Source organism: Ahaetulla prasina, chromosome 2 (genome assembly GCF_028640845.1).
Source record: "Ahaetulla prasina isolate Xishuangbanna chromosome 2, ASM2864084v1, whole genome shotgun sequence".
Classification (NCBI taxonomy): Eukaryota; Metazoa; Chordata; class Lepidosauria; order Squamata; family Colubridae; genus Ahaetulla; species Ahaetulla prasina.
Window position 1 is genome coordinate 53960242 of NC_080540.1, and position 144179 is coordinate 54104420.

At 38.3% G+C, this 144179-nt stretch overlaps 1 protein-coding gene across 2 annotated transcripts; it reads right to left on the minus strand.

Annotated features, from left to right (window-relative positions):
• Positions 1-7962: 7962 nt before the first annotated feature.
• SRGAP3 (SLIT-ROBO Rho GTPase activating protein 3) lies at positions 7963-113304 on the minus strand. 2 transcript variants are annotated; one of them, XM_058166536.1, is made up of 21 exons: positions 113099-113304; positions 98958-99120; positions 83716-83778; positions 76626-76811; positions 70474-70602; positions 63690-63911; positions 62795-62896; positions 60764-60961; positions 58448-58532; positions 50641-50668; positions 47252-47354; positions 44838-44898; positions 43271-43348; positions 41433-41567; positions 37430-37535; positions 36958-37185; positions 31461-31540; positions 28289-28469; positions 21529-21678; positions 19959-20286; positions 7963-12897 (listed from the first exon to the last, which is right to left on the minus strand). In XM_058166536.1, the coding sequence occupies exons 1-21, from the start codon at positions 113302-113304 to the stop codon at positions 12481-12483; spliced, it is 3249 nt and encodes a 1082-aa protein (XP_058022519.1). In that variant the 3' UTR covers positions 7963-12480. The 2 variants fall into 2 exon arrangements, 1 of the variants encoding a protein (XP_058022519.1); XR_009153157.1 differs by lacking the exons at positions 7963-12897; positions 19959-20286; positions 21529-21678; ... (2 more) ...; positions 36958-37185; positions 47252-47354 and having other exon boundaries at positions 113099-113231.
• Between the last annotated feature and the right edge of the window lie 30875 nt (positions 113305-144179).

Sequence of the window (144179 nt, forward strand, 5' to 3'; positions counted from 1 at the left end):
CTCAGTGGTGGGATTCAAACTATTTTACTACCAGTTCTGTGGGCGTCGCTTGGTGGGCACGGCATGGCTTGGTGGACGTGGCTGGGGAAGGATACTGTAAAATCTCCATTCCCTCCCCACTCCAGGAGAAGGTTACTGCAGAATCCCCATTTCTTCCCGATCAGCTGGGACTCGGGAGGCAGAGAATAGATGGGGGTGGGGCCAGTAAGAGGTGGTATTTATCGGTTCTCTGAACTACTCAAAATTTCCGCTACCAGTTCTCCAGAACTGATCAGAACCTGCTGAATACCACTTCTGGAGCAACTGTGCAGAATCACTTGGGCTCTCTCAAGATCTCCCTTTACTTCAGGGAGATATTAGTGGCCTGGATCCTGCATCCAGCTGCCAAATCCATTGTAACACCATTCTGTTGCAAAAAAAAAATAGGGTTGAAGGAGAGAGGGCTATCGTGCCACAGCTCTCAACCAGAACTCCCTATTTGAATGTATTTTTAATGCTAGAAATACAGCATGAGAAAATGGATGTGGACATTTTAAAGCAGGGGTCTCCAACCTTGGTCCCTTTAAGACTTGTGGACTTCAACTCCCAGAGTCCCTCAGCCAGCAAAGCTGGCTGAGGAACTCTGGGAGTTGAAGTCCACAAGTCTTAAAGGGACCAAGATTGGAGACCCCTATTTTAAAGTATCCTATGCTAGCAAAATCTATGTGAATGTTAATTCAAATCCATGCCTTTCACTTTTTTTTAGCCATCTGTATTTGCACATGAGCAATATCTGTGGTAGTGCTGACTCTGCTTAGTTTCCTCTTTTCTTGGCAGACCAATACTAAACAAATGCCATCTGTGAAGCTGACATCTCTCAGGTATTTGTTCCGTTGCCAAGGAGTTGGGATAAATGGTATGAACCAAATTAGCCAAAGAAAAAAGGACTGCAGAGCTTGGCAAGCCACTTGTTTATTTCCATCTATTATAACACCCGGCAATCATAGGCAAACTGAATGGAGAGGCTTAGCTTGACACACTTATGCCAATCAAGGGAACATAATATTATCTTAAGTATTCTATCCTAAAGATTTCAGCAAGGGTTCAATTCATAAAATATGGAAGATACATCAATAAAATATAATATTAACTAATAGATCTCTGCAATGCATTGGATCCAGTTGGAAGGAGGAGATTTGCAATATCTGGGTCAGTGGTGGGTTTCTACTGGTTCACCCCGGTTCGGGTGAACCGGTAGCGGTGGCGCTGGGAGGCTCTGCCCACCCAGCCGGATGTCATCACGGACGCTCTGTGCATGCGCAGAAGTGCCATGCACAAGCGAAGCGAGCATGCATGTGAACACTCACAGTTCTGAACCGGTAGGGAAGTTAAGTGAAACCCACTACTGATCTGGGTGAATAAATGTAGTAATTCATTAAATCAATCTCAAGCGTTTCAGGGAGGGAGGGAGAGAGAGAGAATAAAGTAAAACAATCAAATAAAAGGTGCTTCCCATCAATGTACTGACATTCTGCAATTTTAGCTAATTGAAAATAACCCCTGATTCTTTTTCTGAAAGAGAAAAAATGTCTCCATCATTTTCTCTATGCCATGCATGATTTTATATGTTTTAGTCATGTATTTACCTAGTTGCTTTTTTTTTCAAGTAGAAACTTAATTTTCCATTGTGGTTGCTCTTCTATATTTTTTTCTCATCTCTATGATACTTTTTTTCCAATGTGGCATCCAGTATGATACCGCATTCCAGATGTTGATGTTCCACATATTAGCAGTTTTATTTTCCATATTTTTCTGATGATGTCTAACACAGATTTTCTTTTGCTTTCATGTTTTCCATTCACTGAATTGATATCTACATTAATCTATGATTTTATGATCTTGGTTAGTTTCAGGAGAAATTTCCTGACAATGAGAATAATTAATTAATGGAACAGATTGCCTTAGAAGTTTTGGATGCTTCATTGCTGCAGGTTTTTAAGAAGAGTTTGGACAACCGTTTGTCTGGAATGACAAAGGGTCTCCTGCTTGATCAGAAGGTTGGACTAGAAGTCCTCCAAGGTCCCATCAACTGTTTTATTCTGTATTCATGGTGAAGCATACCTACCTTCCCTGTTGTAATGTTTTCTTTTATTCGTATCCATTTCAAGTATTCATAATTATATTTATATTTACATTTGTTATCTAATACATGCTTGACGAAAATAAATAAATAAAATAAAAATAAATGGTGAAGTTGACTACTTTGATTAAAGAAAAAGCTATGTCTTGCTTTGTTTCTACCTGGAAACCATTCTTGGACTTTCTGCTTGAAGCTGAAAGAATTTTCCTGTTAGTGAGAACAGTTAATGAGTGGAATGACTTGCCTCCAAAAGTTGTGGGTGCTGTTCTAATAAACTGGAGGTTTATAAGAAGAGACTGAACAACCATTTGTCTGAAATGATGCAGTTTCCTCCTTGAGCAGGGAGAAGACTTCCAAGGTCCCTTCCAACTCTGCTATTCTGTTATTCTAAGTCTTCAAGCACTTTTACACCCCCGCCTCTCTCTCCATCTCTCTCTCTCTCTCTCTCTCTCTCTCTCTCTCAAACACACACACACACACACACACACACACACACACACATCCCACATAATCATATACTATTCCTTTAGAGAATAAGCAAAGTTATTTAATAGCATAGAATAGAAAATAAATATGAAATAGTAAGCCAAATAAATTGATAGCATTAGGTTGAAAAGGAAAGGAAAAGGAAAGGAAGTACAGCTAATTTTGCTTTACCTGAACAATCTCTCTGTAACTACCTCTAAGCTTTCAGACCATCCTTATTTCTACTGCATTTATTCTCTAAACTTATCACACTTCCTTTTTGAGGATCTCATCAACCAAAGCTTTTGGGATTTCCCCCTTTCTCTCATCCCATTTATTCTTTGTTTCTTTCTTTATACTGCATATTTGTTTTGCAATTCACTTCTCATTCATTCTGTTTATATGACCAGCCCAATTCAACATACCATATTTTTCAGACTATAAGATGCACCAGTGTAGAAGACGCACCAAGATTTCGAAGAGGTAAGCAAGAAAAAAAAGTTTCCCTCCCCAGCCCCCAGGAGCACTCTGCAGGCCTCCCAAAGCCTCTGCATGCCCTGTTTTTGCAAAAAAACGTGCCCTGTTTTTCGCAAAAGCGGGATGCGCAGGGTGGGGCTTCAGGAGGCCCAAAATGGCTGTATTCAGTGTATAAGATGCACCAACATTTCTACCCTCTTTTTTTTTGGGGGGGGGGTGAAGTGTTTCAAAAGTGCTAAATGGATCCAATAACTGCTAATATGAAAGAATCATATTAGACGTTTGTTACAATAAGGTAACTAAGAATTGTATTATATCACCACATTGAGGTATCATTTTAACAGATAATTTTAACAGATAATTCCCATGCAAGATGACACTGAAAATGTACTGTGCCATGTACAATTAATGAGAATTAAGGCATTCATACTTACAAGGCAACAATTACTTGGATTGTGCAATTGAAAGGAGAAGCCCCAATGGCTGCCTGCCCCAGCCTGCCATTGGAAGTAACCGCTTTCTTTTTCTAATTGTAAGATTGGACCTTCTTGAACACCATTATATCAAACCATTACCCATAATGCTTTAAAAGAACAAGTATGTGCTTACCACTATTTTTTTTCCTTGAAAGTGCATTACTGTGGTTACTTACTATTTACATTTCATGTGGCACCAATATTGATTTTTGATAATACAGAAAGCAGCTTTGTAGCCATGCAATTGTACAGCAACCTATCTCTTTTTAGTTTTTAAATAATAATATAATAATAATAATATTTTAATTTGTATATGAATTGAAAAAGAAAAGGTATTCAATGGATTATAATTGCAGTTACAAAAAAATCCAGGAGAAGCTATACCATATATATGTTAAATAAATTTAAAACGCTGCTGCAAACTAGATATCAAATTCAATAGGAATAACTCATGTCATGATTTACGATTAAGATTACACATCTGTGATTGCTTATCTTGAGTAAGTGTTGAGTCAGCTTTCTGAAAAAGCATCTAAGACTGGATAATCTTAGAATGCATAGATGTTCTCCCAAGCATTCAAATAAATTGATATATTTGCCATACACATATGATGCTCAGTCCATTATTCTGAAATGTTCTGAAATCCAAACAGGATGAAATATGTCATAATTATTTTAAATAACCATTAAGTGTGGCAGCCAATTTCAACTTTCATTTATTCATTTAATATACTACTAAATGAATGAAATGTATTTAAAATGACTGTAGAGGATAGTTGTTTTGTGATCGACTTCTTTTAGACAATTTGTGTTTCAGTAGATATCATTTATAGTTCAGGCTTTGGTGCCCCATTGTTCAGATTATTTCTTTATTATTTCTTTATTTATTTTTGTCACTCAGTATAAGCATCATATGTGTATAAGCATGAAATAATTATACAATATATAAGCATATATATATGAGTTGTAATAACTATATATATATATATATATATATATTTATATATATATATATATATATATATATATATATATATATATATATATATATATATATATATATATTTGTTTTCTGAGGTTTTCGCGGGTGTTTGTATGTAGATCTTTGGTTATTCGGGTTTTCTCCTGCGTAAAATTGGAAGTGTCTTGGCGACGTTTCGACGAAGTCTCATTCGTCATCTTCAGGCTTCAGCTTCGTGCTTCTGGGAGCAAATATATATATATTTGCATTTATATCCCGCCCTTCTCCGAAGACTCAGGGCGGCTTACACTATGTCAAGCAATAGTCTTCATCCATTTGTATATTATATACAAAGTCAACTTATTGCCCCCAACAATCTGGGTCCTCATTTTACCTACCTTATAAAGGATGGAAGGCTGAGTCAACCTTGGGCCTGGTGGGACTTGAACCTGCAGTAATTGCAAGCAGCTGTGGTTAATAACAGTCTGAGCCGCTCAAGGATATTAATTGGATATTACATTGCTGTGACACAATTTTGTTCAGATCTGAGGGGGAAAAAATAGCTAGGTTGACATCTATAATTCAAGTACATTGTTAAATGTGAAAAGCTGAAATAGGCAACAACAACAACAACAAAAAAGATTATGTGATGTTTGGTTATGGAGGGCTGTTGCATAAGCCCAATGAAAAGGTGCAGCTATTTTAAAGATTTGTAACGGTTGTTACATTTTGGCCCTATATACTTTTCAGTACTTTTTAAAATTAACTGAAATACTGCTAGCAATGTGAAAGCGTTACTTACATCCAGTAATAACAGTACATTATTCAGACATTTCATAACTAATCCATGGGATTACCAGAGCAGGGATGAGCTATCGGATCCTGTCCCATAGATCTCCACTTACTGAATCAGTTTCCTTTGGGACTGAGAACTGTAGTCTTCCCAAAGCCAAACTATGTAGGAAACCTCCATGATTCATGCATATTTTGAACACTAAACCTCCTGTGAAGTCCCTTTATTTTCCTGCAGATGTTTCATTACCTTACTAGGTAACATCACCAGTGTGCGTAAATATGGGATTTCCTCCCTATTTATATACAGTACTTTGGTGGGGGGGGTGTATATTTTTCTCTTTGCTAGTTTCTTTATTACGATATTGTTTTCTGCTTGTTTGTCTGGTATTAATCCTTGCTTATCTGAGGATTGGCGGCATCCTGGATTTTTATTCCTTCTTAGTTTTTTTATTGCCTCTTTTGAATGGTGTTTAAATATGGTTTACTCGTGTGTTTATTGATGACTGATTTATTTATTTATTTATTATTTTATTTATTTGTCAAACACAGCAGTATATATAAGTATAAGCATGAAATAACCATACGAATTGGATACAATCAAAGGGAACATTAGGACAGGAACGGTAGGCACGCTGGTGCTCTTATGCACGCTCCTTACAGACCTCTTAGGAATGGGGTGAGGTCGATAATAGATAGTCTTTGGTTAAAGCTTTGGGGATTTTGGGAAGAGACCACAGAGTCAGGTAGTGCATTCCAGGCATTAACAACTCTGTTACTGAATTCAGATTTGTCTGAATGCCAAGCTTCCAGGAATTCCCTATATTTTTCCAGGAATTTAGCTTGGTATAGGATACTCAGTTTTCCAGTTGAAATTATAATTGAATCTGTACATGTATTGTGAGCTTAAGGAGTTTAATTGTGTCTTCTGACCGCTACCTGGCATTCATGGGTGCACATTGCTACTCTTTTGCCTGTCTGTCTTACATAATGGCTGCTAAGAATACAACATTCAGTACAACATACGGTACAACACACAGTACAATGTACAGTGTAAGAACTGTTCATCCCTGAGCTGGATATATCCTCTTCTATTTACACCTCCTGTTTCACTAAAAGAAAGTACTAAGAATGAGATAGGGCCAATGAAGCCTTCTGTGCTCTCCCTTCACGCGACAGTAATTGTACAACATGAGGGTGGGAAATACTCAAAAACATTCAGAAGTGGTGCAAACCAAACATTTAAAATAAACAATCATATCCTGAGCACTGTGCTCTGCCTATACAATAAGCACTGCAGTGCTTTCCCCAAATATACAGTAGGCTGAGACCTTTCACCAGAACTGAGCCCAGAATTGCAGTTATGACTTATATTGCAGTTGTAAACCGAGGCACCACAGGACTGGATTGTATTTTGCAACCATTTTTGCAATGTTCATAGAGCAAGTCACTGAGAACCATGTAGTCATTAAGCAAATCCAACATAGCCAATGAGTGTTTTTGGCCAGAAAACAGGGAAAAAAAAGTTGAAAATCATGGTCAAGACTGTGTGACACTGCAGTCAGTCATAAATGTGAGCCAGTTGCCAAGCACCAGAAATGCAATCGTATGACCATAGGGGTATGTGTGTGTGTGCGTGTATGTGTGTATGCGGCAGTTGTACTTTGAAGGATGTTTCGAAAGTAGCTTTTTTTAATTCCATTGTTAACTTTGAAGGTTTGATAAGCAAACAGTTGTACATCCAGGATTACCTGTCGTACTGCTGATGGCTACAATTTTTATGAGCAGTTCATTTTTAAAAGGGATCATATTACATATGGGTCTATGGAGATTCTCAGTCATCGAGGTCATGGTTGTCTCAAAGGTGCTTTTTCAGGAGGCAACTGGACTTTGGTTTTTCTTTTGAAGACTTTTCACTTCTTACCCAAGAAGCTTCTTCAGCTCTATAAACATATAATATGGTTGTCCCAAAGGTGCTTTTTCAGGAGGCAACTGGACTTCGTTTTTTCTTTTGAAGACGTTTCACCTCTTACCCAAGAAGCTTCTTCAGCTCTGAAGTTAAAGCTTACCCAGCTCTGAAGCTTGGGTAAGAAGCTTCTTGGGTACGAAGCTTGGATAAGAAGCTTCCAGAATATAACAGAAGCTCCAGAATATTGAGGCTCCAGAATATTACAGAATTTGACAAACTCAACAGCTTTGAAGATGACATTTCTACTAGGTGTCATCTTCAAAATTGTTGAGTTTGTCAAAGTCATCATCCTATTGCTAAATAGATTTCTGTTAAAAGTTCATTTTAAAACTAGTTATAGAGGAATAAAATATTGAGGTGGTTATTCTTCAGAATGCATGCCTCATCCATTTTCCCATTTGCCTCGCTTTTTCCAATATCATTACAGTATTACTTTTCATGTTATTCATCAAAGCTTTCATTCCTTCTCAGCTATAAATATTGATTCTGGGATTTACTTCTGGAAGAATATGAGAAATAGGCATAGCTGTTGCTTCAATCATTTAAATTATTAAAAGTGTAGATTCTTGGGTGTTCCTAAAGTTGGTGTCAATTTTACTCATTTTATCTGCTTTACATCTACCCAAATATTTGAATTTTTATAATTAAATAAATACATGTGCTACAGAATACTATTGACTATTAAATCATGACTGGAATAATATTTTGAGAAAAGGTAAACTGTTTATTCAACAGGATGAGTCTGTACCCAACCAGTGGTTTGATCTACATGGCATTATAGCATACATAACATAGGATCCAATCAGATACTCTAACTGAATGGACCTTTTTTAAAATCATACATTACAGAGACAATATTCATAAGAGGGACAACAATCATTATATAGGGCAGCCAACCAGCAGTTTCCTAGAGTTTTCTGGCAACACAAGAAGCAGCCACTCAGAAGCAAACTGGATTCAGGAGGCCTATCGCCATACTATGAAAAATGCAGCACTGATAATATAGTCCAAAATATCAGATTTTCCAAAAAAATAATAATGGGGAATTGTTTAGTCTAAAAAAAAAGAAAACTGCACAGTCCTTATATTATTAAAGAATCTTTAACATTTACATAGTTTTCTTATGACAGTTTCTGTACATCAATAATATAAGGGCAGGTGGAATTGCTTCTAAGTCAGCACCATAACATATTTCACTTGGCTGAACAAAAAGAGTACCTTCACAAGTTATAAGATAAGAGAACAGGCTAGGAGAAGAAACAAGTCATTTCCCTCATTGTAAGTTAAAGTAATTCCAATTAAGCATGACATACATTTATGGGAAGAGTCAGTTACTTTGCCTTGGTGGGAAGCATCAAGTCCATCGCTCCTAGTTCTTACGTAAAAATGTGTGGTCTTGCATTTTCTTCGTACAACTTCTATAAATTATACAAATCCCATGCTCTCTTCCTCGGAATGGGACAACTCACCATAGTCAACTCACCATGGCCAACTTGCCGTGGGACAATTTAACAATTCAATTATATAAAATAATTTTTTTAATGATTTAACTTTTTTAAAATTAACATTTCATTTTATCCCTCCTTTTCTATCCTTTCTTTAATGGTTCTATTCCACCATTTCTTTGATATTAGTGTAACTCTTGTCCCACAGTAAGTTGTCCCTGATAAGTTGGCCATGGCGAGTTGATTGTGGTGAATTGTCATTTACCCTCTTTTACTAGCTTCCTATATAATGTCTGGGTTTGGTAAAATGTCAGCCAACAGGAATATTCTCATTATTTATCATTAAGGACAGAGATAGTGTCATTATTTAGCTACAGGGATATTCTCAACAGAAATAGCATCTTTACTTAGGATTCTCATCAAATAGCATGGGGGGGGGAGGACTAAAGAATTGGTCAGTAAAAGAAACTTTATTTTACCCCTTTAAAAGTGAGTTAACATGTGTTCCCCCTCTCCTTTCTCTTCCACACATACACACCAACACATTTTCTTCCCATTTGTACTTGTATGCATTTTACATTCTCCCTTGAAATCTTTGCTGGGTTGGGTCAAGCCATGCCCAAATGTGTCTGAAAACATAGAGATGAATCTATCAAGAATTTCCCTTGTGCATGACAATCAGGAAACAGCACTTCTGCAGAACAAAATATGTTTAAAAGAGAAATTGCTGCCAGCTGAAGCCTATGCAACAAGGATACAAGAATTTCCTATCAGGAAGTATGATTAGTTCATTAGCTTCATTCCAAGTCTTGTTGTTTAAAACTACAAAGAGTTGGACAAAGGACTCTTTTGCAATTCCTAATAGTCAACACCAATTTGACAAGACAGAATATTTTTTTTTCTTAAAAATTAAAGACAATCCTTGTTCTTATTAAAAAACGGAAGAAACTGTACAAGAGATATTTTGATATGTCCATCTCCCAAGCACATTTAATCCAAAGATTTGTTCTGGTGCTCAAAAGGCACTTAAAGAGTTTTTTAAAAAAAACAACCACTAACAACCAATATAAAATAGAAACAAAAATAATTTAATAAAAGGTATAATGTATCTTATCTTTAAGGAGAAAAGTAAACCTTCAGGTAATTCTTCGGCTCTCATCATTTTGAAAAATATGTGTAACACGCACAAATGTAATCAAAGCAACTCTTCTCCATAAAGCAAAGTAAGAAAAAAATATTACTGGCAATGAAAATAGAACGGTTTGCCAAATGTCTCTCTCTTCCCTACCTGTCCCACTTTGCAATATCCAACCTATGCAAAAATTACATTTGTTGGTGCATTACTACCACAAATGGAATATTTGTTGTCATAATAAACTAGGGCAGAGGCTCCCAACCTTTTGGGCACCAGGGATTAGTTCCATGGAGAGAGGTTTTTTCTGTGGACCGGACAAGGCATCGTTTCGTGTGTTGCCTGCATCCCACTGATGGGGTTTCATTTGTTTGCGTGACCCGTTTTCTGGCATCCACGGACCAGTGCCAATCCACAGACCGGGGTTGGGGATCCCTGAACTAGAGGCTGTTCATATGCTAAGGAAGGTTCAGGGATATGTAGGTGATTTGGAAGGGGGGAATTAAAAGAATATCATAAATGAAAAACTAGCACGGTTAACTAATCATGGCATTAAAAATGCCTACTACATTAGCAGACATATAGATAAACACCATTTATCATTATATTATTATATTGAGGAACAATATTAGAATAACTACATACATTCCTTTCACACTATATATGAGAAGGTCAAAATTCCTTCAGGATTGGAGGTTGTTCTCATTTTTACTGATGCATTTCTAATATACTGAATTATCTATTAAGTGCAAGGATCTGGAGTCACAGGGCCGCAATTAAAATTTAGCATGAAGAAGAAACATTACAGTTCAGCAGATATTTTTCATACTGGAAGCAAGTACAGCAATATATAAACAGGCTAGAACAGGCAAGGCTTCAGGAAATGAAGCATGTTCACAGATGAGATACAGAAAATGAGATTAACACAATGTCATGTATGTTCACGTCACGGATGAAAAGGTTATTTCATAGAATATGTCCTTCTTCTATGCAATTTCTGAAAACAGGTGGTATTAGGAATCAGAGGATAAATACGAATATATTTTCCCCCTTTGGCAACACAGATTGCAATGCTTACAAATTAAATTTTGGCTGAAAGCGTACTATGAGTTAAAAGTACAGCAAGGCAAATTCAAGGTCACCAATTACCCAGAAGTCACTAAAATTGACCTCTAACGAGAAATGGAAAACATTTCCTTTCATTTCAAACGGTGGCCATTGCAAAATAAATTCAAAAGATATCAAAGCAGTGGAACATGCAGATTTAACAGAGTGTGCAGTTTCAGTAAGATTTATCCATGTTAAAAATATAAGGGTACTGATTGAAAGTAAACAAAATTATCCTCGTTGAAGGGCTGGTATTAAGAGACATCTGATCATAAATGCTGATTTTAAAAAAGCAGCAAGAAGAGCCTTGAATTCAGTGAAAAGAAAAAGAAAAAAAAAAGGCAAGCATGCAAATTGCTAGAATTCTTGGTTGTTGCTTTTTTTTGTTTTGCTTTTTGCCTATATTAAAGAATAGAGACCAATTTCATTTCTGTAAACCCCAAATCACTGTATATTGTTACATAGTACAGTAGAGAAAGTGCAAATTGTCATCTTATCAGTTCAGATATATGCCCAGCTCAATCAAGTATGGATCATGCTATTCATGCAAGGGGATATGGCCCAGAAACCCCCTTATATACTGCTAAGGAACTTTAAAGAAATATAATTTTATTAAAACCCTCCTTGCCTGTTTTAATCCAGATTAAAACAGATTTTTTTTTCTCCAGAGGAATCATTAGCAAAAGGGAGATGAGAGAATAAAATATTTCAACGACTATATAAGGTAGCCTATTTATTTATTGTTATCAACCAAAGGTTACTTCAAAGTCCTCTTCTGTTTTGAAAACAGTGGGAGTTGAGTTTCTTTTGTACACATGTAATACTGTGCTACAACATGAAGTACGTACAAAACATCCTAGATTTCCCTTTTATATAAGGGGAAATTGTACCACTTTTTACTGTTTGCATCCACATCTGGTGTACTTCTTCAACCAGAAAACGACAAGTTTCCATATTCCAATGAAGCAGTCTTTAAGAGATGAATTTGAAAACAGAAATCCACCCATCTATGAGAACCGAATTGATCATCACCACCAAACAAATTCAGTATTTCCAGGACAACTAGTGTTTCGTTTCATTTGTAACTCTAAAGCCAAACCGCACTGATATGAAAATTCAGTTCACAAACTGATCAATAAGTCTATTGCTTGATGTATAGTTGCTGTGTAATTTACACACACAGGCAAAAACACACTCTAGCAGATATCTAAGGGTGAGGTAAGTCTATTAAATTGTTACTGAGCTACATAAAGTTTCATATATATTTCTAGACAGACTTGAATATTCCAGTGGTAATTACATAAGATGACAGTGGGTAGTACCAAATATTTTCAGCAATGTTGTTATGTATGTAAATCCTTAAACCACTTCTACAATCCCAAATATTGTCTTTATTTTTTTTTACAAGAGTCACATTTTCCCTGTCTTTTCTTCTAAGAATATCATTTGTACAATCATACTGCTTCCTTCCCCAAAGAAATGAAGATCAGAATGATCCATCATTTTCCCAAAGAATTCTCCTTGGTGAGAGCAATAGCTACATTGTGCCAGATTTATCTGAAGAACTGTTAGGGAAGAGCTTCTCTGTGGGTGTCACCGCAGGACTCCCCATCCCTGAGCTGCTGCTGCTACTTGATCGATGTTGGACAACAGGTCTGATGGGACGCATTGGTGGGGGCCTCAGCTGAGCTCCTGCAAGCCGGGCTGAGAGTGCAGGTTTAAATGTCGTCATCATTTCAGTGGTTGAGCTGCTGCTCCGCCTCATAGCTGCATCAGGGTCTCTGATCATGATGGTGTGAAGGGGACTGGCAGGTTCAGAATTGACCGAACCAATTTGTGGGTTCTTCATTGGTTCAAGAGTGTCCAGGACAACGTCGGGGGCTTGTTTCACAGTATTTTGCCTTTCGAGCTCACGCAGCTCATTCAGGGCTGTGCTCATGGTCTTTTCAATGTCCTGTAAACACAGAAATACAAACAGAATGTGACCATTCCTTGAATTAGATGATGATCTAGTTTCTTTTCTTATTTATTTGAGGCAGAAGGTTTGATACAGATAACCTTGAGGGGAACAACAACTCATGAAATAATTTGCATGGGACTGATGACAGTAATCAAGTCTCTGCTTGCCCGTAAACTACAGCATATACATTTCATACTCATATAATGGTCTAATAGTGCAACCCTACTTCAGGTTGGTTCTTCAGCTATGAATTGTAAGAGCTGAAGCCCAAGAGACCTGAAGGGCAAAGGCTGGAAAAGGTTCACTACGCTGAGACACACTGAGAATGTGAAAATATATTTTTGGATCCCATTCTGTAGATAACTCTCAAAATTTCTAAATAAAAATATGATTATTTTAGATATAATCCAATTAAAAACATTAAAAAAAGAACACAGTAGAATTGATAAACAAGTAGATGCAATATCAAGGGAACACGGTTAGTATACCTGGATGCTGCATTTCTGATTTCAAATGGATGTGAGCTCTTTCAACTATAACTTAATTTCCACAATGCAATTCCACGTCTTTCAGTTTTGGTATGGCAGGATATCAGGTCAGCCATTCTGTTTAAAACTGAGGTAGTAGCACCACCTTTCTTATCTAATTAATATTTTTTGTCTCCTGATGTAATCTTGATTGCAGAAAATATGACTTCAGTAACAGAGTTGTTAATACTTGGAATATACTACCAGACTCTGTGGTCTCTTTCCAAAATCCCTAAAGCTTTAACCAAAAACTGTCTACTATTGACCTCACCCCATTTCTAAGAGGTCTGTAAGGGGCGTGCATAAGAGCACAAGCGTACCTACGGTTCCTGTCCTATTGTTTCCTTTCATTATATCCAATTAATATAGTTATTACATACTTATGCTTATATATATGCTTATATATTATATAGTTATTTTCATGCTTATGCTTATATATACTATTGTGATAAAATAAATAAATAAAATAAAATAAATAAAATATAAATAAATAAATGTATCCTCTTTGGATGGAAGGTATTTAGCTTGCTGTGTATTTGCATCTTACATGAAGCTATCTCTTCTATTTATTTATTATTTTATCAAATTTATTTAGTCACTCATGACACACAACTCTACGTACAATAAAACCAACAATTAAAGCAGAATATAAAAATTGAATTAAAATGATTAAATAATTAACATAAATAAAAACAAGGGTTAATAAGATGCCATACAGCATCAGTCCATCTGCTGCCAGGAAACCCCCTGGCTACTCATTATGGGGGTTTTCCAGAAGACGTACTGGTTGGGGTGACCTCATCTTGGGGAGTGGGGGATGGATAGGGCAAAGGGCAGAAAAGGCTTTTCTCCTAGATCTTCTTAGCAGACAAGGCCTGCAACATGGCTCTACCATGGCTCTACCTGGTACTTCTACCATGGCTGGTAGAAGTATCAGGTAGAAGTAATTGGGGAGAGGTGTTCCCTGACATTGGAGCCTAATAACTGCCACTAAGAGGGGAAGAGGACAGGGGAGTGAAATACTGACAAAAGAAATGAGAGTGAGGAAGACATAAATAAATGAACAAGATAAAAACATGGTAAATCTTTGCCAGGGTACCAGCTTTCTGAAGCATATGGATATGGCTACAGCAATCTATGCATTAATCATGTCCTATTTCAATGTCTACAAGGCACAGTAATTGGTTGCTGCCCTTGAAGAATAATAGGGGCTGCCCTTGTAGAGTGTCCAAAAACCACAGCTGGTACAAATTATTGGAAGCCAGATTGCTTTCTTGTGTACATTTTATGAGCAATAGTATATACCAATTTTAACTCAACTGCCCTGGCTTCTAATTAGCTTCATTTATGAGTGATTTCCCCCTCCCGGTTCCTGCTGTGCTGCTTCATCATGAGAGGGGGCAGCTGTTCCTGGGAGGGGTGAGTGAAGAATGCAGAGAGTGAATGCCAAGAGTGCATATTCCTAGCAGGGTAGCCCATGGCCCAAAGGTCATCCCAGCTGCCCAACTAAAGCAAGCAGGAATCTCTATTGGGTAGCTGCAATATAGAAAGATGTCAAGAGGCAGATGATCACTTCAGCAACAATGGCAAACGCATCAATTCCCACTGCGCAGTAGAAGATAAATGTGAAACCACTCCTGTAGTTTTATCAAGAAAACCACATGGATAGAAAATATAAAATTACTGACCATATACTGCCAATGATGCTACTGAGGAAAAAGTTCTTTCAGAGAACTAATGGTGTTTAGGCAGGGGTGAAATCCAGCAGATTCTGGAGAACTGGTAGCGGAAATTTTGAGCAGTTCGGAGAACCGGCAAATACCACCTCTGGCTGGCCCCAGAGTTGGGTGGGAATGGAGATTTTGCAATATCCTTCCCCCAGGAGTGGGGAGGGAATGGGGATTTTGCAGTATCCTTCCCCTGCCACACTCACCAAGCCACGCCCACAGAATGGCATAGGAAAAAAATGGATTTCAACACTATGTTGACAATGGCAATAGGAAATTGTTCTAAAAAAGCTTGGGAAGAAAACTGCAGGGTTTTCTATCCAGGCAGTCTCCAGGAGTCACAACTGACTCGAAGGTACAACAACAACAAATATTAATGTAGAAATAGGGATGACTAGAATAGCATGGTCTGTGTTTCAGATAGGGTGATTTGTCAGACAACAGGAATACTACAATCTACACCCTACTCTAGAAATGAATGAAATACCCTTGAATGCACATTCCAAAGAATACCAGAATTTCATGCAAATGAATCAATGGATGTTTTGCTGGCAACTAGGAAAAATATTACTTTGTCATGCCTGTAATATCCTTAGCACTCAGCTAGCACACAGCTTCTGTGCCATTTTTTAAACCACAAATCAAATAATGGGTGGGTGGATGGATAGGTACATAAATACAATAGAGAGAGGGGGGGCAGGCAGGCAGATATAATATATGTATATACTTATATTTAAAGAAAGATTTTGTGTGTGTGTGTGTGTGTGTGTGTTTTCCAAGCTTTTGCAAAACAATATATTTAACAATATACAGTATATATCTTGTTAAAAAGACAGACTTAGCTTTTACAGATGAACTTTGACAGCAACTGATGAATTGCATCACATTCAGCAGATAAAACACACTTATAGTACCTCTTAAAAGAAGTCAGACTTGAATTGTGAATAACACTGTTTACTAAGAAAACTGTACATAGATATATTGATGGCAATAGCTTTTTGTTATGTGATTCTTTTGTCTGTCCTCATTCTTGTCATATTTCATTTCAGAGCAAGATCCCTAAATTCTAACATTGTATTCTAACAGATCCCTATATTTGATTTTGTGCAGTCTGATTCCTCTTATCTATCTTCAATATTCTAAAGAGACCCAAACATTTTACTTTTGCTTGTAAGAGACTTTTTTTTAACCCTACTAATCGTTATGGCTAGACTTTATAATTAAACTACTGAAGTGATAGATTGCTTCTACCTTTTACCATCAATAACAAAGGAACAAGCAGTCAATAAATATGGCATAGGCTAGCACTTGGTAGAGCAACAATGAAGAGCTTGGAAAAGACATTAAGATGCCATGATGGATTTTTATCTATGAAAACTGGGGAAAGTGCAAGCCATTGTATTCCCTGTCACACTCGAGGGCCATAAAGGCGAACCTATGGCATGTGTGCCCAAAGTGGCACACGAAGTCATGTTACTCAGCACACATGGCCTTGCCTGGGTTTCTGGCACGCATGCGCATGATGATCAGCTGTCCTTCATGCGCATGGCAGTGCCAAAAACCGGCTTGCGCATGAGCGCTGGCCAGCTGATCATTGGGCACGCATGTATGCTAGAACCCAGAAGTTTGGCTTGTCTGGAGCGCGGCCCCGACAAGCGCGTGCACGTGTGACATTTCCACCTGAGCTGAAAAGGTTCGTCATCACTGCTCTAGGAAAATAAAAACTGGACTTTGAAGAAGCAGGATAAGGAGAATATTGATGCTTTTGAACCTCAGCATTGAAAAGGACTCCTAAGGATATTATGGACAGCCAAGGAAACAAACAAATGGATTGAACAATTCCTCTTGAGGCAAAAATGGCCAGGCTCAAATTACCATACTTTGGACACATTATGCAAAGACCTACGTAGCTCTCTGAAGAAGGTGGAAGGAAAGAGAAGCAGACAATGACAAGCAGCAAGATAGAGAGATGCAGTTATAGCAGAAAAGAATGCACTGTTGGATTAAGTTAGGAGCAGGTAGTCATGGAGGAAATGTATCTCTGTACCAGGCTGCTTAAAGAGTCAACACCAACTAGTTAGCACATAATCAATCATTCCAAGTCATTCTTTTCTACAATTTTCCAGTAGTTCACTTCTTGAAGCCAAAATGGAACTCCAAATGCAATGTATCATACATTTCTATCATGACATTACAGATTGGCAGTTTTATTTTCAATCCCCTTCTGAACTGTTCCTGCCATGGAACTGGTATTTTTGCCCTGTGCTTTTTTCATTTAACAGAAGTTGCACACTAGGCTGACATTTACACATACCTCAAATATCCCTTTCCTAAATAGTCTTTACTAAACCAGGACCCACAAATACATGTGATATTTAACTTTGTGTATGTCACCATGAATCACTATTCTTATTTCTGTAATATTTATTAGAACAAAAGACCCAGATACGTTTTATATAAGTTTGGGAAAGGTCATTGATAGGACTGACATTTTAGAACAGTTTTATGACTCCATCTCTATGTAAGCTTGCGGAGAATGAAATGCTATCAACCTTGGCAGAATTTGTTTTCAAGACTATGCACGATTCTGCACTCTAGAATAGTTGAATTCAGTGAAATACTACATGAGATTTAGAATATCAGGTTGTGCTACAACATTTAACATCATTGACAAATGATTAAATTTATAACCAGGATAGCCTAATTCCAATTTTCCTTAGCCTTTTGGCCTCCAAAGAATTGTGAATCAAAAGATACCAGGTTGGGGATCATTAGGATGATCTGAAATTTGTCTGTTCTCCAGGAATTGTTATGCATTTATGTAGAAATGCATAATGAAGTTCTTTTTTCATATTTCTTTTCAATTATATTTTTGTTTGTTTTTCCTCTGTCGTTCACAATCTTTACTAACCATTTGTTACACTACTCTTTTTCTTTAACATTATACTGCTTTTCCTCTTCCAATGTACATTTTTAGTACTCCCCCTGTCCCGCTAATTCATAAGAGGCTCTTTATGTTACGTTTTATGACAAAGACAAGAAGTTAGAAGAACCATCCCTCTCTTTGGAGTTCTCAATACCTGTTACAGAATTTTGAAATGCTCGATTTGTAATTGCTTCTCAGCTTGCTTCCCTGCCAACTTGAGAAGCAGCAGCCTACACGCACAATTACCAATTTTTGTTTAAATGATTTTTAGAGCTTTGGACAGAGTCCTAGTCGTAGGCATGAAATGCTTACTGCTGTGTAAATTAAATGGGGGGTGGGAAAAAAGCTCCCTTTCCCCTATAAAAAAGAAAATGGCAGTACTAAAATTAAATCCAGTGATCTACAAATCACCAGTGGCTTTATTTAAAAATGGAACACCGCTATCCATTAGGTTTCCTGTAATGGAAAGTGTCATAGCGCTAAGCAAAAAAGCTAGCACTAAAAAGTGACAGGATAATCACTCAATCAACAGCCCACACAGTAAAAGTCGAAAGATGTCAGCCCGAAAAGCAACAGGTCCAGCTGCAACCTATGCAGCTAAAAGAAAAGAGATGCTCAGCTGAACCTGCACATATATGGCCATTTATTTTATGTTTAGCCCATAAATTCTACCTACTGAAAGGCTTACTTGCCATTTCAGATTTTTAAAAACCCTCAGCAAAGATGATTTCTCTCTGCCGTTTTTTCCTCCTTGATATAAATCAATAATCTTCTGATATACTTTATAGGGAAAAATATTTGATCTGGGAAACTTTTTTACCTCGATAGATCTGCACAGCCTTTTGCTTGAGCCTTTTTTCACATATGTGATAAATAAATAGAGAATGCCCTTTGTGTTTAGCTCAGTTCCAGGTGGCTTTGTGGAGATATTGTACTTTCTTCAGAGAGTCTTAAAAAACGTCTTAGTCTAACCCAGAGATGTCAAACTCAAGGCCTGCGGGCTGGATGCCCTGGAAATAGCGAAGGACCATCTCACGGTGCCTCTGCCAGCAAAAATGAAGCTCGGGAGGGTTGTGTGCGGGGGGCCCTCCCAATTGAGCTCCGTTTTCACTGCCAGAGGGCTGCAGGAGGCCATTGCAGCCAAAAATGGAGCCCAGGAGGACCGTACATGGGCTGCAGGACATCAAGCTGGCCATGCCCATCCTGGCCACACCCACTCAGCTCCCCTGCATCAAACAAACCCTCATGCAGCCCTCAATGAAATAGAGTTTGACATCCCTGGTCTAACCTATAGAACTGTCATTTTGTGATCCAAATCAGGGATCAAATCAGTCTGTCCAAATCCTGCTTGATCAACCAAGCTTCAGCTGGATGCTACAACATAATATTCACACATGTACATACACATGCACTAACCCAAGGGTTCACAGTTGTACAACAAAATCGATTTTCATCAGGACTGCAAAAACAAAGTTTGAGCATATATTCTGCTCTTTAAACTCTCCCTATCCCTCTAAAAGAATCTGTTGATTAGCAGTGTTCTGGGGATGCAGAAGAACAGTGAGAGCATGTATTAGAGAGACTACTCTTAACCAGGAGTATATTCTTAACTTCCTCTGAAGGCAGCAATTTCACTAGACATATAAAAATAGTAATTTTTTTTAAAAAAGAAACTTCTATTGTGAAACACAGAAATGTACCGTAAGTAATCAACCATTTGATGTTGGAAAATTTTTGATGCACGTTATTTGAGTTCAGAAACTACTAACCCTTAAACCAAGCCATTATAGATTGAATTTTTAAAAATACATTGCTAAATACCTGATGTATCTAAAATTTCTATAATATGTAGTTTCTATATAGCGCTCCTCTTACCTCTGCCAGTGCTTCAGCTTCTAATGATTTCTGATCGCCAAGACTACTATGCCGAGTTGAGCTACAAGTTGACCTCAGTTGATGGCCATCACTCAATGTCTTTCTGTCTGGATAATTGATACTGCCAGCACTTCCAAACGTTGCCATCCTACGTTTTTCTGGGCTTTCAATCCTACCTCTGTTCAATGGCAGCATGTGAGGACTGCTAGGACAAGCTGCTGCTCGAGGAGGAGTATCTATTCCTGGACCAAAACCTCTTGGGGGGCTATGTGTGTCACCACCACTTCGACGGCGAGGGATTGCTGCTCCATCAGATCTTAACCTCACCCTAGAAAATAAGACCAACATGCTTGTGAAATCGTTGCTCCATATTTCCAAATTCAGCTGGACTGATAACTAAATGTTCATAGAGCTGTTTTAAAGAGGGGAATTTAGTGACTGCCTTGAAATGTCAAGTTGAAGAATCAAATCTCTTAACCTTTCCTTTGTGGGCTAGTACAGGGCTCTCCCTTATGTTGTTTAACATCTGGATATTTGAAACTGCTGGGCTATCTTCTACCAATAAATAAGTAATGCATATTTCTTATCCTGACCTGTGATGAATTTTTTTTCTCACTATCTAAGCCCGTGATGGCAAACCTATGGCACATGGAGTCCTATCTGTAGGCATGCGAGCATTTACCCTAGCTCAGCTCCAGTGCACATGTGTGCACCTGCCAGCTAATTTTCGGGCCTTTTGGGCCCACTGGAAGTCAGGAAACGGGCTGTTTCCAGCCTCCAGAGGGCCTCGGGGGTGGGGGGGAGAGACCGTTTTCATCCTCCCCAGGCTCCTAGAAAGCCTCTGGACCCTGAGGAGGGTGAAAAACAGGCCTATCGGGCCCACCGTGCCATTGCATGCCAAAAGCGTGGGGAACGTGGGGGGGCCATGAGTGCATCATCCACCTGTAGCCTTATTGCCAAGTTGACCCTTGTCCCTTAGCTGTTCCCTTTGTCTGGCAACTCTGTGCATACACACACTGGGAACAGGCTCCAGCTGTTCATCTGCCTCATTGATGTCTGACTCCAAGGCAACTGATAACTGGCATATGGCCCTGGCCCCCTCTCTGCCTCCAACACAGAGCCCTCATTAGAGCCTTCCCCAAACTCCAGGACTGGCCCATGTTCCTCCCCAACCTCCTCACTGTCCGAATCTGCTGCCAGCTCTGCTGGCCAATGGTGGGCCACAACAACTTTACAAAACAATGAATACTATCATTCTTCACTACATCTTTTGAGTTTAATGTTTTTGCGGATGTTAATAATTTTAATAATTTCACATTATCGTAATTTTTAAAATTATTTTTGTTGCTTACACTATAATAAGCAACCTAAAGTCTACTGGTTTATAGTGGAAACCGTGAAATAAATCAATATGCATACTTCTTCCAAGTTGAAACTTGACATTAACTGTGCAAGTCAGCTCACAACTTTTCTACAATCTACAGAGATCGTTTTGCCTGTAGCCAGAAAAGAATGGGGAAGAGAGATAATTGTATCCAAATCAGAATAAAATATTGGGGGTTTTTTTTACCGTCCCATTACTCCTCCAAATCCATAATCTGGAATATGATCTGTTGGAGACTGTATGTCATTCTTCGATGAGGCTTTATCATCCAGCAGAGGTCCACTGCTTGCTTCACTATCAGCCTTTTGACTAAGGCTGTCGGAAAAGGCATCATCCCTGTGAGTAACAAAAATCTCTGTTAGGCTGAGCTTAATGCTTCATACTTAGGAGGGAAAAACTTGCTCATTAATTTGTGCCAGCCGGTGGGTAAAATAGCAACGGATTTGCTGTGGTTAACCTGTACAATAAATGAACTAGGTTATATCTAGCCTAACAAAGAGAAGGAGTAGGGGTGACATGATAGCTGTCTTCCAATACTTGAAGGGCTGTCAAGAGAAGAGGGGATCTTCTTATTCTCCAAAGCCTCAGAAGATAGGACAAAAAGGAATGGGTGGAACTGGTTAAAAGAGAGAACCAACCTGGAATTAAGAAGAAATTTCCTGACAGGGAAAACAATTACCATATTTTTCAGAGTATAAGACGCACCCTTTCCCCCCAAAAAAGAGGGTGAAAATCTGGGTGCGTTTTATACTCTGAATGTAGCCCCTCCCACCTTCTCAAACGGAGGTTTCAGAGGCTGAAAAAAGCATCAGAAACGGAGCTTCAGAAAAAAAAACCTAAACGGAGCTTCACGGAGTTTAGAAAAAAAAACTTCCAAACGGAGCTTCAGAAAAGAAGCCCCAAACAGAACTTCAGAAAAAAAGCCCCCAAACAGACCTTCAGAAAAGAAGCTCCCAAACAGAGCTTCAGAGGCTTGTCTTCTGAAGTTCTGTTTTAGAGGCTTTCAGAGACAGAAAAATGTTTTTTCTGAAACAGAATTTCAGAGGCAGAAAAAAAAAGTAAAAAAAAGCAAGGCACAGAGCTTACAACCGAATAACCTGTTGCTAAAATTCACCTCTGGGAACAGCTGATTGGGGTATTCCGGGAGGCCAATCCACCTGCCAATCAGCTTTTTTCTTATTTTCCTCCCCAAAAACTAAGGTGCGTCTTAAACTCTGGAAAATACGGTAATCAATGGACAGTTTGCCTCCTCCCAGAGTTGTGAGTGCTCCATCACTGGAGGTTTTAAAGAAGACATTGTAGAGCCATTGTACAGGATGGTATCAGGTCTCCTGCCTTGGGTAGGGGGTTGGACTAGAAGACTTCCAAGATTCCTTCCAGTCCTATGAGTCTAGTTGATTATTTAGGGATATTGTATATCTGGGATATCAGAAAGCTTGGGTTTCTACCCTGCTGGCCGCTCATCTTTGAAAACTTTACATAAGTCCCCTGTTCACAATATGCAGGAGGCCTAAACATACTTTCTTTTTTCATCTCATGCATAAGTCTTCTCTTTTCTTATGGCTGGATGCCAATAAAGTTTACACACTGTATCCTGTAAGATTGGAGCATATAAACGCAGAGCTACCTGACTTACTCTAATTTTTACAACTGCTTATTGTAAAGGAAGTTTGATGTAGCGGTAAAAGTATTGGGCTAAAAACTAGCAGACAGTGAGTTCTAGTCCTGCCTTAGGCAGAAAGCCAGCTGGGGGAACTTGGATCATTCACTTTTTCTCAGCCCTAGAATAGAATAACAGAATAGGAAGGGACCTTGCAGATCTTCTAGTCCAACCCCCTGCTTAGGCAGGAAACCCTACACTACTTTAGACAAGGAGGCGAAAGGAGACAGTGGCAAGCCACTTCTGAAAAACTTGTCAAAAAAACCAAGCACTTGTCAAAAACATAACACTCTTTCAGGTTGTTTTTGTCTTCCTCACTGATCTCTGTCTTGGGGAATGGGACTCCCAGCTCAGAGGCATATTTTGAAAACTGGTCCAGATTCTATGTGAATAAATTATCAAAAAGTGTCAAAATCAAGTATTAAGAAAAACTAACTATGAACCAACAAATATAAATAAACAGAGCATATAAACATATAAGCATATAAGTCTTGATGTTTGAACGAAAAAAAAAGAAGAAAAAGCTGTAAAGCAGTTGTAAATTTTTGTTTGGTATAATTGCTATTTTTTCCCCTCACTGGGTAACGATCAATATTTAGCACACATCCCTAACTTATTGAGAAGAATATGTCAAAAAGGTAGGTGAACAGTAGCAGCCACTACCAGAATCTAATGAATCGGATTTAGAAAAAGAAAAGTCTTAGTCAGCCTGCATTTTTAAGGAAAAATCTTCCTTAGCTCTTTCAAAGAAAAAGTTTCCACTGCTGGCATCACACACATATTTTTCATATTTTAGTGAAAGTTGCTTTTTCTTTAAAAAAAAAAAAAAAAGGAAGGACTCAATTGGCTGCATCACACTGAACAACACTGTTTCAAATGTCAATATGGTTAGCTGTCAACAATGGAATTAGTTGTCAAAAATGTGTCCACAGAGATCATCTGTATCACAACCATTTGATGAGGGGAGATATAATGGGGAGCAAGGGATGAAATGGATGATGAAATGATGTTGCAATGACGCATGTAGAAAATGCTGGGGGTTGTGTTCTGACATCCTAAGACACAGTTTGTCATTTCTCATCTTCACAGTTAGCAGTAGATGCCTAAGATCTGTACATAAATGGGGGGAGGGGAGGGAGAAAATAACACAGAGCCTTCAAGCTTCATTGAATTTCAACTCCCTTGAGGCCCAGCCAACCCGGCTTCCAAAATGGGAGATTTGCTTTAGAACTTCTTGTTACATAATTAGAATTCTTGCCTGTAAAATGAGAAGAAATTCTGAAGAGCAGAGATTATATTTTGCCCTGAAGGCATGTTATGTTTTACAGATAGAGCAGAAATTTCTATTCCTATCCTCACTTTATTACCACTTGAGTATATGGGTCCTCTCTGGTTACTCTAGGTATCAAAATATATCATATTTGATGCCACTGGACCACAGTAATAATCTAGAAAATCTAGAAAAGACCTGGGCTTTACATTAAGTTCTAATTCTGTCACCTGGGCACAGAGGTGGGTTTCAGCAGGTTCTAATCAGTTCTGGAGAACCGGTAGTGGAAATTTTGAGTAGTTCGGAGAACCGGCAGTAAAAATTCTGACTAGCCCGCCCCCATCTATTCTTTGCCTCCCAAGTCCCAGCTGATTGGGAGGAAATGGGGATTTTGCAGTAACCTTCCCCTGGAGTGGGGTGGGAATGGAGATTTTACAGTATCCTTCCCCTGCCATGCCCACCAAGCCACACCCACCAAGCCATGCCACGCCCACAGAACTGGTAGTAAAAAAATTTGAAACCCACCACTGCCTGGGCATAACAATTTCCATGAAGATTTTGGAAACTAAAACCACCCATTGAGATGCAAATAAAAAACTTTAAAAAGTGGTCTAGAATTCTTTTCAGTTCTATTTTGAGCAAGACAATCTAACTCCAAGGTTGGTTTTAATTTTGAGAATTCCTTCCACAGTTAATACATTTAATTTACATTATAAATCACTATGTACTACAGATATCTGCATTCTTGATTATACCCCTAGCGCGTATATTCAATTAAGTCTTCAAGAATTATGGACTTCTGCATATGGATTATCACATAATGTATTATCACATAAAACTGGAGCATTCTTGCAGGAATGGATTATAAATGTATGTTATTTTTCAACTATTAGTTTCTGGTGGTTGAGGGGATTACATGAGGGCAAGAAAAAGTCTTAAAGCAATATGGTCATTTTTTTCGCACTCTTCTGTTTGTAGTATAATTCTCAGTGCTTTTTTCCTTTGTTTTTATTATGATTATGGTGACCTTACAATTATACTATTAATAGTGTTGATAATACATACATCTTTATTCTATTGATTAACTGGATGTATATAAATGTATATAACTGGATGTATATTAACTGGATGTATATAAAGTAGTAAGACCTCCAGTGAGAATATTATCTCTACCTCTAATTAATCTCTCTCTCTCTCTCTATCTCTCTCTTTCTATTCATTCATTCATTCTTGGTGAACACTAAGGGCAAGAGGGATGCCTCCAGGTCTGCACTAGCTTAAGGCAGCTATTTTACCCTTAAAAAAAATATTTACCAAACTTTTATAATACATTTCCTCAAAACCTGGCTCTACTCACTCCAATTAGTCCCCTTTTCCTCCTTCTGTCTGTTAGAAAAAGCAGAAATAACAATATTTTCCTTTATTACTAGAGGCAGTTACAACAGAAAAAAAAATACACATTAAAACACTAAAAATAAAAGAAAAATATTAATGTATTAATCAGTATAGCTGCTTAGTCTCACTTGTTGAGATGGGCAGTTATACAAAATGAATAGATACATGAAAGTTGGCTACATCCATTTACCTTTGGAATGCTGCTGAAAGAAACCTTGGTGCAGCCTTCAGGTTGAATAAATTCTCTAATTTTATCTCCAATGTCATTTTTTTTAAAGACAAAGGTAGAGGAAAGTACTGTCTTTAAGATGATGCAGGGCTTGCTAGTACAAGGGAGGGTACTAGCTATTCAGAGTAGATGGCATTTAAATGGAAAGCATCTAAAAATTAATTCTATAATTTTTAAAAATATTGTAGTTACAAAACAAAGCAAAAGTATACTGTAGGGCAGGAGTCTCCAACCTTGGTCCCTTTAAGACTTGTGGACTTCAACTCCCAGAGTTCCTCAGCCAGCTTTGCTGGCTGAGGGACTCTGGGAGTTGAAGTCCACAAGTCTTAAAGAGACCAAGGTTGGAGACACCCGCTGTAGGGTAATTGTTTTCTCAAGTTTTTTTATTCTATTTTCTGAGTTGGCTGATTTGTACTACAAACCACTTGAAGTACATTGCTGCTGACACTAAGTACTTTTATAACTTGCATGTATATTTGTCCCACTGTGTTTGTTTTTTTCAGATAAACCATCAAATCATTTTAAATCCTCTTTTAACAAAACACAATATAGTGTATAACTTTGCTGCTTCTGCTGCCAGTCCTATCTATATACTGCTAAAATTCTCAGATCTGTTTGACTGAAACTTTTAATTGGGCGAAACTGGAAAGTATAGGGCAACAGTTATTGAACAAGGTAACTCAATGGGCTAATCTACAGACTCCTGTCGGAATGAAATTTGGGAAAGTTGTGGCCGCTTCAGCATACCATGCCTTCCCAGAAACCTGGAGGTTGTATGACTTAAGGGGAGATGGGACAGCCAAATCCCCACTCTCTTTGCCACCTCCATCTGGCATCTGCACTCAGTTGAGAGCGGCGGTTGGCCGCTTTAGAACTGAAGCCAAAATTTGAAATCCCTTAATTGATGGTGAGTGACTGAGGGAAGGACAAGGGAGTAATTCAAATATCTGATGGCAAAATAGGGCTAGCTGGGTGCACTGGTGGTCAACAGATAAACCCATTACCTCCTTGGAGGGAAGGAGTCCTTGGGACACATGGGATGGGGAGTGGGGGGATTTTTCCTTGTGGTCCACAGCTCTCTTTGTTGTTCCTTCCAGGAAATCACTCCTATTCCCACTGTTCTTTTGCTCACCCATAGTCACTCTGCTTCTCTGTTTAGGTAAGGAAATATTTCTGAAAGGATTGGTCCATGGGTCACACTAATAGTTCAAGAAGTTCTTTGCCTGAAAGGCAGAGCTTATAGCAAACAAGCATGTAAATGTTGGGAAGAAAGGTAAGGAAAGAAGAAAATCAACATATAAAATAACAGCAATACCCCAAAAGTCAGGCAAAAGTCATAAATGATATACCAATATCCAGGGGTGAAATCTAAACATTTTCCCTACTGGTTCTGTGGGCGTGGCTTAATTGGTGGGCATGGCTTGGTGGTCAGGTGACCGGGTGGGCATGGCCAATAACAATAAATAATATAAATAAAAAACAAAGTACACAAAATAAGAGGTACCAAAAACAATTTTAACACTTTACACACACACAATACAACTGACTCACACACAATGTAAAAGTAGCTACACTTCACCCAAAATGGCCCCTGCAAAAGCAGGAACCTCACACAGCCACAAAAAGCTCAAAACCCAACTTTCACACTTTACACACACACACACAACACAACACAACACAACTGACTCACACACACACACAAAATGCCACATACAGCTTTGTGAGATTTTATGTGTTTGTGTAGTTAGACTGAAACACTACAGAAACACACCAAATCTGAGAAAGCTGCACAAATATTTTATTTTATTTTATTATTTTATTAATATTTTTAGATAAAAGCAGCTAATTTTAAAACTTCCTTAACTTTAAATTGCTATGTCTTAAAAAAAAACCTCCTAAAAAACCCCAATTAACTATTTTTTTAAAGTTCCGCCACCCCAAAAAACCACCAGTTACTTACCCAATTCAAGGGATAAGACAGGCAGATTGAGTTGCTCACTGATGAGATGGATTGCAGGCAGGCAGATTGAGTTGCTAGCTGATTGAATTGATTGCAACAGCCGAAGCAAAGCAAGGCAGTGAGTAAGCCCGAAAGAAGCAGCAAGCTGCCAAGTAGGCAAGTGGGAACTGGGCGATTGGGTGGGCATGGGGGGGGGCAGGGATTTTTGCTACTGGTTCTCCAAACTACCTGCCCCCATCGCTACCGAATCGCCTGATCCGGTCTGAACCGAGAGCATTTCACCCCTGCCAATATCCCATTTTCCTTAGAAGAGCAAAAACTGTACTTCGTATAGCTAAAAGTCTATTTAGCCTCTTGAAAAGACTTCGTATAGTCTTTTTTTTTTTTACTGAATACAAATACAAACTGCTGTACAATAAAATTTTTACTTACATGTCTTGTACCACAATATATTGATGTGGTATGAGGCCATCTACGCCATTATGGCGACCTTCCCACCAGTCTTCAGATGCCCGATGGTACAAGAGAAGGGAAGCTCCTTTTTTGAAGGATAACTCACGTGGGGATCGTCCAGTATAGTCAAACTTGGCAATAGCTTCAATCTGTTCCACTTCTATAAAGTTGGGTGAACAGCAATAGAAGAAAGATCAAATTACAGAGAGTTGATTATAGATTATAGTAAATTCACTATAGTCTGTTTAATGCAGTAATGTATTCCTGGAACAGCATGAACGTTTCTTATCTAAAGATATTCCTCTGAAGGATATTTTTGCTACTTTCCCCAGGAAATAGAATATTGTCACCTTAATGTTAAGGTACTACATTGTAATTTAAGTGCAAGTGGGAAAGAAGGGAGGGGTAGTAGCTGACAGCTGGGATAAGATTTCCTACATTTTGCTAAATTGAGGGGGATGGGAAATCTTAGAGTCCCAGGAAATAGGAAGTTAGCTTAAATCCCTCAGGAGACAAAGTGGTGAGTTGATCTCGGTGGCACACAATCAAATCAATATTACTTCTGATGAAATTCAAATAAAACCTGTTTATCAGAGGTAAAAATGGGAGAAGCATACATGCCCTGAGTAAGAATTGTCTTTCAAATGATCTCTTTTTACAAGCTATAATCTATTTCCTGCCTAAAGTAGCTTAAAACACCCAGGTTTATGAGTTTAACTCTATTGATGCCATTAGCCTCCAAAATATATCTTTATAGTCTGAAGAAATTTACACAGGGCTATCTAATGCTAGCACTAAACAGTTCTGCATACTATGAAGCATCACCTTTTTAATAAACGCCTGGCTGTCTGCCATTCAAACCAGAATGTTGAGTAACATGAACCTTAAACAGATCCAGCAGAACAATTTTAATGTTCTTGTCTGCTTAAAGCCAGAAAGCAATAGGCTTCTTATGAAACAGATTTCATATGTTATCATCTTGGTATAGCAATACTGAGAAACAGTCCCCAGTCTAAATTAGCTGGGCCTCTACATTTTCTGCTAAAATGCTCTTTAACATCAGCTGGACATTATATGGGAATTGTAACCTTGAATGTATGAAGAGCAGCATTTGGGAAAGGTTATCTTACACCATCTGCCTTTGTGTGGTTCAAATGAAGCAACTTTTAGTAGTAATATATAATCTCAAGATGACTTCCAAAAATAGCCATACAATCTAGATAAAATATCTAACTCCCCACCAGTACACTGGACCAGATATGTAGAATTAGACTCAGAGAGATTATATAAATTCTTAAAAATAAAACAGCTCTTCCTCTCCATACTTACGTTATGGTTAATCACCCAGAAACTCCAATCAAAACTATTAACATAACCATTCAGGCATAAAATTGCCTAAATGGAAGCTTGCTTGCTTCAACTTTTTCAGTCAAGAAAGGCTGTTTGTCACCCACACTGAAAAAATGAGGGTTGACATCCCCCTGCTCCTTTCAAACATTCATCTTCAATTAGCTGACTTATCCTTTTCTCCTCTTATGCCCTTAGTTCCAATAAACAGTTATGTCAATTTTCCCATAACTTGTCCTGGTAAGGTACTGAATATGGGTATTTGCATCACTAAAGAGAAAAATTAATGGAACTAAAAGCCGTAAAAACAAAGGCATGCTAAGTTCAAGTAAAATACAGGGTTCTATAAGAAGGTTTCCTAAATGATAAAATGATACCATTGTTTCTAAGCATATTATTTTATACTGATGTCCAAATCAATTTTTTTTTGGGGGGGGAATGTGATCAAATAGCTATATTAGATGTGCAGATACCGAAAAAATGTGTTCTGAAACTTAGCATTCAAAAGTAAATGGACATAAATAGATATAAATATAACATGGAATGAATGTTATATTTAATTCCTCAGATTTTTGTCATTTAATCCTGTATAAATTTTTCAACTTAAAATAATTTTTGTTGGACAGGGAAAGATGTGTCAAGAAAATTTAAAAAGTCCTGTGCTATCTCCAAGTCTCATAAAGTTCTGCAGGACCATAAGTCTGGAGAATGTCACCGCCATGTTAGTATTATGCACACAACTCTTATGATAATAATCTCCAGTACCTTTATACAATAGTTCAAATAAATCCAGGAAACAAAGAAGTAGACTGTACAGTTAAGGTATGTTTGACTGAGAAATCTTACAGTTTTCACTTGACACAAAGCCAGCTGGAAAATCTGACAAGGGTCACCAGTTTCAAAATGCTGTCAGTGATATCTTTCCCTACACTTAAAATTGCTTTTTATTTTTTTTTCTTCCTGGGAAATACATTATAAACTAGAAATCTAAGAACAGCAAGATTTCAACTTACAGCCACAATTGAGCTCAAAGTTTATGTTGCTAAGTGGAAATTTTTTTACATGAATTTTGCCCCATTTTACGACTTCTCTTGTCACATTTGTTAAGTGAATCACTGAAGTTGTTAAATTAGTAAACTAGTTGTTGAGTGAATCTGGTTTCCCCACTGACTTTGTTTGTCGGAAAGTCACAAAAGGTGAACACACAACCCCAGGACACTACAACCATCATAAATGTGAGTCAGTTGTCAAATATCCAAACAAAAATCATGTGACCATGGGGCTGCTGCAATGGTCATGAGTGTGAAAAATGGTCACAAGTTACTTTTTCCAATGCTGCTATAACTTTGAACAGTCACTAAATGAACTGTTGCAAATTGAGGACATACAAGCATCGATGTCCTTGAAGCTCAAGACTTTTTTTTCAAAGAACATTTTTTCATTTCCTTTTCTTACCCTAAAACTGGAACTACGTAAAATAACAATCAAATTGGAGGCGTCACTTTCACGTCAAATAGAATTTTAATGTATTAAACAGGCTGTCAGAATAACTTCCACATTGCCTTGGAATTCAATCGTGACAGCAGGGGAAAAATCCCATCCTTACTTCAATTACACATATTTCAAGGAATTTTATTAGTACCTATTGGCAGTGTCAAACATAAAGAGACATCCTCCCCTGCAAACAGCCACATGTTAATCTAGGGAAACTTGGTTAGTTATTAAATGCACGTTAGCATTTAACAATGTAAACGCTGGCAGATTTTTATAGACATAATTGTCCATGGCTTGTTTCTATACTCACCGTCATCACTGGTGTGTGGCTCTGTGCCATTGTCATGATCTCCTTCATCAATAGTGCCCGGTTCACTGTGTGGGCTGTCACTGGAATCAAAAGTGGAATAAATAAATGCACTTTATTTTTAATAAAGAGGTTTTTAAAATGGGGATAAAAGGGAAAAGATATGTGAACTCCTTACTAACAAGTAAAGGCAGGAAACTTCAATTTGCTCTGAACAATTTCAGAATTGCAAAACTGGAACATCTCAGACTTAAAAAAAAACAAAAACCTGCAGTAGGGGTCTGTATACCATGAGAATGTTTTCATTTTAAATATATATCTTCAAAAGAATATATTGGATGAATATGAATTCTGCAGGGATTAATTTGCAATACCATTTTAGGTAAAGGTAAAGGTAAAGGTTCCCCTCGCACTTACGTGCTAGTCGTTGCCGACTCTAAGGGGTGGTGCTCATCTCCATTTCAAAGCCGAAGAGCCAGCGCTGTCCGAAGACGTCTCCGTGGTCATGTGGCCGGCATGACTCAACGCCAAAGGCGCACGAAACGCTGTTACCTTCCCACCAAAGGTGGTCCCTATTTTTTCTACTTGCATTTTTACGTGCTTTCGAAACTGCTAGGTTGGCAGAAGCTGGGACAAGTAACAGGAGCTCACCCCGTTACATGGCAGCACTAGGGATTCGAACCGCTGAGCTGCCGACCTTTCGATTGACAAACTCAACGTCCTAGTCCCATAGCCACCTAATCCCTATAATACCATTTTACCTTCAACAAATCTACTACTACATTTCTGCTTCCACTGTAACTGCACTGTTGAATATCTTGCTGTTTACCGCTCCTCCTATCATTATTTCTCCACATAGTAAGAGGAGCCCAATTAAGCAGTTTTCGTTGTAACAACACAGCAACAACTTTGGTGGCACTACCACTAGCCAAATGGAATGCCATCTTGCCCATTATGCTTCACTCGAGAAATGACACAAACATTGGCATAGTTGGGCGAGTTCTGAAAATGCCAAACAGTCCTAAGCCATTGTTTAAGCTGTCATGGAGGGAAAATATTTTCACTTTTTTTTCCCCCAACTGTGGCAAGCTGAATGCCTTGTTGGAAAAATATACAGTTCTTTCTCAGAAATAAGCACATGCATGAGAGCTGAGTGATGTCTGACAATAGTGGCACCTGACGGCAGCATCTATACAATGAGAGTTTTGATCTTGAAGAAAAGGGCTGTTGCAACATACTCCAGTGCGTTGCACTGTGATTAGTGATTGTTAAGAACCCTTCATTAAACAGTTGTGGATAGTAAAGGACAGGCATCTGTTTACTTGTTCTTCTCGAAGTGAATTAAAGAGCTTCCCTCATCTTGTGGCAGGAATTGGGCCTGGTTCCTATGAAATGGAATAACTCGCCATGGCCATCTCGCCACAGCTATTTCGCAGCAGTCAACCCATCATGGCCATCTTGCCAAGAGACAATTCCATGCGGGATAACTCAACACAATAAATGTTATCTGCCACTGTTTCTTCAACATTATTTCCATTGGAGAAAAATGGAAATAATATTGAAGAAACAGGGCTGGACAGCATTTATCGTTTTGAGTTATCCCACATGGAATTGTCCAGGGCGAGTTGTCCCACGGCGAGTTGGCAATATGACTATGGCAAGATGGCCATGACAGGTTGGCTGTGGTGAAATTACCACGGCAAGTTGGCCATTGGAAGTTGTCCTAGACCCTGTTTTCTATTGTCTTATATTTTATGCAGTGATTAAAAAGAGTTCTTTAAAGGTATCAGAGCTAATTCAGACAAAAGTCTAAAATAATTTTGGTGGAACTTGTTTATTCTTTATTTACATATTTCTGTCTCATGGCAATATGTCTAATATATTTGTTCAAGGAATGAAAATTAGGATTGAAGGCCTAATCCTATATTCCTCCCATTATCCAGAACTGAAGTACTAATTATGTAGCAGAAGATTGGTTATCGATTAATGGGCCCATGCCAAGAAACTGACATAGCTATTGCCTGCTAGCCACATTCCCACCTTAGCAGGATGGGAACATCTGTTTTGTGTTTGAGAAGAAATTTTAAGCTGATATAATAGGAAACACAGTCTTTGTGGACTTGTCCCATTTTATATAACAGATCTAATGGAAACAGACATTCATTGATCTGTTCCTTAGATTTCAGTCTGTCACAAAAGCCCATTAAGAATGCACTGGTGCCTGGAAAGTAGGAGCTAGACAGCATGAGATAAACTGTCATTGCTATCATCACCATCTGCTCCTGCTGTTATTTGTTCCCATTCCTGCTAACAATTGTTTTAAGAAAAGGGTACTTTGTGCTTTTTCACACAAAGTTTTACTACCGTCCTAAGTGGCTTCTATCACCAGTCAGGATTGCCCTTCTTTTCAAGAGCAGCCACTTTAAGTTCTCTGTTGCTGTAAAAACCAGAAGGGAGGAGTCCAGGATGGAAGTCACCTTCTGGAGCAAAGTGTCCCAGATAGTTGCCCCAGATAGTGGGGCAAAGGCCATATAGATCAAGGGGTGTCAAACTTAATTTCATTGAGGACCGCATCAGGGTTATGTTTAACGTTGGGGAGTGGGGGTGGGGTGAGGGGGCATGGCCAGCTCAACATCACTTGTGTCAGGGGCACCTGTGGGCATTCCTGAGCTCCATTTTTGGCTGTGACAGCCTCCTGCAACCTTCTGCCAGTGAAAAAGGAGCTCAGGAGGGTCACACACAGCCCTCTCGAGCTCCGTTTTTGCTGGCAGAGGCACCGCGGGCTGATCCTTCACTGTTTCCAGGGTGGCTCCACAGGCCAGATCTAAGCACCCTGCAGGCCGGATCCATCCCCTGGGCCTTGAGTTTTACACCCCTGATGTAAATGATTACATGAAAAACTGCTGGAAACCTATTGAATCTGAAACAGTTGGCAGCTATATGTAAAGTTTCCTTCAAGTCATAGTCAACTCCTTATGCCTTCATGGAAACATTTACATGAATTTTATTATCAAAAACATGGAAGTGGTGAGGATCTTTCAGAATGAATGGTCATGATTTAGTTTTCTGGTGTCCTGATTAATTAGGATATCAAAAAACTAGAGTGCAGAGATTCAGCCAAAAGGCTCATCACTGCTTGATTGACATGAGCCATAAAAACCTATACTAGAATATGAACATGGTTTACATTTCCTCCTTTCAGGATGTTTTATTAAGTTTCTGAGATTTCTCTACAGTTATACAGAGGGAAGTAAAATAAGTAAGAAAAGATAAAGGTAACGGAGTCCCTGTGAATTTTTACTCTGCTAGTCTTTGCTGACTATAGGGGGAGGTGCTCATCTCTGTTTCAAGGCCATTGAGCCAGCACTGTCAGAAGACATTTCCAGAGTCATGTGGCCAGTATGATGTCATAGAGCGTTGTTATCTTCCCACATGTGGTACCTTTTTATCTCCTTGCATTTGTATGCTTTCACACTGCTAGTTTGGCAGGAGCTGGGACAAGGACAGGAACTCACCCTGTTGCATGGAGCTTGGGTTTTAAACCTGAGCTGCTGGCTTTCTAGCTGACAAGCCCAGCATCTTAATCACTGAGCCACCGTGCCACCCAAAATAAGGAAAAATGGGCTTTAGGCTAGGGGTGTTGGTCTTAGCTTCATTGTGGTTGGTAATACTTTCAGTTCTTTTTCAGTTTTTTCCTCCCAAGACTGCTTTATTCATATAGACTTACCTGGGAGCAAGTCCCACTGAACTCAACTGGGCTTATTTCTGAGTAGACATGTATAGGATTTAATTGTTAGCTTTGGGAATAATTATCAGTTTAGTGTAATTGCTAAGCCCATCAAGACAATGAGCTGTTAAACAAGAGTAAAATAAACAAAATAAATGCTTTTAAGAACCTTCACTGTTTGCTCTAATGCAAGCAATGACTTCATGATGAACCCAATAATTAAAATCTAACCCATCCCTTGGCAACCTGGTGTATTCTATAAGTTTTTGATTTTAACTCCCATAAACTTAACTACAACCAGTCAGAGTGGCAGCTATAATCAACAGAAACTAAAGAAAAACCTAATCTCACCTAAGGGCAAACTATATAGTCAGGAAACAATATTTAAATAGTAACCTTTGTTCAAAATAATGTAAAGTTGTTGGAAAAGATGATTTCAGTTACTGGATTTAAGAGGATTATGTTTATTCTATCTACACTAGAGTTAGGAAACACATGGCTGACCTATTACTCCCAGCCACCATGTCCAAAGCCTCACTAGAGTGTGCTAACAAGGAGAAAATGTGGTTTTTAGCCTGAAAAGTCTTGTCATTTGCATCTAAACCAGGGGTGTCCAAACTTGGCCCCTTGAAGAGTGGTGGACTTCAACTCCCAGAATTCCCCAGCCAGCATGAGCTATAAATATGAGCAAGTTGCTGACTGGGGAATTCTGGGAGTTGAAGTCCACCACTCTTCAAGGGGCCAAGTTTGGACATCCCTGATCTAAACAAATCTTACTAATGCATCAAAATATGCCCCCAAATGTGTAAAATGTGTGCTAAAGATTACAACTCTTGAGAGATGAATTTACATATTTGGATCACTGTATTTAATAATAATAATAACAACAGAGTTAGAAGGGACCTTGGAGGCTTTCTAGTCCAACCCGCTGCCCAGGCAGGAAACCCTACACCATCTCAGACAGATGTTTATCCAACATCTTCTTAAAAATTTCCAGTGTTGGGGCATTTACAACTTCTGCAGGCAAGTTGTTCCACTTATTAATTTGTTCTAACTGTCAGGAAATTTCTCCTTAGTTCTAAGTTGCTTCTTTCCTTGATCAGTTTCCACCCATTGCTTCTTGTTCTAGCCTTTCTTCATGCTGGAATCAATACTATATGTACTAAAAAGCAAAATCATTGAAACAAAAAGGCTGGCAAGCGATTGGTAGTTTCTTCAAAAAATAAGACAGAACTCCACATTTGGAGAACATAAACTAATATCAATTGATGGAGAACAAGGGCAGTAGGGAGTAATAGACCCAACCCATGCCCTTATTATGGGCCATTAAAAAAGAATTTGGGATTCTCCTATGGAAAGAAGAATGTTGGATTGAGTGAAACTGGTTCCAAACAATCTCTATTTATATTCTCAAAAGACCTGAAAATGAATTAGCCTCTAAACTTCCATTGGGTTCCTACATGCCATTAACACAACATTATTTGAAATCTTCCTGGGCAACTCAAGATATTTAGAAACAATAATAATTATTTTTGTTTATAATTATAGTTATACAATAATTATAATTATTAATAACTATTATACTGTAGTTATACTATAACTATAATAATTATAGTTAATACATGCACAACAATCCATTCCAGTCTGGGCAGAGAATAACTCTGTATCATCTTACTATTTAAATTCTTAAATAGTATCCCACACTTTAACAAGAAGAAATTCCTAACGTTCTTAAGATGCTAAAGGCACATATTTCATTTCTAAGTTTCTTACCAGTACTCTTCCCCACCAGTCATACATTTTTCATAAACAGGTCCTTCCAGTTCCCTGAGAGTAGGGAAGATGGCCTCATGATTGATTATGATGGTTTTGATGACCTCATTGACATGAGCCTGGCAGGACACTGGATCCTGCCCATCTGGAATATGCATCAAAGTTGGTCCAAAGCAGATGGCTAGATTGTAGGGATCCATCATGTTCTCATCACTGTATTGCGACAAGCTGCAAATACAAGTAACCCACAGCTATGACACCACACTTCAAGTATTACACATATAGTGCTCTACAGGCATTTCCTCCAGCTGGGCAAAAGGCAACAATTACAAGTAATGATGGTCAAGGGACACTCCTCCTTTTTGCCCAGTGCTAGGTTTGAGGAAAAAGAGAACACTGAAAGGGAAGAGTATTGACCAGGGAAGGCTATTACAGCTCCATTCAAAGTAAATAGTTAAAAGAAAATACTCACTGGTTAAGGAAAGCAAAGAGGTATCTCATTACAATGATGACAGCTCGTGGCAAGGTGATAATGATTTGCTGGATCTGGTGCACTCTTTCGACAGGGTTTTCAATTTCTGTAACATAAAAATGAAACGTGTGTTCAGATTCAACCTCTCATTTATTTATTTATAAGCACATGCATCTCAACATTTGTCTACTGTACCCCGGACTTGAAGCAAGTCACAGTAACAAAAATGGTAACAGAACAAGTCAAACAGTTGACTGGGTTTTTTACAGACACAATCAAAGACAAACAAATTGGAAGTCAACCTCCCAAAATAATCTGCTATTCTGCAGGACAGGCACTTCCTTCTCTTTGCACATCAAGTTGCCCTTTCTCAAACAAGTAGGAAATATTTGAAAACTGTCAAATAAAGACACAGTAATCCAAAAGCAGAACTGAGAAGAGATGTTGTATACATTCACTACATTATTACGTGGCAAAATTAGCATTAGAACTGACCAAAGGAAGTTTAGATCCAAGACCAGCAATTCCTCTTCAAAGCAAACAAATTGATTGGACAGACTGTGGAAATGGTGGTACTTCTTTTGTTGGTCACTACAGGTAGTTCTTGACTTACAATTGATTGCCAAGCTATGAAGCCCTATAAGGCTACATATAACCTGGATTTGAAGTCACAATGCTCCCCCTTAGGTCACATGATTGTAGAAGGTCAGCAACCGGCCTGATTTTATGGCCATATGCAGCATCCCAAGTCATACAATTGTGATTTATAATGTTTTTTTGGTCAGAAATTGCCATTTATGTCCTGTTTCTGGCAAAAAACACCCATTGCGGACAATGGATATACTTAATGGCTGTGATGTTTACTTAACCGCTGCTGCACAAAAAGTCATAAAATCAGATGCAGCCACATGGTGACCTGCTTAACAACAAACATGACTTATGACTATAATTCTGAGCTCAATTATGGTCATAAGTCAAAACTACTACTAGCTACTAGATATAATTTACTAATGTTGCTTCAGAGGATATTTTATTATTGAAGACTTGTGGTGCCGCAGTGATTAGAATGAAGTATTGCAGGCTAATTCTGCTGACTGCCAGCAGTTCAGTAGTTCAGTAGTCTCACAGGCTCAAGGTTGATTCAGCCTTCCATCCTTCCAAGGTTGGTAAAATGAGGACCCAGATTGTTGGGGGCAATATATCGACTCTGTAAACCGCTTAGAGAGGGCTGTTAAGCACTGTGAAGCCGTATATAAGCCTAAGTGCTATTGCTATTTATATGTTACAACAAAAAATGGCTTAAAAGCACCTGATCTGAGGGAATTGTACCTGCCAGATACAAAATAAATTGGTCCAACAATTGTTGTTTACAACTAGCTTTTGAGGTTTTGGTTTATTTTAAAGCAGTGTTTCCCAACACTCTGCAACTATAAGACGTATGGACTTCACTCTCAGAATTCCTCAGCCAGACTTTTTTAAAAACAACAACAATGCACTTATTCCTCTCTTTTAATTTATTTACTTGTTTGTAAACAAGGATTTGGGAATTGTATACCATTTCTTCAAGATTTGTGTATAAATTCTCCTAATAGGACTTAACAAGACCTAGATCGCTCAGTCACCTCTACACAGAAATTTTAGTAGTGTGTGTATGGAATTTTTAGGAGCTTTTCTAAAATTTTATTTAATCAGCAGAACTACAAAAATGACAGACAGCATAGAAATAAATCAAAGCATCTGCACAATTTCAAAATGTATTTTTGTGGAATTGGAGCATGAGGAGTGATTTGGTTTTCCTTCCCATCCCAATTTTTGGAATATTTCTTTCCCCCCCTTCCCCCTTTGTAATATGTATGAATGAATTACATTCATACGTAAGTATCTCCATAGGAACTTGCAAATATCCAGAACGTATGACAGGAATTGTAATGAATAAAAGCCATCCAATCATTTAATCACAGCAGGTAAGTTTTCACTGCTGCAAGTGATTGGTGAAATGACTTATGAGATTGCCTTGTGAGACAATGAATATATACTGAAGTTTCAGTAGCCTTATTGTTAGCTTCTGCAGAATATATCTAAAACTGAACTCAATAATAGCTGTCATGTCTTTATATACTGCTTACGTTCAGTGAAGCAGAATGCCACAAATAATTGCTAACTGCAGTAGGATAACAGTTGATCCGTCATCTCTATTTAAATTGTGTGCTTATAAATTTCTCTTGTCTCTCTAATAATTCTGCAGAAATTGCCGGTTGCATCTTGCCAGAAGGCTAATGTTTTCCAGGTTTATTTTATAGTATTGCCTTTGTGATTACTGTATTTTTAAATCTAATATTGCTTTCAGATTCTTTAATTCTGCACTGGATGGAATGCCCAGTTCATCCAACACAACCATGGACATCTTAACCAAAGAAAGGAGACCAGTACTTCAATGCTCCATCACACGGCCATCCGCAACCAAGGCATCTATTAGGTCACCAAGGAACATTGCTGACAAAGTAAATGAACTAGCACAAGGATGTCAAACTGGCTGCCAGCGGGCTGGATGTGTCACACACAGGCCACGCACATCCCAGCTCCACAAAGGGGAAAAAACGTCACTAAACATCACCTGAAGGCAACATGATGCGGTGAGTTTGACACCCATGATCTAGCAGATCAAAAAAAATTCAACACCTGTTTGATGAACTTCTAAGTAATGACTACACTATACAGTATACAACTGAAGAAAGGATTAAGAAGAGTATACAAACCTTAAACCTCATGTGTGACCATTATCATTAAAAAAAATAATACTAGATAAAAACAGTGCAGGATTAAGATTCAGAAAGTGAGCAAGATAAGAGAAATATTCCTCTTTAATAAGGATGAATTCCCCAAACTACAAACAATGAAGTATACAAAATAAATTGCAAGTAAGAGGATGTTAAATGAGATTATAGATTAGTTCAAGTATGCTTTTTCCTAGAGGCCTTACTGTTCAAAAATCAGAATTTTTTTCTGTATTAATAAAAAGTTTAAACAAAAGAAAAAAATAATTTAATATGAGAAAGGTCAAGTTTCATTTTATTTTTAAGCGTGTTTCCACAATATATATGAACAGAACAATCGGCAAGGTATTCAGTAATATAAACAAGATATTACAAATATTACTTAAAAGCAATATGGAACACTACAATGCAATTAAATTGGTCCTTGAATATTTATTCATATTGCTGATATTGCTTACAAGAATGCAGTTTTTATAAAACTCCCACAATTTTTTTTCTACTGAAAGGATATTTTAGCTTCTTGATTATAATAAAGAAAATAGGAAGGGGAGCTGCATTCTCAACCACACAATACATTATAAATTACATGGCAATACAGATATGCAAATACCCTGCGATATACATAACACAATATTCTGCCAAGTTGTTCACCTTATATTAGTAATAAAATTGGTTTTTTGTCATACCACACATTATTCTTAGCCATGTTTATAACCACTTTTTATGCAATAAACTATAGAAGCTTGGTTGGCAATAACACAAAGCTATAAATCAGGAGTGTCAAACTCAAGGCCCAGGGGCCGGATCTGGCCCATGGGTTGCTTAGATCTGGCCTGCAGGGTCACTCTGGAAACAACAAAGGACGGGCCCGCGGTGCCTCTGCCAGTGAAAATGGAGCTCGGGAGAGCCGCAGTGACCTTCCTGAGCTCCATTTTTTCTGACAGAGGTTGCAGGAGGACGTCACAGCCGAAAACAGAGGTCGGGAACCCATTTTCGCTGTCAGAGCACTCGGGCCACCACAGACGCCCCCGACACCAGTGACGTCAAGCTAAGCATGCCCACCTTGGCCATGCCCCCCCCACAAGGTCAAACACAATCCTGATGCGGCCCTCAATGAAATCAAATTTGACACCCCGCTATAAATCATGGTTTATTCCCATAAGCACCTTCACCGCCGCATGACAATAATATGCAAAAATCAAGAAACTGACTTATTATAAATTACTTACTTATAGTAGATATCAAATCCTGAAACCTTTCCTTAGGAAAGAGTGGATTTTCCAGTCCCCGGAAATACAATTTTAAGACCCCAGCAACAGAATTAATATCACGTTCATTTTGATCGTCAGCAAGGGGATCTTCACCTGAGATAAAAGATTTATTTATAATGTTAGGTTCCAATTCTAGATTATACAGAAAACATAACATATCGTAGTAATAAAAAGTTGCTACAAAAATTAGGAAATCAGCTTCCCTGAATAACTCTTCCCTGTTGTTGTTCTTGTCATCATATTAGCATCATAATCCTGCTGAACTCTAATGTAGTAAAATAATATGCACATGCAAACACGTCACTCTATTGTCTTTCAGGGTAAACAACATTATAGAAAGCACACACGAAAAAAGAAATCAGTACAAATAAGAAATGGAAAAAAATTCCCACAAGCACTATTTACTATACTTTTCTTCTCCAACCTTGCAAAATCATCTTTTTCTTCTGCATCCAGATATCAATGTCTTTTGTTCTTTAACTTCTCACTTTTTTCTTTTTGAGAACTCATCAACTATGCTCAATCATGATTTTCTCAATCTTCCTCACTTTTCTTTGCTATGCAATTCCACCTTCATTCTTTTTCTTTATATGACTTAATCCCTTCAGTGTGTTTTTCTCATACTGGTCATTCACTCAACTTTTGTGTTGACTCCACATTCATTCAGCACCCATTCATTCCTGACCTTATGCTTTTTCGTTTCATTACGCACATAAGTATGCCATTCCACATTCAATTTAACCATATCTTATTTCTTTGTGATAAAAGAATCATGCCCACCCAACCAAAAGTTCTCTCGTCATAGACTTCATTGCCTCCAACAGACCCTCTAACTTTTCTATCAACATTTGTATGTCTTAATGTTTCTCCAAAGATTTTTTCATCTTTAATTCAACTTTCTATCAAGATACACAAATTTATTTATTTTTCTAATGTTTCTACTTTGATTTTTCTATATTAAACTTCAGACTCATACTCTTATGACTCATACAAGAAATCTAATATTAATTGCAAAATATTTGGATTTTTAGCCAATGAGGTTGCATCATCTGCATGCAAAAATTCACAAACATTCGTATCTCCTAATATGTTGTGATTTAATTCTGTGTTTAATAAAGAATGGGCAAAAATCATAACATTCCTTGGTTTTATGATGCAGTATAGCAAAATCTCGCAACACATCCCAAATGCTTATATAGAACACTGTTACTTTGTTGCTGGCAATCTTTATGATTTATATTGATATATTGACCATCAATTGTGTTGTAAATGTTGTACCTTGATGAACATATCTTTTCTTTTATGCCCACTGAGAGCATATGCACCGACAAATTCCTTATGTGTCCAATCACACTTGGACAATAAAAAATTCTATTCTATTCTATTCTATTCTATTCTATTCTATTCTATTCTATTCTATTCTAACTATGTCTCAAGGTGCTTTTTCAAAAGACAGCTGGACTTTGTTTTTGCTTGAAGATGTTTCACTTCTCATCCAAGAAGCTTCTTCCGAAATGAAAAAGCTTCTTGGATGAGAAGTGAAATGTCTTTGGGAAAAACAAAGCCTAGCTGCTCTTTGAAAAAGCACCTTTTGGGGCAACCATGACTTGGATGACTGATCTCCATAGACAAGTATAACTATGGGGAGGAGGAAGCTCAAAAGAAGTGGCTTATGTCTCTGATCACACATGGAGAAGAGAGAGACAGAATTCAGAATGTATATGTATTCTAATAAGTACATGTAAAATAAAACAACAGCAAATCACTTCAACAAGAATGACCAACTAATTACATACCTCTTTCAAATGAGTTTTTGATATCATTGACTTCAACCTGAGATCCAGGAACTCTAAAAATACCCTGTTGTTGTAAACCTGAAGTGAAAAAATATATATTTTCAAAAGAAAGCTTAGTAATCTATTAGGAATCATTCTCCATCATTTTGGTTACCTTCACATTTAGGTCTTCCAAATATATATTTTACTTATAGGATACCAATAACAGTTGGAGGTGGGGATGGGTAAGCCCTTGTACTACACAAATAAGTTCATTGACCCAAATCTACTTATAGATCACCCCTTGCCATTTTTATATGTAATCTCCTTGCTCATATATCTATAAATAAATCAATGAATTCCCTGTAATCCTATGTATGCAATTTGTTTTGATATGTTCAAGCAGGTAAGATAAACTCAGGTGGTAGAGAAGGTTTAGGCGGTTAAACCTGATTTAGAATTCTCTTGCCTTGACAGAAAGGAAACCAAAATGATTCTGCAAACTCTTGCATGGAAACAATTGACTATAACCCTGCCCATTCTACTACAGCTTCAGTGCAACCTTTGGCTGATTTAGTCCCTGTTCATGTGGAGAAGGAAAAGAGGGTCTATGGTGACAGACAAGAATTTAAGTAAACCCAATATGGCCTAAACCAGTGGTGGTGAACCTATGACATGAGTGTCACAAGTGACATGTCATATCATTTTTGGTGACACGCCTAGAGTCTGCATGAGAATTTTGTGTACGCTGGTGTAGTTTCAAGACCACCTGGAAGTTGTGCAAGAGGACTTTGCTTTCACTCAGCCTTTGGAGCCTCTGAAAATTGTGCAAGAATGTTCTTGCATGATTTTTTGGAAAACTCCAGAGGAAGCTGCACCACATTCTCATGCAGACTCTCAAAAGGGCAGAAAAGTCTCATGGATTTTTGGAGGTTCCAGAGGCCATAACAAGAATGTGATGTATTCTCACACAACCTCTGGAGCCTCCAAAGAGTGCAAGAATGGGGCATGTTTTCCTGTTCTTTTGTGGCTGGCATTGTCCAAAGTTTTCAGATCTCTGGAGCTGCCTCAGATAAGACAAATTGAAACATATTTACAATTATGTAAGTATTTATTTATTAAATTTATATGCTACCCATACCGCTATCCAAAGTGACTCTTTGTTATGAATTGTTTCTGTTTGGGGGGGTGATATGTCAGCAGAGTGAAATTGGGCATTTCCTGAATTTTTGACGCACTGTGCCTAAAGCCTGCTACTGCCTAGCTCATACTAGAACAAAATGAAAAAAATTCAGTCATCAGCAGTGGAGGGAGAAGGAATAGTTCACTGGATTTCAATCAAAAGTGTCCAGGCAAATAATTTGGTCAATGAGCACAATTCCATATCCAACTATTTGTCATTCAGAAAGTATTTTGTTTTCTGGTTAAGACAAGCATTTATTAATTGAATATAACAATGGCTGAGTCCCATGTAATTAGTCAAATAAGCTGACATATCATTTTTACATTTTAGTGGAGACACATTCTTGTGCTGAAAACCTTAAAAGAAAACCTTGAGGCCAATGTGGAGGGGAGCACTTCAACTTACCATATAAATTAATATAACGAATGCAACTTTCAACCACAAGTGGAATTGCCTGTCCCGAATCCTTGGGAAAGAAATAGCATTTTTTTAAAAAAATGAATATATTGATTTGGGTATATTGATCTGATGAGAACAGTGGTTTCATGAAGCATACTCAAGCAAAATTGCAGGTTGAAAAATTAGCTCTGTTAGTTCAGTCACTGAGTTAGCAAGAAATTAAAATACGTAAGCTTTCAAACAGTAATCTGCACATCCTTTATACTGTCCACTGTAAGAAAGTTAATTTGGCAATGTTCCCAAGAAGCTGAATCTTGATTATCAAATGGAGGCATCTGGCTCAAAGTTATGAGCCAAATCAGACTTTGGCTAAGCTACACTAATGCTTTCCATTTAGCATACTAAACCTTCCAACAATTTTTTGTCTTTCCACAAAACCAGTTTTAAAGAGCTCTGCAGATCCGTGTATATTTATCTACATGTATTAATGTGTTTGGGGAAGTTATCCTCTCGTGAACTTTGGCTTTTGTATTCATTTTCTTCTTTCTCCTTCAAAGAAGGGCTCTCTTAAATAGGTCCCTTGAACCACAGCAACTTTTTGCAATAAATAACACATGTATTTTTCTAGATAGGGGGCCTCTAGTCAGTACCTGATTTCTTGTTCGAGCATTCCTTCTTCCTCTGATAAGCAAATAAAGCAGCAAAGTTGGGGAGAAAAGAAAAGGTTAAGCAAGAGTAAGAACAGTTAGGGTAAGCATATTTTCCAGAGGCTATGAAAGCTCAAATGCAATGGCAGCTTAGAAAGAACTATAGTAGTTCAGGCTCCGTCCAACACCCATAGAACTGCTTGGTATGCAATTACTCTGCTTCGGCAATGGACTCTCAGACTCTTCTTGCCATTTTCCCTTTTCCCACGTGGAGTTCTTCCTACACTTCCATCACCCAGTTCATTTTATTTACGTAACTCTCTTGGCCAAACCTGAAATTCTTGACTTTTGCATGCAGGGGAATATGGCCATAGTTTGTTGCTGTAGTGTTCTGCATTTCTTAAAATGCTTTCCCCCTCCTTTTGCTGTGCTGTCTTGACTTCCTTGCATATGAAAATGTTTTTATTTTTTTGGTTTTGATGTTATAATTTCAATATTAAAAGTGATTAATGCTGTAGTTTTACGTCTTTTATTGTATGGGCTGCAGATTATTACATTTTTTTTAAAAAAGAAAAAGCTGGAGGTTATCCAAGGAGGACAACCTATTTGCAGCTCCAAGATGTATTCCCAATGTGGCACTTCTGTTGGAAGCAGACCAGGCCATGCCACTGTGGCAAGACTGAATTACGGTATTTAATCATCTGCTCCCCCCCCCCTTCATTTTGCTTGATTCTTTCTGCTCAATTTAGTGGCTTCTGATTATAAGTAAATGGGTTAAGATTGGACCTCTTCCTGAATTGTGCAAGTATTCTTCAATTTTAGCAAATCTAAGGAGACAATAAAGCAATTGAGACCAAAAGAGTCATTTATTGTGCTTTGAGAATTTAGATCCCTATCAAGTTCCCTCTCATCTCTAATCTCTGAAGTATTGGAAATTAAAAGCATTCGCACTAGCATTATACTTCACTATATTTTTCTAAGTTCGCTAAATGAGATAAAAATTGGAAGAAGGACCTTTTCAGCAAAGGTTCTTGTGGCACCACTTTCCCAGCGCCAGATGAAGACTTACTTGTTAATGTAGATCTTTAAAAAGAGTTTATATTTTATGATCTAATACTCTGGTTTTATAGGTGAGTTTTAATTATCACGTTATTTCTTAATCAATTACAGTTGTGGTTTAAATTTTATATTTGGTTTAGGAGTTGCCTAGATAAGCTACACAAAGAGCAGATATACAAATTTGGTGAATACTGAATGAAACCCAGGAATTCATAAAAACACCACTTTTTATTTTAAATTTGATTAGCAGGAAATATTTTTCTAAGAGAGGAAATTGCGCTACATTTAAATTTCAGGATGTCTGTATAAACCCCAAGCTTCAAAGAAGCAGGGCAGCTCAGCCTGTAGTAACAAGATATGTGATAGGCTACAAATTAGCCCGCTGGCAGGAACAAAGGATGCTACCGTAACGTTTTGTTCCAGAAAAATCTTTCTTATTACCTCATCCCTTCCCTCTGCATAAACAAAAGTACAGAACCCCAAGAGAAAAGTGTGCTCCTTGCTAGTTCGAGTGTGGCACCAGCAGACTTTGTCCCTGAGAGAGAGAGAAAGAGAGAGAGAGAGAGATAGCATACCAACCATTTTCATGGTGTGATGTGCAGTGCATGGGAAAGGCCAGGTCCAAGGAAAGGAAACAGGTCAGTGGTTAGAAGAGGAAAATGCTACCATTACATCCACAGTGTTCACAGACTCTTACTGTTAAACAGCCAATACCTTAATGAATGTTTCCATATTGCCGTTAAAGAGTTTATGATTATAGACTGAGAGAGGCCTAGGTCTCCTCATTTTCTGTGGTTTAGGGGGAAGACAGGGGGGCCTGGGAAAATGGAACAAAAGAAATCATAAAACATCAGTGTGAATACAATGGCAGGGAAAGAGCTCCAAGACTGCAAACGGAGACCCAAGGAAGCCTCTGTGAAAGTGAGCCCATTGCTTCCATGGACCTTGATATCCTTTTCAAAAGTATGCCATTTAAACACCAAAGGCAAGAAGAGCTCCCCTGAATCTTAAGGAGACAACACCCAGCTTCCTTATTTTGGAGGAAGAGGGTTGGCAAATTGCTTACCTATTAGCAATAGCACTCAGACTTATATCACAGTGCTTTTACAGCCCTCTCTAGGCTGTTTACAGAGTCAGCCTATTGCCCCCAACAATCTGGATCCTCATTTTACCCACCTTGGAAGGATGGAAGGCTGAGTCAACCTTGAGCCAGTGAGATTCCATCTGCCAAACTGCTGGCAACTAGTGATCAGCAGAAATAGCCTGCAATACTTCACTCTAACCACTGCGCCACCGTGACTCTTTCCTAATATTGCTATTGGGAAACTTCTATTTACAATGTAGTTCGCTTTAAGTGGGACAAAACAGTATTTAAAATAAGATGGGAGTTAAAGGCAAATCTTCTCTTCCCTGAAAAGTTTCTAAGGTCTTATGCCACCAGGATCCTAGCTTTTTAAATTTTTACACAAACTTCATCTTTTCTCAATCCACTATTATTCTTTGCTACGAAGGGCCAACCTAGTGCATTCTCATAAATTAAAAAGGGTTTCTTAGAATTGCCTCTCCAAATTGAAAAAAAAAAATCCGTGTGCATACAATTAAAATGACTCTTTTTCTACAGTTTGAATTGACCAATCACTTCATAATGCTGAATTCTCATACATTTAGTTAGAAAAAGAATTCCACATTTGAAAGAAGCTGGTTTTTAAAAGCTGTCTATTCTGCCATTATTAAAACAGTTCCAAATTTTTTGCTAATCCTGCATAGTGCATTAAACAATGAAGCTTTACTGTTGTTGTTTTTAAAAATCGTTCTGCTTCTTTTGCTGCATTGGGTGTCAGACCTCGCAATCTATTGTTCTTTCTTTTTCTTTATGATTGCAAACGGAGCTAAAAAGAATTGCATTTATATGGAGTTCTTGAGCCATTTGCTTGTATCTTCTTGCTTGGCAGAAAGCATACAGATCTTTGAATGAGTCTATAGGCTGGGCCAGAATGACCAGCTCTGAACAGCCCTTCAAGTTATGTGCTATGCATGTTACAAGAAGGGGAAGCATGACAAACAGCAACAAAGAAAATGATCTTACTATCCTCAAATCTTGGAGTAGGAATGAACTTTGGGAGTTCAAAGTTCTTTAGATCCAATCTGTGGGTCAGAAATTTATTCCTTCTCTATGTTGATTTTATACCTCCTTTAAAGAATATAGTACTCAAGGTTACCAACAAAACACCAAATAAATGTTGGCTAGGTTTTTTCCCCCTATTTCTCAGAATCTTCAATGTAGCTGGTTGGCTCTGTGTGCTGGTGCTCTGTATTTTGCTTAGGGATTAGAGGCAAGTATCTTGACTCAACATTTTGATTTTGTTAGTATAAAAGCACATTAAGAAATGTGCAAACCACAGTCCAAGACCTGGATCCATTTATATCAAGACATTAACTACCAGCATTTTTAGTGTCTGATAGAATATATTCTCCATGAATATTTGGAGTTTCAGTAGAAATGGTCCTGGTGAAGGGAAGCATAGGGAAGCAGTGCTTATGAGAAACAATTCATAAGAACTGAAACAAACTGAGATAACTGGGTTTTTTTTCCCTCTATTATATCCAAATTATTTAACTTGATCCGTTTGGTCTTCTCAACATCACCAGAAGTTAGCTGGAATTGTTTGGCCTTTTTAGACAAAACGAGATAGTTAAATTTGAATTCCCCTAAATTTCAATCAAAATAACTAATCCTACTAGGAGGGTCTTCTATATGTTTTCTGCATACAGGAAATTAAATATCTTGAATTCATTATAAACTTAAGAGTCTGTACATATTGCACCTTCTTCTACCATATATTTGCTAACTATTATCCTTTCTCTTTTTTCTATCTTTGTGAGAAAATTTAGAATTAGTCCACTTGCAAGGTCTAGCCAAACTGTTTTTCTGTAGTTGAATGATTACTTCTTTAAGCCTATGTATTATGTACATCAAAGAAATTTGGAAATCTTTCCTTTAGCTGAAAATATAAATGATCATTTGAGCTAATGATTCCCCATTATTGGCATATTTGCATGAGAATGTGAGCTAATCAACCCCTAATTTAGCAGTAGCTATTATTATACAGTCATGAATGCATAAATCACCTGTGGGTAGCTTACCTTCTATGAAACCCATTCAGTTCTTCCATAACTGCTTTTTTATTACTACAGCCAACTGCTACTAAATTACCTTTCACTACTTAACTGAATCATAAGTTGTTCTCCTACCAACTTCTGAGAGCAGCTCACTTTTGTCAATGGTGCTTCCCCCCCACCTAAATTTCTTCTCTCACCCCCCTCCCCTCTTGCTCTCCTTTCTTATGGGAATTCAAAATTTATTCTTATTCCTAATGCCTATTTTTCACCCACTTTATTATAGAGAAAAGAATGATTCAGAAAGCATCGTATATCATGATCTGGATATTAATCCCATATCTGGGGATTTAAATTTATTTTTAAATGTTATTTATTAAATGTAATTTACACGGCCTCCCATCTCACTCACTGTGACTGCAGGCAGCTTTAGGAATTTGCCCCAGAGCATATATTAACTAGCAAAGGAAAGAACCCCAGTTTGGCTAAATATGCTGGTCACTATCACAAGGAGATGAATAAACGCTGATACATCCAAGAAGCCTCTGCAGTACTCTCTGCTGGCAGAGCCTTACGTGATTTCAGAGCCAGTCAGCTGAAAATTGCCACTGCAGCAAATACAAGAAGCTTTTTCCATTGTCCTTCTAATTAATCTTTTTGAATAATGCAGCCAGAAGTAAGCCACTCATGCAGGGAGAGTGTTGCTATTTTCTCCCCCCTATAGCTCATGCTTGGAAGATTTTTATAAATTTGAAGCAGATGGATTTTAAATAGTTCAGTCCTCCTTATAGAACAGAGGTGTCAAACTTGTGTCATCATGGCAGCATCATGTGACGTATTGCAAGATTTTTTTTTCCCTTTTCGCTAAACAGGGCATGGGCATGGCCAGTGCATGACGCATCTGGCTGTGAATTTGACAGCCCTGTTATAGAAGGAGTAGCAACCAATCACCAGAATAAAATAGAAAAACGAAGAGTTCCACTTACCTAGTTGTTCCACATTCAGCTCTTTCACCTATGGAAGGGAGGAAAGAAACTGAATGTTAATTGCAGCCTTACTATTTATTTATATAGAGGAGTACTTTGTTGTGGGAGGGGAGGGATATCAGTATAATCCTATAGCCCAGTGTTTCTGAAACTTGGCAAGTTTAAGATGTGGCATTCAACTCCCAGAATTCGCCAACCAGCATAGGAAGGCCACACATTTAAAAGTTGCCAAGTTTGGTGGGGGAAACAAAAAAAACTGCAGGAGCCCATAGAATCTGAAAAGATAGTTCAATCATAACATAATAACAGAGTTGGAAGGGACCTTGGAGGCCTTCTAGTCCAACCCCCTGCCCAGGCAGGAAACTCTACACCATTTCAGACAAATGGCTATCAAACATTTTCTTAAAAATTTCCAGTTTTGGAGCGTTCACAACTTTTACAGGCAAGTTGTTCCACTTATTGATTGTTCTAACTGTCAGGAAATTTCTCCTTAGTTCTAAGTTGCTTCTCTCCTTGATTAGTTTCCATCCATTGCTTCTTGTTCTCCCCTCAGGTGCTTTGGAGAATAGTTTGACTCCCTCTTCTTTGTAGCAACCCCTGAGATATTAGAACACTGCTATTAGCATTTTGCAGGATAAAAACTACGCCTAGATGAGATTTTTTAAGGTCTTTTTTAAAAAAATCAATGGAATTTTAATTTTTGTATTTTCATTGCCTTATTTTAATTGTTAATGGTCAATTCAACTATTTTTTATTCTTCTTATATACTATTGTAATGCCTTTCAGAAGGAAGTGCTCCCATCATTACCATCCACATATATTCCAAAGAGTTTGAAATTTAAAAGCTTTGTAAGTCCCACCCCTCAAACAGTTGATATGGTATTATGTGTAATTTCCCCCCCCCCCCCAAATTTCTTTCCAGGGTCAGCTTTTGTGCTACGCTAACTATATGGCAAACTGTTTCACCTTCTCTTTATTTATTTCTTTTTAACAATGTCTAAGCAACAGGTGAGGGGTGTTTTTTTTTTGGTGTTTTTTTTTAGGAATTGCAGTGCATGGGCAAGAGACATTTACCCTTTAAATATCACAGAGGCCTCCATGGCTACAAACCAAAGAAAAGCGTTGCTAATAGAAACATTTCTCTGTTGCTTCAAACTGTGCAAAGGACTTGTTTTTCAGAAAGCTGGAATTGGGGACCGGGGACCTCCCTTCCCTGTGCACTGTAATTGTCTCCCCAATGCCTCCAGCAGAAACAAACTAGAAGACAAACTTGTATTGTGCTGCATATTTACTACAATATGTAATTTGACCACGAAATAACATTTTCCTAAGAACAGTTTGGGATGTTTCTTTCAGAATACAAGCCTATTTGGTTTAATAGAGTATCCATTAACGACACCAGCAATTTTAGAAAGATGAAGTGTAGATGCCAGAGATTGAATCTGGACTCTTTAAAGGTAGTCCTTGAGTTATGACAGTAATTGTGACCAGAATTTCCCTCACTAAGCCATGCCACATAACTTCATTGTTTAGTAACAGGAATCCCAGCAGTCCCAGTTGTGATTGTTAACCAAATTCCATTGGCCACTAGGTGAGGAGCCATTACCAGTTTGGTCCCTTCCAGCCCCTAAGCTTTGGTAAGGTAGAGACTACCTGCTTCGCTTCCTCTTCAACTTCCCCTGTGCACCTGCCTCCTTTCCCCCCACCACTTCTCTGCCCTATTGGCTGCCCTGTCTCAGTTAGCTGCTCTCACATCCAGGTCTCTGCTGCTGAGTACAACTACAACCCTAACATTGCGGTCAGCCATCCCAAGACCCTAGTGCAAAGCCCTAGCCAGTACTCCTGCCCTATGCTCTGCAGGCCTAAGATGCATCCAAGCCTGGCTTTATGCAAGGCAGATGCTAGCCACACCAGGTCTCCTTACCGAGGCCAATGCATGTTTCTCCAAAGCATGTGCTGCCTCCTTATAATGCTTCAGAAAGCTTTTGTGGCCTTCCAAAGCCTCATGAGAACATTTGGAGAATGGCACAAGCAGCCTCAAGAAGGCGGCCTGGCACAGCCAACAGCTGCCTCACATAGGGTCAATCCAAGGACTAAACAACTGGAGGAAGACGACAATAAAGGTTAGCTGAACCTGTGAAACACAGGCTGGCAGTGGCTTTGTGCTATGGCATTTGGGTGATTGGCCATGACACATGGCTTGTGGGGCCCTCCCTGCAGCATTGGGGGCTGGTGAGACTACTAATGACCCCAGACCTCTACTTCAGCCCCAGTGCTCCTGCTGCTGTGCAAGGTGGCCCAAAGGGTAGAAGGGAAGGGGTGGAGATACTGTAAGCAGGTGGGAAGATTCCCAACAAAATAATTATTCAAAATAAATCTTTTCAAATCACAACAGTTTCAAGTGTTACAGGATCCAATCTGGGTCGGTCAGTGGGATCAAAGGTTTTGTCTTCCGAGCTTTTGGACTCAGCCTGGACCCCATCTTCAGGGAACTTCTCTCTAGGCTCCAGGAGCACGAGTCCAGTAGCTCAAAAGACAAAACCTCCCAGTGATAACCCAGGTTGGATCCTGCAACATTATCCTAAGACATGTATATTTGCCTTCATTCATGAGCTTGAAGTGTTCGATCTATTCACTGGTTGGAAATAAATTCAGTTCCTTTTCTGGGTCTGGCCCTCATGCTTTAAGAAGGAGTCATGTAAATTAGTTTATACAACCAAACAACAGTAATCTGGAAATTCAGTCCTGCAGGAGTAGCTTGCTGAAGATATAATAGCACTCTCCAAATACAGGTAGACCTTGACTTGCAACCATTCATTTAGTGACTCTTTGAAGTTGCAACAGAACTGAAAAAAAGGACTTATGACACATTCCTTTACTAAAAAGCATCCAAGATTTTGCCCATTTCTCTTTAAGCTGACTGTATATAGGCTTTGATTTTCAGTTCCAGCCTTTAGCATGTGTTCTGCATGGCCAGGAAAGCTTGCTATTTCTAAACCCCCTGCCTTTTTCTTTATGAAGTTCTTTGATGTAATTCTGGATTTGACTTTTTTCTGAAATGACTCACTTGATGGGTATTTCAGGCCACTGCTGTCTTAAGAAGTTTGCATTAATGGAAAGATGGAGATAAGTATTTTTTTTTAATCTATTTTTGAGTGAAGTTGTAAATAGGAATTAGATTGTGGTATTCATTATATTTCAATAGACCCTTATTTATGTTTTACAGTAGTTAGAGGCCATTCTTGACAAGTTTGGATTTCCTTTAACAACTGGTTTTATTTATTATATTATACAGATATCCTGAGTTTTAACAGTCATAAATAATGAATAAATGAATTTCTAAATAATAAGGTACTCTATAATAGTAATTATTCTTCCTTGTAATTAAGTTAATACATTTTAAAATATTTCTTTCTAGTTTGTGAATTCGTATGTTTATCTGCTTTATTTTTTAAAATTTTTCATTTAATAAGGCTGTGGAAAGCTTTGATTGGATAATTTGACTTGTTGAGATTTTTTTTTTTAAGCTGAAAGACGGTATCAAAGCAGAGATAGCTTTGCTTTATATCATCTTGCAGCCTTGCCCAGAATTTCCAGAAGCAGAGGCTGCTGCAAAAATGCAGTACTCATTCCAGCTATTGGAAATGCCAGTCGAGGCAATAAAGTGACAAAGCACCTTGTTAAAGCAATTCATGGTGCTATTTTGCCTTGACAAGAACTATGTTGTCTCTGTAGAACAAAGTTTTTCATTAAAGTAAATCCTACTCATTTCACCTGGGCTATCATTTAATCAAAATGTCTTTGCTCTTCCAGTATAAGTGTAAATTTTATATAATATAAGCATACAAATTAAAGAGACAGTATCCAGAAAATAAACACAACCAGAATGTGTGTCCTGTAATATTTAGTACATCAGCTCTGTTCAAGATAGGCAAGGTTAAGTAACAGAATCTTGAAGTATAGAGTCCTTGGTGTTTTATTTATTTATTTTCTATTTATTTTTATTTGTCAAACACAACAGTATATATAAGCATGAAATAACCATACAAATTGGATACAGTATCTAGACAGCTGAGCTTGTCGATCGAAAGGTCAGCAGTTCAGTGGTTCGAATCCCTAGTGCTGCCATGTAACGGGGTGAGCTCTCGTTACTAGTCCCAGCTTCTGCCAACCTAGCAGTTTCGAAAGCACGTAAAAATGCAAGTAGAAAAAATAAGGACCACCTTTGTTGGGAAGATAACAGTGTTCCGTGCGCCTTTGGTGTTGAGTCATGCTGGCCACATGACCATGGCCACATGACCACCTGTCTTCGGACAGCGCTGGTTCTTCAGCTTGGAAACGGAAGTGAGCACCGCCCCCTAGAGTTGGCAACGACTAGCACGTAAGTGCGAGGGGAACCTTTACTTTTACCTTTTATCTAAAACACCACAATCCAGCCCTGAGCTAGAGATAGCTTCTTCAGTTAGAATGATAAAAGCCTGTCAAAATGTTATATAAGGGTGAAATCCAGCAAGTTCTGACAGTTTCTGGAGAACCGATAGGGGAAATTTTGACTAGTTTGGAGAACTGGCAAATACCACCTCTGGCTGGCCCCAGAGTGGGGTAGGAATGGAGATTTTGCAATATCCTTTCCCTGCCACACCCATCAAGCCACGCCCACCAAGCCACACCATGTCCACCAAGCCACGCCCACAGAACCAGTAGTAAAAAAAATTGGATTTCACCACTGATGTTATACCAAATAAAATCAAATAAAATTTCTTTCTCATACTTTCCACTTTATCAGAACTCTTTTCTCCTCCCTTTTTTTTTTATTTACATTTATATCCCGCCCTTCTCCGAAGACTCAGGGCAGCTTACAGTGTATAAGGCAATAGTCTCATTCTATTTGTATATTTACAAAGTCAACTTATTGCCCCCCCAACAATCTGGGTCCTCATTTTACCTACCTTATAAAGGATGGAAGGCTGAGTCAACCTTGGGCCGGGCTTGAACCGGCAGTAATTGCAGGCTGCTGTGTTCTAATAACAGGCTTCTTACCAGCCTGAGCTACCACGGCCCCTTAACGCTTCATTGTTTCCTTCCTAAGGTCAGATCACATTCTTTTCCATAATGTGGGATGGAACCACTGCCTTGTAATGATTAAGGTATAATGATGAAGTGTAGTGCAGTGTACTATGTTTAAGTGTAGCGTAGTTAAGTTTAAGTGTGATGCAATGCAGTGATTAAGACTAGAAGCAGCACCCCATGAAATGCATACAAGAAGTCTATAGCACCCATATATTTTGCCCCTGATCTAAAAACAATGGTTCTAAATTAGTTATAAACTAATATTAAAGCTCCATTCCATTCTAATTTACAGAGTTGCTTTAACTTTTATATTCCTTTTCAGGCATGTTATTGCTAAACAAACCATCTTCCTCCTTATACCTTTATATCTGGTCCTTGACGAATAATTGTTGTGAATCCCTATTAAAGCAAAGTCAATGAGGGAAGCATGATTTATTAATGTAAACAAATGGTTGTAAAATTGGACTTGGTCACCTGATAACTCGCTTAGCAACCAAAACTCCAGCCCCAATCAGTGGAACAACTTGCCTCCAAAAGTTGTAAATGCTCCAACACTGGAAGTTTTTAAGAAGAGTTTGGACAAACATTTGTCTAAAATGGTATAGGCTCCTGCCTAAACGGAGGGTTGGACTAGAAGATCTCCAAGATCGCTTCCAACTCTGTTGTTCTGTTATTAACACCACTATTTGCCTGGTATATAATAACGCTTAATATCAATCAGCCTTTATTTGTTTAAAGATCCCTTCCAACTCTGTTCTTCAATACCGTTTATAATTTAGGCAAGCTTATAAAGCAGCAGCTTCACTGTTTGGGGGAAGGTAGGCTTAGAACAATAAGAAATTAAAGATTGAAGGAAAAGAAATGGGGAAACAACTGAAGGATGACTTACAAACACATATGCCGTATAACATTAAGTCTAATTAATCCTTACTATTTGAATGAAGAAAACCAAAGCTATTAAATCCCCTTTCCCGATGATGAGCCATTGATTTTTCTGGACAAATATATGCCTACAACTTGTCCTATAATCAAACATTCCCTCAAAAGCCAACTCCTGTGGGAGAAAAGTGTAACTAGAGTGAAGCAAATTAGTTTTTCTGGAATATATGCAGAGATCAAGAAGGTCATTATAGTTTCATAGTCAGTTTCACCAACTTGTCTAAAGATTTCCCCTTAAGCATAAATCTTCAGCGATGAAAGGGCCTCTGCATTAATTTTTCAACTCTTCTTGACAGCTTTCAAGCAGAGTGACAGAAGTAACCCACTTGCAAATAATACACCATTTTCAGTGCCAATGTACATATAACACTATTAAAACACTGAAACAGCTCAAAATTCTATACTTAGAACCATCCATTTTTACTGCCCTTCATTTTTACTGCTTGACTCCGGAAAATAACTACTGCCTTAGACTACTCTTCCCATGCATCAGTATATTATCCCTCCTGGTGCTGCTGCTGACTATTATTTTCAAAACTTTAAAATCTCCTTCAAACTATTGCTTTTAAAACTTTGAAATATCCTTCAAAAAACATTGATACACTTTTTAAACTCGGTGTTTGTAGTTGACAAACTTTAGTTCCAGATAAAGTGACTAATTGTTAAGAACATAGTGAATCTGTTTTAAGAGAATATATTAGCAGGACTTGGGTTTTTCCATCAGGCAAATAAATAAATAAATAACTTTTTATCACTTTGCTAGGCAAAATCATGAATTGCAGGGTCCCTTTCTACTGGGGGAAGGGTTGGACTATTAGAGCCTATCAATCAAAAGCAACTCATGGATAAATGAGGGGAGGAGGGATAACATGCTTTGATCTATGACAGCGGTCCCCAACCTTTCTGGCTTGGCGGTCCGGCGAAGGGGAGGAGAGAATGGTTCCATGAGGGCGGCAGGTGCGAGTGTGAATGTGCACCATTTGCACAAGTGGTGGGCTTGTGTGGCCCAGTTCTGGATGGGCCGTGGCCCAGTAGTGGGCCACAGCCTGGGGATTGGGGATCCCTGTTCTATAAGATTACTTATAGTTATTTGATAATACCCAGTTAGCTAAATTATGTAACAACCAGTTTCAACATTCATTCATGAATATAGCCTGTATTTTAAATATGCTGAAGTACTGGTACCAGCACAAACATGTTTGGTGGGCACATTTAGTCATGCATTTATATTATTAATACAATTTTTATGTTACTCCATTCTGGACTAATATCATCCCAATCCCTGGCCCCATATTTAACTACCAAAACAGTCTTGAGGTACAAATGAAACAGACACAAGCTACTTTTGTATTGTGAAGGAGACAGGAGAGGGTCCCAGACTGTCCCCTCCCTTCTTTCAATTCCCATTGCTATTCCCTGTTATTGTGTGCTTGGCTGGTCTTATTTTCACCCTGCCCTTATCTGGTGCTCTCTTTGCCCAAATCCAGATCAACCACTCGGGGATACCCACCCTGGCAGGAAGCCAGGCAAGTGGCATCATGGGATATGGGAATTGCTTTTAGTACCACATATTGACCCCTGGAATTGGAAAAGCCTGGAGTATATTGGCAAAGTGCAGCATGAAGAACAAAGAAGGAAAACGGGCTGTTTTGCATTTAACGACAACTAGATAATACTTCTGGTTACAACAGCAGATGCAAGAGAAAGAACCAAAGAAGATGACATTTAAGAAACCTACGATCTAGCTTGAAACCTGTAGTGGCGAGAAATGCGGTGGTTAAACATGCCTGTAACTTACCTTCTCCTAGAGTCTGCTTCAGCAAGTCATGCTTAGCTTGCAGCTTAGTAATAAGGTTACTGCCATTCAAATATTCTTTAAACTTCTGAAGAAGAGAAGAAACAAATCCATACAACTATAAGCAAGATGTACAAAGAATTTGGATATGACATACTTTGAGCTAAATATGTTCCTCAATTAACAACAGCAATTGAGACCAGAGTTGCCATCATTAAGCAACATGGTTGTAAACCATGACATCACATAATCATGTCTTAGCATAGGCAATTCCAGTTGTCCCATTTGCCACTGTTAAGCAAATCATCACAGTTAACAAGGATGTCAATATGGTTGCATTTGCAACCTCCTTCAGGCTTCCCAGTTGACTTTATTTTTCGGAAGCCAGCAATGAAGGCTGAAAATGAAAAACATGTGACAGAGAGATGCTGAGACAGTCAGAACTCCAAGGACTGGTCATAAATACCACTCGTTCAGCACATCAAAAGTTTGAATGGTCAGTGAAAGAGTGGTTGTTAAGTAAGGACTCTCTCTCTCTCTCTCTCTCTCTCTCTCTCTCTCCCCCCCCCTCCCTCCCTCTCTCTCTCTCTCTCTCCATACATGCATAATAATTGTTTTCTTCTTGGTATTCTCAGTATTCTAAACAGGAAAGAAAAAGCAAATTTCTAAGTCATAAGGAATCAGATTTTGGTTGCCCATAGGATTTTTTTAACGAAGCTTTCTAGCTTTCCCTCTCTGTAAAATGTAGGTAACAGGTAACACTCCTGTTTATATTCTAAGGTCAAAAACCTTTGTATTCACCCATGTAATTCTACAGGTTCCCTCTATAGGAACAGAGGGAAAGCATGGGGTGTGGGAAGAGAAAAATGTTGAAGGAACAGAAATAAGGAGACTCAAAAATGAATACACACAGCTACAAAATGCAAATTCCAGTAACCCCTCTAAATTAAGGAAGTGATATTTGTTATGATGATATATTATGTATTAGTGAAAAGAATTCCATGGGTTGAATCTCACATTCTAATTAAGTCAATAGATAGCAGATAAATTTAAGTGGTCTCATTTCTAAGCTTTTTGCTGCAATATGTGTTAACCTACAAAATCCCAAACTACAAAGTTTGGCAAGATTTTTAGGTGAATAGCTCACATGTGCTAAATATTATAAATTGTACTGTGTATATGCAGTATCATCAGATACAACTAATGTAAGGACTAAAATAAACTCTGCTTGGATGATATTAAAGTTAAAATGCTCTCTCCACATTGCCCAAATGATCACAACTTCTTGCAGATAATTGTACAATCTGTATGCCTGTACATAAAAGCATTACTGCATACAGCTCTATTGTATACTCATTGTCTTCTTCTAAGTCAAGGCCTTCCATTCATAGGATGATAAGGCACAAGAAGATCAATAAAACTATATGGCTTCTAACTGACAGATAGTTGCCTTAGATCAAGAATGTCTGCAGAAGAATGAAGTTACTTAAGGAATATTGATGGAGAAGGATCTTAAGAAGTTTCAACCTGAGTTGTCACATTGCGCTATGAGGCTAGGGGGAAAGTTATCTGTGATACTTTGCTGCCATAAGCTGTAGATATCTCTTGCTTTGCCTTCATAACCAGAATAACAAGAATCAATCTTACACTGTTCTTCTTTATTTTAAAAATATTTCCACCAGTGAAAATCAACAACTGTTATGAAAGATTTCTAAAAAGACATGAATCTTAGAACTTCCCATTCTAACTAGGACAAATCTAGTAGTATGTGACCAGCAGAATTTACAAAATTCTTCTCAGCTGACATGGACAATGGAAGAAAGGCACTGTCAGGAACATGGTAGAATATATGAATAGAGTCTAATTTAAAGGGATATTTTTAAGCAAAATTTGGACATTTGGAATTAAAGGTCCCAGGAGATTACTGTGGCAAGCCACTTCCATACTGTGAAGAAAACAACATGGATATGTCCTTTAACTCACTGGAAATCAACCTGAGGGGGACTTTACTGTATATGTTTTTTAAAATCCTATATTTTTAGGGAGGGGCATATATATTACATCTTTACTTCAAAGCCTTGAGAACTATTGTTAAAAATCCTCCTTCAAACAAGGCAGATGCAATTCTCAGAACTATTGTACATTAAAAGAACATTCATGCATGCTTGTGAAGGGAAGGGTAATTTGATATGCAAATGCCATAAAAATATAATATGGGCATTCCAATCTTAATATGCAAGTATAGCTTTACGGGATGAATATTTCACTAATGTGTTTTTAAAAATATTGGGCTCAAAATAGACAGAAATTGTTCCTCACAGTAAAGTAGAACATTTCAGTTTCTTGTTGGTTGGCTCTTCTCTTGGCAATGTTTATTTTACTCATGTAAGTCTCTGATGCAGCTGATTTGATGGACTCAGTTGAGCGACTGTGCTGGAAAGCATCTGAGACATCAAAATCTTCCACGGTCAGCATGTCTTGCAGTGTCTGCATTGTGGCATCCAATGTTTTTCGCACCTGCGGAAAATGGATGTACAGAAAAGCAGAGTGAAAGATACAGCTCGGCACTATAGATCTATAGCTTTTGTTACACTGACGTTGTCTTTTTTAACAATTGCTTTCCAGAATTAGGCTCTTAGTTTAACAGGATGTTCTCGCTTACAAATGAAAAATATCTATGCATGATTCAGAGATAAGTACGTTACTGCAGCTTAAGGTTTTATGAGAAAAAGTATTATCTCTGCATGCCATTTGAAAAAGTCATAGCATCAGGCAACCAGGAAGAAAAATCAAACAGAACTCTTAAGAAATTACTTCAATCATAAGGATTTAAAAGTGAACTAGAAAGATGCTGTGTTTAACTTTGTACCATGCAGAGGTTGTGTCATCTTCTCTACCCTTACAGACTCACTGAAACATAAAATTTAATCAGAAGTGCCTGATCTTTTGCATGTAACTGTCTACCACTGGATTTATAACCCTAGAGACAGCCAGTCATAAAGAACCCCTTCCTTAATGTTCACATTACATCAAATGGAAAAGTTTTGTATCCATAAACTGTTTCCTACATTACTTTTTGTTCTTGAAATTTCTCATCTGCTTCTTTTTTAGGATCAAATAAATTCCATTCAATCTGGAATTCTCTCTGTCTTCTTCTTCTAGACTCATTTATATACTTGTTTTGCAATACAATCTTTATAAATTCTCTTGAAAAACACGTCAATATACAGTACATATTTCTTACTGGTGACTTTATTCTCGCAAATGTCCCTTGCCTTTCATCAACAGATTTGCAGGGGCACTTCACAAGACTATCTAAATGTTTCTAAACGTTTTACATAGTCCTAATACCTATGACTAATTAAATTTGTAAAGCCTCTGAATTCACAAGCAGAAATTTCTTGAGTAACTATAGCCTCAAAGTGATCCACAATTATTTCTAGTTCAAACAATTAATAAAAAGCAACATGTGTAGCAATACGATTACCAGAACCTCTCGAAAACCATAGTAGATGAGTATTAATAGAATCATAGTACGGGAAATGGACATAACTCTAATGGCAAACAAAATTTCACAATGCTCAGCCACAGAACACAATATTTCCCTGACAATATTGCACAAAATTCCTGTTCCCAATCTTCCTAAGATCAAGAGGATATGAAAATGATTTTACAAATATGAGTTAAATAGTAAGTCATGTAATTCAATGGTTCAATTATTATTCTTTGGATCTGATAAGTAAGATACAGTTTTGCGTCCTGGGATTTTAATTCAATTTTTAAAATCCAAGTAGGGGTAGACTTGGATATTCCTTTGCCTTGCACCATTTATATCGCTTATTGTAAATTAAGGGCCTCACGTCTATTGTGAAGACACATCACCTTAACCATACAAGATTATCAGAGGAGGGGATAAGGCTTTGGCAGAGGGAGATAGCAATTCTTTTTAAAAACAGAAAAGAAAAATTAGTTTAGTGAAACATAGCTTAAAACTAATATTAAAATATATTAATGAAAAGTAGATCAAAAGCAGTTCCTGAGAGAATCAGGTCTAAATAAACAAATGACCATTTGTGCAAATATTCCAAAGTAGGAATAATGTGACAGTTGTGCCTTGTGCTCATCGAATGATTAACTGTTGTATTTTTTACAATTTCTTGACACTTTTGAAAGAAAGTGCCCTATGATACATATTACGATAGTCACAGATTGTGGACTGAAAACTATATCTTAATCAAGAAGGTATTAAATATCCAAATGACTTTCAAAATTACTTCAAACAGAAGCATTAGCATAACTTGAGTGAATGGTGCTTGTTTACTTACAGTTAAAAACAATTACAGCTCTCACCTCTTCATTCTCTATTTTGAGCGTGGTTAGTCTAGACTGTAGCTGATGATATCGCATGAGCAACTCCGTCTGAACCGGCTGCTGGGCGCTCACTTGACATACCTGTCGAAAGAAAACATAAGCCTCTGCAAACTCAAGCTAATGGAGAATATTCGCAGAAAAAAATTATCTTCAGTTAAAATGTTTTTTTTTTAACTAACAGAATAATTTCTCTTAGATTCTCACAATGTAACTGAATCATGTATAAAATAATGACAGTAATGACCATTTATGCCGGTATGCCAAATCTAGTCTAATATTTCCAGATATTTCAAGATGTTGACTTGTTCTACCAGAGATTACATAACTAGTGTCCCAAAAGCAGGATCTGAATTAATCACCCTATAAAAGATCTAAATATTAACTGCTTTCTTACAGCTAAGATATAGCAAAAGCCATCAGTTTTTTTAAAAAAATTATTTCAATAGTGGAAAGAATTCTCAATGCACAGTGAACAATGAAAGTTCTAGTATAATATGTGTCTAAAAGGTTCTAAGTAAAATGGAAAATAGCACTGGTCTAAGCATACTGCAAAAATGTGGTCCTTTGTTCTAAAACAGGTAGGGAATGATGGCCCCTTTATGACTTGTGGACTTCAACTCCCAGAATTCCTGAGCCAGCACTCAGGAATTGGGTGCTGGGAGTTGAAGTCCACAAGTCATAAAAGGGCCATCATTCCCCACCCCTATTCTTTAAAAAACAAAAAAGACTTCCATTAACTACAACACCATTTCAAAACTAACAAATGAAACACAAATGCTGTTGAAGCTAAGCTCATTCATTCTAATACACAAGAAGCATTACATCTGAAGGAAAGTAGCATTATGAAGCAACATGAACCATTCTAATTACTTACCTCATCCCCCATGTGAGGCTGGTAGTCAAACTTCAGTGGAGGACAGAAGACCTGGTTGCACATGTCCATAACTGTATGTTTGTCACTTCGTGCATCCAGGTTGTCTACAGCATTTTCAATTATGTCCAACCCCTCATGGCGTGAGGTTTCTAGATTGTATTCAGCAGAAAGATATGTTCTGAATGTCCGTGCTAGACTAGCATGGAATCCCAAATCACAGCACTAAGGAAGAAAAAAAAAACAAGCTTAAACAACAGCACATACAAATTATTTCTAAGTAGAAATAAAAGTTTCTTTACTTGAAGAAATACTAAGTAGCTTTGTGTTATTTATTTGTTTGTTTAAAAGAATATCCAATCTTTTTATTTAGGAGCTCAAAGCTCAACAAACCAGTGAGACAGGTTGGGTTGGGTTGAGAGTGAGTGACTGGCCAAAAATCACCCAAATGGCTACTATGGCTAGGAGTGGAACTTTCATAGAACTTAGATTGACCTGGGGCCAAACTGATATCTTAACACTACACTACGGTGGCTTTTCACTCTACACTTCAATATATTTTAGCGTATATTATACATATGATTCCATGCTGGAAAAAAGGACAATAGCACTGGCTTCAGACTTATGATATAAATAGGATTAACGATAAAAATTAACAAAGGAAAGACATCTAAAGGTATCAGATCAACCATGCAATATAAGTACTTTTGTAGACTAGAAATGGACAGGATTAATGTCCACTTTCTCATCTGACTGAATCTTCAATAAAATTCCAAAATTACTGCAGTAGAAATGAGAATTGATTTATCTGATCTTATGCCTCATTGCAACTCCAAAGTGCAAGAATTAGCATTTGATTAAGTATTTCTATCAACCAGAATGATCTACTGCAACTCTTCTGTAGCCAGCAACTTCCAGAATTCCAGAGACTATAGTGGTCTCTGTAAAATACACAGTCAGTCATAACATTGTTACAACTTTATTTATTTATTTATTTATTCATTCATTCAGCCAGCCAGCCAGCCATTCATTTTGCCCATAAGATAAGCGGCAGGAAACATGACATGTAACAAGAACAATTGCTATAATGTTAATTGTTTCCTAGGCACTACATGACAGGGTCTTCTGATATTTTACACTGGGAAATAGAACAATTTTACAAACAAACAACAGGTAGTTTTATTAGAGAAATACAGTTAGAAAAAAATATATCTGGGTTTTTACAAACTCCTCCTGAGTTTAATAGATCTCTGGGCTTCAAAGACTTTTCATTTGCATTCATGGATTAGCCTTCTTTCCCTCTTGTATGTTTGTAGAGGCCCCAACCCTTCATTTCCACCAAATTTAGCCTGCATTACCACAGTTGAAAATAGCGATAGCACCACTAACCACATACTTCCGATCTGAGAAGGCCTCAAGACCTGCAGTACCTAATTTAAAAGGTATCACTTTACAGCCAAGACCAAAGTAGACTAAACTCCCCACATCAAAAGAGACTCTTTCAGCCACACAAATGTCTGCGTTGAGTAATTTTCAAAGCCACAAACTAAATGCCAAATTTTTCAAATGAGCGTGGGAGACATAAATATAGCTGTTTATAAAGTGAAGAAAATAAGATGGTCATTTAGCTAGCAGTTGTCTTCTGAACCTTTAAATATTAAACTTGGGACAAAAAGCTGATACACACCCCATGTTTTGAGTTTAATTAATCTTGTCACAGTTTTTATTATATACCAAACACAGGACCAATTTTGATAGTTTGAATCCATTGTTACTTTTATTTCAATTTTGTGTATTAATACAGGTAGTCCTCGACTAACAACAGTTTGTTTAGTGACCGTTCAAAGTTAAAACAGCACTGAAAATAGTGACTTATGACCATTTTTCACACTTATGAAGTATCCCCATAGTCATGTGATTAAAATTCGGGTGCTTGGCAACTGACACATATTTATGACGGTACCCAGATTGTTGGGGGGGCAATAAGTTGACTTTGTAAATATACAAATAGAATGAGACTATTGCCTTACACACTGTAAGCCGCCCTGAGTCTTCGGAGAAGGGCGGGATATAAATGTAAACAAAAATAAAATAAAATAAAATAAAATGAGCCAAACCTCACTTAACAAATTTCTCACTTAGCAACATAAATTTTGGACTCAATTAAGGTCGTAAATTGAGGACAGGGTAAGATTCATGTTGATTTCTCCATCGGTCTAAAACAGAGCTGAATATTACATGCTCCTCTGTTACACTCAAAAAACATGTTGTTTTTTGAGACCTGCAACATTCAATCAATTGAAAAAAAGAATAGCTCTGGACAACAATTTCCCCTAGGAAGGATTTTTCCTCTTGGCTTCAAAGACTTTTCATTTGCATTCATGGATTAGCCTTCTTTCCCTCTTGTATGTTTGTAGAGGCCCCAACCCTTCATTTCCACCAAATTTAGCCTGCATTACCACAGTTGAAAATAGCGATAGCACCACTAACCACATACTTCCGATCTGAGAAGGCCTCAAGACCTGCAGTACCTAATTTAAAAGGTATCACTTTACAGCCAAGACCAAAGTAGACTAAACTCCCCACATCAAAAGAGACTCTTTCAGCCACACAAATGTCTGCGTTGAGTAATTTTCAAAGCCACAAACTAAATGCCAAATTTTTCAAATGAGCGTGGGAGACATAAATATAGCTGTTTATAAAGTGAAGAAAATAACATAACATAAGATGGTCATTTAGCTAGCAGTTGTCTTCTGAACCTTTAAATATTAAACTTGGGACAAAAAGCTGATACACACCCCATGTTTTGAGTTTAATTAATCTTGTCACAGTTTTTATTATATACCAACACAGGACCAATTTTGATAGTTTGAATCCATTGTTACTTTTATTTCAATTTTGTGTATTAATACAGGTAGTCCTCGACTAACAAGTTTGTTTAGTGACCGTTCAAAGTTAAAACAGCACTGAAAATAGTGACTTATGACCATTTTTCACACTTATGAAATATCCCCATAGTCATGTGATTAAAATTCGGGTGCTTGGCAACTGACACATATTTATGACGGTTGTGCTATCCCGGAGTCATGTGATCAACTTTTGCAACCTTCTGACAAGCAAAGTCCATGGGGAAGACAGATTCACTTAACAACCGTGTTACTAATTTAACAACTGCAATGATTCACTTAACAAATGGGACAAGAAAAGTCATAAAATGAGCCAAACCTCACTTAACAAATTTCTCACTTAGCAACATAAATTTTGGACTCAATTAAGGTCGTAAATTGAGGACAGGGTAAGATTCATGTTGATTTCTCCATCGGTCTAAAACAGAGCTGAATATTACATGCTCCTCTGTTACACTCAAAAAACATGTTGCTTTTTGAGACCTGCAACATTCAATCAATTGAAAAAAAGAATAGCTCTGGACAACAATTTCCCCTAGGAAGGATTTTTCCTCTTGGCTTCATGCACATGTACAATTCTTTTCATCCGAAGTTCTGGGATGCACTGACTCTACAGAAAGAAAATAATTTCCCATGAACTTAGCTATTTATTTATCCATCCATCCTTTACCAATCTAATCTGCCAGGCTTTGACTTTATCTAAACAACCCTGAAAGTAAAGGTGTCTTTAATAAACAATGTACAATGAAATACATTCTGTTAATGCACTGTTTCCATCTAGCACACAGTCTTCTCTGTAGACTATTGTCAGAGTAGGTATGTGCAGGCTGATTCACCTTTTCAATGATGTGCTGCTGGTTGTACCCAAAAAGTAATAGCAGGACCAGGTATAAATTAAAATCTAAGTGCCTTTCGTATCAAGCTTTGGATTCAGAGGCAAAAAAAAGGTACTCTGCAGTGTGTCCAATCTCATAGCTCACTTCGATTATGGGTAGCACAAACTATAATTAAGCATGATGTCTGAATTGAGCTGATAAGTCACCTATCTAAACGTTTGTGCATGTGCTCCTGTGATTTGTATTGCTCACCAGTATTCCAAGCTCTGTTTTTAAAGCCTGTTGTAATGTTAATAGGGAATATATATCACACTGGCTATGGATTATGGGAATTAAAACCCAAGACATTAGGGCAGCAGCGGGTAGGGGAAAAGCTAATCTACATCCATCATTTGTAATTTGAAATATACATGCTATGAAATTATAAGTAGCTCCTTGCCTTTTAGGGGGGCAAGGACAAACCGAGTACTGAAAGTTTACAGAGATTTCCCTTCTTGTATTCACTGTGACTTCTGGATGCATAGAGCATCTCTATTTTACACCCATTTTGTTTGTTTTTCTTATGATTCATGCGGATCTTTTTAGCTGAACCAGGTACTTTTGCTCATTGTAGCCACTAAGACTATATTTATGTCTAATTTTACAAATGGACAACAAACAATGGTGGGTGGGTCCTTTCTGTTTGCCTGACTAAACAGTGTGTTCATGTGGAGTGGAGCAGAACTTGTGAAAAATCATTTTCCTTATAAATGTAAGAAGAAGCTGACTCCTAAGCCTCTTTTCTGATAGCAGCTTCAAACATTCTCAGTAGAAATGGGGCATAGTGTTAGGTTCAAATGGATTATTATAACCCCATTGGTTTGTTAAGGTTCTGCATTTTAGAAGCAATATATTATTAATTCTTAATTTTTGTAAAGTAATGTTCATGTGGGTAATATTAAAAGATGACCCTCACCTGCTGTGTAAGACATAACTCTCAACTGTTGTCTGAAGTGATCAAAGCAACTCATTCCACTGCAATATACAGAGTCAAAAATGCTGAGATACATAAATTGATAATATAAGTAGTAGAAGTTCTTATTGACTATGTAAGGAAAGGGTCCCCAACCCTTGGTCTGTGGACGGACATCAGTCAGCAGAATGCTAGAAACCAGGCTCCGCAAACCAGTGAAGCCCCATCCGCGGGATGCAGGCAGCACATGAAACCACACCCCCTCTGGTCCACGGAAAAACCTCTCTCCATGGAACCAGTCCCTGGTGCCCAAAAGGTAGAGTGCTGCTGACCTATGGTATGAAATATTTCTTATATTAACATATTGTGACACTGTGTATAATGTTGTTCTGACACACATTATTCATATGTGAAAAAACAGGCCGAAGTGCCTTTTCTTCAGGAAAGCTGAAATTAACAGCAATAGCACTTAAGAATGATATACCGCTTCACAATGCTTTTACAGCCCTCTCTAAGCAGTTTACAGAGTCAGCATATTGTCCCCAACAATCTGGGTCCTCATTTTACCAAACTTGGAAGGATGGAAGGCTGATTAAGATGTATGCAAGGTACACAAACTTAATAACATTGTTTATGCAAGCAAATCACATATAATTAGTCACATTTACTTATAGTGAATCACATATGGCTTGGGTTAGGACCCTAAAGGAAATTTCCTTTACAGATAAGAAAAGACTTCTGCTGGCTTCTGGACTCAGAATGTGAAGACCCAGCTCCTTTGAGAAATCCATAATATTGGGAAGGAAGGAAGGAAGGAAGGAAGGAAGGAAGGAAGGAAGGAAGGAAGGAAGGAAGGAAGGAAGGAAGGAAGGAAGGAAGGAAGGAAGGAAGGAAGGAGCATTTGACCAGCAGTGAGGTGAACAGTGTCAATTAAAATGACAATTGGTACACTACTGAGAAACCTAAAGAGCTAGGGTGGGAACAGATCATCTTGGAGGATGTCAAAGTATGTGGCTGATAAGAATCATAAAAGACTTGATGATGCATAACATTCAATGATACAACTAATATGATTTAGAGGAATAATTAAAGGAAATTAATTTTCAGCCATTTAAAACACTGCAAAGATTTGGGATTAAAGATCATTGTTTTTATTACTTTTTAATGACTTGTGTTTATCTAAAGTCCAATTTGTATTTCACCAGCAAGATGATAACCCTTGTTGCGAGCTATAATTGGATTCAGTGCATGTTTAAAGTTGGCAGAAATCTTATTTGAAATGCCTGATCAAACCAAAGCATGAACGTGTATAGTGCTCTAATTCTGAGCTATCTGCAGACTTTCAATGAGCTACAAAATAAAGGGTTTTAGAGGCACAAAATCCAGAGGTCCTGACTCTCCAACAATCAATGAAACAACTCGTATCTTATTTTTCACTGTAGATTCTAAGAATTTTTTGGTAGTTTTGTGGAGTTTGATCCACAAAGTTTGATCTACAGAGTTAAGAAATAGTACCTGGCATTAGGAGTAACGGTTATCTTTCTTATCTCCTGTAAGTGTCTATCTTATCAGCCCTACTTTAAAACTTCTACTCTTTTATCTTTCTTCCAATACATAACAATTATCACCACCAGTTTTGCTAGGACATTATTATCACTTCTCTCTGTTCTTGCCTGACAGCATTTATATGTGCTGAATTCAGTCTTCATCTGTCTTGGCTTATATTGCTCTCTCACTTCACTGTAATCAATTGAAAAAAAGGGGGGCATAGCCAGTATAAAATATTTTAATAAATAAAATGTATAAATGAACATAGAACTGTTCAACTCCAAGCATCTATGACCCCCTTTAAATTCATCAGCAGCTGAAAAACCCTGCATGTCTTTCTACTTCCATTGCTTTTAAGAAACCACTGGAAGAGAGGAAAACATCAAGATATGACTTCATAGACAAATAGGTCCTGCATGCTGAATACATTAGCAATTGGTCATAAATTAAGACCGTATCACTGCATGTCCACAGTCTAGAATGGAACCATTTTCATTGGAAAGGTGAATGACATTACTGTAAAAGAGAATCAATTTGGTACTCACATCAATTAGATCGGAAACATCATGGATGTAGTATTTACTGACTGCTGCATTTGTGGCTGCTAGGTTCAGCAGATAATCATTTCTAGCTTTAGTGCACTTGAGCTTGTTTTCAGAATATTTTGCTTGCCTCTGAAAAATAAAACAGAAGATTCATACAAAATGTATTCAGTTTCCCAGTCCTTGTATTTCTCCCACCCCACCCCAAAATTCAGGCTCTTTGAACATAAAAATATCCCATTAGATCAAACTGCAGCATATCTAGTCCAGCATTCTGTGGCCAACCACAGGTCAGAGGGAAGCCGCCAATCAAGACGTGGGAATAACAACTCCTTTCTGCTGTGGTTTCTTGATGCCATGCCATCCCCGATCTTGAGGTTATATATAGCCATAATGACTGGTAGCCATTGATGGCTTTATGCTCTATGAATTTTTAAAGAGAAGCACTCTGTACTGATATGCTAGTTACAATTTAAAGGCGGGGGGAACACAGGATAATTTACAACTGCTATTTCTTCTGAATATTTCCTGTAGAATTAACCACCTGACAGGCAGGTTTCAATTTTTGTACAATGTATATAAAATACAGCTTGAACATTTCTCACCACATCAAGAAATGTTTAGCAGTCCCGTCCCCACATCAAGTAGTAAGCAAGGGTTCAAGCTGTTTTAGAATTCAAATATAGCCAAGACTTTTTTTCTGCAGAGTTCAGATACAGCATCCAGCATAGTACACCACTGTGTATATCATCTGCTTCCTTCTGAAGCCATATTCAAACATTCAATGAATAATCATCCGTGTATGTGAATTGAAATTTATGTAAATAGCCATATGGCAATGTAGGTTTTCTGCTTTAGATCTCTGGACCATAATTCATAGCAAACATGGTACATGAAAAACCAATTAGAGTAACTGAAAAACAGTCTTAGAGTAGAGCATGGCAGAGTCATCAAACAACAGCTTTGCTAACATCCAAATGCTAACTTTGTTTAATTTATGTTGCTGAAAGTTGAGAAAGAAATATTTGTTTATTAAATCTGCAATGAGCAGCAAGTTTAAGATTAACAATGTCTCAGAATTCAGAAGCAGACAGGTAGACACAAAGATAAAAATTACATACCCAAATGGAAAGGTAAATAAGATATTATTTGTGGAAATATCCTAAACATTTAGTGCCACCCAATAGTATGTCTGAGTTCACACCTCATACTATATTATTGTTTGTTTTCAGGTAGTAAACCACTCAATTTGAAACCATGATTTGCTACTGCTCCTCCTAACTGCAACTATGGCTTAACATGATGTAGGCATTAATGTGAAAAGACAACCACCAAAATATAAAGAAAAATAAAACATAAATAAATCATTATTAAGAATAAAATGAACAGGAAGAAAACAATTAATGCAGATTGGAAGGGAGTTATAGATAAAGAACGAAAATGTTTAATCAGGAACAAATAAAAAAGTAATAGCAACATGTTTCAGCAGCCACTCTCCTTCTGGCTGAGACAGTAAGTTGTAAAAATGTGAATTGCGGCATGCTAATTCTGCTAAGAAATCAGATTTATCCCCCAGTAAAAGCCACGTAGTATCAATCGATTGAGCATTTAAATCTCAACTCCTCAGATCCAGGTGGTCAGGATATGATTTTATTTCTGTAGCTGTGACATTTACATCCAAGAGATAGTAATTCCCATAATTAAAAAGTTGTACAACTATATTAATTTTAAATCATTACAGCACATTATTTCTGAATTGAGTACATAGATCAATGATGGTTTTATATCCAGGAGGTTTGCAATAACTGATGTGAATGATGTTTTATATGATCTACCACTTAGGCCTTCTAGAATCAGATAAAAATTCAGTTGTTTGAAAAGGGTTTTAGACCCAATATTTCCTTTATTGTGTTAGTTCACTTAAGTTAATATAAATACATTTGATTCTCATTTTTAAGCAATACACGATGCTTTTGTTAACGCGATAAACAAAGCAGAAGTTCCAATTTAGGTAACTGTCAATATACATATTTCTTTAAAGAACATTCTAGCATCTTTTTTCTTTTTTGCCATTGTAAAATGACACCCAAAAATGCTGCTTTGGGAACTATTATAGTGCTATTAAATGTAAGTTGATAACTGGATGAAAGAAGTTGCTGCAATCTATGTAAGTCCAAACATCAGATACCATCTATGTGATGCCACTAAATAAGTGGTTTATCAGTGGCTCTTCTAAAAAAAATACATTCTACTCTTCTCATAAATTAGTTAGCACATAATGATACCATAATACTGTTCATTAAATCAAAATTTATTGCCAGCAAGTATAACTTCAATTAAGGGAATGAAAGTCCTGGGGGGGGGGAGGGGAGAGAGAGAGAGAGTTTAGAATACATCGTATTCTAGGTTACATCGTCAGGCTAGAAATTGGAAGACTGAGTTCTATTCCCACTTTAGACACAAAGCCTTGTCACCCTCTCTCTTCCCTAGGAAGGAGGCAAATCACTTAAAAAAAAACTTGACAAGAAAACTGCAGTACTAGACAGGCGGTTACTAGATCTTCTATCACTATATAATTAACTAGTTTAGTTCTCATTTGGGATATTTGAATAAATGATATAAAATGTAACAAAAGAAGGATACTATTTTGTTCAAAATGATACTGACTATATAGACATTGCAATTGAGTGTATATATATTGTGCATGTGTATGTATATATATGTATGTATGTATGTATATATATTCTCTCTATATATATAACTTTCTATAACTTTATTTGATTTTACTTGACCACACACTATATTGTGTGTGTGTGTCTATGACTTTATTTGATTTTACTTTATTTTAAGAACACTTTAAGAATACTTTACTTTAAGAAGAAATACAAATATTTTGAATATCTAGCTTCAATATTTCTGTCCAGAGTGACATTTGTAGAGATAAAGGGATCTATTGGAACAATTAATTAGCAGGGCAAAGGATCTACCATTACAAATAGAATGATTCGGAGTGGGAGTGGGAGTGGGAATGGGAGTGGGAGTGGGAGTGGAGTAGAATAGAATAGAATAGAATAGAATAGAATAGAATAGAATAGAATAGAATAGAATAGTATAGAATATTATTTCTGTAATCCAATCTGCTTTTTCAATGGTAGGTTTTTGTTTTTGGGGGTACTTGCAGGAAATTTTAAGATAGGAAAACATTTACAAACATTATTCTTATTCAGGATATGCAAAGCTATCTGACCAACATTTCCCTATTCTCTTTAGGGAAGACTAGGCAGACAGCTGTAGGGGGAAAAAAGGATCCTTTCCTCTGCATATAGACATGACCTTTTCACTGTGATTGGCCATTAGCAAGAGGGCACCCCAGAACAGCTCACCCCAGAACTGCTTATTCTAATTGGATGTTTTGCAGAGAAATTGGAAATTGGAATTCCAAATATCACAAGGCACTGAGGAGTTCCAACCCATTTTGTAGGCATCAACATGAGGGAGACTGTTACAGAGCAACATGCAGATCACGATACAGAACAAACTTAATTCAGAACCCCAGCTTAGACTCTCACACATTGGCCCAAAGGCAGTTTTCTCCAACTAGTTGACTTCTAATCATGGTAGAAAAATTACTGGTTCAGATAGCACATTGATGGTAAGCAACTTTTCCTGTTTTCATTATCAATCCACTTTGGAAGAGGTTATGTTATGAGTCTGCTCTCTCTTGCAGTAAGGTGTTTATTTAAGGACATTTTAATTATGATATAAATGTAGGTAGTTATTTTTGTTATTAGTGAAATTGTTACTCTGTTGCTTTAACTTTAATTACAGATATTGGGTGAACAAGCTGCTCAGAATCAATATCAGTTCCAGCAGCATTTAAGCCCAGTAAAGTAAATATCAACATTAAAAAGAAGGAAGCAAGCTACATATATAGATTATTTATATGTAGTGTCCTTGCATTTCAAATGCCCTTTAAATGCAAGGGCATTTTAAAATCCTGTTTTATTTTTCAGTGTGAAGATAGCTGTAATCCTTTAAAATAGTTTTTTGTAACTCTAAGATTTTCCAAGGATATTTCTTCTTTATTGCTAATATACCGGATTTAAAGGGAAAACATTGTGAATTATAATTTATTAGACATAGTAGCAGATTATTATAAGCCTTAAATCATTATTTTGTCTACAATGTCATTGCCACAAAGACATCTGATTTTTCTTTTTCTTTTTACCTGTAATCTCTTAATTTGGGGTAGACTCAGGGCGACGGAATGGAGCTGAGTGTTTACTGGCCAGATACCCTTCCTGATGCCTATGTGGAGTTTGCAGCAGATATTTTCTCTTTGCACTCTGAGAGAGAAACATCTGCCGCTAGTAGGATTGAACTCTTAACCTTATGACTGGGAGGCTAGTGTCTTCACCACTAGGCCACCACACTGCTCTCAGAAAGACATCTAAACTTAAAAAAATGTCCCAAATTCATCTTTATGAAGACTGACTAAAATATCCAGCCACTTCTTTTATGGTCACAATAAAGAAGTAGCTTGACCATGAAATTTCAACCTTCTTGATACTTTTGACAGCATTTACATTATGACAGTTCTGCAGATCTGTCTCTAATCTTAATTTCAAGGAATTATAATATTGAACAGAATATTGTATTGACTATCCCACTTCTCCACCATTTGTAGGGATGAAGCTTTTACTGTATGTGGAGAGCAGGGAGAACCTTCATTAGAGATGGAAGATCCAAGGAGAATCCAGCCTTAGCTGAAAGCCCATAATTCCAAGAAAATTTTCTAATTGACACTTAGAATGCAGCATATGGCCATGCATGCTCCACAACCCAGCACATGATTCTTCTTTTGCTCTTCAGTCTTGAAAGACAATCAGTGGCTCTCTCAAGGTTAACTGTGGTTGGCAACATGGGAGGGAAAGTGCACTTTAACATATGGCGTTTCCTATCCCTTTGGTTGGAGAGGCAAGGATGTAGTAGTTAGGCAATAGTTGAAATATTTCTCACATCTAGCTAGTAGGGAAAAATAGTTTCCAAACTGAGAATGCCCCTCAAGTCCAAGGCTCATGATTTTTTTAAAAAAATGGTCAACTGCACATCTGTTACTCTGACTAAATCTGTATTGCTGGAATGTTGCCTGCCTGCCTGAATTCTTCCGTGCATTTTCACTTAAGATCTTGAGACTGCGATATATTAGCTGCTCTCTTTACTGCCTGTTAGCTGTGGAAAAGTGCCAGAAAGACAGCAGGTAGCTGGAGCTTTGAGTCAGGCAGGCACCATTCAACAGGAAGGAGAGCCTGGGGGTAAATTGTGGAGCATTTCCACAGAGAGGGGTACATTACCTCATCAAGGCCTGATGTGCTGAACCGTTAAGGAGAGTTGAAAAGAACAACCTGTCAGGGAGAAAACCTTCAGAGAGAGAGATAAAAGCAAAAAAAAAAAATCCAACAGAAGCAAAACAGCTTTTAAGGTTCTTCTTAGGCCAAGGTCCCTAGAACCAACAAGCACTTGTTATTATTATTTGTTAGATTTATATCCAAGCTTTCCTTGAAAAGCACAAAATAAACCTACCTCTAATTTTATGTCTCCCAAACCCTGTGAGATTAGTTAAACTGATAGAGAGGGGAAAAATAGTGCAAAGCCACACAATAAATGTTCATGACCAAAAGGAGACCTGAATTTGTCTTCCTGCAATAGCAAGCTAACATCTTAACCATTGTGTTACACTGGCTGTTCTAGACACTTTGCTGCCTGTGGTCAATTACATGCAGTTTATGATAATCTGATTAATTGTATTTGTTTGTTTGTTTGTTTTTCACACTTCTTGACCATCCATCTTTCTCAGGGCAGTGTGCAATTTATTCAATAAAATTAAGGATTTATACAGAATTTTACATCTACTGTATTGTAGAACATTGTATTATATATTCACATAATGTTTGTCCAACCACTGCAATATAGTCCATAATGCACTGGACACCACACTTTATTAGTCTCCTTTAATTTATGTGTCTACAGGAGATCATCATCATCCAAGATCAATAGTGAAATGGGTGAGATCAGAACTACAAATATTTGATACTCAGCCACATCCTAACAATATATTCCTCTGTTCATTTGCATCAGCATGTCATCCTACTCACCTTTTCCTTCATCTTCTCAATCTTCTTAACGGAGCTGCGGCGCTGAGGCCTATCTTCATGTCGCAGCAGGTTCACACTGATGTCCCCTGCTTTGTTGAACTGCTTTTCTTCCTGCTTCTCCGCTTCCTTCAGCTTGCTTTCAGCACTGATGCTCTCAGCATGATACATGTGATAGGTCTTCATCACCTAAGATGAGGAAAGAACAACCGTTGGCACATGGAATGTGTCTTTCATTCAAAAGTTAATGGAGGTGCATTAATTGTGGCTAGCTAACACAGTAAAGTGTTCAGAATCCGTGATGGTACAAGAAATAAGAGATTCTAAATCCCTTATTAGTCTGGAATACTGCTCAACCTGAACCTAACTCTCATACATGAAAAATACTGCAAACTTTTACACTGGGTTTTAATTTGGTGGATGTGATGAATTTTAAATCTTTCACAACAGAAACATGTCTTTTCTTCAGTTCCACATCAAAGTAGTTCTTGTCTGGATGATTTTTTCTGCTACCCTGAGTATTACTTGGATGAATTAATAAATATAATATAGGCATTACTCATCACTAACATATGTACTATACAGTGTTCATTGTGTGTGAGTATGTATATATATATACACATATACATATACTTGTTTTCTGAGGTTTTCACGGGTGTTTGTATGTAGGTCTTTGGTTGTTCGGGTTTTCTCCCGTGTAAAATTGGAAATGTCTTGGCAACGTTTCGACGAAGTCTCATTCGTCATCTTCAGGCTTCAGCTTCGTGCTTCTGGGAGCAATGTGTGATCGCAGCTGTTTCTTCCTTTTAACTGCTAGTGGGGGTTTGAACTGATTGGGTGGGAGCTTGGCTGTGCTCTGATTGGATGGAGGTTTTTTTGATACCTCCCGCCTACCAGCCATTTGGAAACCCGCCCTTATTGACAAACGAGTCCCTAACACGAGGAATGACACCAGACCCACACTCATGAGGTCCACACAGGATGTCACCACCGCACATCCACCCAGAAAGCAGACCCAAACCCACACTGATCATGAAGCACGACCAAGGACCAGAAGCCAGACCGCAGCTGCAACATTAGCCATTTCAAACCCCTCCAATCCATACATGCAGCAGACTGACACCCACTATGAAGATGTAGCACCACCACAAAGCCAAACAACAGCTATGCAGCTCACCAGCTCAAATCCCCCTGCAACACAGACTAAATTGAGCACAACCAAGCCCCCACCCAAACAGGACACACCCCCAGCCAATCAGAGCACAAAAAAACCTCCATCCAATCAGAGCACAGCCAAGCTCCCACCCAATCAGTTCAAACCCCCACTAGCAGTTAAAAGGAAGAAACAGCTGCGATCACACATTGCTCCCAGAAGCACGAAGCTGAAGCCTGAAGATGACGAATGAGACTTCGTCGAAACGTTGCCAAGACATTTCCAATTTTACACGGGAGAAAACCCGAACAACCAAAGACCTATATACATATACACCTACACATACACACACATATATTTCAGTTACTATAAAAACAATCCCATTCTTTTATAAGGTATTTAAATATATTATTCATAAAGGATCTTTTTCTAAAATAGATAAAACAACTGGGAGACTATTTTTCCCTTATAAATAGGCATTCTGTGAATTGCTTACTTGTTTAAATATATACAGCTAACTGCTTATGTTCATGGAAAGTAAATTCAGAAAATTAAACAAGAATGTGGGCAAAATGTTAAGAAAATTTTGAGTATACATGCAAGGCAAAGTACATCAGAATTATATGCTTTTATGAATATTAAACAGGAACTTAATTCTCTTTTATACTTGAAACAGAATAGCCCTATAAAGCAAAGATTTAGCAAGTGAGATCAAAGACATGGTAAATTACTAACCATTATCTCTACTATTAAAGACATCAAGGATAAAGTATTTAACTATTCTGACTCAATAAATCAGCTTTTTTAAAAAATACCCTTGATTTTATAATACTGAGTTCAATATAATTGAGTAAAATTAATCATTTTTATAGAAAACAGCACTTCCTAAGATTTCACATGAACAAGTGGCTAAAGGAAATTATAGATACAGTTAAATCTATAAAAACAAGAAAAATCCTGATCCAGATTGCTATCCCATTTAATAGCATAATAATGTTTCTTTGTCCCGCTGTTATTAAAGGTTTGGTATTATAAATTTTTTAAATAAAGTTTTTCAGCCTTCTTCAATGAACCTTCCATAACTATGATTTTTTAAACACAAATAAGGATCCAGCTATCTGTGCAATCTATCCTCCAATTATTTTTGTTAAATGCTAATGTGCAAATATTGATTGCAACCCTGACATGTAGACTGCAGAGATTATTATCTTCAGTCATTTAGTCCTTGCAAAATCTGGTTTTATCAAAAGTCATCACCAAGTATACTGACCCTTTATTCACATGATAAACTTACATTCTCTGACAAGCCTGGTTTAAAACTGCAGGAAAATAATTTAGAAAGGTAGGTCATGGGTAAGGAGCAATACTAATACTTTAAATCAGTTTAGTGCCTATCATTATTAACCTTTTTTTTATATAAACAATTAAAAAGTATCATTAATGTGCCTTGTCACAGGTTCCATCTGAATTGTTCTCGTCCAAGCAGGATAGATGAATAGGTACAGATTTCATCTTTTAAAAAATGCCATTTATTGCTCCACAGATGAACACGAAGTGCTTAAATTTCACAAAGATAAAAACTTATATCATATTTTTATAATGAATTTAATCTACACACCACATTATCTCCCTATAAGCCTACTACTTTATTTACAGAGTTTTCAATGTTTCCCTTAGCTTGATGAACTGAGTTCAAATAATATGTAACCTCTGCTTTTATTTCTGACTCTACAGCTTTAATTCTGGGAAATGACTTTTTAATCTTTTCTCTCATTTTCACAGTACTCTTTACATAGTCTTAGTCTATCTATTCATGCCACTGAAGACCAATTTCTCCTGAACATTATATAAGGGTGAGTCACTTGGAAGTATAGTTCACCTCAATTTATCTCAGATTGTAGACTGATTCTCCTTTCCTTGCACATAGCTCTCGGCTGACTCTGCCTATTTGTGTCAGTCCCATAATAATTTAGCTCTCGTCCTTGCTGTCCAATGTTGTTTTCTTCTTGGATAAGTCTTCTTTAGACAAACTGATACACTTTATCTCCTTCTCTAACATGCTCCACTCTCCAGCAGTGTCAGCAATACACATGCATACACCCTCCAGCCATCTTTGCCTCTGATTTAACAACTAAAAAGTAGATGACAAATATAAAGAGTTTCCTGTTTTTGTCTAAACAGCTGTAAATGTATTGTCTAGGAAGAACCTATATCTTCTTGAGCTTTTTTATATAAACAATTAAAAAGTATCATTAATGTGCCTTGTCACAGGTTCCATCTGAATTGTTCTCGTCCAAGCAGGATAGATGAATAGGTACAGATTTCATCTTTTAAAAAATGCCATTTATTGCTCCACAGATGAACACGAAGTGCTTAAATTTCACAAAGATAAAAACTTATATCATATTTTTATAATGAATTTAATCTACACACCACATTATCTCCCTATAAGCCTACTACTTTATTTACAGAGTTTTCAATGTTTCCCTTAGCTTGATGAACTGAGTTCAAATAATATGTAACCTCTGCTTTTATTTCTGACTCTACAGCTTTAATTCTGGGAAATGACTTTTTAATCTTTTCTCTCATTTTCACAGTCTTAGTCTAAGACATCATAGTCTTAGTCTATCTATTCATGCCACTGAAGACCAATTTCTCCTGAACATTATATAAGGGTGAGTCACTTGGAAGTATAGTTCACCTCAATTTATCTCAGATTGTAGACTGATTCTCCTTTCCTTGCACATAGCTCTCGGCTGACTCTGCCTATTTGTGTCAGTCCCATAATAATTTAGCTCTCGTCCTTGCTGTCCAATGTTGTTTTCTTCTTGGATAAGTCTTCTTTAGACAAACTGATACACTTTATCTCCTTCTCTAACATGCTCCACTCTCCAGCAGTGTCAGCAATACACATGCATACACCCTCCAGCCATCTTTGCCTCTGATTTAACAACTAAAAAGTAGATGACAAATATAAAGAGTTTCCTGTTTTTGTCTAAACAGCTGTAAATGTATTGTCTAGGAAGAACCTATATCTTCTTGAGCTTTGGTACCTTTCAAATACATAACACAAATACAAAGGTTGCACTTTTTCAATCTATTATAGGTCCCCTCTGTACACATTTGGGAAGAAGTTCACCATCTTTTATGTGGACTTTGTTCCACATAGATATTTGCTATTTGTAAGAACTCCAGAATAAAACATTATTAACAAACCAGTAACTCACAGGCTTAAAAAATAATTATATTTATTTATTTTGCACATTTTGTGTGTCACACGAGTCTTGATTGTCAGTGTATGAGAGTTCATGAATTGGAATAGACATGGTAACAGGTCAGTCAATGGAGACTGTTTGGTAACTCAGACGGCTCAGAGCCTGGCTGTGGTTTAGCTTGCTGTTATGTATAAAAGAGTTGGCTTGTCCTTGCATTATTGCTTTTGTGATTATATAAATTCTGTGCTTCTGGATTCTGAGTTCTAGTTCTGCCTTCTCCTGCATGGGCATTGTATACATGCATCATGCTTTATATTACTGTATATAAAGAAGTTTCTTTTACACATAATCCTGCTGAATTATTTCTTTATTTGTTGGATTGCTGCAAACTCTAATATTGGTGATGCACAATAAGTACAAATGATGCACAATAAGTACAAATGAGTACAAATGAGAAAAGTAGATGTAAGACTAGTCTAGACATTCAGACACTCGCATTATTCAACTGTGATACACTTTATGTGAAATTGCCTTGGTCAACCAGAAACTTCCCTTTAAAAAATGGCACTCACAAAGTTATTAATTAAGACTGTACGGGCTACGTAATGTCAGTATTATAGGGAATATGGCATCATCTTCCCTGGCTGCTATCCAAAGTTGCTTGGAAGTAATAGATTTAATCTTTAAAGCCTCAGAAGAGCATTAATTTATCCATGATCCTCAGAATACATATGATTCCTGAATCCATTATTTTGGGGTAAACGTAGGGAGTAAATCAATCTTCCCAAAATGTTTTTTCTCAAATTGAATTAGAAACTACATAATTTCATTATGGAGAGGCATAATTTCCTACTATTTTTGCAGCAAAGTTTATAAGGCTCATTAGCCTTTTCACATACTTAACAAGCTTTATTTTCAAAACAACAGCAGCGGATATCAAGATTATTAATGTATTCCACACAGTAGACAAGACAATCGGGAATACAATAAAATTAAAGAAAGAATACAAACGGTGACCATTTTTAAATAACTGCACACAAAGTGCATTTTTTTTTATGCTGCAGTAGCTTTTGGCAGAATCCTTCACAAAAAAACCCCCACAAAACCACCAAAACAGGACATCTTTGGCTTAGAGCACCTCATGTTATGTAACTTTCTACTCACTTGTCAGCTGGAATTCAATCGATGTTCTAAAAGGCTTGGCTGGATATGCCTTAGCTGACATTTGGATTCTGCTCTGGGGTCTTTTCATTTTAGATTAGACCAGTGTTTCTGAATCTTGTCAACTTGAAAATGTATGGGCTTCAACTTGCAGAACTCTCCAGTCAGAGAGAGATGGCTGGGAAATTCTGGGAGTTGAAGTCCACACATTTTCAAGTTGACAAGAAACACTGGATTAGAAAGTTGATTTGAATTATAATCTATTACATTATTGCAGTGTCTTATAAAGTATGCGCATACAGTAGTGTTTATTTATTGTTTGAATTTATTGTTTGAATTTATTGTTCTCCAATCCACACAATTATTATTTTCCTGCGAGAGCTATAGGTATAGTTTTAATAGTCATTTTATCTATTTTTATTGAGGGACACAGTGGCTCAGGGGCTTGACGACTGACTCATATGTATGATGGTTGCAGATGGTTCCGGAGTCTTGTGATCCTCTTTTGAGACCTTCTGACAAGTGAAGTCAAAGAGGAAACCAGATTCACTGAAAAACCATGTTACTAATTTAACAGTTACAGTGATTCATTTAAGGCGTGGCAAGAAAAGTTGTAAAATGGGGCAAAACTCATTTCACAAATTTCTCACTTAGCGACATAAATTTTGGGCTCAATTATGGTCACAAGTTGAGGACTACCTGTGTTATAAGCCACCCTGAGAAACCTAGTTTTGAATAGCTACATACTAATGCTGACAAAAGGGGCCTCTGGTGGCTCAGCAGACTAAGTCTGTCTGTTATTAACACAGCTGCTTGCAATTACTGCAAGTTCAAGTCCCACCAGGCCCAAGGTTGACTCAGCCTTCCATCCTTTATAAGGTAGGTAAAATGAGGACCCAGATTGTTGGGGGCAATAAGTTGACTTTGTATATAATATACAAATGGATGAAGACTATTGCTTAACACAGTGTAAGCCACCCTGAGTCTTCAGAGAAGGGCGGGATATAAATTCAAAGAAAGAAAGAAAGAAAGAAAGAAAGAAAGAAAGAAAGAAAGAAAGAAAGAAAGAAAGAAAGAAAGAAAGAAGTAACAAATATGGTTTGAATAGGAGGAAGGATGTTTAAAACTATTAAAAATCAAGGACAGACAATGGTCGACCAAACTATAAACATGTCAGAAGAGCTATTTGGAAAAAAGCAAAATATTACTGTAGTTCCAGAACATCAGAAAAGCTACAATAGAAAAAGAATTGGGCCAATGAGAAAAACCTTCTGGAAAAATAAAGCCAAAAAATTAGATCAAATCACCACTCCCATCTTTTACTGTAATAGATGATGCAATTTCACACTGATCCACAAATCATATTTAAGAAAATCTGTTTTAAGGATAGCATCCTTTTCCCTGATGAATCCTAATTACTTGAAATACATCTGGAAATTTTCAAAAATGATCATACTAACTCTGCATTAGTAGACCACACACACACACACATATAAACACACATGTTGTCATGTATATTTATTCCTAAATGTTATGGCACAAGTCCTAAAGTAAAAATACTCACAGTGTAGAGTTCATTCGTAACCTTCAAGAGTTCTTCATGCATCTGAAGACCAATTTCCTTACTCTGCAACACAAAATGAAAACAGAAAGCTGAATATATGGTAAGTTCCCAAGATCTGCTGTAAAGAAAAAAACTGAATAAACATGCACTTTCAACATTCTTGAAGCTGCAGATAAATAAGGATTAGCTTTGATCCTATAAAACAGTGATCCTTGACCAGCCATGTAAATGTCCATAGGTTATAGCAGCGGTGGGCAATTAATTTTCCCAAGGAGTCATATGAGAAACTGGACTTATTGTGCCACATCACCCCCACTGATACCCCATTGATGGTACCCCCACAACATCAATGCCCCAGGGAGCTACCAATGCCACTAATGCTGCCAATGCTGCAGGTATGACAGGGACAGCTGGAGAGCCCAATGTTCCCTGTGTCATAAAATGCCCAGGACTGTAGTCTAAGTGGGACATTGGAAAGATCACTAAACTTTAAGCATTCACATCTTTCTATGAATGATAAATATAATAGAATGCCTAAAATATATAAATGTTCTTGGAAAACAGTGGACATTTTATTTCTCTCATGTGGGATCCATATTTTTTGTCAAAATTATCAGTGGTATTTGATGTATAAAACAATTTTCTAGTTAAAAAATTGTGCAGCTTCACTATATGGCACTATAGGTTAAGTCTGATCATTGTAAAAATTACCTTAAAAGACTTGTTTATGTACTTCGCAGTGCCTAAGAACATTCTTGCCATAATGATTAATATAACTATAATGATTAAGATGAGCAGAAATAAAACACCAGGAAGAAAAGGTGAAGGCAAGGAAGAATATAGATGAGCAAAATACATCGATACATACATATATACAAAATAAAATACATCAAAAATCATGTATTTTAGAACACGTGTACAAACTTCATTTTTCACACCTTGATGTTAGCTAGTTTGGTAATACCAACTTCAGAAAACAACAAGAACCCAAGAGTTTTATTATACTATTGGGGGATGGTGACAAAAGGCAAGTACATCATTTGTGCAATAGATGACTTTGGGTAAGTGGAAATTTTTCTGAGAAGATCAATTGATAGCAAAAGACAGAATTCATAGCGCCTTTCTCCCCAGTCCTAAAGGAGTGGGAATTCACACAGCGTCATGTTATAACCCAAACCACATGATAAAATCACATGTATAAGCTCTGTGTGTGTATGTGTGTGTGTTTCACTGCATATTACTGTGTATATCAATGCATATTCCTGATGCTGATACTGATACTGACACACAGAAAAGCAATATTTCTGTTTTGACCAGTCAAGATCCTAACTTCATTCAAGAAGCCAAAAATATAATTATAATACACACACACGATTTCTACTTTGACCAACCAAAATCCTAACTTCATTGAAGAAGTCAAAAATGTTCTACTTCCACCAAAATATAGATTTATAAAATACCTGACAAGACCCAGTGGCCTAGAGATGGAGCTCTTGCCTCACAATAACGAGATTGTGAGTTCAATCCTAGGTAGCGGCAGATGTAGGGTCTCCTGCTTGGGCAGGGGGTTGTACTCGATGACCTGCAAGGTCCCTTCCAACTCTGTTAATCTGTTAAAGTACTGTTATTGCCATTGTTTGGATTTAAACTTGTTTCATTTTTTTCATACAACCCATACTTGCTTATATTGATTCTCATCTAAATGCTTCATCCATATTTGACAAATACTATTTGACAAATATTATCCTTGCACGAGATCTTAATACAGACAGATCAGTGTTGAAATCCACATTTTTTGACTACCGGTTCTGTGGGCGTGGCTTGGTGGACATGGTGAGGCTTGGTGGGTGTGGCTTGGTAGCATGGCAGGGGAAGGATACTGCAAAATCTCCCTTCCCACCCCACTCTGGGACCAGCCAGAGGTGGTATTTGCCGGTTCTCCGAACTACTCAAAATTTCCGCTACCGGTTCTCCAGAACTTGTCAGAACTTGCTGAATTTCACTCCTGAGACAGATCTGATTTCTAGACTTGCACCAAGTAAACTGTATCCGTTGCCCAGTTATTGACTTGGATGACATATAAGTCTTGGATGTTGGCAAATACAGTAAATATATAACAAGACTGGCTAAAATTCAGTTCCCTATACATACCCCCACCTTTTCTTTTCTTTTTTGACAGATTGAGCAGAACAAGCAAACACATTGATACTTCTTTCCATACTAAAAAATGTGTTCTGTTTATATAAATCCATTAATTTGTATTCTGAATTAGAGGTTATTTTATCTTTGCTAGTCCCTTAACTGGCACTAGCAAAAATAACATAATCCCCAGTCATGCTAATGGAGAACGAAGGGAATTCATACATGTACAGAGGATGAAGCTTGCAATTCCATTATGTACCCCTATCTAAAAGAAAAAAGAACAATATTTGCATGAGCTCTTAAATTGCAAGCAGATGGAAAAAGGCTCCTCCTGTTATCTCTGTTCAAACACTTAGTTTGCAACTGCTGTTCAGTGGCCAAGGAAATGGACACCAAACAGATATCATACCCAAAATCTCAATATTTATAATGGATGGTGTTTTTACTCCCTCCCGCATATTAAACTGTTTAATGATTACAAATGCTCTCCTCCCACTTTTTGTGAGTGCCGTTAACCCATGCCATGAGCACATTGCTCACCTGTACACCTATGTATGTGACTTTTAATGAAGAAAAGTGGGAAGCCAACATTAAAAAAAACCTAAAACTGTCCTTTCTCTTTCCCACTCACATTTAAATCCTTTGTTGTTGATAGCTTTTACATGAAGAAGCCACAGGAAAAACAGGAAAATCTAGTTTCCGCCCTAAAATTCTCAAAGATTGACTAGGACATGAGGAAGCGAAAGGCTCAACCTTTCTTACTCTTTTGTGCTTTCCACCAAGCAGAGTATGAAACATACTCATATTTCACTAATATGAAACAGAGTTGTTTGCGGGGGGTGTTTAAATAATTTAATGTCTAGTCCTTTTTCATATTTTACACAGGAAACTGCAAATGTTTTCTGGGCTGAAAACAAAATAGAACTTTTATGAGAATTCAAGATTACAACAGTGGGATACTGCTTCATAGGTGGAAGCACCATGTTTCCTAAAGATTACCTATTCAGAATCGTCTTTTTCTGGGTATTTCATTATAGATTTTCTAGATGTGAATCAGCTGAGAAGATAAAGGTAGGAAAATAGCGCAGGCAGGCGGGTGGGCCCATCTGATCATCAGGGTAAATCGGTTTGCTCCAAGATGATCGTCGGAGCTACCGGTTCGTCCAAACCAGACCGAACTGGTAGAATCCCACCCCTGTGTGTATGTGCATATATGTATACATGCCAAGAGGCCACTTTCTGTCAAAAAAGACCTGAATCTAAAATCCATTACATAAATATGGCTTGCTATCAAATAAGATAAGTGACCTGTCACTACTCCAGAGATAAGATATTACCAAGTCATTACTCCAAAACAATATGAGCATTACAATCAAAGGAATAAAGATGCTGTGGATGAAAACTATCAACATTTGCATGGTCACACATATCTATCCCTGTTACAGAATATACAGTATACTATGGGGAAAAAAGGTCCTTCAATTTACATGAAAAGAATCGATCCCTAGTCAAAATGAATGATTTAAATCAAGCCAGTCATTTTTTTTTCATTTATCATCATTCACTGAGTTGTTGAAAATAAATACAATGCTCATCACATTTCGGCAAGCAAGCTAGGACAACTTAAAATTGGGAGAAGCACTCCATAAATATATCTTTTAGGCTCCATCAGATCTGGAAAAATTCTGTTGTTAACTCTCAGAAGGGTTGCATTTCCCCATTGGAGACTTATCACAATCTGAGGGTCCTTTTAGCCTCTCAATTCCTGCTCATAAAGCAGGTGGAAGCTGTGGGCAGAATGTTTTGCACAAGGGCATCTGGAGCGCCAGTTGTGGGGTTCCTGCACTGGGAGGACCTTCAGAAATTCATTCGTACCCTGTTTGCCTCATATTTGGATTACAGTAATGCACTCCTCATGAGACTGTTTTGAAGACCATCCAGAAGTTACAGCTAGTCCAGAACACAGCAGAACAGCAATGAGGAATGAACTGTATTAGACACATATAAGCTTGCTGCTTTTTCACTGGTTGATAATTAATTTCAGTGTGGCATGTACCTTTAAAGCCCTTCATGGGGCAGGCTATTGGAAGGACCACTTATCTCCAGTGGTCTCTGCCCATCCTGTTTGGTCCAGCAGACTGGATGTACTCCCATTGATTAAAGAACGTCATCTTTCAGGATGCAGGAAGTATGCCTTCTCAGTTGCAATTCCTGCCCTCTGGAATTGATGTGGCTCCCACCCTTAAGTCATTTAGGAAATTATCAAAAACCTAGTTATTCTTCTTGAGGACTTAGAGATAGGGTTATTGTGGCACACACAAACCCCCACCCTTTCCCCCATTTGTTTTGTTTTATTTGGAGATGATCTGTTTTGGTATTTTTGCTTCAATTTTTATCTATTTTTTTAAAAGTAAGCCACCCAGAATAATTGAGGAGTTGCGCATCCTGTAACCTAAATAAACAAATACATAAATAAAATATGAAAACACCATCAGTCGAAGGACAACTTGTTTGACCGTGAGCATGACAGTTTCTTTGCAATTAATTTCAGGGCCTTTTTGTTTTTTCTATAAAAGGATAATGTTAAGAAGAGAAAGGCAGTAATTGTGGTACAGAAATATTTTCATTGCAAAGATCCAAATTTTTTCCTAGTTTGTAGCTTTAGTTCTCAAATGTACTCTGCCATAAACCTTTCCTAAGAAAATTTACTACTCCGCTAGGGAGGACTTGAGTTTTATGTAGCAACAAACCACAACCACTAGAGGACAAGTGCCCTTTGTCATGATAGTTTTACATGACCACTACAACAAGGAAATCAGTGTTGCTTTTAAACAATATAAAGAAGTTGAGAGACAGGTTTATACCTCCCTGAGCCACACCATCAACAGAAAAGAAAATGCTGTTTGAGTATACCAGCTCAGGGTAACTAATGAAAAGCCCTAGGCCTGAAAATAAATCATGTCTTTCAGGCAAAAGTTTTTATAACAAATGCCCCAGCTTTTGAAATATGAGGCCTTCTGACCCATCAGCAACCCAACCCTGAAAGCCAAATAATAATAGTAATAATAAAACCCCAGACCTGAATCATAAATCCAAAGTCAGCCAGTAGAACTTCCTAACTACTACGGTATGCAGTTCTGGTTTGACCCGTGCATTACACAGGATGTTATTCCACTTAGAACAGTAACATAATGCAATCACTGTACTATTAGAGACGGGTATCTCTAGCAAAAACAGCGTTATGGTATCATAAAACAGGTTGTGCTTTATGGTTGTTGAAGGAAAAGCAACCCAGGAGATTCTACCAGTAACAGAACGCCGATTGTGAAAGAGGGGAAAAAAATTCTTGTTAGGTAACAAGAGCTGAAGTATGGTCAATTATGGAATTATCCAAGGAATAGCTAATCGTGTTTTTTTTCCTATTATTTCTGCTCAACCTACCAAGGTCATGGTCATTCTCCTGGGCCCCTTTATTCAACAATATCACCTTGTTGGATCCAGAAGCATACCTTATCTGTGGCAGTGCCTGCCTCATGGAACAGAATTCTCCTATAAAGATCCTGGTAGCCTTTCATAAGACACTGAAGACCATGCAGAGTCACTAGGAGTCAGGCAGCATATAAATTTTATATACATTTAATTGATGATGAAGATGAAGATGAAGATGAAGATGATGACGACGACGACAACAACAACAACAACAACAACATCGACCTGGCTGTTCCTCAGGAGTTTAAGCAAACTCTATTGTTGATATTATTTTATGATCGGAGGTTATCATTTACCTTAGGCTAAATAAGTCATTGTTTTTAATTTTTAGGGTTTTAATACACCATTGAGAGTTACTAGTGTGGGATGGGCAGCCATATAAATTATTTGAGTAAATAAAAAATAAATTATTAATTGGACTATTTTCAGAAACAGACAAAAGAAGCCTGTTTAAATAATAGAAATAATGGATTATATGAATTAAAATGGATATGGTTCTCAACACAGTTTCCCATGAGCAACTCAACTACGCTTACCAAATTCCCTGTCCGCACCTTACTTTTTATATTTCCTTTGAGTGTGTATGTATGTGTGCTTTCTTAATTCCAAGAATGTCTTTGGCTTTATATGATCCCGTTTTTGCAAAAGCATATAATCTCCCCTCAAAATTCCAAACATCAGGTCCAACATGGTTAGAGATCCCTGAAATAAAATATGGATTCTCAAGGTCAGGAACAACTGCCCAAATTAAATATAAAATCATCATCATCATCTTAGTCATTGTCTATCCACTGGAGGATGAAGGCCTCTTTCGCATGTTTCCAACATATACTGAGCTTTCTTTTGCCAATTGGGCCTGCAATACTTGCTGATGTCATCAATCCATCTGGCTTTAGATCTCTTTCATGGACGCTTTTTATCACGTGGGATCCATTCTATGACTGCCTTGGTCCATCTGCCATCAGTTCTTCTTGTTATGTGACCAGCCCATTTCCATTTCAATTCTAATACAGACCACTATTTCACAGCTCTTTATCAGAACTAAATGGACCATTTTTTTCCTCCGAGTCATCATTATTTTACTTCAATAAATCTTTTGAAGATTTTTGCTAGAAATATTTTGTAACAGAAACATCAATGGAAAATTTATAGCTCGTTTTACCCTACTGGAAGTATGAATCCCTACAAGATCACACTTCATTAGATTGAACTCAAATATTTAATCTCTGGAAGTATGGCTTGAAAGTTCAATCTACTTATATTCTATAAACTAAGGGTGTCAAATTCACATATTGCGACTTTTTCCCCCTTCGCTAAACTGGGTGTGGGCATGACTGGCACGTGACGATTCCAGCCTGCGGGCCAGGAGTTTAACAGCCCTGCTATAAACCATTCTTATATGTTACATTCTTCCTCTTTTGTAAAATTATAGGAATCGGGAAATGATTGTTCTATATTGTTATACCAGTGCTAATGAGAAGAGCTAGGGGCTATCGATTAACTAGCTGCCATGATAAGGACAAGACAAGAATTATCATATATTCCCAAGCCCTTATCACAAGATTCATAACTTTGGATGATTGGATGCCTTCTCCATACATAACAGATCAGCAATGGAAGAGACAGGCAGTAACCATTATCCAAAGGCTGACAAAGGCAATTTTATGCCCTTACTTATTAAATATATTCAATTATACTTATTTTTAAACAAGAGGGGGGAAAAATCACCTTTAAGTCTTATTTTATTGTACTTCTGACATACAGCTATTAAAATTAGGCTGGAATGGACGTCTCCCAAGTAATTTCAGACTTCTACCATTAAGCTTTGGTTCGCAACAAAGCCTCATACGATACCATGATCTTGCTGTTAGTATTTAGGTCATTCTGCACTCAGTTTCTAGATCTTTTTAGTTTGGTTTAGTACTAACAATAGTATGAAGGATACTTTTTTTCTAGTCTAGTCATTCATGTCACATCTCAATTAGGCAGTCATTTGCTTACAATAGGCAGTCATTTGCTTACAATAGCAATAGCACTTAGACTTATATACCAATTCACAGTGCTTTTACAGTCCTCTCTAAGCGGTTTTACAGAGTCAGAATATTGCCCCCAACAATCTGGGTCCTCATTTTATCGACCTCGGAAGAATGGAAGGCTGAGTCAACCTTGAGCCTAGTGAGATTTGAACTGCCAAATTGCAGTCAGCCAGCAGTCAGCAGAAATAGCCTGCAGTACTACATTTTAACCATTGTGCCACCATGGCACCATACATTTGGTGACCGTTTGAATGACTTATGACCGGTTTTCACACTGACTATAACTTGTTGCTGGCAATCCTTATGATTTATATTGATATATTGATCATCAATTGTGTTGTAAATGTTGTACCTTGATGAACGTATCTTTTCTTTTATGTACACTGAGAGCATATGCACCAAGACAAATTCCTTGTGTGTCCAATCACACTTGGCCAATAAAATTCTATTCTATTCTATTCTATTATGACCATTGCAGCAACCCCATGGTTATGTGATCAAAATTTGGATGCTTGGCAACTGGCTCATATTTCATTGCTAAGTAAGACAATTCTTAATTGAGTTTTGCCCCATTTTGTGACCTTTCGTGCCATAGTTGTTAAGTGAATCACTGCAGTTCTTATGTTAGTAGCCTAGTTGTTAAGTGAATCTGTCTCCCCCATTAACTTTGCTTGTCAGGAGGTCGCAAAAGGTGATCACATGACCCCACGACATTGTTACCCTCATAAATATAAGCCAGTTGCCAAGTGTCTAAATTTTGATCACATGACCATGGGGTTGCTGCAATGGTCGTAAGTGTGAAAACCGGTCATAAATCATTCAAACGGTCACCAAATGAATGGTGCCATGGTGGTAATTTAAGTATATTTTCCCTGCGTAAAAGAATCTTACACAATTCATTCACGTTTATATTCCCAAGAACAAAAGCAGATGATGGATCTTCCAACTATCACGAAATTAGAAGCAATTCTTATATGAATCAATTAGGGACATATTTATATCTTTCACTATTTATGGTAACTGTTTTTATTTACACAGTGAAAATACCCATTTGCAATGGAAAAATTCAGCATCTATTACCATTTCTGCCTCCTAAGATGTCACACCTGTTAATAACTCAAAGGAGGAAATTCAAAGTGACATTTTTGAAACCAAATGTTACTCCAATTTACAATCAGCAAAAATTTCAACAGCTGCAAAACAATTAGAACTGTTTCTAATCTTTAAGGAGCCAACCATTTCATAGCACATATTATTAAAACGGATTTGAGCACAACCTCTGCAAATTGGATAAAATCCTGGAAAATTTATTTCAAGAAATAATCTTCCATTAACTGAAGCAAGGACAGAGGCCTCATTCAGGTAATCATTTTGAAGTGGCAGGTGACTTCCATCCGCTACAATTTTCACATGATATACTAATCCTGTTTGTGTGTTGCATTCTTATTAAGCTAGTTCGGATTAATCATCCTGGCTTAAAATACAGTGGACAGATCATTACAACTACATGGGGTATAATTACAAATTAAAAAAGGCTAATTGTTCCCAGAATGTAGTAATTGATAAAATTATCCCTTTTTACACAATCAAGACTTTTTTGTCATAGGTATCTACTTTGGAAGCTTATGGTTTGAAAGATGGTAAAGCCTGCCCTCATTAACCAGCATTCGGACCTGCTGACATTTTAATGTCAAGCAGTAATGCCATGATATCAGATATGTGCTTTCTTTTCTTGAATGCTACCCAAATATAACAAAAACCTTTGTCTAACGTTTAGTGTGCATTTGCAGTTATGATGGTGATGAAAAAATAACTCTGCAAACAATTCTGGAATTTAAAACCTTTGCGTGTCTATAAAGCAAAGGAAGGCTGAAGTAAGATCATAAGCACAGCCATGATTTCACTTACCAACGGCTTCACTTAACGACTGATTTGCTAGTCCCAATTGTTAAACTAGGACATGGGTGTCAAACTTGCCGTGTCACATTGCCAATGTCAGTGTTCCAGAAAACCCCCTCCTGCAGAAAAGACTCCAAAGCAAACATCTTTCAAAGTTCTTTTACTAGCATAGGTAAACTGGCACAACTGGGGAAACTCCGAATCTGGGAATCCGGGTTTTTCCTCAGTAAGACAAACTCCAAAATCACCAGCCCCTTGACACCTCTGCCGATCACATGCTCCAATCGCCAACCGTCCTATCTCGAGACATCATTCCGGCCACTTCTTCTCCAGATGTAGGCTTGGCCTGACTTTGACCAGGAGGAAGAATGTTATTACATCTAATGGCCCCTTCTACCAAATCCCCCCTCCTACTTTCCCACATGGGAAAGTGGCAGCGCGGAAGCCTCTGGCCTAGTATGGCTTCCAAAGCTGACAGCCGTCACATGACGTTTCACATTTCTCCCATTCGCAGAGCTGGGGTGGCCATGGCCTGCATGTGACGCATCTGGCCTGCAGGCCACCAGTTTGACACCCCTGAACTAGAAGTATCTGTAATATGAATAGGAAAGCAAAGACTTGGAGTAACGCAAACTTGATTAAGGGAAAGAAAGGCTAAGTTTGTCAGTGTAAGGTACTATTTATATCTGGATAAATTTCTCCAATAAGAGCTTATTCCAACAAGAACCAAGCCTTCAGTTCAGTGGTGGGTTTCTACTGGTTTGCCCCAGTTTGGAAGAACCAGTAGCGGCAGTGGCGGGAGGCTCTGCCCACCCGCCCAGACATCATCACAGAAGATTCTGCGCATGCGCAATCACAGTTCCGAACCAGTAGCTAAGGTATGTGAAAACCACTACTGCTTCAGTTGTGCCTTTAACTCATTATTTCCAGAGACATGGGAACTCTACTAATATCTCAAGAGAGATATTGTGAACATAATCTCAGATGCAGGTGCAAAAATGAATAATGTGGCTTGGGAAGTGACTGAGGCATGAGTAATCCTGAATTAAGCTACCTAATCCAGGAACAGGTACAATTGATGCAGTTCAAACTGAAGACACTTCTTGGATGAGAAGTGAAACATTTTCAAAGAAAAACCAAGAAAGCTCAAGTGCTTTTTGGAAAAGCACCTTTGGGACAACCCTGTCTGAGGAAATGCTGCCTCATCCAGAGTTAACAATGCAAAATGTCCGGATCCAAGAGTCTCCAAAACCCACAGCTACTCAAATTTTATTGGGGTAGAGCTGAATTCTGTTATTGCCTATCTTAGAACCTCAATGCTTTCAGGTACTGAGAAAGAACCTTGACAGCATCGATTGGATGACCTGGAGAGAGGTATACAACTGAATATCATCATTATATTGATGATACTTCACCTGTACTAATGACTTCATCCAATCACTGGTGATATTCAGCCGGTTCTATCCGGTTCGGGTTGAACTGATAGCGGTGGCTGCAGGAAGCTCCGCCCACCCACCCAGACATCATCACATCCCATTTTTGATGCTTTGTGCATGCGTGCACGTTCATATTTGCGAAACGGTAGTGAAGGTAAGTGAATACAATCCCTGCACCCAATGTTAAAAATAGGAATGGGGAGAGACTCAAGTTTTTGAGGCATCATTGAGGCACCCTGTAAAACACAGACCTAAGCCTACATCTTTTACCAACAACAACTGGAACCAACCTCAGAAGAAGGAAGAGAATCTTCATGAAACTGGGCTCCTCACTCCTATCCTCCTATACTAATCCGGGCTACCATGATTGATCAGCTGCCAAAAGTTAAAGGAATTCCAAGATGGAGCTACCATTTCCATCACAAACCTCCAGAGATCAACTACAAGGAAGATCAATGCCATCTCAGGAGTATAATTGGACCTGGAAAATGTTTAATAATCCATTTCCTCCTGGGCCCATTTTGAAATCTTCCAGGGCAGTTAGATCCAGCGATTGCATTTTAACAGCAGACAAACCAACCACTGCTTCCTGTAAAGGAGTCAGAACTGTTTCTTCTCGCAAGGAAATATTTCCCACCAAGAAAATCCCCAAATGGGGGAGACCTGGATCTAAAACATGGTCTTCAGATTAATAGGTTAGAACTCTGTCCAGGTTCGGGGCACAACAGCTTCTCATTCAGCTCCATAACTCCAAGTAAATCGAAATGTCTTTATCCAACAGATACACTACCTAGAAAAGTTCCCATAGAGAATCTGCAGTGGTCCCCATCAGTGATGGGTTGCAACTGGTGTTACCACCTGTTTGCTTTGTGCACGCACTTTGCAAGCGATTGGCATGCACCTGCTTGCTTTGCTGGCACGCATGTTAAACTTGCGGTTTGCGCAAGCGCGTTGAATTCCAGAACAGCTGAGGCATGGCAATCCGCTCTGCCGCACCTTTCAGCTGGGCTAAAAATGAAGGAATAAAGGTAGGTATAGCGCAGGGGAAGGTGAGCGGGTCCAGCTGACGGTCGAAGCGAACTGGTTCTGCTACCAGCTCTCCCAAACCGAGGAAAACAGGTAGGAACCCATCCCTGGTCCCCATGGTCTCTACCTACCCAGGAGTTTCCCGCAATAGACTCCCAACAATAAGAGCAGAGAAATAAGGACCCTAAGATAAACGTATTGAATAAACCCTTTCTCCATGAAGTGGGCTGAGGGGGAGCTACAGAGAACTCCAAGGCTAACTGGCTACAATTGAACTCAAAATTTCTGTTACTAAGCATGAGAGTTGTTGAAGTGAATTTTGCCCCATTTTACCATCTTTCTTGCCACCGTTGTTAAGTGAATCACTGCAGTTGACTTTGCTCATCAGAAGTCACATGACCCCAGGACGCTGCAGTCATCATAAATACATGCAATTTGCCGCGCCTTTAAATTCTGATCACGTGACCATGTGGATGCTGCAATGATCGTAAGCGTGAAAAACAGTCATACGTCACTTTTTTCAGGGCCATTATAACTTCGAACAGTCACTAAACGAATGGTTGTAAGTTGAGGACTACCTGTAAAGACGTTATCTCCTAACACCCAATCACATTCCTACTGCCTCAAAACAAAAAAGGAAATCTAGCATGTGACACACACACACACTGTATCAAATAATTGGTATTTTGACTCAGGTCTGTGAAGGCCATCATCTCCCAAGCTGCCTCTAATTCCCATTCCAGAGGATTTAAAGCCCCCCAAACTGTTAGGCATAAATTTAGCCACAACACCAAGCAGCTTAAGTAGGAAAGAACCTGAGCTGCTTCAGTTTCATTTCTCCAGATTGACCTAATAAAAGTCAGTTATTTAATATAGCACTGCATTATGTTCCTCTCAGGATTGCCATAAGTTTGTCTGCCTCCTAACAAAGCTAAGTAAATGGAATGGGTATTAGTCAACCTAAGGCATGACAGTTTGCACACTTTATACCCATCCAGAATAGGATCTCTTGCATTCACCTTCCTAACTTTTGAGTTTAACTTGCCCAGATAAATGCAGGCAACTCTGAAGCTCTGGCAAAAGTAACCAATACTATTACAATTTGTTGCTGTTTTAACCATTCAGTCATGTCTGACTCTTGGTGACGTTATAGTCAAGTACTCTTCAGGCTACCCTGTCAAGGATATCTTCTTTTAGTTGTTGTATTTTCATCCTTGTTGTTGTGACCCAGGGCCAAGTAGGTAGTAATAAACTTAGTCCATAGAAAAACAAACAAACTTTATTCAAACAACTGAGAATTACTTCATTCCCAGCGTTGTTCAACTCAAAGTAAAACAAATGCCTCCCAACACAAATTCCTCAGTTGTCTGGCAAACCTTGATCCAATTAGGCAAACTGCCAAAGGCCCTTCCTGGCAAACATCCAGAAGCCACAAAAACAAAGACGTAGACAAAGCAGAAGATGAAGCAGAAGACGAAGCAGAAGACGCAGCTACCAACGTTGTTTTCTGGCAAAGTTCAAATGCCGGTGCTGGTCTGTTTTAAGCCTTATGGGAGGGGCCAACCATCTCTTGGCCCTTGTCCTTTTTGCTTGAGCTGCTCTTGCCTTCTGGCAGCTCTTCTCATGCGTACATTAGGAACAGGCTCCTCCTGTTCCTCTCCCTCACTACAATCAGTCTCTGGAGGCTTTGGAGTCCACACCTCAATTCCCGATGGCCCTGGTCTCACCTCAGCCTCATCGGTGTCCGACTCCGTTGCCAGTTCTGTAGGCTGCTGACGGACCACAACACTTGTATCAGTTTTGATGTTATCAAACCAGCGTGTTCTTTGCTTGCGCCTTCTTCTCATTCCACTAACCATTTCTAGCATCATTGACTTCTCCAATGAATTTATACGCACAACAGGGCCAAAGTAAATCAGACATAGTCTTGTGATTTTAGCTTCTAATGATGTGTCTAATTTTATACGATTCAGCACCTCTCTGTTGATTGCTCTGGCTGCCTATGGTAAATCTACTATTACAACAGAATATAGATTATTACAAAACTGAGAAGGAGAAATCAGTAAGTGATAGCTTATTATAATTTTCGCTGTCACTTATTTTTTCCCATGTTAATATGGATATGTCAACACCAGCAAATCCTTGTCTACTTGCAAACAGGTGAACAGTTGGGAAATTTTATACATTTTAGGAGTCCTGAATAGAAACATAAGTTCTTTAAAAAAAGCAATTGCTACCAACCTGCCTTCTATTGAGGACCTGTATACTGCATAAGTCAAAAAGAGGGCTGTGAAAATATTTACAGATCCCTCACATCCTGGACATAAACTGTTTCAATTCCTACCCTCAAAACGACACTATAGAGCACTGCACACCAGAACAATTAGACACAAGAACAGTTTTTCCCCAAATGCCATCACTCTGCTAAACGAATAGAATAGAATAGAATAGAATAGAATAGAATAGAATAGAATAGAATAGAATAGAATAGAATAGAATAGAATAGAATAGAATAGAATTTTTTATTGGCCAAGTGTTATTGGACACACTAGAAATTTGTCTTGGTGCATATGTTCTCTGTGTACATAAAAGAAAAGATACATTCATCAACAATTCTAAGGTACAACACTTAATGATAGTCATAGGGTACAATAATTCCTTCAACTCTGTCAAACTATTTACTAAGTCTGCACTACTATTAATCTTCTCATCGTTCCCATCACCCATCTCCTTCCACTTATGACTGTATGACTGTAACTTTGTTGCTTGTATCCTTACGATTTATATTGATATTGTTTCCTGATTGCTTATTTGTACCGTATGACTATCATTAAGTGCTGTACCATATGATTCTTGATGAACATATATTTTGTTTTATGTACACTGAGAGTGTATGCACCAAAACAAATTCCTTGGGTGTCCAATCACATTTGACCAATAAAACATTATATTCTATTCTAATAGAACAAGACATGTCCAGGCAGATTTCCTTATTAGTAGGCAAAGAGTAGAGAATTCAGCCTTCAAAGCTTAATTCTTCTCTCCCCAGCATCATTTTGTTCAATCTAGTCCCTCTATTCTCACCCATAACCTTCAAAGAAAAGGTCCCATCGGCATTCATTCTTATTCTTCCATATATATGATATGCAAGCACAAAATTGAATTGGCTTTACCCTTCTTTTGCCAGAGAAGGTATTGTAAACAATGCATTTACCTTTTTAAAAAGCCGAATAACATCCTCACTTATCTGGGAAAGTCTGACAATGACATTATTCATGAAGATATCATTCAGCGTGGCATGGTCTCTGCTCTCTCTTCGGGTCTGTGTCAACACTAGATACCAGCAGTTCACAGGAGAAAGGAGGTGTTGATCCTTCCTATAAGCAGAGAGGAAGGAAAAGTGAGAAAAAGGTTGTTTTTTTTTAAAAAAAAAACCTCAGTCCATACATGAGGGCATTTTTTTAAAATCTCAATAGTCAGGATGTTTGGTGTATATATTTTGCTTTCACAAACTTTGCCAAAAGAACCTTAATTCATCCTTTTGGTGAATTGTGCTTTTTTTTCTGGATGGCTGCTTCAGCCTATTACAGATCATTCGCCAATACAATGTTACAATTCATAATTGAAAAAGAAAGTACAGAATAATAAAATCAAGTTGGTATTTAGGACTGGACAATAATTGTGCTCTTTGACAGTAGCAATCCAATCTTATAGACACTTATTTGAGGGTAACTCCCGTATTTTTTTCCAAGCACAATTCATTTCCTACATCCGTACGAAGTTTTAATGACTGAGGAATTTATATTATTGTAGTCTAGGTGGTCCTTCGATTTGCAACCACAAGTGAGCTCAGAATTTTCATCGTAGGTCATTGCTATCATTAAGTGAGTAATCCGGAGGCCTGATTCAATTTTACAACCCATTTTTACAATGGTTGTTAAGCAAATCACATAGTTGTTAAGCAAACAAACCCAGAGTATCCAATGGCGGTATCTGGCAAAAAAAAAATCACAAATCACAGTCATGCTGCAACCAGTGATAAAGGCAAGCCAGTTGTTAAGTGCCTGAAATGCATCATGTGACTGCAGGAGTGGGGTAGCTATCATAACTTCAAGGATGGGTTATAAGTAACTTTTTTTTTAAGTCCATTGTAACTTCTAACCATCATCAAGCTACCAGTCATTAAGTGAGGATTGTCTCTAACTAGAAGGGTCAGAAAAAAATTCTGCTACAAGATTGAATTATGTAACATGTCCTTTTCAAAAACCTCATTTCAGACATATTTTATTTATTTATTTATTTATTTATTTAATCGCATTTTTATACCGCCCTATCTCCCAAGGGACTCAGGGCGGTTTACAGCCTAATAAAAACATACATAGAGATACAAAATAAAACACCAATTAAAAAACTTATTAAATAAGGCCGAATATTAAAAATTACAATAAGATAATAAAACCCCGTTAAAACCAAATTTAAAATTTAAAATTCTAGTCCAGTCCTGCGCAAATAAATAGATGTGTCTTAAGCTCGCGGCGAAAGGTTCGAAGGTCAGGAAGTTGGCGAAGTCCTGGGGGAAGTTCGTTCCAGAGGGTGGGGGCTGCCACAGAAAAGGCCCTTCCCCTGGGTGTCGCCAGCCAGCACTGCCTGGCTGATGGCACCCTGAGGAGTCCCTCCCTGTGAGAGCGCACGGGTCGGTGGGAGGCAATCAGCAATCCACATAAAGTACTCTTTACTTGGAAAAGGAATATGCCACATCATAAATCTCTACATTTCATCACACAGTACAATATAATAGTAATAATGTTTTCAAAATGTAAGACAACTAATTTACCATGATACAGCCTGTTGAATAATGAGTTTTTTCTTGTTTTTGTGGACCACGTATGTACCCCAGTAGCAATGCATATGGCTTTCCTATTTTATCAACACAATTCCTTTTTGTGGAAGTCACGCTGAGAAACAATGGCTGCCACAAATCCTTGAAAATTAATAGCAGGGCATTATTATTTAATGAAGGAATGAGAATAAGTCACAAACAGCACTCTTATACTTTCTTCCCCTAAATATTGAAGAAGACACTTTGAAACTTGCTACAAATCTCTCTCCATTAACACTGCTTTTATTAACAAAATACCCTTAACATTTGAACACTGGAATTCAAATGTGATACTATGTTCTAAAGTACTGTGGATCGTTTGTGTTTTATGGAATTGCTTACAGGTAAGGGATGGGTTATAGAAAGAAGAGATGTTTGTGTCCTCAGAGGGGTCACAAACTTTTTTTTACTTGAGGGTGAAGGTTTGTTCTCCAAGCCTATGGGTTGGTTTTCGAACATTTCATTACCAGGATAGGTAACATCTTCAGCGGAGTTTAGGGAATGATGTCAGGGTCAATGTTTTTTGTTTATAAGAGCTTCAGGTATGGGTGTGTCAAGTGAGGGACTTCTGATGGGTCAGATATGAGTCATCTTTGAGAGTCTTGTGATAGGTTTTGTGATGGGGAGGTTATATCTGGGGAGGGTCATTGGGAGGCGAACTGCTGACTGGGGGACTTTGCGTTGGTTAGTTGAGGGTCAGTGCTGTCTCTGGTTGGCTGTGCAGTTGATTTGGATTCTGAGGAGTTCATAGACTGGTTGTAGGTCAATGTGTCTGTTGATGGAATTGCTTGTGGAGTGCCAGGCTTCGATGAATTCATGAGCAAGTGGTACCGGTATTTTTGTGTTACTCCAATCAAACTGGTGCTGTTTGGTGTGGGTGTGGGTAGAGATTAAGCATGGTGACATTTTACTGCCAGCTGGTGGATCGTGGCATTTGACTGCCAGCCTGTGTTTGTGGATCCTGGTGTTTAATTGATGTGAAGTTTGTCCCATGTAGAATTGGTTGCAATGGTAACAGTTGATTTTGTAGATTACATTGTTGTTGTCATCCTTCTCTATTTTGTCTTTGGTTCTGGATATTCGCCACTATTGTTTATACTTGTTGTGAAAGAAGACTGGAAGTTAGTTCTTTATATACTTCTTTTTATTTATTTTACCCTTTTCTTTTTTCTTTCTTTGCACTCTTTACTCTTATTTTACTTTCTTTTCTCTTTCCAAGTTCAGTTCTTATTAGTTTTTATTACTATTTTATTAAAATCATATGTAGTATCTTTAGGCTCACTCTTATTCTTGCCATATTTTACCATAAATCTTTTATGTTTTTTCCTAAAGCATCCATGCAATAACTGGCTATATAATTGTCACTGGCCTCACAGCATAGAGAGAGAATGTTTTCAAGTAATCAGTATAGGACAACTCCCTTAAATCAACCAACCAAACTGCGAGAAGTCACCCTCAGTTAAATTGTAAATTTATACAGGCATTTGTCTGCAACACAAGTACAGGTAGGCCTTGACTTACAACCACAACTGAGCCCCAATTTTTTTTTTATTCAAAAAGTTTTACAGAAAATTTTCCCCCCCTTTCCCCCCACTTCCCCTCCCCCCTCCCTTCACAACCCCGCTCCCCCCCCCAAACTTCCCAGAACGAGTACAAGGTATAGTTAGAAATAAAACAAACATATGCTAAAAAAAATTTGTCCCAACTTAATTATACCCCTACAATCATCAATTCCTAACTTCCCCCAAAAACAATCAAAAATAATACATCATAATCATTCAAAGGCAGTCTGATAACTCTTAGTCTGATATCTACATTGAGTATAGTCAATCCATTTTTTCCATTCCTTTAAGTATCTTTCTTGCGTATTGTCTTTCAAAAAGGCTGATATCTTCGCCATCTCAGCCAAATTGGCAACTTTCAATATCCATTCTTCTATTGTAGGTACTTCTTTTTTCTTCCAGTACTGTCCTATTAGTAATCTTGCTGCTGTTATTAGATTTAAAATCAATTTAGTCTCAATTACTCTACAGTCTGTAATAATTCCCAACAGAAAAAATTGCGGCAGAAACTTTATCTTCTTTTTCAAAACATTTTGTAAAATCCACCAAATTTTTATCCAAAAGGCCTTTATATCCTTACAAGTCCACCAAATATGAAAATATGTAGCGTCATCACAATTACATCTCCAACATTTTGCTTGCATATCTGGATACATACACGATAATTTCTTAGGATCTAAATGCCATCTATAAAACATTTTATAAAAATTTTCCCTCAAATTCTGTGCCTGCGTGAATTTAATATTTCTAACCCAATTTTTTTCCCAAGTTTCCAATAATATTGGCTCCTGAAAATTTTGTGCCCACTTTATCATACAGTCCTTTACCAAGTCCCTTTCAGAATCTATTTCAAGTAACACATTATACAATCTCTTTATATGCTCCTGAGATTGATTTCTAATTTGCTTTACCAATTTTCCCTCGTTCTGCTCTATACCAATTTTCTGATCTTCCTTCCATCTAGCACGTAGTTGCTCATATTGAAACCAAGTATAATTTTTCCCTTCTTCTTTTAGTACGTGCAAAGATTTTAATTGCAAATTACCTCTTTCAGTATACAAAAGATCTTTATATGTAATCATTTCCTGATTCTGTTCTATATTTATATTCTCTATTGTATGTCTAGGACTTGCCCACATAGGAACCTTATAATTTAGTTTATAAGAGTATTTTTTCCAAACACATGAAGAGCAGTTCTTAACACGTGATTTTTAAAGGCCTTATCCACTTTTTTGTCATAAATTAAATATGCATGCCATCCATATAGCAAGTCATAACCTTCTATATTCAAAATTCTTTCCTCCGTTAAATTAAACCAATCACTTATTGCAGAGAGAGCAGCTGCTTCATAGTATAATTTAAAATTGGGCATTTTTAAACCTCCCCTTTCCCGAGAATCTTGAATTATTTTCATTTTAACCCTAGCTTTTTTACCTTCCCATATAAATTTGTTAATTCCCTTCTGCCATTCCTCAAGATTCTTATCTTTCTTAATTATTGGTATCATCTGAAAGAGGAATAAAAATCTAGGTAAAACAGTCATTTTAATAGCAGCTTTTCTCCCCAGCAAAGATAATTGCAATTTTTTCCAAACAATCAACTCCTTCTGAACCTTTTGCCATAAAACCTCATAGTTATTCTTATACAATTTCACATTTGACGATGTAATATAAACCCCTAAGTATTTAGCCTTCTTTACAATTTCAAATCCTGTTATTTCCTCTAGTTTTTCTTTCTGTTGTCTGGCCATATTTTTTATTATCACTTTTGTCTTTTTCTGATTTACCTTAAACCCTGAGCCCAAAATTTTTGTTGCTAAGTGAAGGGTCGCTAAATCAGTTACACGTGTTTCATTTGGTGATCATTCAAAGTTACAACACACAACCGTTGCAGCATCCCCATACTCACACGATCAAAATTCAGACACTTGGCCAATGGCTCATATTTTTGACAGTTGCAGTGTCTCCTTTTGGGACTCTCTGACAAGCAAAGTCAATGGGGAAGCCAGATTTGAAGGCCTCTCAGAATGTTAAGAACTAATTTCTTGTTGGGTTCCCTTTATTTTCAAATAAGATAAACAAGCAGATTGTGTCTTATTATAGGAACACCAAGAATCCTCACATAATATGCTTTGTGTCGATCCTGTTAGCATACCTCATTTTTGGTGAACTACACTGCATATGTTTTGTTCATAGTATCCCATTGCAAAGACATCTGAACTTCTGGTTTTAGAGCACATAGATCTCTCTGCATACACTGTGCAATATCAGATATTTACCCACCCTTGGTGTAAATCAATTAAATACAGCGAAATATATTAGAAATTGCCGTAATCATTTAAATAATATTCCTAAATCTTGACCAATTTACTTTAAAATGGGCCATGTTAAGGTTTTGAAAATCCAGCTATTCAATCAGCTGAGGGACCTTGAAAGAATGTCTGAGAATAACTGAATTATTGAAAAGGTTTTGTGGTAAAAAGTAAATTAACTCAGAGACCAGATTTTCAGAAGCTGGCTTTATTTATCCCAGTGGGCCAGATCTGTGCTATAAAAATATAGAGGTCAACTAGATAGAATTTAGGAGATAATATAAACATTAACTCTTTGTTGCTATCTACTGGTTGTCCAGATGACTTCAACCCAGATCTGATAGTCATAATCTACAGACATGTAGGTCAGGATTGGCCTTCAAAGTTTATGCAAGGTGACCAATGCTGGAGTAAGTCTGGTGAATTCAAACTTAATCACCAGGGAAAGGAAAGATACAAATGATCAAGGGTGCTGAGAAATATTATTAATGTGTAAAGCAAATAAATGATTCAGCTTTGTTAAGCTCATATTCAGTTTTCCCTTTGAAACCATTATGTTCAATAATATATTACTTCTATTTAAAATTGATGAACCACTTTAGAAGCTTCAGCAGCAACAGCAGCAGCACAATTTATCCCATTCATTCTACTCTTTTGAGGCCTCTGAAAACAGGGAAAGTGTCATGAATTCACTACTACATCAGGGTTTTATCATAGAGAAGACACTCTTAAATAGCAAAATGGAGGAAGAGCTCTACCTTTGACCTCAGTAGCATGCTACAAAAATCAAAATGGTTTAGGAAACGAACTATATTCAATAAACTAGGGAAGTTTAGCCCTAATCTGCTTAATCCACAAGGTGTTCAACAGGCAAAGCAGGTATGAGTGAATTCCTCTTGAGGCCATGCTGCATAGTATCAAAGTTACAGAAAAATACAACAAAATGAATTTTAGATTTAAGCAGTAAACTAAAGGCTTCTTGAAGATTGTTGATCTATTCTGTACATAAGAATATAGTGCTGACTATAGGCAGAGCACATTCCTGTGGATTATGCATAAGAGCGTCCATTGTTGATTAGTTGGTTTGCTGTAATAGTTGCAATTGTAATGCTTAATTGTAATGCTAAGCAACCGTCAGCTATCCTTATGCGTGTAATTAAACTGAAGCTGATATTTTGTTTCCTCACTGGGAGATGACAAACTAATATTTTTCTATGTCTATTTCAGCAGGCTAAGAAGTAGGTAAAAGGCTATGTTTACAGGATATATATGTGTTTAGTATTTCCTAGATCACTTTCTTCACCAGGTTGATTGGGAATTCAAACCAACCTGGTGATAATTCAAATTCTCTTGGGAATTTGACTCTAGAGCACGGGTGTCAAACTCGATCATGTCGCAGGATGTATCATGATTTTTTTTGCCTTCACGGAGCCGGGGTGGGCGTGGCCTGCCCCTGGGGCCACCAGTTTGACACCCCTGCTGTAGAGGACACTAGACTTAGTTAAAATATTCTAATCATTCCCATCTATTAGCTGTAGTAAGAAAATACAAAGCAGAGAGGGGCACGACAGCATTTGGGAAGTTTTTTTCTTCAAAGTACCTTTCCCATGTACTCAAGGTAACAGGAATTCTGTACGACTAGACTGTGCTCAAAATACATCAATTCACTGAAATAACATTCTCAAAGCTAGCAAGCCTCATACAATATTCCTATTTAACTACTCCTACTATTTTCATCAAACATTATTTCTTTTAAAATAGCAGTCACAATCTTCAAGTGACCACTTCATTTTTTAAGATATTTTAAACTAACCTGGAAATATTTTAGAACCAGGCAACAGAACAGTAATTGTTGGAATAAACATAATAAACTTATTTGCAGCAGCAATGCAGAAGCTTCAATTAACCAGACTTCCTTTTAGCTCCTCCACTTTGAGTGTCACAAGGGAGGAAAGCACTTAGGCCTGTATACAAAGCCTAGATCATTAGCACAGCAGAGATGGATGGGGAAGAAACAGCCAATGGCAAGAGTATCCACATGAATTGTTCTGCTCTGTCATTGCCTTTCCTTTCTCTTCAGTAACAATATATCTGAGATAATATGATCTCAAGCAAAATGATGAAACTGATTTCTCATGTTCAAACACTTAGCCCCTTTAAGGACAATATACAGGAAAAAACCCAGCAGGACTGTCTTCTATTATGCTTTTAAAACACTGATTGATTCTCTTGTCCTCTCTTCCTTAAAGCAACAGATCTTTGTCCAGCCCCTTAGAACTGTTGCTCTTTGGAAGATTGTCTCTGAATCCAAACTATCTTCCTTTCACAAGCAATGAAGGTGGTGGTTAGAGAAACATATCAATATACAAATTGAATTGGTTAAACCAGCTTCAGAATAGGCCTGTGATTTAAACAGCACCAATAATTAACAATCAGAAAGAAGGAATAAAAACACTATTAACAGTGTGTTTATATTTACATTTCTTTTTTAAAACAGCAAAAAAAGATTCAAGATACAAACAATAGTTCAATGCCTTTTCCCTGTCCTTCAAACACATTAGTCTAGAAAAGCCAACACCCTCCAGCTGCTTTTGTTTGGGGACTTAGAAATAATTAGTTCAACATTTGCAGTATGTTCCAGGGGGCTTGCTCAATCCATTCACCAGATGTTGCTCTCAGCTCCATCTGGCTGCCAAAATGAATGGAAGAGCCACAATGAGTTGGCTTTGCTTTTTAACTGCAACAACAGTCACCAACTTCATGGGTCTCATAAGGATTTCAAGCCCATTAAGTTTTGGACCCTTCTTCTTTTCATCTTAGCTTCTCCTAACCTCATTATTAATGCCCTTAGAAAAGATATATACACAAATATGTTTTTTTCTTTCTCAAGCAAGAAAAATATGCTGTGTGCAAATAGAAAAAAAAGAAGCAAGAGGAGTTCTGAGGTTTAGGCAACTAGCTGGGACAATATAAATTATTATTCTTTAAAATAATGATTGTTTTAAACACCTGGATATCCCCCTGTCTTGTCAGATTTGACGGCTTTTCCAACTATAAATGACAACAATCATTAATCCTTTAATAAGTTAGTATAGACATTGCTCAGATAGGCAGCTTTGTGTACATTTTTATTTTAAAATAATGAATTGTTTAAGATTTAAGATTTAGTCTTGAATTTCTCATCACCCATAAATTCCAATCAAAACCATTTTGGCCCTCCCCTCAACATTATTTAGATAAGCACAAAAAACAGGTCTTTATGTTATTTCTGGGAATTTTACCAGATTTTATCTATATTTCAATCGTAGTAGTAGTAGTAATAATCAAAACAGCGGCAGCTCATCAGAAAAGGCTTATAGCTCATGTGGTTAAAAGCACTGAAATTTACATTATGTTATTACTTAAAAAGAGTTTTTATAAAATGATGTACTGTTGTTACATGGTTACAGACAAATGTTCTAGAACGTATAAAGGTACTTATGATTTATGTTGAAAATATGGACAGCATGAATGATCATTTTGTCATGCCTGGTGGACTTGTAAAAATGCTAGAAAGGATTCAAGTACTTAGAACAATATAACAAATTTTAAAGATAAACGTTTAATAGAAACTAAAACTTTTCTTGCTCAAATTAATGGACAGTCAATTTGAAAAAACCCAAGGAAGATTATTTTTTATATATGATTACTGTTGCAAGTTGTGGGGCGGGGGGGGCAGTGGCTCAGCAGTTAATATTTGCTGGAAAGCTGCTACTTGCTGGAAAGCTGGCAGTCGAGGTTCGAGTCCCAAGCTCCATGCGATGGGCGGTGAGCTCCTATCCTCACCCTGGCTTCTGCCAACCTAGCAGTTTGAAAGCATGCAAATGCCAGTAGATAAATAGGTACCACTACGGTGGCAAGGTAACAGTGCTTTGTGATGTCATGCTTGCTACATGACCATGGAAATGATTTCATATAGCGCTGGCTCATTGACCTTGAATCAGAGATCAGCACTGCTCCTTATGGTCGGCAATGACTAGCAGAATAAAATCCGCAGGGACTCCTTTACCTTTACTGCTACAAGAGTGATATATGCACAGAAATGGAACAATTGTGAAATACCTGCAGTGAAGGAATAGTTGGTAAAAACAACTGAACTAGCATAGATGACAAAATTGACTTGTTTGATTAGATAAAGATGAATGCCTACATTTATCAGTGACTGGAAACTTTTAGGGACATTTTTTCTGGAGGTGGGGGGAAGAAAAATAAACTTATGATTTAAGATTGAAGATTAAAAGGGGTATCTTATGGGGGGGAATTATAATGTAATCTTGGAGAAAGAAGGTAAAATATAAATGTATTTATAACAATTCACAAAATGGTCAGAAGATACTTCATAATCTTTTTCCCCCCTATATTTTTCCCTTACTATTCTCCTTTATTTTCTTTGTTTCTTTTCTAATGTTTGCATAGATATACTGTATACGATATATTGTGTATAGATTCTGAATATTACTAAGTTAGAATGTTGCCTTTAAAAGTTAGGTATTTGCTAAGTGCCAGTTTGGAGTACTGGAGAAAGTGCTGGCTAGAAACCAGGAGACTGTGAGTTCTAGTCCCACCTTGGGCACAAAATCTGACTGGGTAAATTTTGGACCTCTCAGCACAACTCACTTCACAGGGTTATTGTTATAGAGAATATAGGAGGCAGATATTGTTACCATGTTGAGTTGATAATTAAATAAAAAGACAGGATGAAAATTTAATAATATGCCCTTCTTAAATCTTCATTTTGACCAGAAAAGCAAATTAAGGATAACTCAGATGAAGAAGTTGCCAATCATTATCCTTTTTGGATTAAGCAGAGAATAACACCCCCCCCCTTATTAAGATCAATAATGAATTGAGCTAGGGAAATCAAATCCATCTCCAGATTAATTCCACTCACATATTTTTTTGTCAGCGTTCCATCCTGCAGTCATCTTCATTGTTTTATTCTTGGCATAGCTATGGTTCCAAATTGACAGTTTTCCACTAAGAATCTGCATTGCACTAAAATACTGTAAAGAGCCCAATTGGACACAACTGCCCCCTTGATGCCTCCTGTAGACAATACGGTCTGTTTGGAGTGACCTTGTCATGCTTATCCCGGGAATAGATAAACATCTAGGTTTTTCAGACTTGGATCCCTTATTCAGCATCTTCATGATTGAAGGCTCACAGACTAGCTTAGCTGATGATGTTACCTAGTCAGGTAATCAAATGTCTACAAGCAAACAACCAAGCTTGGAGACCAACAACGACCTCACAGTTCAACCATGAATTACAGACATTCTCTTTTATTAATATGTTTACTATATTATCAGCAGATGTCATTTCTTGGAAGAAAAACATGTGCCTCCAAGTTTCTTGTCTTTCTGGGTTTTTTCTTCTTTTTGATCTTTTGGCTTAGTCAAACAACAGTTTCATATGTTTATAATGCCCCAAATCAGACACCATCTCTCTTGCATCACACTACCATTATTTGGCAAATCTGTAGCCAGATTTCAAGAACATGACCTTGGAAGACTCTAGGAGGCACAGAAAAAGAGTGGGTGGAGGCCACATCCAACCAAGCACTACATTAGTTCCATTACACTGTTATTGTTCTTCAGTTTTCAGCAGGGTGATCTTGCTAGGCTCCAGAGTGTGCAAAGAAGTACTCAGGAGCAGAGAAAATGCATTATGGAAACTGTCGTGTCTTATCTTATATTTTCCAGTATCCAGTTTCTTCATAACCCTCTAACAATTGCCAGGAAGTCAGCAAACATTATTCTCATTAGTCAACAAACAAGCAAGGCATAAAAATGGTTTATTCTGTGCTCTTTCTGAAAGCTTGTATCTGTTGCTACCCTACTGGAAATGGAAAATATGTCTGCCTAGAGAAAGGGCAAAATTTCAATCATTTGAATATCTCTTTTGCAGTATGGCAGTATTTTTTCTCCTTAGCAAATTGAAAATGTGTGCCAGCAGGGACACAGCCAGCTGGGGAATTCTGGGAGTTGAAACCTACACATTGTCAAGTCCCCAAGGTTCAGAAATGTATTTTTTTAAATAACATGCATTATTACTTCCATATATTAGTTTTCACATTCAGGTATACCAATCTCAACACAACTGTGTAACTGTTATCATTTTACAGAGCACTGAATGAATTATAAAATCACAACCATCCTTGGCATCACAGCTATGTAGTCTTTCCTTTCATAAGAAACTAATACTTGGCATAAGTAAAAACTACAGTGCAGCTAGTCCTCAATTTACAACTGTTTGTTCAATGACCATTTGAGCTTACAATGGCATTGAATGAAGGAACTTATCCCTGTCCAAAGTTATGGCCACTGCAGTACCCCCACGATCACATGAACAAAATTTAGGTGCTTGGCAATCCACCTACCCTTAAAACTGACTTCAGGAATGTTATAGCATCCCACCTACCTATCACCTTCCCATGAAACTTCCCTGCAGACCCTGGGTCTGCTTCCCACCTGCTGGCTCCTGCATCCTCCTCCCCATTCCTGTCACAGCTCGGTAAATCTCCTTCAGGAAGCAGCCAGTACTCCTCTCGGGCTGCCTGTAAAGTGGAGGCTATGTCGTGCCATCCCGGAAGCGAGCACCATTTTGGAACAGCCACAATTCAATGTGGTTGTTCCCAAAATGGCAGCTGCTTTTGGGATGGTGCCACGCAGCCTCCATTGTGTAGAAGGCTGTACTTCCCAAAAAGATGAGTGACTTTAGCTAAGAAGTATACATTTCATAAATAATGACATGCTGATTTCCCTTATGTATTTTAGCATTGCACTGCTGTTCCAAAAGAGGCTTGGAAGCAATTAAATTTGGAATAACCAGGGTTGCATCATCAACTAACCAACGCAAAAAGGCATCTTTTCAGCAGGGAGGTAGACTAGAAGATCTCTAATGTCCCTTCCAACTCTGTTATCAGAGTAGCAATAATATGTACCAATGAATTAACAATAAAGAATGAATTAGATTTCAAAAAAAAAATTAACACAAACACATTCAGAGCAAAGCTGAACAAAATAGAGTTAAGGACTATTTCCTGAACATCACATAGTTGAAGGTTTGAAACTTGGGGTGGGTGCCATTGAAGTACAAGTTGGTTTGGACCAGCAAATAACCAATAATTGCATTTTAGGAAGACTGCTGGAAAGAAAACATAAAACTTCAACCAGTGAGCTGCAAAAGAATCCACAGTATGAATTTATTTTTTCTTATAACATGGACATGTAGAGTTCATTTGGAGTTCAGAATCTTAACGATAACATCAGAAAATGATACACACTAAAAAAAATTCAGTCACATTTTCCCAGAGCAGATACCAGATTAAAACTGGAAATCAAAGGGAATACCTAATAAAAGAATCCTGAAATACTAATGAAAAGGAAGAGAAAAGTGTCTATCTATTTATATTCCTAGACATTACTGTCTAGATTCTGTAAGATAAAACAACTTTGGAAAATAAAGTCATCTGCAATAAATATTATGCCAATTAATATAAACATACCGTATTTTTCAGAGTATAAGAAGCCCTTCTTTCCCCCTAAAAGAGGGTGGAAATGTTGGTGTGTCTTATACATCGAATACAGCCACCCTGCTTGTCCCATTTTTGCAAAAAATGGGCCCGTTTTTGTGAAAAACAGGGTGCGCAGAGGGTTTGGGAGGCTTGCAGAGTGCTGCTGGGGGCTGGGGAGGGCAAAAAACACCCCCGTTTTTGTGAAAAACAGACCTGTTTTTGCCAAATGCGTTTTTTTCTCACTTTATTTGCAGGCCACCCAAATCCTCTGTCCAGTTTTTGCAAAAATGGGTCCGTTTTTGTGAAAAACAGGGTGCGCAGAGGGTTTGGGAGGCTTGCAGAGTGCTGCTGGGGGCTGGGGAGGGCAAAAAACACCCCCGTTTTTGTGAAAAACAGACCTGTTTTTTGCCAAAATGGGGCGTTTTTTTCCTCCCCCGGCCCCACTCTGCAGGCCACCCAAATCCTCTGCGTGTCCAGTTTTTCGCAAAAATGGGCAAAAAAGAGGCCCGTTTTTGCAAAAAACAGAGTGCACAGAGGGTTTGGGAGGCCTGCAGAGTGGAGCTGGGGGCTGGGAAGGGCAAAAACTTTTTTTTTCTTACTTACCTCTTCGAAATCTTGGTGCGTCTTATACACCGGTGCATCTTATAGTCCGAAAAATATGGTACATTCAGAATCTTCACACAGAAATTTCAATGAAGGATTATATTAATATAAATATTTATGTAAGTTCAATTTGTGCAAACCGTATCCCCATAAAGTATCTAACACATCCTTCATCAAATGCAACCACGTTTCCTTACTTTGTCCTGTTGAAGACATCACAAAACAACAATACCAATGACTGGACCTTAACCTTTATTTCTTTCACCCAGCTATACAGACATTCCAATATTTTGATTTATTGAACAAAATATTCTTTTGTTCAATCTCCCATTTCTATCCCCAGCAATATTATAAAAGAGTCTGTCCTGTTGAGATAACAAGCAAGGGCACATTCTTAAGCAATCCTCTGGAACAGCCAAAATCAGTAAATACACTACACACTTACTTGAATTGATGGTGTTCTCTGGAACTACGAATCTTGGAAGAAAATCTTTCTGCTAATTTTTCCAGATTCCTGGAATATTCCAGTTCAATCTCAGCCTTTCTGCGGAAAAACTCCTGAAGATCTTGCAAAAGTTGTAATCGGGATTCAGACTGTTGTTCTAGGCATTTGAACTGCTCCACCAACTGGATACGAATTTCTGCAGGCATCAGAGAACAAAAAGAATGTATGAATACCCAGGAAAAGCAACAACATTGTATTCAATTTAGCTCATTTTATGCCAAAAACAGAGCAAAGCAATCAAGTCTGCAGTGTAGGAGTCATAGAAATGCAGGTAATGTTAAGTTCGGGAAGTAACGAGGCTGGAGACCAGGGTAGTGACAACAGCTCTTTAATATAGGGTGAACCCAGCAACAGGCTGGGGCCAAAACCTCTCCTTTTATACAGTTCTGCTGGAGGCTTCGTCCAATCAGCAACGTGCTGATTTCCCGCTCAAATATTTAAAGGCACAACTGTTAATACATAACACTCCTCCCCTCCCAGAAAACACTTGGTCTTATTTACATATTTATTCACATGTTATTTTTCGACGTAGTCACGCAAATAACCTGCCTCCTAGTTCTTTCTGACCTCGCGGTTCAGTTCTGGGTGGTGTTTTGAGCTGGTCGGAGGGGCTGTTTTCTCCCAGCTCTTTCTCTCTGGGCCATCGGGCTCTGGATTATTGGCGACTCTTTTTCTTGGCCATCCGGCCTTGGATTAATTTTGGAATTTTCCCTGCTGCTTCCCTCAGGGACCTGATGGCGTCGCTGGAACTCTGGGACCTCAGCTAAGTCTTGCGCCTCCCCCGGGTCATTGTCAGCTGTGGATTCAAAGTGGTATTGGTCATTACCTGTCTCTGTTGGTTTGGTTTGGTCAGTTATTCGTTTCCTTAACTGATCTATGTGGCCCCGCCACACTCGGTTGTCTGGTAGCTCTACCACGTACGATTTTGGCCCTGTTACTTGTTACTTGTCCGGCGACCCAACTCGGGCCGTCCCCATAGTTTCGGGCCCACACCGTCGCCTATGCTCATTTCTTGTTTTTCTAGCTCCCCTTGTAACCCTCTGCAGTGTAGGAGTCATAGAAATGCAGGTAACCCTCAACTTATGACCACAACTGAGCGCAAAATTTCCATTGCTAAACAGGACAGTTGTTTTACCCCCATTTTACGACTTTTCTTGCCACAGTTGTTAAGTAAATCATTGCAGATGATAAGTTAGTAACACTGTTGTTAAGTGAATCTGGCTTCCCCATAGACTTTGCTTTTCAGAAGGTCCCAAAAGGTGATCACATGGCCCTGGGACATTGCAACCATCAAACATACACCAGCTGCCAAGCACCTGAATTTTGATTACATGCCCATTTTGATTACGTGCCCATGTTTGTAAGTATGAAAAATGGTCATAAGTCACTTTTTTTGTGACTTTGTAATTTGAACGGTCACTAAATGAATGGCTTTAAGTCGAAGACTACCTGTATTGATCATTCTCTGTACAAGAGCAATAATCTGTGATTATTCATTCTGCAAAAATGGGTGTTTTTGCTCAAACACTATGGAGTCTATAAAGAAGAATCCACTGAGATATATGGAACAAAATATTCTTTTGTTCAATCTCAGCCTTTCTGCGGAAAAACTCCTGAAGATCTTGCAAAAGTTGTAATCGGGATTCAGACTGTTGTTCTAGGCATTTGAACTGCTCCACCAACTGGATACGAATTTCTGCAGGCATCAGAGAACAAAAAGAATGTATGAATACCCAGGAAAAGCAACAACATTGTATTCAATTTAGCTCATTCTATGCCAAAAACAGAGCAAAGCAATCAAGTCTGCAGTGTAGGAGTCATAGAAATGCAGGTAACCCTCAACTTATGACCACAACTGAGCGCAAAATTTCCATTGCTAAACAGGACAGTTGTTTTACCCCCATTTTACGACTTTTCTTGCCACAGTTGTTAAGTGAATCTGGCTTCCCCATAGACTTTGCTTTTCAGAAGGTCCCAAAAGGTGATCACATGGCCCTGGGACATTGCAACCATCAAACATACACCAGCTGCCAAGCACCTGAATTTTGATTACATGCCCATTTTGATTACGTGCCCATTTTGATTACATGCCCATTTTGATTACATGCCCATTTTGATTACATGCCCATTTTGATTACATGCCCATTTTGATTACATGCCCATTTTGATTACATGCCCATTTTGATTACGTGCCCATGTTTGTAAGTATGAAAATGGTCATAAGTCATTCGTTTCCTTAACTGATCTATGTGGCGCCCGCCACACTCGGTTGTCTGGTAGCTCTACCACGTACGATTTTGGCCCTGTTACTTGTTACTTGTCCGGCGACCCAACTCGGGCCGTCCCCATAGTTTCGGGCCCACACCGTCGCCTATGCTCATTTCTTGTTTTTCTAGCTCCCCTTGTAACCCTCGGGTGTGTAATGGGGTTCAAGCGTCAAGTGGGCACGGAGTTTTCCGTCCCATTAGCAATTGGCTGGGCTTTTCCGTGGCTGTGCTTGGGGTTCTGTGCTGGACGGCTAGGAAAAAGTCTATTTTGTTTGCCAGTCACCTGGCTTGAGCCTGGACAATGCCTCCTTAGCGCTCCGGACGGAACGCTCTGCAACCATTCGGCGCAGGGTGGAAAGGTGCAGAGGGCATGTCGGATGCCTTCCTCTGCCAGGTACTCTTCAAACTGGGCTGCCGTGGTGGGGCCCATTGTCGGACACCAGAGTGTCCGGCAACCCGTGAGTTGCGAATAGGTGGCGCAGGGTTGCGATTACTGCTTCGGCTGTGGTGGACTTCATAAGTATGATCTCTAACCATTTGGAAAATGCGTCCACCACCACTAGGAACGTTTGGCCGTGAAAGGGGCCAGCAAAGTCAATGTGGATTCTTGACCAAGGCCCTTGGGGCTTTTCCCATTCTCTGACTGGGGCCGTTGGGGGTAGCGGTCTGGACTCTTGGCAAGCTTGGCATTTCCCTACCCTCTCGGCAATCTCTGCGTCCATGAGTGGCCACCATACATAGCTTCTAGCTAACCCCTTCATCCTTACGATGCCTGGGTGACCCTCGTGGAGGAGGTCCAATACCTTGCCCCTTAACTTAGCAGGAATTATCACACGATCACCCCATAACAGGCACCCCCCTTGAGCCGAGAGCTCATCACGTTTCTTAACAAATTCTTTGAACCGTTCGCCCGGCGCAGCGGGCCACCCTCTCTGTACCCAACCGAGTACAGTCCTTAACACAATGTCCCGGTATGATGCCCGAGCCACTTCCTTTGATGTGACTGGGCCAGAGTCCAACGAGTCAATAAGGAGGATGGGTGTCCCCGGAGTGGGGTCTTCGGTCGCCCCTGGCAGTGGGCATCGGCTCAATGCGTCTGCATGCCCCACTTCTTTCCCCGGTCGATGCTGCAGCTTGTATGAGTAAGCGGCTAAAAATATAGTCCATCGAGTCAAACGTGGCGAAAGTGCCACAGGCGTTGGCCGGTCGCCAGCCAGTAATCCCAGTAACGGTCTGTGGTCAGTCACGATTTCAAAATTCCGCCCAAAGACATACTCATGGAATTTTTTGACCCCTGATACAATGGCTAATGCTTCTTTGTCTAATTGGCTGTAGTTCCTCTCTGGGGAGGACATCGTTCTAGAGTAGAACGCTATAGGGGCTTCTGTGCCGTTTGGAAGCCTATGGCTGAGTACAGCCCCCACCCCATAAGGGGACGCATCGCAAACCAGCACTAGGGGTAGTGAGTCGTGATATTGGATAAGCAGGCTATCACTTGAGAGCAGGTTCTTGACTGCTTCAAAAGCCCTATTTTCTGACTTTCCCCAAGACCAAACAGTATTTTTCCCTAAGAGCCTATGCAGCGGTTCCGCAACGGTTGCTTTGTTCTTTAAAAAGACCGCGTAAAAATTAACCAATCCCAGGAATGCCTGCAGCTCTGCTTTGTTTTTGGGCGCTGGAGCCTTCCTAATTGCCTTAACTTTGCTCTCAGTAGGGTGAATTCCTTTCTTGTCTATCCGGTAGCCCAAGAAATCGACCGATTCGACCCCTATCTGACATTTATTTGTCTTGACTTTTAATCCGGCTGTCCGGAAAATGCTCAAGACCTTTCTTAACCGCTCCCCCAATTCCTCCATGTTTTCCCCTGAAATTAGGACATCATCGAAGTAGGGAACTACCCCAGGGAGCCCTTGCAGTAGTCGTTCCATCAGGTTTTGGAACAACCCTGGTGCCACACTAACCCCAAATTGCAATCGGGTGCACTTGAATGCCCCCCTGTGCGTCACAATCGTTTGGGCTTCGCCGCGGGCGTCTACTGGCAGTTGTTGGTAGGCTTGGGCCAAGTCTAACTTTGCAAAGACTTGCCCTTGCCCCAAGGAGTGCAATAAATGTTGCACTACGGGAACCGGGTACGCTTTTCTGTAAGGCTTTGTTGCGTTGCCTTGTAGTCAGCGCAAATTCTAATTGACCCGTCCGATTTGATGGGGTGACGATTGGCGTCTCCCACTTTGCGTGATCGACTGGCACCAAGACCCTGATTTATGAGCTTGTCCAGCTCCTTATCAATTTTGGTTTTAGGGCAAGGACTCTCCTCGCCTTAAGCCTAATGGGGGCTACCTGGGGGTCTAAAATGTAATAGCCTTATACCAAAACATGTTTTCCCCATATCTGCACAAAAGCTGACCTCACACTTTCTCTTATATTATGTGTGCCCAGATGAGCATGAACGAGCAGGATACATAATTAAACAGACTGACTTCACATAAGTACATAAATACACAGTTGGATTAAAATATTCGCGTTGAATAATGGAGGACAATCTTCTTCCTTCCTGCTTGGATAGAAAAGAGAACAATTGGGCTAGGATTGAAGTATGTATAGTGGAATTAGATGGAGAAAGCATTTTCATTGCCTTGAAAAGCAGAATGAACTGATGGAAAATCTCTCCCGAAATGTGTGGTATATTAAAACAACCTACCCCTAATCTCTTTTGATACAGAGGGTTACAAAATTAATAAAAGCCATGCCATCAAGCCATCTGTGTTTACAGGGCTTCCAATATTTTTCTACAATGCTATAAAGTAATTCACAATCATTATCATATTGAAGAAGAAAACAATGGAGAAACACTCTTCCAGAGGAAGAAATGGCAGAATGAAAACGGCTCCACAAAAAAGAAAGGTCAAACAATAAAGAGCCAGTGAGTAAACAGGTTCTTTAAACCAGGGGTCTCCAAAGCAAAGCTGGCTGAGGTATTCTGGGAGTTGAAGTCCACAAGTCTTAAAGTTGCCAAGGTTGGAGACCCTGGTTTAAACCTCTCTCTGGGTAAGGGGAGGATGGGATATCACCCACAAGTTACTCCAGGGATAGTCAACCTTTTTATACCTACCGCCCACTTTTGTCTCTCTGTTAGTAGTAAAATTTTCTAACAACCCACTGGTTCCACAGTAATGCACCGTGTATCGTTGTCTGCGCATGCCTCTCGTGCATCATGGATTGGGTTTGGGGGGGCGCCAGCTACCAGCTCTGCTTGTCTGTTACAGCTGGGTGGTGTGGGGGTAGATGCGTGAGCTATTCTGGGATGAGGCTCTTTTGTTTGCAGTCGCACTATAGCGCCATTTAGTTTCACTTACATAATGTTAACTAAACTTATGCACGGGCGATACAAATAGTATATTTTCAGAAATTTAAATTGTCACGGAGAATTTTATAAAAACCTAAGGAAAATGTTTTTAAATAATGCTATGAAATTTTTTTAAAAAGTCAATTAAATTAAAAAAAAGGATAGGGCTTCAGTATCAGACAAAACCCCTACCACCCAGCATGAAAGCTGGAACGCCTACTAGTGGGCAGTAGGGACCAGGTTCACTACCACTGAGTTACTCCTTGCAAGGAGACCATAAAACTGTGGTCTCCAGCAGATTTTGAGCACTGGAGATGAGGGAACAGCCATTTTGCTAAACTGGAGTTGGCACTTTTGAAAGGATATTGAGCTGACATATTTTCTTTTCTAAACACATTTGGAAAATGCTTATTAGCTATTTTTCAGTTATTGGAATCTTTGGATCAACAAATCTGAAAACACTGGGTGAATCTGCCTTCAATCCTTAATGAAAGAAAAACGTAACTACAAGCTGAAGCACGTAAAAAAAATGAAGTAGACAAAATAAACTTTTTTTTAATTATAAAAAGTTATAAACAGGTTAGCAGTTCAGATAAAATTAAGATTCTCTCTGTGAGGGAGGTGGGCGCTTTGTAAGAGAGAGTGAGTGAGTTGAGGGAGGGAGGGAGGGAAGGAGAAAGAGAATTTGAAAGATTTTGGAATTGGTTATAAAGAATCAATCGATGGGAAAGTTGACTTGCTTTGACTTTTTTTTTCTACGACATAAAAGAGATAAACAAGTTTAAAAATTGGACACTAGAGGGAACTACAGATTTAATCAATTTCTATAATCATCCAGCCTAGGCTAGTTCATTTTTAATTAAAGGGAGAAAAATACATAAATCTGATTAACAGCTACAGAATTACACAAAATGCCATTACATTGGAAATATTGAAGTATACCTTTGAAAAATAGAATTAGAAGTTATTATCAACTATGTCAATAGCGATGTTAGCTTCTATGGATATACTGTATCCAATTGATGTTTTAGAAGAAATGGTAAAAGCGGAATAAGTGTTAACCAGGAAGACAGAGGAGCTGTGACTGAAAATGGATGACAGGCGTCAAGAATGATATGAAACAAGTTGTTTTATTAGATATACAAAAGAAATTGGTTGATGCTTTAAAAATCAAAAGGATTTAGAAATAATAAACCAAGAGAGGGAGCTGACTAATTGTTTACATTAAATTTACATTAAATTTAAATTTAAATGTACAGATTGGTAAAGTTTGGATAAATCTTGTGAGAAGAGATTAAAAAAGAAATGAAAAGAAATTAAGTTGTATCGGCGTTGGCTCTGCCAGGGCTTCCGCATCTCGACCTCCGGCCCGCAATGGCTTAGGAAGTAAGCCCGCTTATGGTTATCAGGGATCCCCTGTAGTTCGTTGGCTTCTAGAAAGCTCAAACGGGTCATATGTTCCCCATTTCTCCTGCCGGGTTGTACGGTGCGGGTGGCGTGTTTGCCATTTCCGCGTTTCTGCCCTGAGTTTGCTGGGTTCGGAACTAGCGTGCTTCAGCTCGGTTCTGGTTCTCTTTTAGCCTCGAGATCCCACCTTCGTCGCCAATGTTAAGTTCGGGAAGTAACGAGGCTGGAGACCAGGGTAGTGACAACAGCTCTTTAATATAGGGTGAACCCAGCAACAGGCTGGGGCCAAAACCTCTCCTTTTATACAGTTCTGCTGGAGGCTTCGTCCAATCAGCAACGTGCTGATTTCCCGCTCAAATATTTAAAGGCACAACTGTTAATACATAACAGGTAACCCTCAACTTATGACCACAACTGAGCGCAAAATTTCCATTGCTAAACAGGACAGTTGTTTTACCCCCATTTTACGACTTTTCTTGCCACAGTTGTTAAGTAAATCATTGCAGATGATAAGTTAGTAACACTGTTGTTAAGTGAATCTGGCTTCCCCATAGACTTTGCTTTTCAGAAGGTCCCAAAAGGTGATCACATGGCCTTGGGACATTGCAACCATCAAACATACACCAGCTGCCAAGCACCTGAATTTTGATTACGTGCCCATTTTGATTACGTGCCCATGTTTGTAAGTATGAAAAATGGTCATAAGTCACTTTTTTTGTGACTTTGTAATTTGAACGGTCACTAAATGAATGGCTTTAAGTCGAAGACTACCTGTATTGATCATTCTCTGTACAAGAGCAATAATCTGTGATTATTCATTCTGCAAAAATGGGTGTTTTTGCTCAAACACTATGGAGTCTATAAAGAAGAATCCACTGAGATATATGGAACAAAATATAAAGTGACAGCAAAACGTCTTAAAATTCTAAATAAATTGATTCTTACTAATTTACAAATCTCTTGCTCTTATCTCATAATAGGTCAGGTAGCTAGGCCAGGGGTCTCCAACCATGGCAACTTTAAGCCTGGAGGACTTCAACTCCCAGAATTCCCCAGCCAGCTTTTCTGGCTGGGGAATTCTGGGAGTTGACATCCACCAGGCTTAAAGTTGCCAAGGTTGGAGACCCCTGAGCTAGACCAAAGATACAATCTTGCTCTGCAGTCGTCCCATGGTTGCAAACTAAGTCTTATCTCTGTCTTTCTGAGACGAGACCCTTTGTAGGCCTCTGGATTACCTCCTCCTAGAGCCTTCTCAAAGGAATCTCCTCTCTGAATGCATAATCTTCGTTACATGTTCATGCAGGACTTCTGACTGGACCTTTTGCAGACTGGTCATCACAAATGCAGGACCCTGATGTCTGTTTCAACAGGCTTTGCACAACATTTCTGTGAAACATGTCTTTTTCTTCTGAGAATGTTACCTTTGTCACTGTTTTGACATTCATTTCCCATAATGTGTGAAACGGGACCTTGTTAACACTCTCTCCTATCGCTTTCCCAGCTTTCTTGATATTCTTTGCCTGGCCTTGTTGATCGTCTTGCCGTAACTGTACCTCATCCCTGGCCTCAGCCTTGTTCTTGTTATTCGCTTCTGTCATTTCTGTGTGCACTGTAGGATTTTCCCAGCCTCACTTCAAATCCTTTAAAAATTTATCCTCCACTCCACACATTAAAATGGCTATGTTCAAATCAATGCTTTTCATTATAGCCAGTTGTGATATGTGCAATAAAATACAAACGATAACATAAAATGTAATAGCCTTATACCAAAACATGTTTCCCCATATCTGCACAAAAGCTGACCTCACACTTTCTCTTATATTATGTGTGCCCAGATGAGCATGAACGAGCAGGATACATAATTAAACAGACTGACTTCACATAAGTACATAAATACACAGTTGGATTAAAATATTCGCGTTGAATAATGGAGGGACAATCTTCCCTTCCTGCTTGGATAGAAAAAGAACAATTGGGCTAGGATTGAAGTATGTATAGTGGAATTAGATGGAGAAAGCATTTTCATTGCCTTGAAAAGCAGAATGAACTGATGGAAAATCTCTCCCGAAATGTGTGGTATATTAAAACAACCTACCCCTAATCTCTTTTGATACAGAGGGTTACAAAATTAATAAAAGCCATGCCATCAAGCCATCTGTGTTTACAGGGCTTCCAATATTTTTCTACAATGCTATAAAGTAATTCACAATCATTATCATATTGAAGAAGAAAACAATGGAGAAACACTCTTCCAGAGGAAGAAATGGCAGAATGAAAACGGCTCCACAAAAAAGAAAGGTCAAACAATAAAGAGCCAGTGAGTAAACAGGTTCTTTAAACCAGGGGTCTCCAAAGCAAAGCTGGCTGAGGTATTCTGGGAGTTGAAGTCCACAAGTCTTAAAGTTGCCAAGGTTGGAGACCCTGGTTTAAACCTTTCTCTGGGTAAGGGGAGGATGGGATATCACCCACAAGTTACTCCAGGGATAGTCAACCTTTTTATACCTACCGCCCACTTTTGTCTCTCTGTTAGTAGTAAAATTTTCTAACAACCCACTGGTTCCACAGTAATGCACCGTGTATCGTTGTCTGCGCATGCCTCTCGTGCATCATGGATTGGGTTTGGGGGGGCGCCAGCTACCAGCTCTGCTTGTCTGTTACAGCTGGGTGGTGTGGGGGTAGATGCGTGAGCTATTCTGGGATGAGGCTCTTTTGTTTGCGGTCGCACTATAGCGCCATTTAGTTTCACTTACATAATGTTAACTAAACTTATGCACGGGCGATACAAATAGTATATTTTCAGAAATTTAAATTGTCACGGAGAATTTTATAAAAACCTAAGGAAAATGTTTTTAAATAATGCTATGAAATTTTTTTAAAAAGTCAATTAAATTAAAAAAAAGGATAGGGCTTCAGTATCAGACAAAACCCCTACCACCCAGCATGAAAGCTGGAACGCCTACTAGTGGGCGGTAGGGACCAGGTTCACTACCACTGAGTTACTCCTTGCAAGGAGACCATAAAACTGTGGTCTCCAGCAGATTTTGAGCACTGGAGATGAGGGAACAGCCATTTTGCTAAACTGGAGTTGGCACTTTTGAAAGGATATTGAGCTGACATATTTTCTTTTCTAAACACATTTGGAAAATGCTTATTAGCTATTTTTCAGTTATTGGAATCTTTGGATCAACAAATCTGAAAACACTGGGTGAATCTGCCTTCAATCCTTAATGAAAGAAAAACGTAATTACAAGCTGAAGCACGTAAAAAAAATGAAGTAGACAAAATAAACTAATGGAAACTCTTTTTTTTAATTATAAAAAGTTATAAACAGGTTAGCAGTTCAGATAAAATTAAGATTCTCTCTGTGAGGGAGGTGGGCGCTTTGTAAGAGAGAGTGAGTGAGTTGAGGGAGGGAGGGAGGGAAGGAGAAAGAGAATTTGAAAGATTTTGAAATTGGTTATAAAGAATCAATCGATGGGAAAGTTGACTTGCTTTGACTTTTTTTTTCTACGACATAAAAGAGATAAACAAGTTTAAACATTGGACACTAGAGGGAACTACAGATTTAATCAATTTCTATAATCATCCAGCCTAGGCTAGTTCATTTTTAATTAAAGGGAGAAAAATACATAAATCTGATTAACAGCTACAGAATTACACAAAATGCCATTACATTGGAAATATTGAAGTATACCTTTGAAAAATAGAATTAGAAGTTATTATCAACTATGTCAATAGCGATGTTAGCTTCTATGGATATACTGTATCCAATTGATGTTTTAGAAGAAATGGTAAAAGCGGAATAAGTGTTAACCAGGAAGACAGAGGAGCTGTGACTGAAAATGGATGACAGGCGTCAAGAATGATATGAAACAAGTTGTTTTATTAGATATACAAAAGAAATTGGTTGATGCTTTAAAAATCAAAAGGATTTAGAAATAATAAACCAAGAGAGGGAGATGACTAATTGTTTACATTAAATTTACATTAAATTTAAATTTAAATGTACAGATTGGTAAAGTTTGGATAAATCTTGTGAGAAGAGATTAAAAAAAGAAATGAAAAGAAATTAAGTTGTAGGACATTACTTGAATAGACAAAACATTAAGTGTCATAAGTAAAAGGAAGGAATATAAAGTTGGTTGGTTTGATTAAGGTTAAAATAGATATTATCATTTCTGACAATCCTTAATGGACTTTTGTTAGCACTAGGACTAAAATGGCAGTACTTTGCAGATATATTTATATATAAGCAATTGCACATAGTTTGAAGTGATCGTTGGTTATTAATTAAGAGAAGGTGAAAAGTTACTAAAATTGTTTATAATTATGATGAAAGTTGGAAGTAACTTGATGGTATTTCTTTTCTTTTTCTTTAATATAGCTGTACTATTCTTTCAATTCTTTGTATTCTCTATATCAGTGGTAGTCAACCTGGTCCCTACCGCCCACTAGTGGGCTTTTAAACTTTCATGGTGGGCGGTAGGGGTTTTGTCCGATACTGAAGCACTTTCCTTTTTTTTAAATTTAATTGACTTTTTTTAAAAAATTCATAGCATTATTTAAAAACATTTTCCTTAGGTTTTCATAAAATTCCTCACGACAATTTAAATTTCTGAAAATATACTATTTGTATCACCCGCGCATAAGTTTAGTTAACATTACGTAGGTGAAACTAAATGGCGCTATAGTGCAACCTCAAACAAAAGAGCCTCATCCCAGAATAGCTCACGCATCTCCCCCCCACACCACCCAGCTGTAATAGACAAGCAGACCTGGTAGCTGGCGCGCCCCCAAACCCAATCCACGATTCGCGAGAGGTATGCGCAGACGACAATACATGGCGCATTACTGTGGAACCAGTGGGCAATTAAATTTTTTTACTACTAACAGAGAGACAAAAGTGGGCGGTAGGTATAAAAAGGTTGACTACCTCTGCTCTACATGTTTTCCTTTGTACTTTTTACTATCTATCGTCTATCTATCTATCTATCTATCTATCATCTATCTATCTATCTCTTTCTTTCCTCCAAAATTATGGAGGGTAAAACAAGAAGCAAATGGGGAAAGCTCATTAAAGAGAGATCCAACTGGAACTAGGGAGAAACTTTCTGACAGCAAGAACAATTAACCAAAGGAATAGTTTGCCTCCTTGGAGGTTTCCAAGAAAAGATTGGGATGATATAAGGTCTTCTGCAGGAGATTGAACTAGAAAACCTCCAAGGTCCCTTTCAGCCCTCTGAGTCTAGGATTATTATTTTTTTAGTTTGCATTAGTTTTTATTATTGCAATTATTTATTTATATATCAATCAAATTTATATAGCGGCTCACAGTGGTGGGTTCTAACCAGTGTTAACACTGGTTCGCTTCGCGTATGCGCATTGAATTGCTGAACAGCTGAGGCATGGCAATCCGCTCTGCCGTGCCTTTCAGCTGGGCTAAAATCAAAGGAATAAAATTAGGTATAGCACAGGGGCAGGCAGGAGGGCCCAGCTGACGGTCAGAGTGAATCAGTTCGCTCTCACATCAACATTTTTGCTACCGGCTCTCGTGAACTGCGGAGAACCGGTAGCAACCCACCACTGGCTGCTCATCTCACCAAAGCCAACTGTGGTTGGTGAAAAAGAAGCAATATGAACAATAAATTTAAAAAAAAACAATATAAGGAACCTTATTAATAAATACCATAAAAGTGAAAATATAAACCCTAGGAGAAAGAAGATAAAAATGGTCACCTCAACAATGGAGCCATCTGAGCTGGTCCCTGTCATCTGGGAACCTCAGGCCTGACAACATAGCCAAGACCTGAGGGCTTTTCAGATTACTAAAAAGGATGGAGCTAGTTTAATTTTGGAGGGAAGAATGTTCCATAAGATGCACATCTCCTTCCACTTATGATTGTAACTTTGTTGCTTGTATCCTTACGATTTATACTGATATTGTTTCCTGATTGCTTAATTGTAGCCTATGACTATCATTAAGTGTTGTATCATTAAGTGTTAAATTTGTACCTTATGACTATCATTAAGTGTTGTAAGTGCTGTTCCTTGATGAAGGTATCTTTTCTTTTACGTACACTGAGAGCGTATGCATCAAGACAAATTCCTTGTGTATCCAATCACACTTGGCCAATATAAAATCCTATTCTATTCTATTCTATTCTATTCTATTCTATTCTATTCTATTCTATTCTATTAAAAAATTTAAAAAGGAGGGGAATTTTTAAATAAAGAATATTTATAAAGAGCCTTTATTCTGCTTCCCAGCAGAGTGTGGTTAGCCAACATCTCTTAGTGCTGGCTACCACTCTAGATAAAAGCTCTTTAATTCTGCTATGCAGAAGAGCCCTCAGCCTCTGTGAAATGGCTACTAAATGGCTTTTCATCTCTGCCTCTATTGTATTCATGGATAGCAGGTGTGGAAGAGATAAATTATGTAATTTGCAGGCATTGTATGGAAAGCAATTTTCTATGTTTCCACTTAGATCAGGGGGCTGGAGGGGAAGAACAGACACTTACAGGTCCCAAGTGCTGAAAGTTTCAAGACACCAGCTTCAATTTTGCTTCATCAAATAGCCATGCATGTTGCACAGACTGTGCTGGGTCTAGCAGCATTCCATACAGATGTGCTAACGGTTTGCAACTTGTGTTTACAGCAACTAAACCTTTACATCAGTTTTACTGTTCATATTTTCCAGAGCTCTATACTTTGACTCAAGTTTAAAAGTTAACCTGAAACAATCAGCGGATCGAATCTCAAGCTTAGGTTCCTGCTCCTGTTGGAGACACATTTTAAGGCACTTTCAGGTTGAAAGGATTAGCCGGTGATGTCACCCAGGGGGGCTCATGAATGTCCCCGTTAAGGAGCTGGAGCAAATGACTGGAGCTCAGGCTGCCATGCAGAAGAGTCACAAACACAGGCTGGTGTCCTAACCATATGAACCACCATGCTCCTTCAAGCTTAGGTGAACTGGGAATACCTCCTTTCCTACTTTTTCTCACCTCATTTCCTGTTGTGCCTTGTCCTCCCTCCTCTCCTCAGCCGGGCCCCTCCCATCTCCTGCTATCCGATTCAGAGTCTGATAATGAAGAGGAACGGCCTGGCATGCCCAGCCCTGGCATGCCAGCCCCCAGCCCTGGCACCATGCCCAGACAGAATGTCAGGAATGAACAAACAAACCTCACTCCTACAGCGTGTGAGCACGAAGCCAGCCACGTGCTAGAATTGCCGGCAGCAGATCAGGAGGAAGGGAGTTCACAGTGGATGGATCCCTGCTTCCGGAGAATTGAGAGGCGACGTCAGCAAAAGGAAGGGAGGGGCAGGCCTGGATAAGTGCCGAGTCATGGAGACACACCCCATGGCCTATATAAAGGATCTGCTTTTTGGCATTCCTTGAGTCAAGCAAAGTCTCATCTGGTTTGCTGAAGTCACACCTTGGATTCCTGCCTGCCCTGAGAAATCTGAAAGGAATTTGGCAAAGCTGCAGAGGCTTCATGGCCACGCTTGATACAGACTTCCCAGACCTGGCCGTCGGAGGGGGAGGGGCACACGACATTTCCACTCTATTCCCTCCCATATATTTAGAACCAAACATTTCAGGATACAATGTAGTCGCATGCAACCATGGCAGTTTTTCATAGGACATAGTGAGATAATGTTCTTTCACAGGCTGATGTGCATCAGGAATTAGCTGTATCCAATAATATCTGTCACTGTGATACACCCTCTTTAGCAAATCAAGTCATCTTACATGATATATCATCTTGTGCATCAAGAGGCAAGAACAGCTTCCTTTGACATTTTTCTGTGGTTGCTTTGACACACCCGCAACTTCCCCTTTCTCAATCCCCCTTCCAATAGAATAGAATAGAATAGAATAGAATAGAATAGAATAGAATAGAATAGAATAGAATAGAATAGAATTTTTTTTATTGGCCACATGTGATTGGACACACAAGATTTGATGTGACGCATCCAGGCCACAGATGGACTTTGACAGCCCTGCTATAAACCATTCTTATATGTTACATCCTTCCTCTTTTGTAAAATTATAAGAATCAGGAAATGATTGTTCTATATTGTTATACCAGTGCTAATGAGAAGAGCTAGGGGCTATTGATTAACTAGCTGCCATGATAAGGACAAGACAAGAATTATCACATATTCCCAGGCCCTTATCACAAGATTCATAACTTTGGATGATTGGATGCCTTCTCCATACATAACAGACCAGCAATGGAAGAGACCCATTATCCAAAGGCTGACAAAGGCAATTTTATGCCCTTACTTACTAAATATGTTCAATTATACTTGATTTATTTTTAAACAAGAGAAAAAAATCAAGTCTTATTTCATTGTACTTCTGACATACAGCTATTAAAATTAGGCTGGAACAGACAACTCCCAAGTAATTTCAGACTTCTGCCATTAAGCTTTGGTTCACAACAAAGCCTCATACAATACTATGATCTTGCTGTTAGTATTTAGGTCACTTTCATCAAGAATCATAAGGTAAAACACTTAATGATAGTCATAGAGTACAAATAAGCAATCAGGAAACAATCAATATCAATATAAATCATAAGGATCTCAGCAACAAGGTTACAGTCATACAGTCATAAGTGGAAGGAGATGGGTGATGGGAATGATGAGAAGATTAATACCAGTGCAGATTTAGTAAATAGTTTGACAATGTTGAGGGAATTATTTGTTTAGCAGAGTGATGGCATTCAGAAAAAAATGTCCTTGTGTCTAGTTGTTCTGATATGAAGTGCCCTATACCATCATTCTGAGGGTAGAAGTTGAAACAATTTATGTCCAGGATATGAGGGGTCTGTAAATATTTTCACAGCCCTCTTTTTGACTCATGCAGTATACAGGTCTTCAATGGAATGCAGGTTGGTAGCAATTGTTTTTTCTGCAGTTCTAATTATCCTCTTATGTGATGAGAAGAAGCTGCAAAACTCTTAACATGGGAATGATTCCTGGAAGCCCAACAATCAAAGCCATAAAGGGGGAAAATAATCTCAGTTTCTACAAATAATTGGCCTCTAACTACTATAGGAGCACTATATTCCTTCCCAATGAGCAAAAACCTGCTCACAGATTTAAGCTGAACATTTCCAATGTTTAGATATTAATTTGTCATTTTATAAATGAAGAGCAGGAAAGAGATTGTTCTGGCTTTTAGAAAGCTCCTGGTTGAAAAGTTAGCCACTAGGTACACAAATGAAGAGATCAAGGTGGCAAGAAAAGAGCAAACATAAATCCAGAGTGCGAAAAAACATACTGATAGGGTGGATGCCCACTAGGGTTATTGCAGTTTGAAAAAATATCACTGTGCTTGCTTGGATCTATCTTTTGCTTACATCAAACTTTTGGGTTTCTCTTTTTCTTATATCAACCTACTCTCTCTGTTTATGTCCTCCAAATTTGTTGTTGTTGTTAGTTGCAAAGTCATGTCCAACCTATCATGATCCCATGGACAATGTTCCTCCAGGCCTTCCTGTCCTCTACCATCCTCTGGAGTCCATTTAAGCTCACACCAAATGCTTCAGTGACTCCATCCAGCCACTTCATTCTCTGTCGTCGCGTTCTTCTTTTGCCATCAATCTTTCCCAACATTAGGCTCTTCTCCAGTGAGTCCTTCCTTCTCATTAGGTGGCTAAAGTATTTGAGTTTCATCTTCAGGATCTGACCTTCTAAAGAGCTCAGGGTTGATCCCCTCTAGGACTGACCGGTTTGATCGCTTTGCAGTCCAAGGGACTCAAAGGAGTCTCCAAATATGGACTTTAATTTCCTGCCTGAGCTAGAAATTCTTAGAAGTACCATCCAACATCATAATAGGTTGGAGAAGACCATCTTATACCAGCATATGAAGTTACTTCATCTAGAGCAGGACTGTCAAACTCCCGGCCTGTGGGCCGGATGTGTCATGCGCTGGCCATGCCCACACCCAGTTTAGCAAAGGGGGGAAAGTCCCGATACATCACGTGACAACGTTGTGATGACGTGAGTTTGACAACCCTGATCTAGAGTTATAGTGTAATAAATGTCAGGCAAACATTTCACAGCTAAGAGATCTTTTTTCATATGGCCCCATACATGACACATCAATCTGCCCAAAATTTCAGATCTTCTGAAATTAGGTAGGGACTAGGCAAGGATGCTCAGTAGTGGCAACTTGTACAAGAAATATGTCTGAATCACCTCCCATTTGGATTACTGCAATAATCTATATGGAGCTACCCCTCAAGAGCACCAGGAAGCTACAGCTGGTCCAAAATTCAGTCCTGCAGGGACTTTTTGCATTTCGGTTTATGCTCATATAATGCCCATATAACTCAGCAAGTTGTACTGGCTCCCAGTAGGCTGCCAGGTATGATTCAAAATGCTGGTCATAAGCTATAAAGTCCTAAACCTAGGTGACACAGTGGTTAGAATGCAGTATTGCAGGCTAATTCTGCCAAATGCCAGCAGTTTGCAAAATTAGTAGCCTACATCTCTAATCAACATGTGCAAATTCATCAGCCTCATTCACTCAATTTTTTTTAATTGCTACTAATAAAAGTTCTATAATTAAGGCTTTTGTTGTTAGAAATCTGACATACTAACAATGAGCCACAGTAACGCAATGGTGAGAGTGCAGTATTGCAGGCTACTTCTGCTGACTGCTGGCTGCCTGCAATTTGGAAGTTCAAATCTCACCAGGCTCAAGGTTGACTCGGCTTACCATCCTTCAAAGGGGGGTAAAATGAGGACGCAAATTGTTGGGGTCAATATGCTGACTCTGTAAACTGCTTAGAGAGGGCTGTAAAGCACTGTAAAGTGGTATATAAATCAAAGTGCTATTGCTATTGCTATACTAACATTTGCCCCTCAATACTGCAGATCAGTGGTATCTGCCAGCTGTGTGTCAATTATAAATTAAAAGGCATAGATAAAAATATGATTTAACCAAATCTCATAAAACTGATCTTATAATTCAAGGATAAATGTTTTTTACTAAATTGCTCCATTAATAAATGTTTCTATTCAATTAGTTTCACTAATTCAATCATTTCATTTCATTATACATCATCACTGCATACAATACAATCCCGTAAACTCAGCAAGGTTTATTTATGATAATTTACTTATTTAATTTATTTCTACTTCGCTACAATCCAGAGACTTTCAGTAGTTTATATAGGTTATAAAGACCAAGTAAAACTTCTATTGCACAACCCCATAAAAAGAAGTAGTGCAATATTAGCCAGACATCAACCACAATGAAAACGGAAAATAAAAATGGCATGATAAAATCAGTAAAAGGCTCCTTTGGAGCAATTCTTTCTTTAAAAGCTTCTGAAACTTAAACACAGAAGGGGCGAATCTGTTCTCTGCCACGAAACCATTTCACAGTGTTGACGCTGTCACAGAAAAGCAGTGACTTCTCATTTCAGCGCCCCTGCACCTCCCATAATGTGGGATTAGTAACTGTTTCCCTCTGTTGATCTAATTGGTCAGGTCAGCACTTGTTGAAGTTGGCAATCCTGGTGGCAAACAATAAAGAGCTTTAGAGATTAAAATTAGAATCTTAAATTGTACCAAGAAACCAACTGGCAACCAATGATATACTGGGTCCTAAGCAACTTGAGACCATCAGATCAACTTTGTCCTTACTCCTTGTCCTTATTGTGATCATCAGTGGCTGCATGCACCAAGAACTGCTGAATGGTTTTAGGAACTGTTCACAGGCAGCTCTTCTGTTCAGAGTAAGGGGAATGACCTTGACAGAGATACGCAAATTCATTGCCAAGGCAACAAAAAATAAAGTATTTTTGTTAAGTCCACAATGTCCAGACAACATTTGGAAGTGGCTAATGCAGGGCCGTGGTGGTTCACTGGCTAAGATGCTGAGCTTGTCAATTGAAAGGTCGGCAGTTCAGCAGTTCGAATCCCTAGTGCCGCGTAATGGGGTGAGCTCCCGTTACTTGTCCCAGCTTCTGCCAACCTAGCAGTTCGAAAGGACATAAAAAATGCAAGTAGAAAAATAGGGACCACCTTTGGTGGGAAGGTAGCAGTGTTCCATGCGCCTCTGCTGTTTAGTCATGCCAGCCACATGACCACGGAGATGTCTTCGGACAGCCCTGCTCTTCGGCTTTGAAACGGAGATGAGCATCATTTCTAGCACATATGTGTGGGGGGAACCTTTACATTTACCTAATTCAGGCTCCTTCCCTAATTCACAGAAGAGGAGAAGAGGTAGTCCTTGACTTACAATCATGTGTGACCGAAGTTACAACAGTACTGAAAAAAGGGACTTATGACCATTTTTCACACTTATGAACATTGTAGCATCCCCATGGTCACGTGATTTACATTTGGATGCGAGAACAACTGACTCACATTTATGATGGTTGCAATGTACCAGGGTCACATGATCTCCTTTTGCAACCTTCTGACAAACAAAGTCAATGAGGAAACCAGATTCACTTAACAACCATGTTACTAATTTAACAAGGGCAGTGATTCACTTAACAAATGTGGCCAGAAAAGTCGTAAAATGGGGCAAAACTCACTTAACAAATTTCTCACTTAACAATGTAAATTTTGGGCTCAATTGCGGTCATTAAGTTGAAAACCTGTACAATATACTATAAACTTGCAAGCTTTTATCTTGCAGTCTCAACAAAAGTCGTTTTAACATTTATATGAAGTTCATTTCTTGGGCTGATTTAACGGGGCTGATACTTTCTCTGTGGGGGCACCTGCAGTCCAGAACACTCTTTCCTTAAAATTCAGAAGGTGCTTTTTGAACATTTATCTCTTCACCCATCCTCCCCAGAAGGAATATTGGAAGAATGCATTTTTTTTTCTTTCCCTTACTTTGTAATGAACATAGTTTACTGATTTTGTGTATGAGTACCAGAGGTGGTATTCAGCAGGTTTTAACCAGTTCTGGAGAACTGGTAGCGCAAATTTTGAGTAGTTCGGCGTAAATACCACCTGACTGGCCCTGCCCCCATCTATTCTCTGCTTCCCAAGTCCCAGCTGATTGGGAGGAAATGGGGATTTTGCCCCTTCCCCTGGAGTGGGATGGGAATGGAGATTTTACAGAATCCTTCCCCTGCCACGCCCACAGAACAGGTAGTAAAAAAAATTGAAGCCCACCACTGATGTGTAATATAATTACATATGGAAAAGACTACAAGAAAAGTAATCTCATTATTGTATCTGTTAATGTAAATACCGTTGAAACCAGATATTCACTTGCCAGGTCAAAACTTCAGTATGAAAATTGGCACTAATCATATAGGGTCCTGTCAATTGTATTAAGATCTTTATTGTTGAGTGTGCCAAGAAACCTCACTCCTCTCCCGCCCTTTCCTCAAGACTTTTGTCTTCCTTTATGTCAGAGTTACCTGCTGATGGGAAACATGCATCGATCAAGATGGTGTAAAAAGAAAGTGTTGGGCTGCTATGACTACCACAGCACCATTCCTTATTTACATAATTCCACTTTGGAACAGATTTGCCTCTCTCTTGTGTTCTTTGTCCTTTGCCTCACTTCGCTGTGGTAATTTATGAGCAGCCCAAAGATCTGAACTGATTACCTTGTGTTAAGGAAAGTCACTGACACTGACAAGGAATATTGGGCATTTGGAAATATGTTTGTTATTCTTTTTGGGTTCCTAAATTCTGGACCTCATGACCTTATAAAACTATCACTTTTCTGACACACCATAGAGGAGAACTACACTTGAGTGTTGTGAGCTACTAGAGAAAGAGAGATGGCTTGAGGAAAATGACAGGGCATAAAGACAGCTAAATATTCTAGATCTCACAGAAAAAGATTTTACACATTGTCTTACACATTGGCAAAAAAAAAATCAGAACACCAAATACAAGCTGGGCGGATACAACCTCATAGACAATCCTCACTCTGTCAAGGACCTTGGAGTACTCATCTCAAACGATCTAAGCACCAAATCTCCCTGTAACAGCATTGCCAAAAAAGGCATTAGGAGTTGTAAACTTAATCTTGCTAAGCTTCTTCTCCAGTAACATTGTACTGCAAACTAGGGCATAAGAAACCTTTGCTAGACCAATTCTCGAATACAGCTCGTCTGCCTGGAATCTGCACTGTATATTGGACATTAACACAATTGAGCGAATCCAGAGGTATTCCACAAAAAGAGTACTCTACTCCTCTGCTCGCAACAAAATACCTTATGCCACCAGGCTTGAAATTTTGGGCTTGGACAACCTAGAACTATAGCACCTACAGTTTGACCTAAGCTACTACACAAAATTATCCACTACAATGAACTACCTGTCAATGACTACTTCAGCTTCAACCGCAATAATACACGAGCACACAATAGATACAAAACTTCATGTAAACTGTTCCAGACTCTATTGCAGAAAATACGACTTCAGCAACAGAGTGGTCAATGCCTGGAATGCATTACCTGACTCTGTGGTTACATCGTCAAACCCCCATAACTTTAACCTTAAACTGTCTACTGTTGACCTCACCTCATTCCTAAGAGGTCTGTAAGGACCATGCATAAGCGCACCAGCATGCCTTCTTTCCCTGTCCTACTGTCCCCATTTATTCTTACTCATTTTCTGTATTCATATCCATGTTTATACCTATTCCTGTTATCTTGTATATGTTTGATAAACTGACTAACTAACTAACAACTAAATAAATAAATAAATAAATAAAGAGAAAGGTGGAGGCAGCAAAGGATGCTAGTTAATGACTACACCTCTTGTAAACTGATAAAACTAAAGAGGTGCCCTTGGAGAAACTATATGATAGTAGTTAGGAAAACATGATATAAACCCAGAACAGAAAGAAAATATTAGAAAGAAACTCAGAGAAGCTCTAACTTAATTGACTTGAATATAAGAAGGAAGGAAGGAAAATGCACTCAGGCTTCTGAGATTCTGTTATCCAGCTGGTCTCAGTCACATAAGAGTTCCAGTATTTATTTATTTATTTATTTTGAATCTGATCCTGGATCTGGTCTGTCTCAAAGGGCTGACATAGGATAACATCCAGAAGTAGGCTGACTACCTGACTAAACTTCCCACAAGAACCTGCAAAACTCAATAGATATAAATACACAATGAGTAGCTGTTATGTGAATTTGAAGTGGGAAAAACTACTTTCATCTGTGGTGGCACAGTGGTTATAATGCAGTACTGCAGGCTGTTTCTGCTGCCTGCCGGCTGCCTGCAATTTGCCAGTTTGAATCTCACCAGGCTCAAGGTTGACTCAGCCTTCCATCCTTCCGAGGTCAGTAAAATGAGGACCCAGATTGATGGGGGGCAATGTGCTGATGCTATAAACCGCTTAGAGAAAATTGAAAAAGCACTGTGAAGTGGTATATAAGTCTAAGTGGCTATTGCTATTTTAATCTAAAACTCCAACTAAAGGTAAGAGATGGCTGGTTAAAATCTGGAAAGAGATCTAGATAAAAACAGCATCTTACGATCAAATGGAAAACCTGGAGTTCATGGGGCATTCTGAGACAACTTTAAATTGCAAATAAGAGTAGGGTTTCACTTAGCTAAAATACTATCTAAGGATGAAAACAGCATATGGGGGGGGAGGAAAGGAGAACCCTAAATTTGCAGATTATTTTTTTAATGATGGAGGAAAAACTTTAAGGAGGGGAACCAAAAGTAGCTGTATGCAGGAAATTAAACACAGCTGAATGCAGTGATTGTGGAATGTCAATAGGCCATGAGGGAGGGTACATACCTAAACAGCAGCATTATACATGGGAACCATTTAATGCAAACCCCATTCCCTTTTTCTTAACTTGCAAACTTCCACATATAGTTATATGCGTTTGGCAGCCTGTGATTCATCTGACAATCACTCCTTGTATTTCTGCCAGCAGCCAAATGAAAAATGATAGGGGAAGTTACCATATTTCCCTTCCAAAAATCCAGTGGGATCCAATTTGTTGAAAAAGCTTTGAAAAATAATATCCACTTCCAAGCATGCCTACAGTATCCCCACACATAGCAGCTCTTTTGAAAGATCTGGCTTTAACCAACAGAGTAAAAAATTGAGGATTGCTAACAGCCCTTTTCCTCTAACTTTGCAATTCAGCTTTTATCTCCAAAGCGCCCTAACGTATTTGGGCATTTGAAATGACATGATTTCCAAGAGATTTCCACTTGAAAATATCCAGGGTGTAATAACCATCATCGATGCAGTGATGCATCTACCACTTTATATAAAACTAGGCCAATGAAAAGTTAAAACAAGAATGGGTTGCAGAGTAGGTCATCCAAGGGATATAAAAACAACAATATAATATATTTTTCTTCAAGTGCTCAGTATTCAAGTCCCTTTCTTAGCAGCGATTTCTAAACTGCAAGTGAGAAAAGATCAGCGTTTTGAAGAATGTAGCCATTAAAAGGCAGTGAAGGGAGGCAGAATTGGCAGTTTCCATTCAAGCTTCTCTGGAAACAATCAAAAGAATTTCTGCTGAGCCCAGCTTATGGGTTCATTTCCAGATATATTACACAGACAATGTTAAAACGAAGAAAGCTGTTTTCTTCCAAATGAGAGGCCAAAAGTTAACTTAGGAAAAGCCCACGGTATGTGAGTCATAATGTACCAAGTAACAAGGAATGATAGATCAATGGACATGATTAGTTGCAGTCAGAAGGTATAACTTAGAGGAAAGATAACACTATCATTGGCTACTAGTTATAATAGATGTCAATGTAATCTTCACAACCAGAGGGAGTTAGCGAGTTAACAGCAATGCTAGCCTGGCTTTAAGCATGAAAGCTGGCTGGGTGACCTTGGACCAGTCATTCTCTCTCAGCCCAACTGATCTCACAAGGGTGTTGTTGTGGAGAAAATAAGAGGAAAAAGGAGCATGATGTTTGTTTATTGCCCTGAGTTACATATAAACTAATAAAGGTGGGATAAAAATCTAATACATAAATAAATAATAAGCTGCTACCAAGAACAACAGGCAGGAGCAATGGCATTCTGTCTGAAGGGGCTTCCCGAGAAGCATTTGATGGCCAAAGTGGACTGTGAAATAAACAGACTTCTAGTATGATCCAGCACACCAATTACTACATTCTCATCATATTTTTTTTTAAAAAACTACTACTAGTACAACACAGTTTTTTTTCAACACTTCCAAGAAGGCTCCACACCAATTTGAACCACTCAAGTGACCCTGATAACACAGATAAACCTCCAGGTGGCCTTAATGACCCGCTAAAAGAATGCAAATGACCAGCTGAGTAAATGAGCAGCAAAGAGTATAAATCCTTCCATTCCCCATCATCTGGTCAGAGGTGAAGAAGCTTCTTGGATGAGAAGTGAAATGTATTGAAAGAAAAACCAGAAAGTCCAGTTTCCCCTTGAAAAAAAAAAGCACCTTTGGAACAAGCATGACCTGGATGACTGAGAATGTCCACAGACAAAACAACAACAGCAATGCAGAGAACTCTTTCTTCCAGAGCAAAATCATTATCTGGCTGGAATAGCAGCTTATTTCCTCTTTTTCCTCCAGACTGGCTTGCAAGTCTCTAGGCAATTGCAGACAAAAGTGAAAAAGCAAAGAAGACTCCTCGTGTAAAGCGCACACAATTTCACTGTTGAAACAACAAGCAATGTTTCAGTCCCCTAACACTATGTAGGGCTCTGCGGCAAGGAGGTGCCAGTTCGGAATCCAAAAAGAACTTAGCTGTGAGCACACATAAACATAGGGAGACACTGAGGAAGCCAATAGAGTCACAAGGCTGTTCACAAAGAAGAAGGAAAGAGGAAACCAAGGCAGGATGGAGCACAAAAGATTCAAACTGCTCTACAAAACTATTTAGCAGCCTTGTGGGAGGAGGTGGGAAGATACCTCTGATTTAAACAATATATATTTTTAAACCAGTTAAAAAAAAAAAAAAGGCAACAAAAGCAACAATATTCAACTATTTCATTCAAATGGACATTTGAGCCATGAAATTCTTTGCGTGATTTGAGCCATCTTCTCTCAACTTAACTCACTCCACAAAGTTGTGAGAGTTAAAGTGGAGAGGAGAGTATGGGTAGTCCTTGACTTATGACCACAATTGAGCCCAACGTTTCTGTTGTTAAGTGAAACATTTGTTAAGTGAGTTTTGCCCCATTTAACGACCTTTCTTGTCGTACAACAATCACTGCTGTTGTGAAGTTAGTAACACAGTTGAGTGAATCTTACTTCCCCGTTGACTTTGCTTGTCGAAAGATTGTAAAAGGCGATCACATGACCTTGGGAAAAAGCAATGTTCACAAGTATGAACCAGTTCCCAAGCATCTGAATTTTGATCACATAATCATGGATGTTCTAAAGGTTGTAACTGTGAAAAACTGTCATAAATCACGTTTTTCAGTGCTGTTTGTACCTTTAAATGGTCACTAAATGAACTGTTGTAAGTTGAGGACTACCTGTATTCACTGCATTACTATGAGCTCTGGAGGAAAACTGGTATTTAAATGTAACCAATAGAACAGTTATGAAAAACTGTGCAAGTCCACACACTGTAATTTTAAATGCTAACTGTACTGAGAATAATTTACACCTCATAATTTTGAATCAGTTTTTTTTTTAATCTGAGCCCCTTTAAATATTTTATAGTACAATTTCTCTCTTTCCTGGCAATGCAAATTAGTTCTGAGAAAAAGTTGTAGTTCCAAATATGTACGTGTTGCAGGATACATTAAGAAAAGATTTATCTCCAACTACACTTTCAACCAACATTCACTTTTGCTGGTGCAGTTAGTTGATTTACAATTTTTCAGCACTCCAAAGAAGATGTTAGCTCCTAGAGAAATAATAGTCACTTTTGAAGCAATTCAGATTTGCAGATTTTTATATAAAAATCATTGGTTTTTCATTTACGTGTGTATCACCTTCATGTAAATAAGCATCTTCCTTACTCTATAGTCACTTCCACGAGGAAGAAAATGTGACAAAGGATTGTCCCATATTTAGCACCAAATTAAAAAATGGGGAGAAATGTTTGCACAAAGGAAAACTCACCTAAATTAATAAAAATGTTGAGATTCAGCGTGAAATTTAAACACTCCATAATTATAAACGTATATTGTAACCTAAGACACTGTGAGATTTATGTGGAACTAAGATTCATGATTAATTATCCTTCCCCTGTATTGATTAAAAAAAAATATCTCTGAAGTAAGCTTCAATTTGTTTGTTTGTTTGTTTTTTGTTTGCTTGTTCAGAAGTTAAAACAATAGAACAATATTTCTCAACTTTGGCAATTCTAAGGTGCCTGGACTTCAACTCCAGCTGGTTGGGGAATTCTGGGAGTTGAAGTCTAAGCTTCTTGAAGTTATCAAAGTATAGAAACACTGCACTGGATGTTCAGAGAATAACGTGAACATATTGATGAAACATATGGAATTCTTATTTGCAATTTAGAAATCAAAACCAAAGAGAATCTCTCCCCCTCTTCGGCACGCACACACGCACACATATTGTTAATGTCTAATTTAGGAAATCATCAGTTCTAATCATACACATTAAATGACAGAATGGTGACAGAAACAGTCTTCACCAAACAACATTTATTAATACCGCAAATTATTTATATGGAGCATGTTCATTCAAAGACTGTATTCACTACTTTTGACAGCAATTAACCACCCTGGATATCACTGGAACAACAATTGCAATACTAATACTGAATTACACAAATAATTCTTTTTTTTAATATCACAATAATCTACATTATTCAAGCAACTAATGGAATAGATAAGCGTGCTACTGTCTGAATCCTCTGCTTAAATATTTAACATAGAACTGTGGATCAAAAGGATCAATTATTTATTTATTTATTTTATTTATTAATCGTATTTGTATACCGCCCTATCTCCCGAAGGACTCAGGGCGGTTAACAGGCACATAAAAACACATAAATACAGAGTAAAAACAATTAAAAAACTTATTCTAAAAGCCGAATATTTAAAACAATATAAAAATAAAACCCATTTAAAACCCATAAATTTAAAATCTAATTCAGTCCTGCGCAAATAAATAAGTGTGTTTTAAGCTCGCGGCGGAAGGTCCGGAGGTCTGGAAGTTGACGAAGTCCTGGAGGGAGTTCGTTCCAGAGGGTGGGAGCCCCCACAGAGAAGGGCCTTCCCCTGGGCGTCGCCAGACGACATTGCCTCGCTGACGGCACCCTGAGGAGTCCCCCTCTGTGAGAGCGCACGGGTCGGTGAGAGGTATTCGGTAGCAGTAGGCGGTCCCGTAAGTAACCCGGCCCTATGCCATGGAGCGCTTTAAAGGTGGTTACCAAAACCTTGAAGCGCACCCGGAAGGCCACAGGTAGCCAGTGCAGTCTGCGCAGGATAGGTGTCATGCGGGAGCCACGAGGGGCTCCCTCTATCACCCGCGCAGCCGCATTCTGGACTAACTGCAGCCTCCGGATGCCCTTCAAGGGGAGCCCCATGTAGAGAGCATTGCAGTAATCCAGGCGAGACGTCACGAGGGCGTGAGTGACCGTGCATAGGGCATCCCGGTCTAGAAAGGGGCGCAACTGGCGCACCAGGCGAACCTGGTAGAACGCTCTCCTGGAGACGGCCGTCAAATGATCTTCCAGAGACAGCCGTTCATCCAGGAGGACGCCTAAGTTGCGCACCCTCTCCATCGGGGCCAATGACTCGCCACCGACAGTCAGCCGCGGACTCAGCTGACTGTACCGGGATGCCGGCATCCACAGCCACTCTGTCTTGGAGGGATTGAGCTTGAGCCTGTTTCTCCCCATCCAGACCCGTACGGGTCTACTCCTCTAGAAATTACATCGAACCATCATTGAGATATGGCTGCCCAACCTTTTTTACAGAAAGCTCCAAAGATGGGGAACCCAACCCCCATTTCCATCTTTATGTCTACTTAGACTGGTTAAAAAAAGGAAATGCTTCCATTATTCACTAAATGCAAGCTACACAAAGAAAATAGGTTTATAAAGTTATAAAGTTCCTAAATAAGCATGTATATTCAAGTATTTTATTTATTTTTATTTATTTATTTATTTTGTCACACAGTATATATAAGCATAAGCATGAAATAATTATACAATATATAAGCATATATATAAGTATGAGTATGTAATAACTATATTAATTGGATATAACAAAAGGAAACAATAGGACAGGAATAGTAGGCACGTTTGTGCTCTTATGCACGCCCCTTACATACCTCTTAGGAATGGGGTGAGGTCAATGGTAGACAGTTTTTGGTTGAAGCCTTGGGGATTTTGGGAAGAGACCACAAAGTCAGATAGTATGTTCCAAGCATTAGCAACTCTGTTACTGAAGTCATATTTTCTGCAATCAAAATTGGAGTGGTTAACATTAAGCTTAAATCTATTGTGTGCTCGTGTATTGTTGCAATTGAAGCTGAAGTAGTCTTCGACAGGAAGGACATTGTAATAGATGATTCTATGAGTTAAACTCAGGTCATGTCGAAGGCGGCGTAGTTCTAAATTTTCTAAACCCAGAATTTCAAGTCTGGTGGCATAAGGTATTTTGTTGTATTCAGAGGAGTGGAGAACTCTTCTTGTAAAATATTTCTGGACACATTCAATTGTATTGATGTCAGAAATGTGGTATGGGTTCCAGACAGTCGAGCTGTATTCAAGAATTGGTCTAGCAAATGTTTTATATGCTCTGGTTAGTAGAGTAGTGTTTTTGAAGAAGAAGAAACCCCTTAAGGGTTTACAACTCTTAAGGCCTTTTTTGCGATGTAGTTACTAAGTGCTTTGGCACTTAGATCATTTGATATGAAAACTCCAAGATCTTTAACAGGGTGGGGGTCATCGGTAAGGTAATGTCCATCAAGTACTGGGTGGGTCCTCTTTTTAGAAAGAGAACAGAAAACTCAGCTGATGTTCCTAGGAATTATCCAGTTGTCCAATCATTAGAAAAATGGACAGAGGGTGTGCTCCCTGTTCAATAAATGCTTGAAGGATATAACCCAAAACAAATATATTACAATGTTTTTTGAAAGATAAATGCTGACTAGGCTATGCTCTAAAACAGAGGTGTCAAACTTGCGTCGTCACAGCGTTGTCACATGACATATCGCAACTTTTTCCCCCTTCACTAAACAGGGCATGGGCGTGGCCAGCGAATGATGCATCCGGCCCGCAGGCCATGAGTTTGACAGCCCTGCTCTAAAAGGTATTAGATTGGTCTCTTGTCCTAAAACAAGCTTTCCCTAATATAGAGAATTTCAGGCTTGCCCTTCCTTATCTTATAATTTCAGAATGGGGAAGGTATCAAGCAAATATTTTCTTTCTTACAAGTTTGAGGATAAAATAAAGGAGTTGTAAGATAGAATTCCAATTGCTCATGTCAAGAGAAAAATGAACTTATGGATCAAAAACGCCTTCAAAAATGCAAAATCTATTTGCCCAACAAGGTTTACTCTCTGTTACTATATTCTCAATATACTATATACTCTATATATACTATATAGTTTTATACTATAAAACAATGAATAGCTTTAAGGGGGGAAAAGGCCTGCCACTGAATCTCCATATCCACGAAAGTCTCTCAAATACCCAGGTAATAAATTATTTTAGATTGTTGTTTCAACTTATTTCATGTTCAATTAATTCAGCTTGCTCTATGGCCTCCTGAGAAGATCTCTGTTGTGAAAAGGGCAGCTGCTCTTGGCATAGGCAGACAAAAGAAGTGGGTTTCTGTAGCAACCAGGATCAGATGAAAGCCTTCTGAATCTCCTCCCTTCTCTGATTTCTTTTCAGTGTACTGGTATCCATACAACTCCCACAGAGGCTTCATCTCAAATACTCAAGAATCTGTGGGTTTTTCAGATGGGAGCTAGGCAGACAGAGGATGAATCAATTAAATGTGTATTGAGCTTCTCCGGTTTCCTGATCTTTTCAGTAGCTTTAGAAGCAGATGGCCCAGAAACTTGACTATTATTCACATATTACTTCCCTACCAAAAGCAGAAGCAGAAGCAAAAAATAAAAATAAAAAAATCTATCCGGGGAAGTTCAAGTAAAAAACCAGATTGTTTTCCACTAGTTCTCTCTTTCATTCGATGACCACAGGATATTCAAAATGCAGTATTTTTAAGACTTTTCAGCTTTGGGGCATTTGTATTACTCAGCTCAGCCTCTCTCTCAATTTGTGGTTGGGATAATGTCATGAAGGAGACAAATACACACACACACACACACACACACACACACACACACACACACAGAGGGCTATCACTTTTAGCGCCTGGAGCAGCACTTGAGCATTGTTGCAAGAGTAAATTAACTACTTCAGGCCCTTCCTATAAAACTGCATGCTATCCAGTGGTGAAATGTAAAATTTGTTGCTACCGGTTCTGTGGGTGTGGCTTGGTGGGGGGAGTTAATGTGACTGGGTGGGCATGGTCAACTTTTTTTTTTTTTACTTTTAAAAGCATTTTTTCGGTCTTCAGCTGAAGAGGTTGTAGAAAAAAATGCTTTTAAAAGACTCTGGCGATCCCAGCTGAGTTGCCTGAGGCTTTTAAAAACATTTTTAACAACCTCTTTGATTGAAGATGATGTAGAAAAAATGCTTTTAAAAGGCTCTGATGATCACAGCTGAGACGCGCAATCATCAGAGGGTTTTTGTTTTACTTTTAAAAGCATTTTTTCGGTCGAAGAAAAAATGCTTTTAAAAGTAAAAAAAAAAACCCAAACCTCTGATGATCGCGCAGCTCAGCTGGGCATGGGAGGAGCAGGGATTTTTGCTACAGGTTCTCCTAACCATCCGCCGCCATCGCTACCAGATCGGGCAATCCAGTCCGAACCGGGAGTATTTCACCTCTGACGCTCTCGAATTAACATCTTTATAAATTATGTTTGAATTTAAGATTGACTTCATCTCTTCATGACAAAGCTTTCCCATTCAGCTTGTATTAGCCATATTTCTTCATGCCATCATTCTTAGCATAGAATAGAA

Excerpts from the sequence above, each read along its gene's own strand:
- SRGAP3 (XM_058166536.1), bottom strand. The coding sequence starts at position 113,304 with ATGCCTGCAGAAATTCGTATCCAGTTGGTGGAGCAGTTCAAATGCCTA. Across the intron at positions 37,186-37,429 it reads CTCTTTGCTTTCCTTAACCA|CTTGTCGCAATACAGTGATG; the intron begins GTGAGTATTTTC and ends TTGTATTTGCAG. Across the intron at positions 28,470-31,460 it reads GCCACACACCAGTGATGACG|AAGTGGAACAGATTGAAGCT; the intron begins GTGAGTATAGAA and ends CCAACTTTATAG.